At 45.7% G+C, this 134,807-nt stretch overlaps 3 protein-coding genes, 2 long non-coding RNA genes and 1 pseudogene across 14 annotated transcripts; 3 read left to right on the forward strand and 3 right to left on the reverse strand.

The window, feature by feature from the left end:
* Window positions 1–51,857: 51,857 nt before the first annotated feature.
* LOC149916938 (uncharacterized) lies at window positions 51,858–60,462 on the reverse strand. Of its 2 annotated transcripts, none has more exons than XM_090144650.1 (2): window positions 55,901–60,462; window positions 51,858–54,767 (listed from the first exon to the last, which is right to left on the reverse strand). In XM_090144650.1, the coding sequence occupies exon 1, from the start codon at window positions 60,391–60,393 to the stop codon at window positions 58,822–58,824; it is 1,572 nt and encodes a 523-aa protein (XP_090000776.1). In that variant the 5' UTR covers window positions 60,394–60,462; the 3' UTR covers window positions 51,858–54,767; window positions 55,901–58,821. The 2 variants fall into 2 exon arrangements, with proteins under 2 accessions (XP_090000776.1, XP_090000775.1); XM_090144649.1 differs by having other exon boundaries at window positions 54,891–60,462.
* A 6,182-nt stretch (window positions 60,463–66,644) lies between these two features.
* On the forward strand, window positions 66,645–98,375 carry LOC149916939 (uncharacterized). Of its 5 annotated transcripts, none has more exons than XM_090144652.1 (4): window positions 66,645–74,115; window positions 85,721–88,694; window positions 97,925–98,006; window positions 98,259–98,375. In XM_090144652.1, the coding sequence occupies exon 1, from the start codon at window positions 67,281–67,283 to the stop codon at window positions 67,983–67,985; it is 705 nt and encodes a 234-aa protein (XP_090000778.1). In that variant the 5' UTR covers window positions 66,645–67,280; the 3' UTR covers window positions 67,986–74,115; window positions 85,721–88,694; window positions 97,925–98,006; window positions 98,259–98,375. The 5 variants fall into 5 exon arrangements, with proteins under 5 accessions (XP_090000778.1, XP_090000777.1, XP_090000779.1 ...); XM_090144656.1 differs by having other exon boundaries at window positions 66,651–67,644; window positions 88,611–88,694; XM_090144651.1 differs by having other exon boundaries at window positions 97,925–98,375.
* On the reverse strand, window positions 82,182–82,841 carry LOC116238203 (T cell receptor gamma variable 9-like; annotated as a pseudogene).
* On the reverse strand, window positions 88,701–108,193 carry LOC116238204 (uncharacterized). Of its 5 annotated transcripts, none has more exons than XR_016468620.1 (9): window positions 107,796–108,148; window positions 106,371–106,434; window positions 105,019–105,132; window positions 103,766–103,907; window positions 98,369–98,499; window positions 97,106–97,363; window positions 93,602–93,838; window positions 92,141–92,273; window positions 88,701–91,074 (listed from the first exon to the last, which is right to left on the reverse strand). It is a non-coding gene; the product is annotated as an uncharacterized LOC116238204 (long non-coding RNA). The 5 variants fall into 5 exon arrangements; XR_016468619.1 differs by adding an exon at window positions 95,394–95,493 and having other exon boundaries at window positions 88,701–92,273; XR_016468618.1 differs by having other exon boundaries at window positions 88,701–92,273.
* Window positions 108,194–113,406: 5,213 nt separating this feature from the next.
* LOC116238205 (uncharacterized) lies at window positions 113,407–115,674 on the forward strand. Its single transcript, XM_031607764.2, has 2 exons — window positions 113,407–113,990; window positions 114,494–115,674. Exons 1-2 carry the CDS (start codon window positions 113,949–113,951, stop codon window positions 115,460–115,462), a joined length of 1,011 nt encoding a protein of 336 aa, XP_031463624.2. The 5' UTR covers window positions 113,407–113,948; the 3' UTR covers window positions 115,463–115,674.
* A 2,499-nt stretch (window positions 115,675–118,173) lies between these two features.
* LOC116238206 (uncharacterized) lies at window positions 118,174–121,543 on the forward strand. Its single transcript, XR_004168912.2, has 2 exons — window positions 118,174–118,821; window positions 121,333–121,543. It is a non-coding gene; the product is annotated as an uncharacterized LOC116238206 (long non-coding RNA).
* Window positions 121,544–134,807: the final 13,264 nt, after the last annotated feature.

The raw sequence follows: 134,807 nt of genomic DNA on the forward strand, positions 1-134,807 counted from the left end.
GGGAGCTCTTCCTAAGAGCAGTGCTATTTCTGGGAGAAAAGGAGCTCTACTGGGCATAAAAATGGTGTATCTGTGATAAAATGCCACATTTCTGAAAGAAACTGTCCTCTTGCGGAGTGTAATGCTGTATGTTCCGGAGGAAATGGGAAATATTCAGCAGAGTCCTGGTATTTCTGGGAGAAGAGGTCTGATGTGGGGGGGGGAAGGTGATGTATCTGTGAGAAAGCTGGTGTTTCTGGGAGAAAATGCCAGGTATTGGTGAGGAAACAGATGCTAGAGAGGGAAAAGGCTGGTATTTTGGGGAAAAAAGGCCGTTTGTTAAAGAATAAGCTGGCATTTCTGGGAGAATATGTCCCATCTTTGGGAGAAAACGGGTGTATGTGGGAGAAAATGTCGTGTATTTGGGAGAAAGCTGGTGTATGTGGGAGAAAAGGCCATTGTGATGGGAGTCAGTGTGATCTTGAGGAGTGGAAAGCAGTATTCTTGAGATGAAACGTGAGGTATTTCTAAGAGTCCTGGTATTTCTGGGAGAAAATGTCTTGTTTTGGAGAGCCAAAGTCCCATTTTGGGGGCAGAAGCTGGTATTTCTGTGACACTGCCATCTTGATGGGGGTAAGTGTGATCTTGAGGAGTGTAAAGCAGCATTTTGGTTAGAAAATGGGAGCTCTTCCTAAGAGCAGTGCTATTTCTGGGAGAAAAGGAGCTCTACTGGGCATAAAAATGGTGTATCTGTGATAAAATGCCACATTTCTGAAAGAAACTGTCCTCTTGCGGAGTGTAATGCTGTATGTTCCAGAGGAAATGGGAAATATTCAGCAGAGTCCTGGTATTTCTGGGAGAAGAGGTCTGATGTGGGGGGGGGAAGGTGATGTATCTGTGAGAAAGCTGGTGTTTCTGGGAGAAAATGCCAGGTATTGGTGAGGAAACAGATGCTAGAGAGGGAAAAGGCTGGTATTTTGGGGAAAAAAAGGCCGTTTTTTAAAGAATAAGCTGGCATTTCTGGGAGAATATGTCCCATCTTTGGGAGAAAACGGGTGTATGTGGGAGAAAATGTCGTGTATTTGGGAGAAAGCTGGTGTATGTGGGAGAAAAGGCCATTGTGATGGGAGTCAGTGTGATCTTGAGGAGTGGAAAGCAGTATTCTTGAGATGAAACGTGAGGTATTTCTAAGAGTCCTGGTATTTCTGGGAGAAAATGTCTTGTTTTGGAGAGCCAAAGTCCCATTTTGGGGGCAGAAGCTGGTATTTCTGTGACACTGCCATCTTGATGGGGGTAAGTGTGATCTTGAGGAGTGTAAAGCAGCATTTTGGTTAGAAAATGGGAGCTCTTCCTAAGAGCAGTGCTATTTCTGGGAGAAAAGGAGCTCTACTGGGCATAAAAATGGTGTATCTGTGATAAAATGCCACATTTCTGAAAGAAACTGTCCTCTTGCGGAGTGTAATGCTGTATGTTCCGGAGGAAATGGGAAATATTCAGCAGAGTCCTGGTATTTCTGGGAGAAGAGGTCTGATGTGGGGGGGGGAAGGTGATGTATCTGTGAGAAAGCTGGTGTTTCTGGGAGAAAATGCCAGGTATTGGTGAGGAAACAGATGCTAGAGAGGGAAAAGGCCATCCCTTTGGGAGAGAAGTGGTATTTCTGGGAGAAAATGCCCCAAATCGGGGAGTAAGTGTCATCCTGAGGCGTGTCATGGAGTAGATTTGGGAGGAAATGGAGGTGTTTCACAGAGTAGCGGCACTTCTGGGAGAAAATGTCCTCAGTGGGAAAGACAATGTCCTCTTGAGGGAAGAAAACAGGTCTTTCTTACAGCAAATGTCATCCAATTGGGAGAAAATCTCCTCTCTTGGGGAGAAAAGTGGTCTTTCTGAGAGAAGGTGTCCTCTTCTTGGCTGCAAGTGTCCCATTTGGCATTGTCATGGAGGCTTTTTGGGGAGAAAGCGTGTGGCAGTTGTAAGAGAAGGGGTATTTCTGGGAGCAAATCTCCTCTTTTTGGAAGAGAAGGTGAAATTTCCAAGGGAAAAGTGGCATTTCTGGGAGGAAATGACATAGCTGGGGGAGAAAAGTGGGAACCGGTGGGAAAGAAGATCTTGTACTGGAGAGCAACGGTGGTCTTTTTGGTGTGCCAAGTGGTCTCTTGGGGAGACAACGTGGTAAATAGGGGAGACAATGTCCTCTGGAGGAGTGTCAAGTAGTATTTGGGAGAGCAAACGTCAGGTACTTCTAGGAAACCGGCTGTTTCTGGGAGATAGTAGCAGACTTGGTTGGAAAATGACAGGTGTTTGTGAGAAAGCTGGTATTTTGGGAAAAAAAGGCCGTTTTTTAAAGAATAAGCTGGCATTTCTGGGAGAATATGTCCCATCTTTGGGAGAAAACGGGTGTATGTGGGAGAAAATGTCGTGTATTTGGGAGAAAGCTGGTGTATGTGGGAGAAAAGGCCATTGTGATGGGAGTCAGTGTGATCTTGAGGAGTGGAAAGCAGTATTCTTGAGATGAAACGTGAGGTATTTCTAAGAGTCCTGGTATTTCTGGGAGAAAATGTCTTGTTTTGGAGAGCCAAAGTCCCATTTTGGGGGCAGAAGCTGGTATTTCTGTGACACTGCCATCTTGATGGGGGTAAGTGTGATCTTGAGGAGTGTAAAGCAGCATTTTGGTTAGAAAATGGGAGCTCTTCCTAAGAGCAGTGCTATTTCTGGGAGAAAAGGAGCTCTACTGGGCATAAAAATGGTGTATCTGTGATAAAATGCCACATTTCTGAAAGAAACTGTCCTCTTGCGGAGTGTAATGCTGTATGTTCCGGAGGAAATGGGAAATATTCAGCAGAGTCCTGGTATTTCTGGGAGAAGAGGTCTGATGTGGGGGGGGGAAGGTGATGTATCTGTGAGAAAGCTGGTGTTTCTGGGAGAAAATGCCAGGTATTGGTGAGGAAACAGATGCTAGAGAGGGAAAAGGCTGGTATTTTGGGGAAAAAAGGCCGTTTTTTAAAGAATAAGCTGGCATTTCTGGGAGAATATGTCCCATCTTTGGGAGAAAACGGGTGTATGTGGGAGAAAATGTCGTGTATTTGGGAGAAAGCTGGTGTATGTGGGAGAAAAGGCCATTGTGATGGGAGTCAGTGTGATCTTGAGGAGTGGAAAGCAGTATTCTTGAGATGAAACGTGAGGTATTTCTAAGAGTCCTGGTATTTCTGGGAGAAAATGTCTTGTTTTGGAGAGCCAAAGTCCCATTTTGGGGGCAGAAGCTGGTATTTCTGTGACACTGCCATCTTGATGGGGGTAAGTGTGATCTTGAGGAGTGTAAAGCAGCATTTTGGTTAGAAAATGGGAGCTCTTCCTAAGAGCAGTGCTATTTCTGGGAGAAAAGGAGCTCTACTGGGCATAAAAATGGTGTATCTGTGATAAAATGCCACATTTCTGAAAGAAACTGTCCTCTTGCGGAGTGTAATGCTGTATGTTCCGGAGGAAATGGGAAATATTCAGCAGAGTCCTGGTATTTCTGGGAGAAGAGGTCTGATGTGGGGGGGGGAAGGTGATGTATCTGTGAGAAAGCTGGTGTTTCTGGGAGAAAATGCCAGGTATTGGTGAGGAAACAGATGCTAGAGAGGGAAAAGGCCATCCCTTTGGGAGAGAAGTGGTATTTCTGGGAGAAAATGCCCCAAATCTGGGATTAAGTGTCATCCTGAGGCGTGTCATGGAGTAGATTTGGGAGGAAATGGAGGTGTTTCACAGAGTAGCGGCACTTCTGGGAGAAAATGTCCTCAGTGGGAAAGACAATGTCCTCTTGAGGGAAGAAAACAGGTCTTTCTTACAGCAAATGTCATCCAATTGGGAGAAAATCTCCTCTCTTGGGGAGAAAAGTGGTCTTTCTGAGAGAAGGTGTCCTCTTCTTGGCTGCAAGTGTCCCATTTGGCATTGTCATGGAGGCTTTTTGGGGAGAAAGCGTGTGGCAGTTGTAAGAGAAGGGGTATTTCTGGGAGCAAATCTCCTCTTTTTGGAAGAGAAGGTGAAATTTCCAAGGGAAAAGTGGCATTTCTGGGAGGAAATGACATAGCTGGGGGAGAAAAGTGGGAACCGGTGGGAAAGAAGATCTTGTACTGGAGAGCAACGGTGGTCTTTTTGGTGTGCCAAGTGGTCTCTTGGGGAGACAACGTGGTAAATAGGGGAGACAATGTCCTCTGGAGGAGTGTCAAGTAGTATTTGGGAGAGCAAACGTCAGGTATTTCTCGGAAACCGGCTGTTTCTGGGAGATAGTAGCAGACTTGGTTGGAAAATGACAGGTGTTTGTGAGAAAGCTGGTATTTTGGGGAAAAAAGGCCGTTTTTTAAAGAATAAGCTGGCATTTCTGGGAGAATATGTCCCATCTTTGGGAGAAAACGGGTGTATGTGGGAGAAAATGTCGTGTATTTGGGAGAAAGCTGGTGTATGTGGGAGAAAAGGCCATTGTGATGGGAGTCAGTGTGATCTTGAGGAGTGGAAAGCAGTATTCTTGAGATGAAACGTGAGGTATTTCTAAGAGTCCTGGTATTTCTGGGAGAAAATGTCTTGTTTTGGAGAGCCAAAGTCCCATTTTGGGGGCAGAAGCTGGTATTTCTGTGACACTGCCATCTTGATGGGGGTAAGTGTGATCTTGAGGAGTGTAAAGCAGCATTTTGGTTAGAAAATGGGAGCTCTTCCTAAGAGCAGTGCTATTTCTGGGAGAAAAGGAGCTCTACTGGGCATAAAAATGGTGTATCTGTGATAAAATGCCACATTTCTGAAAGAAACTGTCCTCTTGCGGAGTGTAATGCTGTATGTTCCGGAGGAAATGGGAAATATTCAGCAGAGTCCTGGTATTTCTGGGAGAAGAGGTCTGATGTGGGGGGGGGAAGGTGATGTATCTCTGAGAAAGCTGGTGTTTCTGGGAGAAAATGCCAGGTATTGGTGAGGAAACAGATGCTAGAGAGGGAAAAGGCTGGTATTTTGGGGAAAAAAGGCCGTTTGTTAAAGAATAAGCTGGCATTTCTGGGAGAATATGTCCCATCTTTGGGAGAAAACGGGTGTATGTGGGAGAAAATGTCGTGTATTTGGGAGAAAGCTGGTGTATGTGGGAGAAAAGGCCATTGTGATGGGAGTCAGTGTGATCTTGAGGAGTGGAAAGCAGTATTCTTGAGATGAAACGTGAGGTATTTCTAAGAGTCCTGGTATTTCTGGGAGAAAATGTCTTGTTTTGGAGAGCCAAAGTCCCATTTTGGGGGCAGAAGCTGGTATTTCTGTGACACTGCCATCTTGATGGGGGTAAGTGTGATCTTGAGGAGTGTAAAGCAGCATTTTGGTTAGAAAATGGGAGCTCTTCCTAAGAGCAGTGCTATTTCTGGGAGAAAAGGAGCTCTACTGGGCATAAAAATGGTGTATCTGTGATAAAATGCCACATTTCTGAAAGAAACTGTCCTCTTGCGGAGTGTAATGCTGTATGTTCCGGAGGAAATGGGAAATATTCAGCAGAGTCCTGGTATTTCTGGGAGAAGAGGTCTGATGTGGGGGGGGGAAGGTGATGTATCTGTGAGAAAGCTGGTGTTTCTGGGAGAAAATGCCAGGTATTGGTGAGGAAACAGATGCTAGAGAGGGAAAAGGCCATCCCTTTGGGAGAGAAGTGGTATTTCTGGGAGAAAATGCCCCAAATCGGGGAGTAAGTGTCATCCTGAGGCGTGTCATGGAGTAGATTTGGGAGGAAATGGAGGTGTTTCACAGAGTAGCGGCACTTCTGGGAGAAAATGTCCTCAGTGGGAAAGACAATGTCCTCTTGAGGGAAGAAAACAGGTCTTTCTTACAGCAAATGTCATCCAATTGGGAGAAAATCTCCTCTCTTGGGGAGAAAAGTGGTCTTTCTGAGAGAAGGTGTCCTCTTCTTGGCTGCAAGTGTCCCATTTGGCATTGTCATGGAGGCTTTTTGGGGAGAAAGCGTGTGGCAGTTGTAAGAGAAGGGGTATTTCTGGGAGCAAATCTCCTCTTTTTGGAAGAGAAGGTGAAATTTCCAAGGGAAAAGTGGCATTTCTGGGAGGAAATGACATAGCTGGGGGAGAAAAGTGGGAACCGGTGGGAAAGAAGATCTTGTACTGGAGAGCAACGGTGGTCTTTTTGGTGTGCCAAGTGGTCTCTTGGGGAGACAACGTGGTAAATAGGGGAGACAATGTCCTCTGGAGGAGTGTCAAGTAGTATTTGGGAGAGCAAACGTCAGGTACTTCTAGGAAACCGGCTGTTTCTGGGAGATAGTAGCAGACTTGGTTGGAAAATGACAGGTGTTTGTGAGAAAGCCGGTATTTTGGGAAAAAAAGGCCGTTTTTTAAAGAATAAGCTGGCATTTCTGGGAGAATATGTCCCATCTTTGGGAGAAAACGGGTGTATGTGGGAGAAAATGTCGTGTATTTGGGAGAAAGCTGGTGTATGTGGGAGAAAAGGCCATTGTGATGGGAGTCAGTGTGATCTTGAGGAGTGGAAAGCAGTATTCTTGAGATGAAACGTGAGGTATTTCCAAGAGTCCTGGTATTTCTGGGAGAAAATGTCTTGTTTTGGAGAGCCAAAGTCCCATTTTGGGGGCAGAAGCTGGTATTTCTGTGACACTGCCATCTTGATGGGGGTAAGTGTGATCTTGAGGAGTGTAAAGCAGCATTTTGGTTAGAAAATGGGAGCTCTTCCTAAGAGCAGTGCTATTTCTGGGAGAAAAGGAGCTCTACTGGGCATAAAAATGGTGTATCTGTGATAAAATGCCACATTTCTGAAAGAAACTGTCCTCTTGCGGAGTGTAATGCTGTATGTTCCGGAGGAAATGGGAAATATTCAGCAGAGTCCTGGTATTTCTGGGAGAAGAGGTCTGATGTGGGGGGGGGAAGGTGATGTATCTGTGAGAAAGCTGGTGTTTCTGGGAGAAAATGCCAGGTATTGGTGAGGAAACAGATGCTAGAGAGGGAAAAGGCTGGTATTTTGGGGAAAAAAGGCCGTTTTTTAAAGAATAAGCTGGCATTTCTGGGAGAATATGTCCCATCTTTGGGAGAAAACGGGTGTATGTGGGAGAAAATGTCGTGTATTTGGGAGAAAGCTGGTGTATGTGGGAGAAAAGGCCATTGTGATGGGAGTCAGTGTGATCTTGAGGAGTGGAAAGCAGTATTCTTGAGATGAAACGTGAGGTATTTCTAAGAGTCCTGGTATTTCTGGGAGAAAATGTCTTGTTTTGGAGAGCCAAAGTCCCATTTTGGGGGCAGAAGCTGGTATTTCTGTGACACTGCCATCTTGATGGGGGTAAGTGTGATCTTGAGGAGTGTAAAGCAGCATTTTGGTTAGAAAATGGGAGCTCTTCCTAAGAGCAGTGCTATTTCTGGGAGAAAAGGAGCTCTACTGGGCATAAAAATGGTGTATCTGTGATAAAATGCCACATTTCTGAAAGAAACTGTCCTCTTGCGGAGTGTAATGCTGTATGTTCCGGAGGAAATGGGAAATATTCAGCAGAGTCCTGGTATTTCTGGGAGAAGAGGTCTGATGTGGGGGGGGGAAGGTGATGTATCTGTGAGAAAGCTGGTGTTTCTGGGAGAAAATGCCAGGTATTGGTGAGGAAACAGATGCTAGAGAGGGAAAAGGCCATCCCTTTGGGAGAGAAGTGGTATTTCTGGGAGAAAATGCCCCAAATCGGGGAGTAAGTGTCATCCTGAGGCGTGTCATGGAGTAGATTTGGGAGGAAATGGAGGTGTTTCACAGAGTAGCGGCACTTCTGGGAGAAAATGTCCTCAGTGGGAAAGACAATGTCCTCTTGAGGGAAGAAAACAGGTCTTTCTTACAGCAAATGTCATCCAATTGGGAGAAAATCTCCTCTCTTGGGGAGAAAAGTGGTCTTTCTGAGAGAAGGTGTCCTCTTCTTGGCTGCAAGTGTCCCATTTGGCATTGTCATGGAGGCTTTTTGGGGAGAAAGAGTGTGGCAGTTGTAAGAGAAGGGGTATTTCTGGGAGCAAATCTCCTCTTTTTGGAAGAGAAGGTGAAATTTCCAAGGGAAAAGTGGCATTTCTGGGAGGAAATGACATAGCTGGGGGAGAAAAGTGGGAACCGGTGGGAAAGAAGATCTTGTACTGGAGAGCAACGGTGGTCTTTTTGGTGTGCCAAGTGGTCTCTTGGGGAGACAACGTGGTAAATAGGGGAGACAATGTCCTCTGGAGGAGTGTCAAGTAGTATTTGGGAGAGCAAACGTCAGGTACTTCTAGGAAACCGGCTGTTTCTGGGAGATAGTAGCAGACTTGGTTGGAAAATGACAGGTGTTTGTGAGAAAGCTGGTATTTTGGGAAAAAAAGGCCGTTTTTTAAAGAATAAGCTGGCATTTCTGGGAGAATATGTCCCATCTTTGGGAGAAAACGGGTGTATGTGGGAGAAAATGTCGTGTATTTGGGAGAAAGCTGGTGTATGTGGGAGAAAAGGCCATTGTGATGGGAGTCAGTGTGATCTTGAGGAGTGGAAAGCAGTATTCTTGAGATGAAACGTGAGGTATTTCCAAGAGTCCTGGTATTTCTGGGAGAAAATGTCTTGTTTTGGAGAGCCAAAGTCCCATTTTGGGGGCAGAAGCTGGTATTTCTGTGACACTGCCATCTTGATGGGGGTAAGTGTGATCTTGAGGAGTGTAAAGCAGCATTTTGGTTAGAAAATGGGAGCTCTTCCTAAGAGCAGTGCTATTTCTGGGAGAAAAGGAGCTCTACTGGGCATAAAAATGGTGTATCTGTGATAAAATGCCACATTTCTGAAAGAAACTGTCCTCTTGCGGAGTGTAATGCTGTATGTTCCGGAGGAAATGGGAAATATTCAGCAGAGTCCTGGTATTTCTGGGAGAAGAGGTCTGATGTGGGGGGGGGAAGGTGATGTATCTGTGAGAAAGCTGGTGTTTCTGGGAGAAAATGCCAGGTATTGGTGAGGAAACAGATGCTAGAGAGGGAAAAGGCCATCCCTTTGGGAGAGAAGTGGTATTTCTGGGAGAAAATGCCCCAAATCGGGGAGTAAGTGTCATCCTGAGGCGTGTCATGGAGTAGATTTGGGAGGAAATGGAGGTGTTTCACAGAGTAGCGGCACTTCTGGGAGAAAATGTCCTCAGTGGGAAAGACAATGTCCTCTTGAGGGAAGAAAACAGGTCTTTCTTACAGCAAATGTCATCCAATTGGGAGAAAATCTCCTCTCTTGGGGAGAAAAGTGGTCTTTCTGAGAGAAGGTGTCCTCTTCTTGGCTGCAAGTGTCCCATTTGGCATTGTCATGGAGGCTTTTTGGGGAGAAAGCGTGTGGCAGTTGTAAGAGAAGGGGTATTTCTGGGAGCAAATCTCCTCTTTTTGGAAGAGAAGGTGAAATTTCCAAGGGAAAAGTGGCATTTCTGGGAGGAAATGACATAGCTGGGGGAGAAAAGTGGGAACCGGTGGGAAAGAAGATCTTGTACTGGAGAGCAACGGTGGTCTTTTTGGTGTGCCAAGTGGTCTCTTGGGGAGACAACGTGGTAAATAGGGGAGACAATGTCCTCTGGAGGAGTGTCAAGTAGTATTTGGGAGAGCAAACGTCAGGTACTTCTAGGAAACCGGCTGTTTCTGGGAGATAGTAGCAGACTTGGTTGGAAAATGACAGGTGTTTGTGAGAAAGCTGGTATTTTGGGAAAAAAAGGCCGTTTTTTAAAGAATAAGCTGGCATTTCTGGGAGAATATGTCCCATCTTTGGGAGAAAACGGGTGTATGTGGGAGAAAATGTCGTGTATTTGGGAGAAAGCTGGTGTATGTGGGAGAAAAGGCCATTGTGATGGGAGTCAGTGTGATCTTGAGGAGTGGAAAGCAGTATTCTTGAGATGAAACGTGAGGTATTTCCAAGAGTCCTGGTATTTCTGGGAGAAAATGTCTTGTTTTGGAGAGCCAAAGTCCCATTTTGGGGGCAGAAGCTGGTATTTCTGTGACACTGCCATCTTGATGGGGGTAAGTGTGATCTTGAGGAGTGTAAAGCAGCATTTTGGTTAGAAAATGGGAGCTCTTCCTAAGAGCAGTGCTATTTCTGGGAGAAAAGGAGCTCTACTGGGCATAAAAATGGTGTATCTGTGATAAAATGCCACATTTCTGAAAGAAACTGTCCTCTTGCGGAGTGTAATGCTGTATGTTCCGGAGGAAATGGGAAATATTCAGCAGAGTCCTGGTATTTCTGGGAGAAGAGGTCTGATGTGGGGGGGGGAAGGTGATGTATCTGTGAGAAAGCTGGTGTTTCTGGGAGAAAATGCCAGGTATTGGTGAGGAAACAGATGCTAGAGAGGGAAAAGGCTGGTATTTTGGGGAAAAAAGGCCGTTTTTTAAAGAATAAGCTGGCATTTCTGGGAGAATATGTCCCATCTTTGGGAGAAAACGGGTGTATGTGGGAGAAAATGTCGTGTATTTGGGAGAAAGCTGGTGTATGTGGGAGAAAAGGCCATTGTGATGGGAGTCAGTGTGATCTTGAGGAGTGGAAAGCAGTATTCTTGAGATGAAACGTGAGGTATTTCTAAGAGTCCTGGTATTTCTGGGAGAAAATGTCTTGTTTTGGAGAGCCAAAGTCCCATTTTGGGGGCAGAAGCTGGTATTTCTGTGACACTGCCATCTTGATGGGGGTAAGTGTGATCTTGAGGAGTGTAAAGCAGCATTTTGGTTAGAAAATGGGAGCTCTTCCTAAGAGCAGTGCTATTTCTGGGAGAAAAGGAGCTCTACTGGGCATAAAAATGGTGTATCTGTGATAAAATGCCACATTTCTGAAAGAAACTGTCCTCTTGCGGAGTGTAATGCTGTATGTTCCGGAGGAAATGGGAAATATTCAGCAGAGTCCTGGTATTTCTGGGAGAAGAGGTCTGATGTGGGGGGGGGAAGGTGATGTATCTGTGAGAAAGCTGGTGTTTCTGGGAGAAAATGCCAGGTATTGGTGAGGAAACAGATGCTAGAGAGGGAAAAGGCCATCCCTTTGGGAGAGAAGTGGTATTTCTGGGAGAAAATGCCCCAAATCGGGGAGTAAGTGTCATCCTGAGGCGTGTCATGGAGTAGATTTGGGAGGAAATGGAGGTGTTTCACAGAGTAGCGGCACTTCTGGGAGAAAATGTCCTCAGTGGGAAAGACAATGTCCTCTTGAGGGAAGAAAACAGGTCTTTCTTACAGCAAATGTCATCCAATTGGGAGAAAATCTCCTCTCTTGGGGAGAAAAGTGGTCTTTCTGAGAGAAGGTGTCCTCTTCTTGGCTGCAAGTGTCCCATTTGGCATTGTCATGGAGGCTTTTTGGGGAGAAAGAGTGTGGCAGTTGTAAGAGAAGGGGTATTTCTGGGAGCAAATCTCCTCTTTTTGGAAGAGAAGGTGAAATTTCCAAGGGAAAAGTGGCATTTCTGGGAGGAAATGACATAGCTGGGGGAGAAAAGTGGGAACCGGTGGGAAAGAAGATCTTGTACTGGAGAGCAACGGTGGTCTTTTTGGTGTGCCAAGTGGTCTCTTGGGGAGACAACGTGGTAAATAGGGGAGACAATGTCCTCTGGAGGAGTGTCAAGTAGTATTTGGGAGAGCAAACGTCAGGTACTTCTAGGAAACCGGCTGTTTCTGGGAGATAGTAGCAGACTTGGTTGGAAAATGACAGGTGTTTGTGAGAAAGCTGGTATTTTGGGGAAAAAAGGCCGTTTTTTAAAGAATAAGCTGGCATTTCTGGGAGAATATGTCCCATCTTTGGGAGAAAACGGGTGTATGTGGGAGAAAATGTCGTGTATTTGGGAGAAAGCTGGTGTATGTGGGAGAAAAGGCCATTGTGATGGGAGTCAGTGTGATCTTGAGGAGTGGAAAGCAGTATTCTTGAGATGAAACGTGAGGTATTTCCAAGAGTCCTGGTATTTCTGGGAGAAAATGTCTTGTTTTGGAGAGCCAAAGTCCCATTTTGGGGGCAGAAGCTGGTATTTCTGTGACACTGCCATCTTGATGGGGGTAAGTGTGATCTTGAGGAGTGTAAAGCAGCATTTTGGTTAGAAAATGGGAGCTCTTCCTAAGAGCAGTGCTATTTCTGGGAGAAAAGGAGCTCTACTGGGCATAAAAATGGTGTATCTGTGATAAAATGCCACATTTCTGAAAGAAACTGTCCTCTTGCGGAGTGTAATGCTGTATGTTCCGGAGGAAATGGGAAATATTCAGCAGAGTCCTGGTATTTCTGGGAGAAGAGGTCTGATGTGGGGGGGGGAAGGTGATGTATCTGTGAGAAAGCTGGTGTTTCTGGGAGAAAATGCCAGGTATTGGTGAGGAAACAGATGCTAGAGAGGGAAAAGGCCATCCCTTTGGGAGAGAAGTGGTATTTCTGGGAGAAAATGCCCCAAATCGGGGAGTAAGTGTCATCCTGAGGCGTGTCATGGAGTAGATTTGGGAGGAAATGGAGGTGTTTCACAGAGTAGCGGCACTTCTGGGAGAAAATGTCCTCAGTGGGAAAGACAATGTCCTCTTGAGGGAAGAAAACAGGTCTTTCTTACAGCAAATGTCATCCAATTGGGAGAAAATCTCCTCTCTTGGGGAGAAAAGTGGTCTTTCTGAGAGAAGGTGTCCTCTTCTTGGCTGCAAGTGTCCCATTTGGCATTGTCATGGAGGCTTTTTGGGGAGAAAGCGTGTGGCAGTTGTAAGAGAAGGGGTATTTCTGGGAGCAAATCTCCTCTTTTTGGAAGAGAAGGTGAAATTTCCAAGGGAAAAGTGGCATTTCTGGGAGGAAATGACATAGCTGGGGGAGAAAAGTGGGAACCGGTGGGAAAGAAGATCTTGTACTGGAGAGCAACGGTGGTCTTTTTGGTGTGCCAAGTGGTCTCTTGGGGAGACAACGTGGTAAATAGGGGAGACAATGTCCTCTGGAGGAGTGTCAAGTAGTATTTGGGAGAGCAAACGTCAGGTACTTCTAGGAAACCGGCTGTTTCTGGGAGATAGTAGCAGACTTGGTTGGAAAATGACAGGTGTTTGTGAGAAAGCTGGTATTTTGGGAAAAAAAGGCCGTTTTTTAAAGAATAAGCTGGCATTTCTGGGAGAATATGTCCCATCTTTGGGAGAAAACGGGTGTATGTGGGAGAAAATGTCGTGTATTTGGGAGAAAGCTGGTGTATGTGGGAGAAAAGGCCATTGTGATGGGAGTCAGTGTGATCTTGAGGAGTGGAAAGCAGTATTCTTGAGATGAAACGTGAGGTATTTCCAAGAGTCCTGGTATTTCTGGGAGAAAATGTCTTGTTTTGGAGAGCCAAAGTCCCATTTTGGGGGCAGAAGCTGGTATTTCTGTGACACTGCCATCTTGATGGGGGTAAGTGTGATCTTGAGGAGTGTAAAGCAGCATTTTGGTTAGAAAATGGGAGCTCTTCCTAAGAGCAGTGCTATTTCTGGGAGAAAAGGAGCTCTACTGGGCATAAAAATGGTGTATCTGTGATAAAATGCCACATTTCTGAAAGAAACTGTCCTCTTGCGGAGTGTAATGCTGTATGTTCCGGAGGAAATGGGAAATATTCAGCAGAGTCCTGGTATTTCTGGGAGAAGAGGTCTGATGTGGGGGGGGGAAGGTGATGTATCTGTGAGAAAGCTGGTGTTTCTGGGAGAAAATGCCAGGTATTGGTGAGGAAACAGATGCTAGAGAGGGAAAAGGCTGGTATTTTGGGGAAAAAAGGCCGTTTGTTAAAGAATAAGCTGGCATTTCTGGGAGAATATGTCCCATCTTTGGGAGAAAACGGGTGTATGTGGGAGAAAATGTCGTGTATTTGGGAGAAAGCTGGTGTATGTGGGAGAAAAGGCCATTGTGATGGGAGTCAGTGTGATCTTGAGGAGTGGAAAGCAGTATTCTTGAGATGAAACGTGAGGTATTTCTAAGAGTCCTGGTATTTCTGGGAGAAAATGTCTTGTTTTGGAGAGCCAAAGTCCCATTTTGGGGGCAGAAGCTGGTATTTCTGTGACACTGCCATCTTGATGGGGGTAAGTGTGATCTTGAGGAGTGTAAAGCAGCATTTTGGTTAGAAAATGGGAGCTCTTCCTAAGAGCAGTGCTATTTCTGGGAGAAAAGGAGCTCTACTGGGCATAAAAATGGTGTATCTGTGATAAAATGCCACATTTCTGAAAGAAACTGTCCTCTTGCGGAGTGTAATGCTGTATGTTCCGGAGGAAATGGGAAATATTCAGCAGAGTCCTGGTATTTCTGGGAGAAGAGGTCTGATGTGGGGGGGGGGAAGGTGATGTATCTGTGAGAAAGCTGGTGTTTCTGGGAGAAAATGCCAGGTATTGGTGAGGAAACAGATGCTAGAGAGGGAAAAGGCCATCCCTTTGGGAGAGAAGTGGTATTTCTGGGAGAAAATGCCCCAAATCGGGGAGTAAGTGTCATCCTGAGGCGTGTCATGGAGTAGATTTGGGAGGAAATGGAGGTGTTTCACAGAGTAGCGGCACTTCTGGGAGAAAATGTCCTCAGTGGGAAAGACAATGTCCTCTTGAGGGAAGAAAACAGGTCTTTCTTACAGCAAATGTCATCCAATTGGGAGAAAATCTCCTCTCTTGGGGAGAAAAGTGGTCTTTCTGAGAGAAGGTGTCCTCTTCTTGGCTGCAAGTGTCCCATTTGGCATTGTCATGGAGGCTTTTTGGGGAGAAAGCGTGTGGCAGTTGTAAGAGAAGGGGTATTTCTGGGAGCAAATCTCCTCTTTTTGGAAGAGAAGGTGAAATTTCCAAGGGAAAAGTGGCATTTCTGGGAGGAAATGACATAGCTGGGGGAGAAAAGTGGGAACCGGTGGGAAAGAAGATCTTGTACTGGAGAGCAACGGTGGTCTTTTTGGTGTGCCAAGTGGTCTCTTGGGGAGACAACGTGGTAAATAGGGGAGACAATGTCCTCTGGAGGAGTGTCAAGTAGTATTTGGGAGAGCAAACGTCAGGTACTTCTAGGAAACCGGCTGTTTCTGGGAGATAGTAGCAGACTTGGTTGGAAAATGACAGGTGTTTGTGAGAAAGCTGGTATTTTGGGGAAAAAAGGCCGTTTTTTAAAGAATAAGCTGGCATTTCTGGGAGAATATGTCCCATCTTTGGGAGAAAACGGGTGTATGTGGGAGAAAATGTCGTGTATTTGGGAGAAAGCTGGTGTATGTGGGAGAAAAGGCCATTGTGATGGGAGTCAGTGTGATCTTGAGGAGTGGAAAGCAGTATTCTTGAGATGAAACGTGAGGTATTTCTAAGAGTCCTGGTATTTCTGGGAGAAAATGTCTTGTTTTGGAGAGCCAAAGTCCCATTTTGGGGGCAGAAGCTGGTATTTCTGTGACACTGCCATCTTGATGGGGGTAAGTGTGATCTTGAGGAGTGTAAAGCAGCATTTTGGTTAGAAAATGGGAGCTCTTCCTAAGAGCAGTGCTATTTCTGGGAGAAAAGGAGCTCTACTGGGCATAAAAATGGTGTATCTGTGATAAAATGCCACATTTCTGAAAGAAACTGTCCTCTTGCGGAGTGTAATGCTGTATGTTCCGGAGGAAATGGGAAATATTCAGCAGAGTCCTGGTATTTCTGGGAGAAGAGGTCTGATGTGGGGGGGGGAAGGTGATGTATGTGTGAGAAAGCTGGTGTTTCTGGGAGAAAATGCCAGGTATTGGTGAGGAAACAGATGCTAGAGAGGGAAAAGGCTGGTATTTTGGGGAAAAAAGGCCGTTTGTTAAAGAATAAGCTGGCATTTCTGGGAGAATATGTCCCATCTTTGGGAGAAAACGGGTGTATGTGGGAGAAAATGTCGTGTATTTGGGAGAAAGCTGGTGTATGTGGGAGAAAAGGCCATTGTGATGGGAGTCAGTGTGATCTTGAGGAGTGGAAAGCAGTATTCTTGAGATGAAACGTGAGGTATTTCTAAGAGTCCTGGTATTTCTGGGAGAAAATGTCTTGTTTTGGAGAGCCAAAGTCCCATTTTGGGGGCAGAAGCTGGTATTTCTGTGACACTGCCATCTTGATGGGGGTAAGTGTGATCTTGAGGAGTGTAAAGCAGCATTTTGGTTAGAAAATGGGAGCTCTTCCTAAGAGCAGTGCTATTTCTGGGAGAAAAGGAGCTCTACTGGGCATAAAAATGGTGTATCTGTGATAAAATGCCACATTTCTGAAAGAAACTGTCCTCTTGCGGAGTGTAATGCTGTATGTTCCGGAGGAAATGGGAAATATTCAGCAGAGTCCTGGTATTTCTGGGAGAAGAGGTCTGATGTGGGGGGGGGAAGGTGATGTATCTGTGAGAAAGCTGGTGTTTCTGGGAGAAAATGCCAGGTATTGGTGAGGAAACAGATGCTAGAGAGGGAAAAGGCCATCCCTTTGGGAGAGAAGTGGTATTTCTGGGAGAAAATGCCCCAAATCGGGGAGTAAGTGTCATCCTGAGGCGTGTCATGGAGTAGATTTGGGAGGAAATGGAGGTGTTTCACAGAGTAGCGGCACTTCTGGGAGAAAATGTCCTCAGTGGGAAAGACAATGTCCTCTTGAGGGAAGAAAACAGGTCTTTCTTACAGCAAATGTCATCCAATTGGGAGAAAATCTCCTCTCTTGGGGAGAAAAGTGGTCTTTCTGAGAGAAGGTGTCCTCTTCTTGGCTGCAAGTGTCCCATTTGGCATTGTCATGGAGGCTTTTTGGGGAGAAAGCGTGTGGCAGTTGTAAGAGAAGGGGTATTTCTGGGAGCAAATCTCCTCTTTTTGGAAGAGAAGGTGAAATTTCCAAGGGAAAAGTGGCATTTCTGGGAGGAAATGACATAGCTGGGGGAGAAAAGTGGGAACCGGTGGGAAAGAAGATCTTGTACTGGAGAGCAACGGTGGTCTTTTTGGTGTGCCAAGTGGTCTCTTGGGGAGACAACGTGGTAAATAGGGGAGACAATGTCCTCTGGAGGAGTGTCAAGTAGTATTTGGGAGAGCAAACGTCAGGTACTTCTAGGAAACCGGCTGTTTCTGGGAGATAGTAGCAGACTTGGTTGGAAAATGACAGGTGTTTGTGAGAAAGCTGGTATTTTGGGAAAAAAAGGCCGTTTTTTAAAGAATAAGCTGGCATTTCTGGGAGAATATGTCCCATCTTTGGGAGAAAACGGGTGTATGTGGGAGAAAATGTCGTGTATTTGGGAGAAAGCTGGTGTATGTGGGAGAAAAGGCCATTGTGATGGGAGTCAGTGTGATCTTGAGGAGTGGAAAGCAGTATTCTTGAGATGAAACGTGAGGTATTTCCAAGAGTCCTGGTATTTCTGGGAGAAAATGTCTTGTTTTGGAGAGCCAAAGTCCCATTTTGGGGGCAGAAGCTGGTATTTCTGTGACACTGCCATCTTGATGGGGGTAAGTGTGATCTTGAGGAGTGTAAAGCAGCATTTTGGTTAGAAAATGGGAGCTCTTCCTAAGAGCAGTGCTATTTCTGGGAGAAAAGGAGCTCTACTGGGCATAAAAATGGTGTATCTGTGATAAAATGCCACATTTCTGAAAGAAACTGTCCTCTTGCGGAGTGTAATGCTGTATGTTCCGGAGGAAATGGGAAATATTCAGCAGAGTCCTGGTATTTCTGGGAGAAGAGGTCTGATGTGGGGGGGGGAAGGTGATGTATCTGTGAGAAAGCTGGTGTTTCTGGGAGAAAATGCCAGGTATTGGTGAGGAAACAGATGCTAGAGAGGGAAAAGGCTGGTATTTTGGGGAAAAAAGGCCGTTTGTTAAAGAATAAGCTGGCATTTCTGGGAGAATATGTCCCATCTTTGGGAGAAAACGGGTGTATGTGGGAGAAAATGTCGTGTATTTGGGAGAAAGCTGGTGTATGTGGGAGAAAAGGCCATTGTGATGGGAGTCAGTGTGATCTTGAGGAGTGGAAAGCAGTATTCTTGAGATGAAACGTGAGGTATTTCTAAGAGTCCTGGTATTTCTGGGAGAAAATGTCTTGTTTTGGAGAGCCAAAGTCCCATTTTGGGGGCAGAAGCTGGTATTTCTGTGACACTGCCATCTTGATGGGGGTAAGTGTGATCTTGAGGAGTGTAAAGCAGCATTTTGGTTAGAAAATGGGAGCTCTTCCTAAGAGCAGTGCTATTTCTGGGAGAAAAGGAGCTCTACTGGGCATAAAAATGGTGTATCTGTGATAAAATGCCACATTTCTGAAAGAAACTGTCCTCTTGCGGAGTGTAATGCTGTATGTTCCGGAGGAAATGGGAAATATTCAGCAGAGTCCTGGTATTTCTGGGAGAAGAGGTCTGATGTGGGGGGGGGAAGGTGATGTATCTGTGAGAAAGCTGGTGTTTCTGGGAGAAAATGCCAGGTATTGGTGAGGAAACAGATGCTAGAGAGGGAAAAGGCTGGTATTTTGGGGGAAAAAGGCCGTTTTTTAAAGAATAAGCTGGCATTTCTGGGAGAATATGTCCCATCTTTGGGAGAAAACGGGTGTATGTGGGAGAAAATGTCGTGTATTTGGGAGAAAGCTGGTGTATGTGGGAGAAAAGGCCATTGTGATGGGAGTCAGTGTGATCTTGAGGAGTGGAAAGCAGTATTCTTGAGATGAAACGTGAGGTATTTCTAAGAGTCCTGGTATTTCTGGGAGAAAATGTCTTGTTTTGGAGAGCCAAAGTCCCATTTTGGGGGCAGAAGCTGGTATTTCTGTGACACTGCCATCTTGATGGGGGTAAGTGTGATCTTGAGGAGTGTAAAGCAGCATTTTGGTTAGAAAATGGGAGCTCTTCCTAAGAGCAGTGCTATTTCTGGGAGAAAAGGAGCTCTACTGGGCATAAAAATGGTGTATCTGTGATAAAATGCCACATTTCTGAAAGAAACTGTCCTCTTGCGGAGTGTAATGCTGTATGTTCCGGAGGAAATGGGAAATATTCAGCAGAGTCCTGGTATTTCTGGGAGAAGAGGTCTGATGTGGGGGGGGGAAGGTGATGTATCTGTGAGAAAGCTGGTGTTTCTGGGAGAAAATGCCAGGTATTGGTGAGGAAACAGATGCTAGAGAGGGAAAAGGCTGGTATTTTGGGGAAAAAAGGCCGTTTTTTAAAGAATAAGCTGGCATTTCTGGGAGAATATGTCCCATCTTTGGGAGAAAACGGGTGTATGTGGGAGAAAATGTCGTGTATTTGGGAGAAAGCTGGTGTATGTGGGAGAAAAGGCCATTGTGATGGGAGTCAGTGTGATCTTGAGGAGTGGAAAGCAGTATTCTTGAGATGAAACGTGAGGTATTTCTAAGAGTCCTGGTATTTCTGGGAGAAAATGTCTTGTTTTGGAGAGCCAAAGTCCCATTTTGGGGGCAGAAGCTGGTATTTCTGTGACACTGCCATCTTGATGGGGGTAAGTGTGATCTTGAGGAGTGTAAAGCAGCATTTTGGTTAGAAAATGGGAGCTCTTCCTAAGAGCAGTGCTATTTCTGGGAGAAAAGGAGCTCTACTGGGCATAAAAATGGTGTATCTGTGATAAAATGCCACATTTCTGAAAGAAACTGTCCTCTTGCGGAGTGTAATGCTGTATGTTCCGGAGGAAATGGGAAATATTCAGCAGAGTCCTGGTATTTCTGGGAGGTCTGATGTGGGGGGGGGAAGGTGATGTATCTGTGAGAAAGCTGGTGTTTCTGGGAGAAAATGCCAGGTATTGGTGAGGAAACAGATGCTAGAGAGGGAAAAGGCTGGTATTTTGGGGAAAAAAGGCCGTTTTTTAAAGAATAAGCTGGCATTTCTGGGAGAATATGTCCCATCTTTGGGAGAAAACGGGTGTATGTGGGAGAAAATGTCGTGTATTTGGGAGAAAGCTGGTGTATGTGGGAGAAAAGGCCATTGTGATGGGAGTCAGTGTGATCTTGAGGAGTGGAAAGCAGTATTCTTGAGATGAAACGTGAGGTATTTCTAAGAGTCCTGGTATTTCTGGGAGAAAATGTCTTGTTTTGGAGAGCCAAAGTCCCATTTTGGGGGCAGAAGCTGGTATTTCTGTGACACTGCCATCTTGATGGGGGTAAGTGTGATCTTGAGGAGTGTAAAGCAGCATTTTGGTTAGAAAATGGGAGCTCTTCCTAAGAGCAGTGCTATTTCTGGGAGAAAAGGAGCTCTACTGGGCATAAAAATGGTGTATCTGTGATAAAATGCCACATTTCTGAAAGAAACTGTCCTCTTGCGGAGTGTAATGCTGTATGTTCCGGAGGAAATGGGAAATATTCAGCAGAGTCCTGGTATTTCTGGGAGAAGAGGTCTGATGTGGGGGGGGGAAGGTGATGTATCTGTGAGAAAGCTGGTGTTTCTGGGAGAAAATGCCAGGTATTGGTGAGGAAACAGATGCTAGAGAGGGAAAAGGCCATCCCTTTGGGAGAGAAGTGGTATTTCTGGGAGAAAATGCCCCAAATCGGGGAGTAAGTGTCATCCTGAGGCGTGTCATGGAGTAGATTTGGGAGGAAATGGAGGTGTTTCACAAAGTAGCGGCACTTCTGGGAGAAAATGTCCTCAGTGGGAAAGACAATGTCCTCTTGAAGGAAGAAAACAGGTCTTTCTTACAGCAAATGTCATCCAATTGGGAGAAAATCTCCTCTCTTGGGGAGAAAAGTGGTCTTTCTGAGAGAAGGTGTCCTCTTCTTGGCTGCAAGTGTCCCATTTGGCATTGTCATGGAGGCTTTTTGGGGAGAAAGCGTGTGGCAGTTGTAAGAGAAGGGGTATTTCTGGGAGCAAATCTCCTCTTTTTGGAAGAGAAGGTGAAATTTCCAAGGGAAAAGTGGCATTTCTGGGAGGAAATGACATAGCTGGGGGAGAAAAGTGGGAACCGGTGGGAAAGAAGATCTTGTACTGGAGAGCAACGGTGGTCTTTTTGGTGTGCCAAGTGGTCTCTTGGGGAGACAACGTGGTAAATAGGGGAGACAATGTCCTCTGGAGGAGTGTCAAGTAGTATTTGGGAGAGCAAACGTCAGGTATTTCTCGGAAACCGGCTGTTTCTGGGAGATAGTAGCAGACTTGGTTGGAAAATGACAGGTGTTTGTGAGAAAGCTGGTATTTTGGGAAAAAAAGGCCGTTTTTTAAAGAATAAGCTGGCATTTCTGGGAGAATATGTCCCATCTTTGGGAGAAAACGGGTGTATGTGGGAGAAAATGTCGTGTATTTGGGAGAAAGCTGGTGTATGTGGGAGAAAAGGCCATTGTGATGGGAGTCAGTGTGATCTTGAGGAGTGGAAAGCAGTATTCTTGAGATGAAACGTGAGGTATTTCTAAGAGTCCTGGTATTTCTGGGAGAAAATGTCTTGTTTTGTTTTATTGTTTTTAATATTTATATATTTTTTATGTTGCAATTTCAAGGAAACACTTCGATAGAAATTGCTTTTAATTCTTTTGGCATACATAGAAGATGTGAAAATGCACATCATATTTTCACATGAATGTAGTAACACAAAAAAAGTTCAAAGCAGTAACTGATACACTCAATTATAAAAGCTGCCCTTCCTGTGCAAGAAATGTAACTCAGCCTTTGGGCTAGATGCCATTCTGTGTCATTGATGTAAACCTGGCGGACGGTACAAATACTCTGAATTTAAAATGGCATGACTAAAATTGGAGTCTTTCCTCTAGCTTTTAAGTTTTAAGAAACATAAAATATGTACGTATGCTTGGCAACTTTTCCTTTCATTATATACAAAAGTGACTCTCTCTAAAATAACTGTCAAACTAAGAGGGACTGTCAGAAACCTATCACAGGAGGTAATCTATTTGCTCAGGTTGCTGAAGAGCAATGAAAAAGTAGATATTGAGTTTCAGTTTTCAGCACATACATTAAAGTCCCATGCCTGTAATTAGGTCTCCTACCTTCCAAATAGAATTTTAAAAAAGTTTGATACATGATTATTTTAAATTATTTTTCTATAATTGGTTAGTGGTATTGTGGAACACATATTTAAGGATTAATGATGAGAAAGATTAGAAATCCAAAAAGTGTAAAATTCCATGCAAACTCAATTAAGTTTCAAGGACATTTCCATCAGAAAGAATGGAAATGAAGAAAGAACGGAGCCCCCAGGCTGGTTGTTGAGTGAGAATTACTGCTTACCCAGCATCCGTTTGCTTCATCAAATGTCCCCCATCTGCTCACAGAAACCTCTCTAAGATGCTTTTCTGAAGAATATTTGGCAGCATGTTTCCCAGGGCTGATGCCTAGAGGAGAGGGTTACATGGAGACTTGCTGTCTATCTTGATGGCAAACCCCTCCTAAGTAGGAATCCAGAGCTGGTGACTCACTTTGTAGTCTTGTATAGGTCTGGGGCAAGACAACATTATGGCAGTGGGGAGATATTCATGGTCAGGCTGGACAGGCCTCTGAGGTCTCTGACCTCTGTGGGTGTCCCTGTTCATTACTGGGGAACTGGACTCAATGGTCTGTAAGAGTCCCTTCCAACTCAAAAAAAAATTCTATGATTCTATGATTCTATGAATATTCCTGGTTTTATTACAAGTACAAATACTGATAAAGCCTACATTCAAATTGTTTATTCCTTGCTTTTGGAGAAGCTAAAACACTAGCACTAAGAGTTTTAATCAACGTAGATAATAGCTTGTCAGTTGTTATGCACAGTGGTACGTGCACCCAGTTTGAAATTTCAGTGCCATTAATGTTTTTAATTTTTTAAGTGATATGACACAGTACATGCAATCAACAATAATGAACATACCATGGTTCAGGACCCCTGATCTCTCAGCTAGTAATTTAAAATATTTTCATGTGTAGAGACAAGACAAGTATTATGTCCTAAATGGAGTCTAGGTCCCCAGCACTATTTCTCTCTCTATTTGATCCCTAAAAACAACTGTTTTCTTGCCAAAGATTTTGCATCGTTAAATCTCCTTTCTGAAACAATGAATATTGTGTAGTTGCAGGCCACTTTTTCAAACCTGTGGACATTCCCTTTGCTTCTACTTCTTTAAGCAACCTGCAGTTGCAATACACTTTTGCAGTACAGTCTTGAACCTCTTTATTCCTTGTTTTTCAGTCACCATGGGCTGTGTCTGTGCTGTCTTTGTAACCAGGACCAGGGAATGACCTCTTTTCTCCCAGTCAGTTTTCTCAACACATCTACTGGTGTGGATGAAGCAAGCAAAGGCAACAAGAAAAGCAAATACAATTATACTAGCAAGCAGGAGTATCATTTATTATAGATGATAATCACATGTTGGTTTGTCACTAGGTGTGTTTAATCAACAACTTTCTTTTTGAAATAAGAGTGAAGATAAAAGAAAAGTTCAAATAGGATTCCTACATGTCTCGTTTTCATTAAAGATTAGATCTGCTACAACACGATGAACTGAGGATAATATAATGTAACATCCAAACACTTTTTTTCAAGTAATGTTAACACTGAATGAAAGGTATACAGGCTTCAATGAAATTAGGCAGTTGAGGCCTAGTTGAATGCTATTTGTTGTTGAATGGTATTTGTGACAGTGTTAAAAGAAATGGCTGATGTTATTGTAAAGTTACTGTCTGTCATCTATGAAAAACGGTGTTCTGCACAGGTCTGTGAGTGTTAGAAATGGGCTTTCTTGAAGAGCTGTCTTTATGGAAAAGGAGGCATTGCTTGCAAACTGGTAAATTGGGAAAAAAAAAAAAAAAAAAAAAAGTAACATTTCTGATTTCCAATTTAGTTATTAGAAAATCCCCATCATCTCTCTTTATATTATATGAATACTCCATGGTGTCCTTGGGATGACAAGATGCCTGTACTGCTATTTAGATATGCACAAATACAACAAATCCATGGGCAGATCTTTCCCCTACTGCATTTTTTTAATGTATTTCTTTATTGCTAAACTAAAAGGAAAATAATAGTAGAAAAAATTCAATCACCTTAATCAGCACATGCAAGTCTTAAAAATCTTTTTCTTGCTCTGTAATACTGAAAAGACCTGATGGGAAATGTTACCTTCCAAATTTTGCTCTGTGTATATGCATTTCCTATTTAAACCCTCACTCAGCAAGAGAAGGAAAAACACTTCTCAGTTTCAGTGTAAGTGCCCCATGGAATTTTCTACAGGAAAAATATCACTTTAGATCTGTCAGACAATAACATTTTATTACCTCAAGGATGTTATCTGAACCTGAGGTCTAATATCTAAATGAACTGCAGTTCAGATTATTTGAGATTTAGCAGAAAGACAGAGGGATGGAAAGTTTCATAGAAAGATTCTATGGGGAGAAGTCTCATTCATTTATTGTGGATAAATATGATGAAAAGGTATTCATATACCAAGTTTTAATAACTGTATGGTTAACAGGAGGAACAGTAGACAGCTTTGAGCAGTAGCTGACATACAGAACAGGAGAGTTGGAAGAGTAATATTTCCAAGAAGATTAATTTAATTTAAAGGCAGAATGTTTTTTGGCTATTGGAAAGTTCTCTGTTGTGTTGAGCAAAAGGATAGATATACTGGCTGAAAATAAACCTGTAAAAGTGAGGTAATGCATTTACTAAAACAACAATAATTGCTATATCAGGATGGATCATATATTAAAGGCAATAAAACTCTGATTAATAGCTGTCAGGTTATTTCTTTATTTTCTCAAATATTTATTTGAGCGCAACATACTATAAATACTTTAAAGAAAATGTTTATCTTATATTTGTACATGATTGCACTCAGTAATACATGGAAGAGCAGCCACTGAAGTGGGAGGATCATAAGCCCAATGTATGTGAAGAGAGAGAGCAATAAATTTGATTCTTCTCAGCATTTTTCTGTTACAGGTTTTGAGAAACTTGTTAGATTTTAGTACCTGCAAATGTAAATGAAACCAACATAAAATACCATACATAACCTTATTACTTTAAATAACATAGAAAATATGGATTGGAAGACTCGTGTGCATGTTCTTTTTTTCTGTCTTAGACCTGAATAAAGCTGTAAAGAAGAAATTAATGCTCTAGTAAGTCACTGTCAACTCTTGCAAGTCCATTTGGGAGAAAATTTGACACTCCATTTTTTTTTTCTTGTTGTCCTTCTATCTCCTACTCTCCTTTCTGTGTATGTTTATTATTTGCCTCATTTCTGTGAAAACAAATCAGGCTCCATTAATAAAAGCAAAAACTGTTTAAGGCCATCCATCTTACTCTTTCTCCTCAAAGGTTTGCTGCCACTTGTTCTATCACAGAGGACTGCAAAACTTTTTTGCTCCACATTGTTACCCTCTAAAGATAAAATGAATAAATTGCTTAAGAAGATGTTGAAAGACTCTTAATGGTGCATTTATGATCATAACATACGTATTTGTGAGACCTAAGGATTTTTATTCATTCTATTTTTGTTCAATGTAAAATCAAGATTAACTTCTTAGATTTTCTGGACATCCTCGTTGTATAAATTTAATTTTTTACTCCTTTTCCTTGTACAACTTCTGAAATCTGACAGTAAGAACATTTTTATTTTTGTCTCAAACCTCTTTTTTATTCTTTGTCCATCTATTTTTTTTTTCCCCCTATGATGCTTCTTATAACTTTACCAGTTACTTTGTGTTCCATTTCATTACGTTATTTATTTTTGCTTTTTCTTTAGGGCAGGATATGTCTACTGCTATGCATCTGCACAGTTCCTACAATGGAGCTTTGATCCTGGTTGGATTGCTTAAGTGCCATTAACATAAACGTGGTTAACAAAAATAGTAGTTTCAGCTTAGTATTTTTCATGCTAAATCAGGTTCAAAACTAGAAGAATAAAAGTTTTTTTGTAAGAAACATAAACATCCATGTTGATTTCATAAGTGAAACTGATTCTGTTTTTGAAGAGCGGAAGAAATTTAAATAATTCATCTGAAAGCAAAGTTCACTTCTGTTTTTATATTCTCAGAAGTGAATCATCAGATTAAACTAGCATGCCACAGTTTAGTGGTAAACCTCTAACACTACCAAATCTACATATGTAGATTTTGCTTTAATGTCACAGGCAACAGAATGTAATCAACTAACAAACAAAACAAGCAAACAGAAAATTCACATCCAAATAAACCAGAAAGAGGAGTTTATAGACACTCTACAGAACTGTTAGCTGTGCTATGCTTTTCAAAAGCTGGAATTTGTCCTACAGACATCTCAGAAGTTGCACATCTGTCCAAGAAGAATCATTGCACTTTATTTCTACTGTACATGTTTATCTTATATCTTATTCTTCATTACTGTTATGTACTATGCAAAATACATAAAGAAAAAAAGCAGTAATCAAACTATACATACTGTGAGCAGGGCTTTGTGAAGGCTGCAGTACTGTACAGAAGAAAGCCTTGAACAGATCTATCTCAAATTCAGGGTAATAATACATTTATTTCCTACCCACATTGCTCATGTAATCCACCAACTATTTTAGGAACGCCTAGATTCTTAAAAATACAGAAATTAAAGTGATTTCCTGATCAACCCTTACAGAAAGACACAAGTTTAAACATGAAAGCAACTATGAATGCTTTGGAGAGAAAAAAATAGAATGTAATGTTAATAATCCCTGTAATGTTAATAAGCTAACACCATGGGAGTGCTACAGATATCTAGGGGATATATGTATATAAGCTGCTCATTCAGTTTACGTGTTTGTCTTTTTCTTGGATGAGAAATAGTTGCTGTTTATTATTTCCTTAAATGCAACACAAGCATTTACTCATAATATCCAATCTGAGAACACCGTTCTTGTAACTGCTTATGAAAATCATAGATACAGAAATCAAAAGAAACTGTTTCAATCTGCTTGCATTTAAGGAAATAGGAAGTCTCTTTCCACCCTTGCGCATATTTAAGACTGTTTTCTGACAAACTGCTAGCTAAAGGCTTCAGTCTTTCTTTTTGTGCTTACTCCCTCAATGGAATAGCTGAGCTTTTGTAACTGTCCCTACTTTGAAGTTTTCTAGTGGATCCAGGTTGGTTTAAGTATCCTCTATTCCTCACTTCTGTCTTTTCTACCATTTTCTTCAAAAAGGAGCACGTTAAGAACATAAATTTCTATTCTGTTAAGAGTCTTCTCCTGCAGTTAGCTGGTTAGTAAATAATACTTTGCTCACTCACCTCACTCAACCTGCTGGCCACATTCTTTTTAATGCATCCCAGGATACCATTGGCCTTCTTGACCACAAGGCCACATTGCTGGTTTGTGGTCACCCTGCTGTCTACAGGGACACCCAGGCCCTGTTTGTAAGAGAATGTGATTGACTTCACTTCTTCCAGCAAAAAAAGAGAAGCAGGTCTAAGACATCTGTTTATCTCCAATTTAAACAACTTAATTTAGGTAGAATTATGTGTTTTACAGCTATTCACGTTGCTGTGAAAAGAAGCGCGGCTATACAAATAAGAAGTCGCGCGGCTCTGCCCTCGCAACTCCCCCCGCCCCGCGCAAGGAGGCGGCCCCCAGCCGCAGCCCCCAGCCGCAGCCCCCAGCCGCAGCCCCCAGCCGCTCCCCCCCTCGCGCAGCGCCACTCCGAGGTGCCGCCTGCCGCAGCGACGGCGGCGGGGAGCCCTCGCGCCCAGAGGCGGCCTTCCCGGGGTCTGCCCTCTCCGCCCCCCTCCCACCTACCTGAGGGCAGCCGGCATCCGTCCGCAGAGCGGCGCACAGCCGGTGGCACCGCGCGCACAGCCTGCCTGCCTGCCTGCCGCCCTCCCTCGGACGAGGGTCCCCTTAGACGAAAGCACAGCCCCAGCCCGGCCGCTACCGCGAGGGACCGCGCCCGCGGCCGGAGCCCGGGGGCCGCGAGGAGGGAGGGCTGAGCGCCCGGTGACAGGTGAGGACGGCCCCCGCGCCGCTCCCTACCTCGCGCCGCTCTCCTCGCAGCCGGCGGCTCGCTTACCCTCGACCGCCGCCGCCCCCTCGCTCCGTTCCCCCGCCCTAACGCGGAGTTCAACGCGACCCCGCTAGCCGCGAGGCCCCGCCCCCCGCCCCGCACTGACGGCTCTCTCCGCCAATAGCGAAGAAGACGGCCGTCCTCGAGCTCCGCCCTCACCTCCTTCGACCAATAGGAGCTATCCGTGGTGCTGCCCCTCCGCCTTCCCGGCAGGCTCGGTTGGCTCGCAGCTGCCGAGCAACGGGCGCGGGGCTGCGGGTGGGGCCGCTGAGGGCGGTGGCCGGGCCCCCGCTGCGGGCCGGGGTTGGTGCCGCGGGATTGTGCCCGGGGCTTCTCGTTCGGGAGCTTTCGCCTCATAGATGGACGTTTTTTGTTCCCCTCCCCTTTTTCCCTCTTGGCTCAGCCATCAGGAGGATGGAAATATCTCCCGCACTCTCAAAGCTGTAATCTCGGCTTGCAGAAATGATAACTGGTATGTGAAGATGTTTCTAATTTTTTTGTTTCTTCACTTGTTTGTGAACCTAGGGTAGGGAGAAAGAACTGAAGTAACCTGCAGTGAGATTCTGTCACTTTTGTAACTCCTTAAGCATAGTCAAGAATGTATGTTTGTGAACTACTTTATTAAGATAGTCCTGGTGGAGTATACTTTATATCACTGGGAGTCCAGGATTTTCTGAACAGTTCTTAAATCAGAGTCTAGCAATAGCAAAGTTGAATTACATGTACACTGTACAGTTAGGTTGTTGGTAATAAGCAGAGCTTGTGCATCTCAACAGCTTCAGCTATACAAGCTATACATTTGTCAAGTAAGCTCAGTATGAGTGGAGTATCAGCTTTATTAATTCAAGTCATTCTCATAATCTTATCCATACATAATGTTTGTGTTCTTAATACCTTAACCAAGTGAGTGAAAAGTTTCCAGCTAATCTGTTTAGCTTCCAGGCAAGTGATTCCACATGTTAAATTTGCTGCTTCCTCCTTTCTCCCATTCCCTGGTCTCTTAGGTCAGTGTTCGTTCTCTTACGTCCTCTATTAAGGAATAGGTTTAGTTCTGCTACATATTAATGCCATGCCTACAGATAAATTATCCTTACATCTCAAACTGAATAGCTGCTGCTTGACGTTTTTTTTTTCCTTCTAGGCTAGGAAGTCTCTGTATGGCATGCCAGCAGCGTTTTGTTGCAACGTTCTTAAAAGAAGAAATCTTTTACAGCGTGCAAGTTCTTTAAGATACGGTGATGCATTGGGGTTTAACCCAGCAGATCACTGAGCGTCACGTGGCTGTTCATTCACTGCCCCCATCTCAGTGAGATGGAGAGGAGAAATGAGGGAAAAAATGAGATAGAGAAAAAGAAAAGCATAATAATTATGGCATGTATATCTACATATACACACAGATACTTGTAATCTAGATTTATAACAACGGATGCGCAAGCAATTGCTCATCTCCTCTTGAGGTCTTGAAACAGTAAACGTTCGGTGCAGAAAGTCTATACCAAATTAACTTGAAAAACGGATGCTTTCCAGCTTCAGGTGAGACAATTATTCATTGATCTTTTGTACATTTCAAGTGTGCAAAAACTCACCTCTGGAAGACTGATATTTGTAGATAAAATTGATATGGCTTACTGGGCTCTGTTAGTGGCTCTTAGATGTAGTAAATTTGATGTTGTTAATGATCTTCTGCATATGGAAGTTCTACTTCTGCTGAATTTACCTGTCATTAACAGCTTGCTGCATTGTGAAATCATTAAATAGCAGCCTTTAACATATTTAACTCTGGTTTTTGAAAAGCTGAACTTCCTAATTGGGACTCATACATGTATGAAGCCTTGGTGTCTGGTGCTGACTTGAGAATAAAACTTCAGTTATTACTTACAGGGCCTGCCTTACAGCATAAGATCACATGGCAGTGCCTTCTGCTTTCAGTATTTTACCAGTGCTGTGGTACAACTGGGTCTGGTTAATACCTGTTCAGATACAAGACAGAGTAAGGAAAATGTGTTTATTATTTCAGATCAGCCCTTTTTTACAAGGCATCGATTGGTTACTTGGTGGTGAATGTTGGGTTCTATTGCAGATGTGATGCCATCCATGCAGTAATGGATGGAAATACATTAAAGGAGCAGCATAACAATTTATTTCACAGGGCAAAGGTCAAGAGAGTGCTGATTCCATATTACAAATCTAACAAAACTGAAGTGGCAGAAGCATTCTTTGAAGGCTTAAAAGCAGATGAGGGATGTTCAGTTTTCTGTTACAAAACCTAAATCAGAGAGCATTGAAATCTGTTGAATTTTGGAATAGTTGAGAGTAAGAATGTGAATTCTGTTTGTAACAGAAAAAAACTTGTTCTCATTCCATCCCTCTACTACTCGCATCTGCTCCACATGTCGAAGTAGGAAAAGAGTCATTTGTTGCTCCGTTAATTGCAAAACTGTATTTGTCAGACACCAATTCTGAATCAGCTCTCATACCTGTTACCGTGCTTTCAATAACAAGACTGCAGTTGGGGTTGGTTTGTAGGGAGGCTAGATGAATTGAAAGGGAGTGGATTGGGATAGTATAGCTGCTGGACAGAAACACCTATTTTAAAAGATGATCATCCTATGAAGTATGCCAGTTTTCCCACCTTGTGTATGTGACCTGAGGAGCTATGTTAAGATAAGCTTAAGATAATGGCAGGACAAGGGGAAATGGCTTTAAGTTGAGGGAGGGAGGATTTAGGTTGAGTATCAGGGGAAGTTCTTTACAGAGTGAATGGTGAGGTGCTGGAACAGGCTGCCCAGAGAGGCTGTGGACACCCCTCTTCCTGGAGGTGTTCAAGGCCAGTTGGATGAGGTCCTGGGCAGCCTGGTCTAATATTTAATAGGGAGGTTGGTGGCCCTGCATGTGGTGGAGGGGTTGGAGCTTCATGATCTTTGAGGGTCCCTTCCAACCCAAGCCATTCTATGATTTTCTGATTCTAAGCTCAAATGCTAGTGTCTTGGGAATCAAAGCAGAGTTTCTCTTTGCCATCCCTATTTACAGTTGCTTAACTAGGATCTGTAGTATCAGAAAGAAACCTGGGATATAATTGGAGTAAATGCAATTAAATTCTTCTGTAAAATAGTCAATTTAAAACCCTTTATGTCTTGAGCGATCATGGAAAGAGTGACATAAAATGATTATTTAACGGATGTATTTGGGATCTCTGCTTGATTACTATAAAAAGATTCCTTCATAAGACATTGTATGGAGTTGGCTGATATTTGCTGAAATACTCCTGTTGAAACTTTCTGGTGTGGAATATTGCTTCCAGTATTTCATCATACCTTTAAAAACTTACGAAGTTTCAATCTACAAGTTTTGGACTCCTTCATCGTGCTTTTCTGTAGCCATTTGAAGTATTACTTCTGCCTTTCAGTCTTGCACTGAGACTTCATTTGGTGGTCTCATTCTCTACTGATCTAATTTTCTCATTTGTTTCCTTTAATATTATAGTGCTTATCATTGATTGTGTCTGTTAGTACCTCTGAAATTCTATAGAAAGATGGCTATTGCTTTCCTTTTAGCAAGTTGCCGCAGCTACTTCAAGCCGACAAATAAAAGTTTGCTTTCTCCGAAAACCTCAGTAGCCACTGCTTTGCTTTTTTGATACAGATCAAACTAGAAAGTTTATCATTATTGTCTTGAGGATTGTGTACTTGAAAGAGAAGGGCTTGTGGACTTAAAAGCTTCTTTTTGCCACAAGTGTTGTGTTTAATAGAAGATGTTATGGTGGATTGCATGTCTTGCTTTACTGAATTCACTAAGTAGGGAACCGGTTCTCTGGGTGTCTTTGTTCCACTTTGGGATAATGTTGCCTGAAGATCATAACTGTGAAATACACCTCAAGTTCTTCACTAAACTCCAGTTTTATACAGACTTCAGGAGAGAGAACGTAATTGCTAATAGAACAAGTTAAACGTGCTTAAAAAGCTCTCTGTGTGTTTTTTGTTGCTGTTGTTTGTTTGTTTGTGGAAAATACTCTTCCTTTATTTAATTCTGGAATTTTCCCAAGAAATTATTGGAAGTTGTCATATAAGAAGAGTAATAAAGACCATATTCTAGGAACTTGTTTCACAGATTGTACCAGTTACCCCCAAGAATATGCTGCTCCACTAGCATATGTTTTATAACTTTCATAGAGTAATTTTCAAGATGGTAATGTGGAGTTTACACTTCTGTGAACCTGTTAGCTATATTTTCCAGCTCTTAAGTCTCTTGCCAAAGCAGCATTTGTTTCATGCAGATTTTTGCATCAGGCTTCCAACTTCTTCCTCAGGCTAGATGTTGGCCTAGTGCAAGTGGAGCTGAGAACATACAATGATGAGAGAATGGAGTGGTGTTCCCACTGATGTTTAACGACTCGTAGTTGCAGCATTGTGATCAGACTGTATTGTGTTAGTGTGCATGTGAGTCTAGGATTTACAGCCTTCTGCAGCTCTGCATGTAGTCTCTTCAGTTTTTTGTGATGGCTATTGTCTCCGAACATATGGAGATCTACAGATGATAATTGTCCTCTTGCATATGAAGTTAGAGACTCCCTCTACTGTGTAGAACAAATTAAACATTTGCTAGTTAACATGAGAGGTTTTTTTATGTTAAAAAATTCTTTTTATATTTATAAAAAATAGAAACATAATGCACTCCTAAACAAATTCTCAGAAGATAACCATTAAGAAAGATAATGAAAATGCTTGACTGAGATTGCATATGTGTTAATGCTAATATCAGACAATGAAAAAAAAAATCAAACCTTATGTCCACATCCTGCTCATAATATTTAACATATACAGCTGAGATGATTTATGGAAGACTGTCTCAAACTTGTCTATTAGACATTTTACTGGAAATTTTTTAATGTAGTAAAGGACCAGTGATTACTTGAGAATGACTATTCTTCAGTAAGTCTTGTCTCACAGGAGACTTGTTAACAGGCTTGGAGCTTGTTATTATCTTCAAGAGAACATAGCAAGGAATTAAATAACAAAGCTACAAAGCCCATCGTTTTGAACATCGTTTTGAACAGATTGATGCTTTTGTTTTCTATAGCAGAAACGTTACGTATAGAAGAAAACAGCACTTCCAAAGAGCATCGCTTTTCTGAGGACTCTATGGATTCTGCACTTAATTCAGTAAATCTGTCAAGCCTAGCCCGTCAAAATTCCACTGAATATCGTACTTCGGGGAGTGCAGCATATTACAGGAATTCCTTTCAGCCAGTGACTGCTACCTCAAATTCAGCCCCGATCCTGCGCCGGCTGTCATTGAGCTCTGCTGGGAACAGCAGTTACTATGAAGTCAGTAGGAATCGAATACAGAGGAGGATTGAAGGTATGCCTGAACTTTCCAAATTATGTAACAGCTTTTATGAACATGCAAAGTCCGTGAGTTATGAACAAAGAAGTTCTTTGCCACAGAAAGCGTAGTTCAGAATGCATGGACACAAGGAGAAGACAGAACCGCTCCTTTGCGATGTGCGCAGAAGAAGCCGCTCGTCCGAGAAAAGCATCCGGCTGAAGTCGCTCTTTCTCGGCATGCGAGAGAGACGAGACCGCTGCTGAAGGCACAAAGCGGCATTCGGGGAGAACCGCGACTTCTCGGCCAGCAACTGCAAACTCTCCGAAGCGGTTAACAGAGAGTGGCGCTGTCCACCCACGAGAGCGAAATAGCGAAATTGCTATGCCGAGAACGTGCGATTTCAGAATACTGCATTTCCTGAAAACAGGGGTTTTTTTCTCCGCAGGAAAGAATCCACATCTTTCGACTTTCTGTAACGTCCTCTCTGAAAGCACAACGTGTGTCGCTCCTGGAACTTCTAGCTGCCTTATTAGAGGGGCTTTTCCCTTCTATTCTTTTCGTCACAGAATGCTGAAGTGTAGCTTCGGAAAAACAGAGAAAAACGAAATGTCCCTAAGAATAAAAGGAAAGGCACAAGAATGAGAGAGAAGCGTAGTGCAGAATGCATGGACACAAGGAGAAGACAGAACCGCTCCTTTGGGATGTGCGCAGAAGAAGCCGCTCGTCCGAGAAAAGCATCCGGCTGAAGTCGCCCTTTCTCGGCATCCGAGAGAGAAAGACAAGACCGCTGTTGAAGTCTGAAAGTGGTATTCGGGGAGAAAAGCGATTTAACGGGCAGCAACTACAAACTCTCCGTAGAGATAATGTCATTGGATTGGAGAAATGTGGTATTTCGGGGAGATAATGTCCTAATTTGGGGAGAAGATGCCGTTCTGAGAGGGGGAAGCATGCATTTCTGAGAGAAAATCTCCTATTTAGGGTGAAAGTGTCATCTTGCTAACGAACTTCATGGAGAAATTATGAGGTATTTTTATGAAACCTGGTATTCCCTTGAAAGAGTATATCTGTGATCAAATGCCATATTTCTGGGAGGGAACATCTGATGTGGGGGGGAGAAGGTGATGTATCTGTGAGAAAGCTGGTGTTTCTGGGAGAAAATGCCAGGTATTGGTGAGGAAACAGATGCTAGAGAGGGAAAAGGCCATCCCTTTGGGAGAGAAGTGGTATTTCTGGCAGAAAATGCCCCTAATCGGGGAGTAAGTGTCATCCTGAGGCGTGTCATGGAGTAGATTTGGGAGGAAATGGAGGTGTTTCACAGAGTAGCGGCACTTCTGGGAGAAAATGTCCTCAGTGGGAAAGACAGTGTCCTCTTGAGGGAAGAAAACAGGTCTTTCTTACAGCAAATGTCATCCAATTGGGAGAAAATCTCCTCTCTTGGGGAGAAAAGTGGTCTTTCTGAGAGAAGGTGTCCTCTTCTTGGCTGCAAGTGTCCCATTTGGCATTGTCATGGAGGCTTTTTGGGGAGAAAGCGTGTGGCAGTTGTAAGAGAAGGGGTATTTCTGGGAGCAAATCTCCTCTTTTTGGAAGAGAAGGTGAAATTTCCAAGGGAAAAGTGGCATTTCTGGGAGGAAATGACATAGCTGGGGGAGAAAAGTGGGAACCGGTGGGAAAGAAGATCTTGTACTGGAGAGCAACGGTGGTCTTTTTGGTGTGCCAAGTGGTCTCTTGGGGAGACAACGTGGTAAATAGGGGAGACAATGTCCTCTGGAGGAGTGTCAAGTAGTATTTGGGAGAGCAAATGTCAGGTATTTCTCGGAAACCGGCTGTTTCTGGGAGATAGTAGCAGACTTGGTTGGAAAATGACAGGTGTTTGTGAGAAAGCTGGTATTTTGGGAAAAAAGGCCGTTTTTTAAAGAATAAGCTGGCATTTCTGGGAGAATATGTCCCATCCTTGGGAGAAAACGGGTGTATGTGGGAGAAAATGTCGTGTATTTGGGAGAAAGCTGGTGTATGTGGGAGAAAAGGCCATTGTGATGGGAGTCAGTGTGATCTTGAGGAGTGGAAAGCAGTATTCTTGAGATGAAACGTGAGGTATTTCTAAGAGTCCTGGTATTTCTGGGAGAAAATGACTTGTTTTTTTTGAGAGACAAAGTCCCATTTGGGGGGCAGAAGCTGGTATTTCTGTGACACTGCCATCTTGATGGGGGTAAGTGTGATCTTGAGGAGTGTAAAGCAGCATTTTGGTTAGAAAATGGGAGCTCTTCCTAAGAGCAGTGCTATTTCTGGGAGAAAAGGAGCTCTACTGGGCATAAAAATGGTGTATCTGTGATAAAATGCCACATTTCTGAAAGAAACTGTCCTCTTGCGGAGTGTAATGCTGTATGTTCCGGAGGAAATGGGAAATATTCAGCAGAGTCCTGGTATTTCTGGGAGAAAAGGTCTGATGTGGAGGGGGGAAGGTGATGTATGTGTGAGAAAGCTGGTGTTTCTGGGAGAAAATGCCAGGTATTGGTGAGGAAACAGATGCTAGAGAGGGAAAAGGCCATCCCTTTGGGAGAGAAGTGGTATTTCTGGGAGAAAATGCCCCAAATCGGGGAGTAAGTGTCATCCTGAGGCGTGTCATGGAGTAGATTTGGGAGGAAATGGAGGTGTTTCTAAGTGTAGCAGTACTTCTGGGAGAAAATGTCCTCAGTGGGAAAGACAATGTCCTCCTGAGGGAAGAAAAGAGGTCTTTCTTACAACAAATGACATCCAACTGGGAGAAAATCTCCTCTCGTGGGGAGAAAAGTGGTCTTTCTGAGAGAAGGTGTCCTCTTCTTGGCTGCAAGTGTCCCATTTGGCATTGTCATGGAGGCTTTTTGGGAGAAAGCGTGTGGCAGTTGTAAGAGAAGGGGTATTTCTGGGAGCAAATCTCCTCTTTTTGGAAGAGAAGGTGAAATTTCCAAGGGAAAAGTGGCATTTCTGGGAGGAAATGACATAGCTGGGGGAGAAAAGTGGGAACCGGTGGGAAAGAATATGTTGTACTCCAGAGAGCAACGGTGGTCTTTTTGGTGTGCCTAGTGGTCTCCTGGGGAGAAAACGTGGTAAATAGGGGAGACAATGTCGTCTGGAGGAGTGTCAAGTAGTATTTGGGAGAGCAAATGTCAGGTATTTCTCGGAAACCGGCTGTTTCTGGGAGATAGTAGCAGACTTGGTTGGAAAATGACAGGTGTTTGTGAGAAAGCTGGTATTTTGGGAAAAAAGGCCGTTTTTTAAAGAATAAGCTGGCATTTCTGGGAGAATATGTCCCATCTTTGGGAGAAAACGGGTGTATGTGGCAGAAAATGTCATGTATTTGGGAGAAAGCTGGTGTATGTGGGAGAAAAGGCCATTGTGATGGGAGTCAGTGTGATCTTGAGGAGTGGAAAGCAGTATTCTTGAGATGAAACGTGAGGTATTTCTAAGAGTCCTGGTATTTCTGGGAGAAAATGACTTGTTTTTTTTGAGAGACAAAGTCCCATTTGGGGGGCAGAAGCTGGTATTTCTGTGACACTGCCATCTTGATGGGGGTAAGTGTGATCTTGAGGAGTGTAAAGCAGCATTTTGGTTAGAAAATGGGAGCTCTTCCTAAGAGCAGTGCTATTTCTGGGAGAAAAGGAGCTCTACTGGGCATAAAAATGGTGTATCTGTGATAAAATGCCACATTTCTGAAAGAAACTGTCCTCTTGCGGAGTGTAATGCTGTATGTTCGGAGGAAATGGGAAATATTCAGCAGAGTCCTGGTATTTCTGGGAGAAAAGGTCTGATGTGGGGGGGGGAAGGTGATGTATGTGTGAGAAAGCTGGTGTTTCTGGGAGAAAATGCCAGGTATTGGTGAGGAAACAGATGCTAGAGAGGGAAAAGGCCATTCCTTTGGGAGAGAAGTGGTATTTCTGGGAGAAAATGCCCCAAATCGGGGAGTAAGTGTCATCCTGAGGCGTGTCATGGAGTAGATTTGGGAGGAAATGTTGGTATTTCAAAGAGTAGCGGTACTTCTTGGAGAAAATGTCGTCTTTTGGGAACAAATATGTCCTCTTGAGGGAAGAAAACAAGCCTTTCTTTCCAACTGGGAGAAAATCTCCTCTCTTGGGGAGAAAAGTGGTCTTTCTGGGAGTAAATGTTTTGGTGAGAAAATGTCCTATTTTGGGGGCAGAACCTGGTGTTTCTGGGATCAAATGCCATCTTGATGGGAGTACATCTGATATTGAGGCGTGTGAGTTAGTATTTTTGGTATTAATTGTGAGGTATTTGTAATGAAACTAATATTTCTGGGTCATAATAGCATTCTGTTTTGAAAAATGTTGTCTATTTGTGTGGTGTCTGGTATTTGGGGAAAAATTGCTGTATTTGTATATATAAGACCGCACTGGGTAAGGGACCTAAAGGAAAAAGGCCGACCAAAATGCTCTTGGTAGGGCTTTTTGAAGCCAGGAAAAGCTCTATGCCTGTGCTGGGGCTGGCAGCAGCTGGCAGCTGGTGGGAGGACTGCTGAGGCAGCAGGTTGGAGTCAGCACTGCTCCCTCTTATCTGTGAGATTTACCTTGACCCTTTTCGGCGAGGCTAAAAGCAGCCAGCCCAGCTAAAGTGCCTGGTGAGAAGAGGTGAGGAGAGGCGAGAAAAGGGTGTTACTGCCCACCAATAACAGGGAGGGCAGTCAGAGTGTGAGCGCAGCCCACACTGCCCATGGCTGCAGCAGTAGGTGTGGGAGGTGGGTCTTGTGGCAGGACACGTCAGTGCTCTTGAAGCGACTTGGAGTTATTCGGAAGGCTAGTAGGGGAATCCCCTGGGTTTCCCTCTTAGAGAGTAAAGGGTCCAAGACGGCTGGTGGCTCTTCAGGAAGGAAGTCTTAAAGGCGCAGGAGCTGGCTGTCCCCCTGAGCAGCAAAATGAGCCGGCGGGGAAGAAGACCGGCGGGGATGGATGAACAGGGAGTGATTCTTGAGGCTCCGGGAGAAGAAGAGAATCTACCTCCAGTGGAAGAAGGGACGGCTGACTCAGAAAGAGAAATTGCTGGAATGTGGAGAGGGAAAATCCGAAAGGCCCAGCTTGAACTCAGTCTGGCCGCTGAGGTTAAAAGGAACAAGGAGCCCTTTTACAAAGACATCAGCGGTATGAACCCTGGAGCGGGTTCAAAGAAGGGTGCCAAAACTGGTGAGGGGTCTGGAGCACAGACCTGACGAGGAACAGCTGAAGGAGCTGGGATTGCTCAGTCTGGAGAAGAGGAGGCTCAGAAACAACTTCTTGTTCTCTCTAACTACCTGAAGGGAGGTTGTAGTGAGCTGGGCTTCGGCCTCTTCCCTCGTGTCACTTGTGCCGAAAAAATGACATATCCCCGAAATAGCAGTGCTCTCCCAAATGCATGATATTTTCTTTCAGAAAGATCACTTCTCAATGCGAAATATGACAATTTATTCCAAAAATACGATGTTTTCTCCCCGAAATACAAGCATTCTCCAAAATAGATGACATTTTCTCCCAGAAATGCCAGCTTTGTCAAAAAAACAAATGATATGTTCATCTCACAAGTACTACTTCACACTCCACACGATGATACTTTCCATCAAGAATATGGCTTTGGACCACAGAAAGACCAGCTTTCTACTTAAGAGATGACATTTTCTCCCAGAAATACCACTTTGCTCACAAATACAGGACTTTGTCTTCCAGAAACACCATGCTCATCCTCTCCAGATGTTGTTTTCACCCCAAACACTAGGACCTTTCCTCTCACTACTCCCTGCTTTTTCAAAACTAGATGGTCTTCTCTCCCAGAAATTCTAGCATTCTCTGCAAGATGGGACCTTTTCCAACCAAAGATGATAGAGTCTCCCAGAAATAGCACTTTTCTTCATCAGAACTGTCATTTTCTCCAAAAAATACTACTTTCAACTGTTCCAGGTGACATTTGCAGCCAAACATAGGAGAGATTCTCCACAAAGTACCACTTTTGTCTCACGTCGATTGCATTTCCTCCCAGAAATACCACATTGCAACTCGAAAGACCACATTTCCCTCCAGAAATACACTATTTTTGCCCGGATATACCAGCCTTCTCCCAAAAGAGAGGACATTTTCTCCCAGAAATACCACTTTTCTATTCTTCCTATTGCAGTTTCCTCCAAAAAAAGATTTCCTTCCAGACATACCAGCATTCCCTCAAATAGAGGACATTTTCCCCCGGAAATACCATCTCTTCTCCCAGAAAAAACAGCTTTCTTAGAATACTTCACATTTCCTCCCAATTTGGCAATACGGCACGTACTTACGCCCAATCATACGGCTTTTTATCACACAAGGTGCATTTTTGTCCCAAATATGCGATATATAATGACAGAAATACCCTTTTTCTCCCAAGTTTGTGACATTTTCTGCCAGAAAGACCAGTTGTCTCATAAATAGAGGATGTTTTCTTCCAGAAATTCCAGCTTTTTCACAAACAGACCACCTCATCTCCACTCCCCCAGAACGATGATCCTGTCTCCTGGGAATACCACTTTTCTTAGAAATGCCTCATGCTTTCTCCAAACAATACGACATTACAATCCTCAAGATGACATTTTCTCCACAAAGAGGACATTTTCTCCCACAATACCAGCTGTTTCCCAAGCATATGATATTTTCTCCAGAAATACCAACTTTCTCCCAAATAGATGACAATTTCTACCAAAAAGAGGAAATTTTCTCCCAGAAATATCAGCTATTTCCCAAATAGATGACATTTTCTCCCTTTCGCAAGCAGACGATACTTTTGCCCACAAATACCAGCTTTCTCCCCATTCGATGACATTTTCTCTCAGAAATGCCTGTTTTTCACCCAATGGACGGCATTTGCTTCCAAAAAGAAGACATTAGCTCCCAGAAAGAGCAGCTTTCTCCAATCCAATGACTTTATCTCCCAGAAAGACTACTTTTCACCCAAACACATGACATTTGCCACTACAACTATCATATTTCAATCCTAAAGAGGACACTTGCTTCCAGACCTATGCCATTTCCTCCCAGAAATACCACCCTTCTCCCAAATACTTGCTCCCAGTACTACTTTTCCATCTGAAATAGTACATTTCCTCTCCAAACAATGATATTTTCTCCCTGAAAAATCCATTTGGTGTAAAATATCTTATTTTGATGTGCATGCTCGTATTTCTGTCTGCAAATGTCATATATTTGAGATTAAAGGTCCTAGTTTGGGGTGTAACTTGTATTTATGGGAGAAGATGTCACATATTTGCGAAAAAACAGTATTTCTAGGAGAAAATGTCACAGATTTGGGAGAAAATGTCACATTTTTGGATGTATACCAGTATCTCTGGAGAATATGTCACATATTTGGGAGAAAATGTTATATCTTTGGTTGAAAACTGATATTTTTGGGAGAAAATGCAACATATTTGGGAGAAAACCGGTATTTCTGGGAGAAAATGACGTATATGTGGGAGAGAATGTCACATGTTTGGGAGATTACTGGTATTTCAGACTGAAATTGTAATATATTACGGAGAAAGTGTGATACTGTGGGTTGCAAAGTGGTATTTCTTGGGGAAAACGTCATATATTAGGGAGAAAACTGGTATTTCTGGGAGGAAATGTGATATATTTGGGAGAAAATGCCGTATTTTGGAGTGTAAAGTGATATTTCTGGTAGAAAATGTAATGTTTTTGGGAGAAAATTGGTATTTCTCAGATAATACGTAATATACTTTTGATTAAATGTAATATCTTTTGGAGAAAAGTGTTATTTCTGGAAGAAAATGTGACATCTTTGAGAGAAAACTGATATTCCTGGAAGAATACATCATAGATTTGGGATTAATTTAATATCCTGGGGAGAAAACTGGTGTTTTTGGGAGAAGGTGTCATATATTTGGGATAAAACTTTTTTTTCTGGGAGAATACATCATATCTTTGCAAGAAAACTTTTTTTTTCCTGGGAAAAAATGTCATATCTTTGGGAGAAATCATCCTATCTTTAGGAGATAAGTGGTATTTCTGGGATAAAATGCCTTATATTTTTGGAGAAAATTTTCTGGGAGAAAAGGTTATATATTAAGCAAAAAACTGGTATTTCTGGAAGAAATTGTATTATATTTCAGAGAAAATGTCATACTCTGGGGTATAAAGTGGTATTTCTGGGACAAAATGTCATATTTGGGATAAAATGATATGTTTTGGAGTGGATTCTGGTATTTCTGGGATAAAATGTCATATTTGGGATAAAATGTCATATTTTGGGGTGTAAATTTGTATTTCTGGGAGACGATGTCATATATTTGGGAGAAAATATCCTATGTTTGGGTGAAAAGTGGTATTTCTCGTAGAAGATGTCCTATATTTGGGATAAATGTCATATTTTTGAGTGTGAAATAACATTTCTTGGAAAAAAAAGTCATCTATTTGGGAGAAAAGTGATATTTCTGGGACAAAATGTTATCTTTTGGGAGAAAAAGTCATACTTAGGGATGTAAAGCAGAATTTCTGAGAGAAAACATCATATATTAGGGTGAAATCTGTTATTTCTGACAATAAATGTAATCTATTTCGGAGAAGACCATAATTTTGGGTGTAAAGTGGAATTTCTGGGAGAAACTGTCATATATTTGAAAGAAAATATAGTATTTTCATGAGAAAATGTGACATATTGGTAGAAATCTGGTATTTCTTGGAGAAATTTTTGTATTTTTATGTGAAAATGTCACTTTGAGGACTGTGAAGTGGTATTTCTAGGAGAAAATGTAAATATATTTGGGAGAAAACTGGCATTTCTGGGAGAAAATGGCACAGATTTGGGAGAAAATGCCACATTTTTGGGTGTAAACTGTTATCTCTGGAGAAGATATCATATATTTGGGTGATAATGTAATATTTTTGGGAGAAAACTGGTATTTCTGGGAGAAATTGTAATATATTTCGGAGAAAATATCATACTCTGGGTTGTAGAGTGGTATTTCTGGATGAAAATGTCATATATTAGGGAGAAAACTGGTATTTTTGGGAGGAAATGTCATATATTATGGAGGAAGTGCCATATTTTGGGGGTGTAAAGTGATATTTCTGGTAGAAAATGTCATGTGTTTGGGAGAGAACTGGTATTTCTGGGAGAAAATGCCTCATATTTTGGAGAAAACTGGTGTTTCAGTGAGAAAATGTCATACGTTTGGGAGAACATGTCAACTTCTAGGGAGAAAATGCCTTATATATTTGATAGAAAACTGGTATTTCTTAGAGAAAAAGTTACATATTTTGGGAGAAAATTGGTATTTCCAGTAGAAGACGTCCTATATTTGGGATGAAATGTCATATTTGGGAGTGTAATGTGGTATTTCGGGGAGAAAACATCTTCTATTTGCGAGAAAGAAAGAAAACATCCTACTCTGGGGTGTAAAATGGTATTTCTGGGAGAAAATGTAACATTTTGGAGGTAGAAAATGTCATATTTTGGGGAGAAAACTGGTATTTTTGGGAAAAAATGCCTTATATTTTGGAGAAAACATATTTTTGGGAGAAAAGTTTACATATTTGGGAGAAAACTGGTATTTGTGGGAGAAAATAGAATTGTTTGGCAGGAGAAAACTGGTATTTCTTTGATAAAATGTGATATATTTGGGAGATAGCATGTAGGTCTTGGTGAAAATGTCTCATTTTTATTTTGGACGAACAGGTATGCCTGGTAGAAAATGTCATATTTTTTGGAGAAAACTGTTTTTTTTCTGGGAGAAAATGCCACATATTTGGGAGAAGACTGGTATTTCCAGGAGAAAATGTCATATTTTGTGGAGAAAAAGTCATATGTAGTGGGAACACAAGAAAAAACTGTTCAGAGAAGCAGCTGTGGAGCAAGATAAGCGGCGTGAGAACCGAGGGCACCTCTGGAAAAGAACGAACGTCTCACGGCTCCGGCTGGACGAGCGCCCGTGTCACCGGTGGAAGAGCGCTTTGCGGAACCCTCCGTCAGCGTGCCGAGAGCAGCGCTTCACGACAAAGCGGGCTTGCAGCTTCTAACCGCGCTGGTGCACTGTTGTGTCTCCAGCGCGTCCCAAGAGTCAGGGACTTCCCGCATCTGGCACCCGGGCGGGGCCCTCAGTGGGACGCCCGGCAGCGGGGCAGCCGTTGGCGGCCGTGGGGCGGCGCCGCGTTGCGGTGGCTGCGCTCGGCGCCCACGTTGGCGCTGCAGCAGCTGGAAGCGGGGCCGCGGCCCGCCCTCTGCATCCGCGGCGGAGCGGGGAGCCGCGCAGAAACGGCTGGCGGGTGTTCTCTCTAAGACAGGGAGCAGCCGTCTCCTAGCGGAGGACCAGCTGGTGCGCCGGGCTCGGAGGAAGGGACGTTTGTTGGAAGTGGCGCTGATGTTCAGCGCCGACGATGGCGTGATACTGGGGAGCGCGGGTGGGAATCGGTCATTAGTGATGGAAAGGAAGAAAAACTACGGCGGCCCCTCGGCTCCTTGTGGAGGTCCGTTATTCACTCTTTGAAAGCTAGGCAGGCCGAGCGACAGGCAGCCACTGCAGCTCTGCAGGCACCGGGCGGTACAACAACTGATTGGGCTTCGGAGCTGGACGCACCTGTCCAGGGCATCGCAGGGCCGTGTGCTCTGTGCTCCTTGGCCGATCAGGTGAAAGGCCGGCAGGGGCTGCAGCGCCCGGTCTTTCAGATGGCACTGCTACTGAGTTGTCTGCAGTAGTACAGCAGGAAAAGGGCTGTATCTGACATCTCCCCGATGGGCGCTGCAGGATCTGAGAGCGACGATGGGGCTGAGGGGTTGGAAAAACTGGATTGCGAGGTTAAAATATCAATGGAGCGCTCCGGAAAGTGCTCTTCCACCGGTGACACGGGTGCTCATCCAGCCAGAGCCGTGAGACGTTCTTTCTTTTCCAGAGGTGCCCTCAGTTCTCACGCCACTTATCTTGCTCCACAGCTGCTGCTCTGAATAGTTTTTTCCAGCTGCTGCTCTGAACAGTTTTTTCTTGTGCTCCCATAACATGTTAGGGTGAAAACAGGTATTTCTATAAGGAAATGCCGTATTTGTGGGAGAACACTCGAATTTAATTAAGAACATCCAATACTTTTTGGAGAAAGCTGGTATTTCTGGGAGTAAACGTTATTATTTGGGAGACAACTGGTATTTCTTGGAGAAAATGTCATATTTGGGGAGAAAATGTCATACTACGGGTGTAAAGTGTTATTTCAGTGGGAAAATGTCATGTTTTTGAGAGAAAATGTCATATATTTGGGAGAAAAATGTTATTTCTAAGAGACAATATCATATTTTGGGGGAGAAATTGTCATATTTTGGGGTAGAAAGTGTTATGTCTGTGAGAAAAGGTCATATATTTGGGAGAAAACACATAGATCATGGAGAGAATGTCATGTATTCATTACAAATGAGAATTCTGGGAGAAATAATATGAGACGAGAATCTGTGGGGTAGCAACGAGAGAAGATAAAATGAGAATCTATGGGGCAGCAACGAGATAAGACGAAAATCTCTGGAGTAATGTGCTGACAAAACGAGATGAGAATCTGTGGGGCACTGAAGACACATGAAGAGAATCTAAGGGGCAGCAATGAGATGAGATGAGAATCTATGGGAAGCGTCGAGATGAGATGAAACGAGACTCAATGGAGTAGTGATGAGACGAGACAAAAATCTATGGGGCAGCGACGAGACAGAAATCTATGGGGAAGCATTGAGATGAGATGAAAATCTATGAGGCAGTGCTGAGATGAGACTAGCATCTGTGGGGAAGCAACGAGATGAGATGAGAATCTATGGGGCAGTGAACACAGGAGACGAGCATCTGTGGGTCAGCAACAAGATGCGATGTGAATCTGTGGAGCAGTGATGAGACGCGATGAGAGTCTGTTGGGCAATGATGCAGCAAGATGAGACAAGAACCATTGGGGCTCCAATGAGACGAGATGAGATGAGAATCTACAAGGCAGCCACCAGATGAGACGAGAATCTGTGGGGCAGCAATGAGAGAAAATGAAACAAGAATCATTGGGGTGGCGATGAGATGAGAATATATGGGGCAGCGTTGAGACGAGATGAGAACGAGAATCAATAGGGCAGTAAGGAGACCTGACGAGAAGAGAATCGTTGGGGAAGCAACGTGACGTGACAGGACAAGAATCTATGGGGCAGAGATGTGACGAGACGTGACAAGAATCTATGGGGCAGTGACTGGAAGAGACGAGAGTCTAAGGGGCAGCAACGAGACATGATGAGAAACTATAGGGCAGCAACAGGAAGAGATGAAAATCCATTGGGCACTGACAAGATGAGATGAGACTAGAATCTATGGGGCAGCAACGAGACAACATGAGAATCTATGGGGCAAGGGCAGTGAAGAGATGAGATGAGAATCTGTGGGGCAGCAATGTGACAAGGGGAGATGAGGATGTATGGGACAACAATGAGATGGGACAAGAATCTATGGGGCAGTGATGATATGAGAATCTATGGGGCAGCGATGAGACAAGACAAAATGAGAACCTATTGTGAAGCGCCTAGGCGAGACAAAAATCTTTGGGGCAATGAAGACACGAGACAAGAATGTATGGGGCAGCGAAGATACGAGACGAGAATCTATGGGGCAGAGAATCTATGAGGCAGCGAAGAAACGGGACAAGAATCTACGGGGCAGTGATGAGACGAGATGAGATGTGAATCTATAGAGCAACGAGAGGATGAGAATCTACAGGGCCCTGAGGAGACGAGAATCTACAGGGCAGCAGCGAGATGAGATGAGAATCTATGGGGCAGCAGTGAGACATTACAAGACGAGAACTATGGGGCAGTGTATAATCCATGAAGATACGGATGTTACAATTAAGAAAGATACAGGAAAGTTTGGCTAAGCAGCTGATCACACCAAAGAAGAATGGATGGAAAGCTTACCCGTGCCCTGGGCTCGCTGAGGAGCGATCTCCAGCAGAGACCCTTCCCCACTGGCAGTCAGCTCCTCTATGGCTCTGGGAGAGGTGCAGCCAGGCTCCAGCCCTTCCGGCAGCACCACTGAATTGCCTCCTGTGCTCCCAGGGCTGAGCCATGGCTCGCCTCAGGTGATCAATCAGAAGTTCAGGCCGTGACTCAGCACTCACCCACCACCCATCCATCCTCCCTCCCACCCATGGGCGGCCTGAGGGAGGAAATCTGAGGGTTCAGTGGGAGCCCAGTAGGGGACGAGGGACTGTGGGTGTCCTTGAGGGTCTGGGGCTGTGTGGGGTGCTTTGAGGGATACAGGGACATTGGGGTTCTGGAGGAGCAGAATGCTGTTCAGGAGAAGCAAGATGTGGGGTGCAGGTGAGGCGCTGAGAAATGGGGTGCCATGGGGACCTGTATGGGGGGAACGGGGGGATATGGGGAACATTTTTGGGTAAAAAGGTGGGGTGTGGGGTGGTGTTGGGGGTCCCTGTGGCCCAAAGGTGGGGCCCTTATCTGTAACCCCATATGAGCCATAACCATAACCCCACAAACATAACAAAAATAACTCTGTATGTGCTGACCCCATGGCTGCACGTGACCTACAGTCCTGTGTGAACCATACCCCCATAGGACCCTGCTTGCCCCCATCGCGCTGCAACCCCATGTGGCCCCATAAAACTGGGATCCCTGCCCCCACTTCACCCCCACCCAATAACCCCACGTGACCTGGAACTCCATGTCACCCCATCTGACCCAACCATCCCATCTGACCCATCACTGTGACACAGAACCCCATCTCACACCATGACCCTGTGCCACCCCATATCCCCACGCAACCCATAAAATCAGTGGCCATGCAGGATGCCCAAGTGACCAACAACCCCATATGCAGACCCCATATGGCCACAGAACCAGCTCTGTGGGGGAAAGGCATCTCCTTCTCCTTGGAGTGGTGCTGACCCAGAGCTGTTCCAAAGATGTGGTGCAGAGTTATGGGGCGGGGATGCGGGGCAGGGATGGGGTGCACAGATGTAGGGCAGGATGTGGGACTGGTATTTGGGCAGGAATGTGGGGCAGGGATTTGTGGCTGGGATGTAGGGCAGGGATGTGGGGCACAAAGATGTGTGGGGCTGGGATGGGTGGCCAGGATGATGGGCTGGGATGGAGGGCTGGGAAGTGGGGCAAGGATGTGGGGCTGAGGTGTGTGGCAGGGATGTGCGAGTGAGATGTGGGGCTGGTATGTGGGGCACAAAGATGTGGGAGTGGGATGAGGGGCAGGGATGTGGGGCAGAAATGTGGTGCAGGGCTTGGGGGCACAAAGATGTGGGACAGGGATGTAGGGCTGGGATGTGGGACGTTTTGGGGGCAGGGTGTGTGGCTGAGATGTGGGGCTGGGATGTGGGACAGAGATGTGGGGCCAGAGCTATGGGGTGGGACATGGAGCAGGGATTTGGGACACTTAGATATGGGTCAGGGATGAAGGGCTTTGATGTGGGGCAGGGATGAGGGGCAGAGATTTTGGGCAGGGATGTGGGGCACAAAATTGTGGGGTAGGGGTGTGGAGCTGAGATTTGGGGCTGGGATGTTGCTGGAATGTGAGGCACAAAGATTTGGGGCTTGGATATGGTTGTGGGGCAGGGATTTGGGGCAGGGATGTGGGGCAAGGATATGGGGCTGGGATGTGAAGCTGGGATGTGGGACTGAGATATGGGGCACAAAGGTGTAGAAGAGATGTGGAGCTGGGATGTGGGGCACAAAGATGTGGGAGTGAAATGTGGGGCTGAGAGGTGGGGAAAGGATGTGGGGCAGACAGATGTGAGGCAGAAATGCAAAACAGGGATGTGGGGCTGGGATGTGAATTATAGATTTGGGCTGGAATTTAAGGACGGATGCAGGGTTGAGATGTGGGGCAGTGATGTGGGGTTGGGATGCAAGGTAAGGATGAGGGCCACAGTTATGTGGCAGAAATGTGGGTCAGGGATGTGGGTCAGAAAAATGTAGGTCTAGAATGTGGGGCAGACATGTGAGTCTGGGATTTGGGGCTGCGATGTTAGACACAAAGATGGGGGGCAGGGATGTGGCGCAAAAATATGTGGGGTAGGGATTTGTCATAAAGTTGTGGGGCTGCGATTTGGGGCAGGGATGAGGGGCTTTTATGGGGCAGGGATGTGGGACAGGGGTGTGAGATTTGGATGCTTTGAAGAGGTGTGGGGCTGGGATGTGGAGCAGAGATGTGGGGATGGGATACGGGGCAAGGATGGGGGCTTTTGTGGGGCACGGATCTGGGGCTGGGATGAGTGGCTGGGTTGTAAGGTTTGGATGTGGAGTTGGGATGCGGGGCGGAAAAATGTGGGTCAGGGATGTGGGGCAGAGATGAGGGGCCGGGACGTGGGGCGCAAAGATGTGGGGTGCTGCAGCCGGGCTGTACGGAGTTAACTGGGTCGATCCATGCCAGCAGGGCCACCGGCTCCTGGCCCCACAGAACAGGATGGGAAATGAAAAGGGCTGGGAGAGGGGAGCTGTGCTCAAGGAAGGGAAAAAAAACAGTGGCAGCTATCTACGATAGCAGAATGCAAGATAACACAATTTAATGCAATCTAATTGAAATTGAGACTAACTAACCAAATAAAATAGGGGAGAGAGAGTACCTGAGAGCGACCAAAACTGAAAAGCTCGGAGGGCCAGGAAAGCAGCTCCAGCAGCTGCAGGGCACGCAGAGCCGGCAGCATTCAGGCAGCGCCCAGCACGGCGCCAACGGACCGGAACCAAAACGGAGCATTGCGCTGCCGCTCCCCATCGGGGTGCTCTGCGTCGGGTTGCGGCGCGGGATCCCAAAACAAAACCGCAAACCGTGACCTTCCAGGCCTCACCCTACACCACTACGTCCTGCTTAGAACGCACATACTGAAGATGGCGATGGGAGCGCACGACACTGCGCGCACATGGAATTCCTGACTGCGCTCCCAGCACCCCGGTGCTGCACCTGCCGTCCCATCCTGCTCCGCCAGCATCGCGTGCTCCCAGCTCCCGGTGCAAAAGCCGTTCCACCGGAGCTCTGCCCTCTGCAGAGGCTGCAAGGCCCGAAACCGCAGTGCCTGGCGTTAATTACAGCTTCTCACATCACCTACGTACCTTCACAACTTTTCTTTTTCCAGCTTTCCCAGCCACCCTTGCGACTTCCCACCACCTCCACATGCCAGCAGAGCATCCTGCAAACGCTGCCGGCTGTCCACGTGGGCTCCAGTCAGAGCCGTCAGACGCTCTGTTCTCCCAGAGCTGCCCTCCTCCTCACGCTGTTCCTCTCGCCGCTCTGAGCAGTTTCTCCTGTATTCCACAAAGCTGCTTTTCCCAACACGATCTCACATGAACAGCAGGGCCCTCATCCCCGTCTATGGTAGCTGTGGAGCCGGATTGTGCAGGGCCATCTCGACTGACCCACGCTCAGGTGCTGACCAGCCAGGCAGCTTCTGCCAAATGCTTCTCCCAGAGCTTAAATGTCCTGCCACCCACTGCTTTCAGCACGGTTTTAACAGCCTGTTGTTTGTTCAGTTTCACCAGAGGCTGGTGCATGGTAGGGATGTGATAAACGCACTCGATGCTGCGATCTGTGGGCCCAGTATCCACAATGAATTTTTGAAATGAGTGCCATTATCGGAATCAGTTCTTTCCGAGGTGCCACGTCACCGCAGGACTTGTTTCTCCAGCCCCGGTCTGTGTTTCTGGCGATACTGTGGGTGCTGTGTGTGCTTGAAGCCAGGCAGTGCTTCTCTCATCCTCTTGGCTTGTTTGATTAGAGCGTGTGTCCAGTCCACCCCTCGGTCTCCAGCCCATTTGTATCTTGCATCTCTTCCTTGATGGCCTGAGGTCTCATGGGCCCACCGAGCCAGAAATAATTCACCCTTGTTCTGCCAGTCCAGTCACGTCAATTCTGGCAGCTCGGTCTACCTGATGGTATCTTGCAGTTCTGGTGCACATGAGCATCTCCATGGCACACCTTTACACCCACATCCTTTTTTGGGCAGCAATATCTTCCCACAGCTCAGCAGCCCAAATAGATTTTCCCTTCTGTTGCCAGTTGTTCTGCACCCACTGCTGTACCCAACCCCAATAGAGCATTTGCCACCATCCATGAGTCAGTGTAAAGATAAAGCATTGGCCACCTCGCCCGTTCAGCAACATCTAAGGCAGTTGGACAGCCTTTACCTCTGCGCATTGCCTGGATTCTCCTTTCCCTTCAGTGGCCTCTGCAACTCATCGTGTGGGGCTCCACACAGCAGCTTTCCATCTGCGATGCTTCCCCACCACACGACACGATCCATCAGTGAACAGGGCATATGTCTTTTCATTTTCTGGTAGTTCACTGTATGGTGGGGCCTCTTTAGCATGTGACACCTCTTCTGCTGGTGACATTCCAAACTTTTTACCCTCAGGCCAGTCCATGATCGCCTCTAGGATCCCTGGACGGCTGGGGTTCCACACTCTGCTAATCTTTGCCTTCCTCAGCCTGTGTCCTTCAAAAACTTCTCACTTTCCAAACTCTCATCATTACATAAACTACTCACATCATATTTCAGTTTCACCTCCTCCTCTCCCGAGGCTCCCAGTGCCGAAATCCACTGGGATTTTGGGTTTCCTAGATCTCTACAGATGAAGGCTGTTCTCACTTCCAGTGCCCCATCCTCTCCACCTCCCCTTCACAAGTGATGCTGCTTACAGCAGCAGCCTCCATCCCCAGCTCCCTCTCACACCAAGTTCTGCCCATGGGAACGGTGCGGGGGGTTGCTCTCAGCACAGATAAACTCACTTTCTCTTTAACCCTTTTTCCTTTGTACTCTATTCCACTATTTGTACCCTCACTTCCACATACACTCAATTCTATTTCGATCTACCATTAACAATTATACTTTCTTATACCATCAAAACAGCTTGTCCCATTCCCTTCAAAACCCAGAAATCAAACCATAAAGTTCTTCAGTTTCCATACGCACCCTTCATACCATGTAACTTCCCCCTAACAATCCATGTTGTTTGGTCATAAACACCTCTCCACAGAACAGCACTGACTGACCCACCTCTCTCACACAGCTCCTCACATCAGAGCACGATATTACATAAATGAGTTGACATTCATTCCCAAATGGAGCGGGCATCTCTCTATGGGTTTGTTATCCCCATTCATAATTTCATACAAAAAACAGACAGACAGACAACGATCGTGGTTACACTCCACACTCACCCTGCAGCTGTGCCACAGTGTCTCATGTATCCAACACATCACTCGCAATCACACACAGTGCTGGCTTTGCGCTTCTCCAAATCAGAGCTCTGGACTCCTTTCAAGTGCTCTGATAGCAGTGCTCAAACACACACGGCACCAAATGCTTACAGCAGACGGTGATAACAACAGTACAAGCCGTAACTTTCAATTTGACAAGATACCCACTGTTACCAATCACCTAAGGGAGAGCTGTTGCTCTTTCCTCGCTTTCAACTTACAGGCCCCTTTGTAGGAACTTCCCAAGGAACCTTCCCACCCCAACCGGCCACCCAGCCCTGAGCTCACATACCTCGGGGGGGAAATGCACGATGCACGCTCCTTCATACCCCACATGGGCTGCTTCTTCACAACTTATGGGTTCCCCCTTTCCACACACACACCTGGTCTGCTGATGGACGGTCCTTGTCTGTTCCCACAGTGCTGGGATGAGGAAGAGGAGACCTGCAGACAAATGTCAGGGTGCACCAAGGCGTCCCCCCTCTCAGCCAGTCCTTCAGCTGAACAGAGGCTGTCCCACCTGGGTCGCCAAATTGACTGCAGAATCAAACTCCGTAACCCAAGTGGGATTACAAAGCAGGTCTGGTTTATTCAGCGGTGCGCAGACACTGGGTGCAAGGGGGACAGATCTGCCTGACCTGCACACCATCAGGAAAAGCATGCTACAGATAGAGGCTGAAATAATACATCATCATCAATTGTTTCCAGGAATTCAGATACATATTCATTACATTTCTGAGAACCCATCAGCATGCAATCCCTCCCCCTCACGCGTGTGCAGTGATTCTGGCTCTCCTCCTGGTGGTTGTGGGATGAAGAATCATCATCGTCGTCATGAAGGCTTGTAGTCTTCCTCGCTACAAACTTCTGACCCTGTGGGGGTGGGGGGGGGCAGCCCCCCGATCCAGTTCCAGCCTGCCTTGAGGACATCTTATCAGCTCCCTGCGGACGTCCTCGAGCTGTTCTCGAACTCTTATCCCCTCATTGCCTCAGTCCCAGTGTCTGCAATCCCCGTTCTTCTAACAGCCTCCACATATTTGCTCCTCTAAACTACCTCTAGCTATCTCAATCCCCAGATCCTCTGAAGCTCTTTCCTCATCTTTTTCTGTGAGGCCCTTCTCTCATTCTTCATCCCCTTTCCTCACCTTAACTGACCCAACTTTATCTTTTGGTTTTTTTGGATGTGTTTCATATTGATCACTTGAAGAGGTGTTTTTCTCTGTGATTTGCCTATGAATATTGCATGGCAATGTGGCTTGCTGTGGCAGTGAGGATGTTCCTTCTTGCAAATGGTGTCACAATAGAGCCGCTGAACTACTGGCAGTTCTCACAAGCCATCACCTTCCTGCTGCATGTGGTGCAGCGCTGTGTGCCAAGAGACCTCTCGTACTGTGTCCTGCTGAGGAACAAGGGGCATGCCTCCTTCGCCTTCAAGGACATCGGCATTCTAACATGGAAGATGCCTCTGCATGAGGCTGTGTTACGGCTGCGTTACAACGCTGGAGCACCCTGCACACTGGCTGTCCTGCTCCACAGGGAAAGTTGCTGAGGGGATTTTGAGGGTGTGCCATCTGATCACCACTGGCCAGCCTGGAAGTGGCAGGCCTCTCAATTGCCTTTCCCCATGTTTGCCCGCACGGCTTTCTGTATTGGCAAAGAGATTTCCGGATCCCTGCCTCTGCAGAAAGCCTGGTGATGTTCTTGTGTGGCCTCAGTATTTTGCCATGCAGCTCCTTCAGAGCAGAACAAAGAGTTGATGGTCATGGAAGAGGCTTTGATGGAGGGTTTTGGAGAGAAGCTTTTGGCATGGGGGGCAGGTTTTTCTTCTTGTCAGCGAGAGCCGTGAGAAAGCTGCTTTGGCAAGTCTCTGGCATGTCTTTGTGCCTTTGCAGAGAAGTAGGCCAGAATATCCAGCTGGTGTCAGCCCAGAGACCACTGCTCATGGGATCCAGGTGTTTCCAAGGTGAGCGCATTTCCTCTGCAGCCCTTAGCTGACCAGTTGACAGGCTTCCTTCCCACCTCCTCCTTTGGAATGTGTCCTGTTGGTCTCCTTGCTCAGCATCCAGTTGAGAAGAAATCCTGAGAAGACTGGCTCCTGGTTCACTACAGCTGCCTTTTGGCTGTGCATGCCTTCACCTAGAGTGACGGGGAACCACAGCTGTGTTACTGGGGCCCAACCCATCCGAACTCCCATCAGAGACTCCCATCACAGACTGCACGTGGAGGGGAATCTGGGCTCTGTGTGCTGCTTTGGCATGGACAGGAAAGACAAGGGTGTCATGCTTTGCATAGCACATAGATAAATTCTGCCGACAGTCTGTGTGGGGTAGGTGGTCATCCTTCTTCGAGGGTGTCCTTTTTTCCCCATGTTTCAGCTCATTGTGATAAAGAGCAGAGCAGAGGCTGTCTATGACAGAGAAAGTGCAGGAGAGTGCAAGATCAACAGAGGTGAGGGGACGGGTCTCTGCTGTACAGAGGTGGGCCCTGTCCCATGCCGAGTGACTGGAGCCGGGTTCACTTACTGTGCCCATGGGGCTGCTCTGAAGAGCTTCTTCCTTCCCTAGTTGCAAGGGCCCTGCCAGCAGGCTGCTGCAGAGGTGGGAGACACTTTCCCCCTCCTGGCTGCCAAGGAGGGAGAAAAGCACAAGGCAGGGAGACATGGCAAAAAGCCTTCTGCCAGGTGAGAATCCTGGGGTAAAAGAGGAAGGAGAGGCACATGGCTGAGTAGGGGTTGTGCTCCCTTTTGGACCTGCCAGCTCACAGGACTCAGAAAGGCTCCTGACACACATGTCCCAGTGAGGGCCATTCTTTGGAGGGATGGCAAGTGCGCAGCACGTTTACCTGAAGCAGACACAGCAGCTTCCTTTTTCACCTGGGTCCCAAATCCCTGGAGAGCTGAATGTAGGTCCCTGTTGATTGCAGAAGCTCTTCTCCCTTCAGCGAGGCACTCCACGCTGCAACTGAGTCTATCTTGATGGCTCTGGGAGTGCAGGATGAAACCCAGGTGCCATGGGCTCTTGCAGATTCCTCTTGTGTCTGTTTGCCACGTGCTCCCTCCTGCAGGTTGAAGATGACAGGCGGCCAGGAGCCATCTCCTGCAGCCCAGCACTGCACTCCCTGCAATGAGGGCTCTAAGAGAGCGCTGCAGGTACCAGCTCTGCCCTGCTGCAGGGGCTATGCTGCTTGAGACCTTACAGAGTGCAGTGTGTGCAGTGACCTCGAGCAGAACCCTTCGGGAGTTCTGCCTTCACTTTTGCATTTCTGTCAGTTCCATCAGTTCCACTTATGGAGATGAAGGGTGCTGCACACATTCCCCATCTCTTCTTGCTCCTGGCCTGACAGAGGAGCACACTGATTTTGACCAGGGCTATGAGAGAAGAACACGACCATTCAGGATCCCTGACAGCTGAGGTCTTGGATCCCCACAGGCTGCTTTGCTGAGTGTGCCACAAGTTGAGGATCCTGGCCTGGCTTCAGAGCTCCTTGTCCTTCAGGGCTGTATAATCAATGAAAATTATATAAAGGAATATTATATAATCAAATAATATTAAGATGTTATAATAATGAAATAAGAAAGAGAGTTAGGCACAGCGAGACAAAGAATAAATAGGATGCTTACCCGTGTCATGGGCTTGCTCAGGAAACTCCAGTGGAGTGGATCTTCTGGAGAGAGAGAGATCTTTCCCCACTGGTAGTCAGCTCTTAAATGGGTCTAGGAGAGGTGGAGCCAGGCTCCACCCCTTCCTGCAGCACAGGTGAATTGCTTTCACCTGTGCTCCCAGGGCTAACTCATTGCTCGCCTCAGGTGACTAATCAGAGGTTCAGGCCATGACTCAGCAGTTCCCATACACAGCGTGAACCAGTGATCAGGTTGACTAATGGGTAAGCTTTTCCTAATACAGAGACCCACTATATCACGATGCTCATACAATTTCTATCGCGACGCATGTTGGTACAATTCAAGATGAGTGATGATTGGTGAACGTTGATTTTCTTGTATGGGCCAGTGCTTGATGAAGTTACTAGAGGCATGCGGTCGTCAGGTGCAGGTCTGTCTTATGTTCCATCAGTCCCATATAGGCCATCACTGGGTGTCGCACGTGATCTGACTGTAAAACTGGAACGCTTCGATGGCATTTTGTTCCTTCTGGTGATCCTGAAGGCTTGAAGACTCACGGGGAGTAATACAGATGTTTCAAGGGTACCAGGAGGGGAAGGTCTGCTCTCCAGGGCAAGATACAGGCCGTATTTCTATCCTGGGTCAACACTTGGGCTTGTACTGGGGCATGTCCTGGCTGCTTGTACCACACCTTGTGGGCAGATATCTGTGGCTGCATAACTATGTCAGGCACCAAAGGAGGTGTCCTGATCTGCCATAGGGACACGATGGGGGGTCCCTTTAGCAATGAAGATCGGAGTGTTGACCACAATATCAGTAGGCCATGTACCTATTACTGGAGGAACTACTGAGCCTCCCACCTCCAACAGTCTCCCCCAAGGTGCAAGTAGGCCACACCACTTGGGTCCTAGCTGCACCTTCCAAGGCCATTTTATTCTATGGGTGCCTGGTTCTAAATTCTCAGGGGCAGGGAGCAGAAGATTATTTTCATTACCAATCCGGGGTCTTACCTGATAATCAGTGCCCGTAATTTGGATCCTAAGTGGGGTGGCCCATGTTGTCTGTAGCATTCTCAGGGCACTGGGTCTGCCGTCTCGGGGTCTTTCATTCAGGTCCTGCAAGGTTTCGTACAGTCTTTTCGTCCACCCCTGCAGGGACTGGGAGTCTGTCTTCAGGGCAGCCTTAAGGATACCATTATAACGTTCAATGAGGCCTGCCCCCGTTGGATTATATGGCAGGTGGAATCGCCATTCGATGTTTTCTTCTGCCCAGCACTGTATCGTTGCACCAGTAAAATGAGTCCCTTGGTCGCTCTCGATGACTTGAGGTGTCCCATAGGCAGACATCAGTTTAGTCAGTGCCTTGATGGTATATGCCTGGTTTGCTTTCGGTACTGGATATGCCTGCAGTAGCCCACTTGCAGTGTCGATGCAGGTCAGAGCATATCTCGCCCCCTCAGACCGAGGAAGGGGCCCAATGTAATCGATCTGCCATCACTGGAGAGGATTGTGTCCTCTAGCAAGATGGGCTGTCATTTCCGGCAATGATCTCGGTCTCATCTTAGAGCAAGCGTCGCAATCCTGGCATGCCTGGACGATGTCAGGTAGTTGTATGGGCAGCCCCCATGCTTTAGCAGCTGCCCACATTGTCTGTTGTCCTGCATGCCGTAGCTTCCGATATAACCAACGGGCAATGTTCTCAGATAGTGAATTCTCAATCCATCGAACTTGGGCCAGCGTGTCAGCTTCATCATTTCCCAGTGACTGTAGGGGCTGATGACCAGAAACATGGTAGTCACGTATAGTCCTGTGTTTGACTGTATTCCATATGTCTAACCACATGTCTTTGCCCCAGATTGGTCGGGCGTGGATAGTCCATTCCTGGGTGGCCCACTGTGCAATCCAAAGAGTGAGCCCCTGGTACACAGCCCAACTGTCTGTACAGATATTCAGGATACCATCACCGGGTTCCTTGGTTATAACCATCCACACGGCTCACTGTTCTGACCATTGGCTGCTCTGACCATCCCCCTCATCAAACCAGATTGTCTCAGTCGAACGATGGTATGCTATCGCTCTCCACTTGCTCAGGTTGCCCTTGCTGGACCCATCTGTATACCAGGCATCTTCAGGGATAGGATATTTCCCCCTCCTGAACGGGGCTCTTCTCTGGTGGAGCGACCAGTGTTTCTTTTGTTGCATCACAATGATAGGTTACTGGGCCTAGGATCTTCTGAAGCTCTTCTTTTAAGGGTGATGAAGACAGACTGCTCCTTTGGCTGAGGTAAGCGACCCATCGTGCCACTATTTGTGCTTGGGTCATCCCTGTCTTAGGAAGGTGGGTCAGATCTTTCACCCACCCCTGAATCGGCAGAGTGGTCTTCACTATAACTTCAGCCGTCTGGGTTATTGGCTCTACTGCCTGTAATGCTGAATAGGCAGCCAATAACTGTTTTTCAATCATACTGTATCTTTCTTCTGCTCCATGCCAGACCTGAGACCAAAAACCAATGGGGGTCCAAACAGAACTCTGGCGTTGCCACAGGCCCCAACCAAAGCCATCTTGAGTAACGTGAACGTCCAACTCGGCTGGGAGGGTAGGATCGAATATACCCAATGCCTGGGCTTGTTTAACTGCCAGTTTTGCCTGTTGGAAAGCATCCTGTTCTGTTTTCCCCCAGTCCCATAGCTGCCCCTTTTTTGTGAGTCTGTACAGTGGCCTTAGCAGCTGCGCTAGGTGAGGTATAAAGGAACACCAGTAACCCAGTATACCTAGAAACTCTTGCAGCTGCTTTGATGTTGTAGGGAACTGGGAACGCCTGAACCTTATCTATGACAGCACTGGGTAGTACTTTGGTCTTTCCTGACCAAACCACCCCCAGGAATTTTACAGACAGGCCCGGACCTTGCACTTTTTGGGGATTTATAGCCCACCCTCTCTGTTGTAAATAGGCGGTTAATGAATCTGCCGCCTGCCCAACTGCCTCCAGTGAGTCAGATGTCAGCAGGAGATCATCAATATAATGATACACATTAACATCATCAGGTTTTTTCCAATCAGCCAGGTCACACGCCACTAGATTGTGACAATATGTTGGTGAATGCACATACCCTTGTGGCAGGACCTGAAAGGTCCACTGCCTGCCTCCCCACGTAAATGCAAATTGATCTTGCGATTCCTCAGCAATTGGGATACTGAAGAACGCATTTGCTAAATCTAGGACACAATGATAGGTTTTTATCTCCCTACTTAATGTATCCATTAGGGAGGCAATGTTGGGTACGGCTGCATGAATAGGCGGCGTGACCTTATTTAATTCTCTGTAATCTACTGTCATTCTCCATGTGCCATCCGACTTATGCACTGGCCATATGGGGGAATTATACGGGCTGTGGGCAGGTCTGATAATGCCCACCTTTTCTAATTCCTGCACCGTTCTCGATATTTCATCTTGCCCACCCAGGAGTCTGTACTGTCTTACATTAGTAATCCGGCGCGGTTTCGGCAGGCAAATAGGTCCATGTTTCGCATGGCCTCTTAATATTGCCTGCACCGCCCGGATACTGATACATCTCTGTTGAAGTCTGAACTCTCCCACAGTTGTCTGGAGAGCCAGACCACATAGAATATCTATGCCCAAGATGTACTCCTGGACTGGGGCAATAGATACCTTATACTCCCGGGGTGGGAGACACCCAACCCCCAGTTTCAACCATGTTTGGGTGACAGGAATAGTCTGTCCCCCAAAGCCACCAATCATCACTCTGTCCCCATCAAATTTGGTTGGATCTCCGTAAATAATTGATGTTTCTGCTCCGGTATCCACTAGTGCCATAACCCTTTGAATGTTTTTTTCGGGACCAGTAAATCATTAATTCTACATAGGGCCTCCGGTCCCGTCTGGAGGCCCTAGGGGGACTAACATCCCTCATCACACCATGAATTGAGCTATGTCCAATTCTTTTGCTTCCGGTGGCTCAGGCATTGTAGCCCGAGACACCTGAGGTGGCTTTTTTTTCCTATTAGGAACAATGAAATCCTCTAAGTTCCATGTCATTGTTGGCGTTCTTTCTATAACCCTTACCCTTGGTTTCTTAGGGTAGGTCTGAAATTTTTGGTTATCCTTTAGTTGTTTCCACAGTTGGAGAAGGATATGGTTGGGCTGGCCGTCAATCTTAGCAAATTGGACCCCAGCCCAAATTAAATCATTGAACATTTGTTTTCGGGAGACCCTTATGGGTCCCGATTGAGGAGCTCGGGTAGCCGGTATTTTGGTTTTAGTCACCGGCAAGACCTCGGCTTCTTCTAGTGACCGAATGTTGCGCCTATTCCGCAGGCGTTCTGTTTCTCCTAGATCAGCCACTAACTGCGCAGCCTGCTGGACAACTGCTTCTGAGGCCACTAGGGGATTTAATATAGAGACCAGAGTGCCATACAGATGGGAGGGGGCTTGTTGTAAAATTAGGTCTCTCATCCCCACTGAGAATTTGACCAGATCCGGGCCATCAAAGGTATCATCATAAATCGCTTCCCTTACACCTAGCTCACAAATGTAATTTTGAAGGTCCTCCATGGAGGACCACATCCCTGTATGTAAAGGAATATCAGATTTATTGGGCCATACCATACGGCAGGCTGCCATTAACCATTCTATTATAGAATGGTTTTCATCATTATATTGATTACCTGCATATAGTCTCTGTCTAAGAGCAGGATGGATGGTCATTGTGGCCAATTTGGCTATTTCTGGGCCATTCACCAGAACACTTTCTGCCCCAGAATCCCATAGTCTAAGTAACCAAGCTGGCACACTTTCTCTAGGTTTCTGCCTGAACCTTTGGACTAAGTCCATCAGTTCTGTTGCCGTGTATGGTCGGGCTGTTACATGCAAATGGGTTTGAACGGGGGGCCACTGATCAGGCGGCACCCCTGCTGGTCTGTCCTGTACCTTTTTCGTTTTTTGAGTTATAACAGGACGGACTTCTAGTGCATCCGTCAAAATTGGGGATTCAAGATCGGATTTAGATTGTTTATTTTCCTGATCAACACAGTCCGTTGATTCAGGAGCCTGGTCGTTGTCTATTGAAATACTACGAATTTGACCTATTGGAAGACGTAGAATTGTTTTTTTCCCTGTCAATAGGCCAAGTTCCTGTTCTAACTTTTCAATACGATCTTTTAAAAGTTCATTTTTGTTCACTAAGGTATTATTCCTTATTTTGGCATTGCTTAAAGCATTTAATAGCAGCCATGCCATTGTAGAAGCAGCTAATTGTCTTTCTCTAGTGACTAATATATCTTTGCCTAGTCCCTGAAAGTAATCCGCTAGGCGATATGGGGAAACGTTTCCCACAACACGTAGGGGACCCCATTTTTCAATGATAGTTGCCAACTCACAATAAGGGGATCCCACAAATCCTGGGATCTGCCCTGGAATTATTTTATCTAGGGGGGTAGTGTTCTCCCCCTTGAACCATTTACAGAAATTCCAAAGAAAGGACATAGTGTAAGTTTCAGTATATTCGGCTTGCCTGCCTGGCTCGCCAAGTGTATAATCAATGAAAATTATATAAAGGAATATTATATAATCAAATAATATTAAGATGTTATAATAATGAAATAAGAAAGAGAGTTAGGCACAGCGAGACAAAGAATAAATAGGATGCTTACCCGTGTCATGGGCTTGCTCAGGAAACTCCAGTGGAGTGGATCTTCTGGAGAGAGAGATCCTTCCCCACTGGTAGTCAGCTCTTAAATGGGTCTAGGAGAGGTGGAGCCAGGCTCCACCCCTTCCTGCAGCACAGGTGAATTGCTTTCACCTGTGCTCCCAGGGCTGACTCATTGCTCGCCTCAGGTGACTAATCAGAGGTTCAGGCCGTGACTCAGCAGTTCCTATACACATGCCTACCATAGTCACTCAGGCAGAACTTAACCTGCTTGTGTTACACTGACACACGTGTTTGCCATTTCTGAGTAGAACCCAGTGGCTGACAATGATAATATTTCAATTTACCTACACACGTGTCTGCATGTAAAGGCCTTTTTTGTTATTAAGCAGATACATGTTTTCTTATTTAATTATTAATCTTGGGCTTGTGCTATTTCATAAAATAATCTGATAAGTTAGCACATTCACTGCAGAAGAAATATATATTAATAATGTTGTATTATATATATCTTGATTATATGCATAAACTCTATTATATATTTTACACACAGCTCAAGACAACTCCTTTTCACACAGTGTGGCCAGGCAGAAAAGGTTTGGCACTTGTGATTTAGAGGGATAGCCCACACACTTGCAGGAGTGTCCCTGAGCCCTGCATCCCTGCATCCCTACACCTCTGGGTGGGGACTGGGGTGGTAAATCCCCCCCCACTGTGAGGACAGAGCAGGTCCGAGACCGCCTCATGAGATTGAATGTGTACAAGTCTATGGGGCCGGATGGCGTGCATCCCAGGGTTCTGAAGGAGCTGGCTGAGGTGGTTGCCGAGCTGCTCTCCATCATATTTGAGAAGTCGTGGCTGTCTGGTGTGGTCCCGGATGACTGGAGGAAGGGTCACATCACTCCCATTTACAAGAAAGGGAGCAAGGAGGACCCCGGGAACTACAGGCCGGTGAGTCTCACCTCTGTGCCTGGGAAGATCATGGAACAGATCATCCTGGATGACATGCTTGATCACATGAGGAAAGGGCATGTGATCCGTGACAGCCAGCATGGCTTCACCAGAGGAAAGTCATGCTTGACCAATCTGGTGGCCTTTTATGATGGAGTGATGGCATCGGTGGACAAGGGAAAGGCGACCAATGTCATTTACCTGGACTTGAGCAAGGCCTTTGACATGGTCCCCCACCACATCCTTCTCTCCAAACTGGAGGGATGTGGATTTGATGGGTGGACCACTCGATGGATAAGAAACTGGTTGAAAGGCCGCAGACAGAGGGTGGTCATCAATGGCTCTATGTCCAGGTGGAGGCTGGTAATGAGCGGCGTCCCCCAGGGATCTGTCTTGGGACTGGTGCTCTTTAACATCTTTATCAATGACATCGATGACGGAATCGAGTACACCCTCAGCAAGTTTGCTGATGACACCAAGCTGAGTGGTGCGGTTGACACGGTTGAAGGACGGGATGCCATTCAGAGGGACCTCGAGAGGCCGGAAAGGTGGGCCCGGGTGAACCTGATGAGGTTCAACACACAAAGTGCAGAGTTTTGCACATGGGCCGGAGGAATCCCAAGCATCCCTACAGATTGGAAGGAGAGGTCCTTGAGAGCAGCCCTGTGGAGAAGGACCTGGGGGTCTTGGTAGACGAAAAACTTAACATGAGCCAGCAGTGTGCCCTTGTGGCTCGGAAGGCAAATGGGATCCTGGGCTCCATCAGAAGAGGGGTGGCCAGCAGGGACAGGGAGGTGATTGTTCCCCTCTACTCTGCTCTTGTGAGGCCCCATCTGGAGTACTGCGTCCAGGTCTGGAGCCCCCAGTACAAGACAGGGAGCTGTTGGAGAGGGTCCAGAGGAGGGCCACGAAGATGATCAGGGGACTGGAGCACCTCCCCTATGAGGACAGGCTGAGGGAGCTGGGCTTGTTCAGCCTGGAGAAAAGAAGGCTGTGGGGTGACCTCATTGCAGCCTTTCAGTACCTAAAGGGAGCCTACAAACAGGAGGGGAATCAACTCTTTGAAAGGGTGAGTGACAGCAGGACAAGGGGAAATGGTTTTAAGCTGAGGGAAGGGAGATTTAGGCTGGACGTCAGGGGGAAATTCTTTATGGAGAGAGTGGTGAGGTGCTGGAACAGGCTGCCCAGGGAGGTTGTGGATGCCCCGTCCCTGGAGGTGTTCAAAGCCAGATTGGATGGTGCCCTGGGCAGTCTGGTCTAGCATTAGGTGGAATGGTTTGTGGCCCTGCGTGTGGCAGGGGGGTTGGAGATTCATGATCCTTGAGGTCCCTTCCACCCCTGGCAATTCTGTGATTCTGTGATATGTGTGTATATATATCAAAAGGCAGGAAAGGTGATGGCAACCAACCAGGATGTAATTGTGGGACTTGAACATGATGTAAATGATATGGAATAAGGAGCAGATATTGCACTGTTTTCAGATGGGACAAAGTTGATTTTCTTCATAGTGTCTGGCTTTGGTAGAAAAGCAATGTTGACAACACACCCATGATTTGTTTGTTGCTGAGCAGTGCTGAACAGACAGTCATACAATCCTTAGAGTTGAAAGGGACATTTAAAGGTCACGTAATCCAATTTCCCTGCAGTGAACAGGGATACCTGTAGCTCAGTCAGGAGTGCAGAGCGCCATCCAGCCTGACTTCCAATGTCTCCAGGACAGGGCAACCACCACCTCTACGGGCAGCCTGTGCCAGTGCCTCACCACGCTTATTGTAATAAACTTTTTCCTTATCTGACATCCAAATCTCCCCTCTTTTAGTTTGTAACCACTTCTCCTCATCCAACCACAACAGACCCTGCAAAGGAGTCTGTCCCCTTTTTTACAGCCCCTTTTGATACTGAAGGCTGCTCTTCTGTCATCTCAGAGCCTGCCTTCTCCATGCTGCACACCCTCAGCCTGTCCTTGCAGGGAGCTGTTCCATCCCATGCAGCATTTTTGTGCTCCCCCTGTGGATGTTCCAACATCTCCATGCCTCTCCTGCACTGAGCACTGCACATCTGGATGCAGCACTGCAGGCGAACCAAGGACATTTCAGCTTCTCATACTGTCCTGCCAGCAAGGAGCTGAGAGGGGACTGTGCCAGGACAGCTGACCCCGGGACATTTCTTACCATATGATGTCACCTGAGAAAGCTTTAAAATGGATGGGAGTTGGCCAGGGGCAGCCAATGCTCAGGAAAAGGGTGGATGTCAAGCAATCGCATTGTGCACCACTTGTTTTGTAAATATCTGCATACGTACATGACATCATCGCTGCTATTATTTCTCCCTTCTCTTTCTCAGTAAATAATTTTATCTCAACCTAAAAGAAGTCCTACTTTTTTTTTTTACTTTTTTTTTTTTTTTTTTTTCCCCAATTCTCTCCCCTTTCTCACTGGGAAAGGGGAGTGAATGGCTATATGGTGCTGAGCTGTCTTCCAGATTAAGCAACATGCATGCAGAGCAGGGAGTGTGCTAACGGCAGGAAAAGGTGTGACAAAGCATGGGGTTGCATTTGAGCACTTGTTGCACTTGAGAACTTTGAGACAGCAGAGGAAGGAGGATGTGGAATTCAGTTCTGGGATAGAGTTAAGAAAGAAGCAGGGCTGGATCTAGGATATCTGGGTTTGGAGTCTGAAATCAGCTGCCCTGTTTAGCGAAATACTTCAAGGGCTCAGGTGGCATCACCAGTCACCTGCACCGTGCTGTGCTACCACTTTCCACTTTCTTTCAGCCCCAGGGAGAGGTACCTCCACCAACGCGTCCCTTCATGGCTTCATCATCAGTGACAGCCGTCACGGAGGCACTAAGAGCCCCAGAACCTGGAGGTTTGTGGCTGACTTCAAGACTTCAGGACTTGTTCCGTTCAGGTCTTTAGGAGCTGCAGTTCGGAACCTTGGCACCAGAGGGCTCATGGAAACGCACGTTGCCTTTACAAGCCTCTGCATCTTCTACATTATTAACTCTTCCGTTCTTGTCAAAGAAATCACAGAAACACCAAGGTTGGAAAAGACCTACAAGATCATCCAGTCCAACCACCCACCCATCACCAATAGCCCTCACTAAACCATGTCCCTCAACACAACGTCCAAACGTTCCTTGAACACCTCCAGGCTCGGTGACTCCACCACCTCCCTTGGTAGCCCATTCCAGTGCCTGACCTCTCTTTCAGAAGAGCAATATTTCCTGACCTCCAACCTGAATCTCCCCTGGCGCAGCTTGAAGCCATTCCCTCTAGTCCTATCACTGTTACATGAGAGAAGAGGCCGACCCCCAGCTCATTACAACCTCCCTTCAAGTAGTTATAGAGAGCAATGAGGTCTCCCCCTGTGTGGTCTATTAAAGAGATTCCAGGAGTCTGGTGTAAAGGAATGATTTCAACATGAAATAGCAAGACATTTTCTTCTTTTTCCCAGCATTCCTCGTTTTTCTGCTTCAGGAATAAGCAGTATCAACAATCTCCCATTCATATGGATTCAGACTGTTGCATTTTAAGTCTGAATTGGTGGGGAAAGGATTTTTGTCAGATACTGTATGGGCAACCTTCATCCCAGCCCTTCTAACTGCTATTTCTCTTATCAGTCACATGGGACTTCCACTACTCAAGTTAAAATCTCAGCTTTTCCCACAACAAAGCCATTGCTGAATGGCTTTGCCTCCACATCAGTTCCCACCAACTCTGCTTGCAGAACTGCCTGCACACAGACATGGGTTTCTTTGCATGAACAAAACGCATCTCCTCGGTTCACCAAGGATCTTTTTGTGGTAACCAAGTGCGTTCCTGGCATCCACACATCTCCTTGTGGAACCCAAGCATGTTTCTTAGCCACACAACCATCACTCGAGGGCACACAAGTACATTCCTGGAGCCGGTAACTTGGTTTTCAGCAGCGCTTAAAGGAGTGCCTCTAAAAAAAGCATCAAGGAATGCAGGTAGCGAGGGAGAGTCTGCTAGTTCCCCTCCCACACCAGAGAAACATTCTGTCAAATCCAGTCGAGAACAACGCAGTCTGGGACAAGCACAGTACAATTCTCCTTCAAAGCCAGCTGAGCCTTCTTGGTGCAGAGTGTTCAGCACTCAGCCTGCTAAGGCAGCAGCTGCAAACTGGGGAGCCTCCAGCAGGTGCCCTGCACGCCTGTGTGGAGAGATCCTGACAGCTATCACAAACCCTGGTTGAACTGCATGTGGCTGCCAGATTGAGCCTTTCCAGAGCAATCAAAGCCAGGAAACGAAGCCTCGATTGGATATTTCAAGAGGCGCTTGTCCAAATACCTTCCTGCTTCTCTGAGCTCCCCCAGTCCCTTATCGTTTGGAGGCACTATGGGCACTGACTCGAATTTGAGCCCGATAAGCTTCATCGGATATTGGGGCAGTGAGACAGGCTGTTAGGTTTGCAGTTCTTCCAATGGACTGAGAGGAGCAGAGGTGCGATCTGGACACTAGATGGAGACAGCAGGATTAAGAATTGACACGAGAGCCCCGTTCCCTAACAGCGGGCAGATGCTGGGAAGCAAATCAACGAACTGAATGAAGTAACTGTCCTGAAACCGCCCGGGAGAACTGCTGAACCGAGAGCAGGACGCAAAGCGCAGTGCCGAAGAACCTGAAGGACGGAGCCTCTGAAGCGAAGAGACTTTATCTAAGGGAACGGGTTTTTGGTGGCTCGGCTCAGCACCGGCCGCTGTGCTCAGACACCCGCCGTGCGCTCACGCTCCGCCCTTCCTTTGCCCCAGCCCCACCCACTCTCTCAGGAGCGCGCCAGCTCCCGTTTAGGGCGCCGCTCAGCCTCCCGGCCCAGCCGTCCCGGCCCCACGCCCCGACGCCCACCCGTCACGCGGCGGTACGCGCGGTCAGCCCGGCCGCACACGCGCCGAGCCGCCGCCAGCGCTGCCCGGCGATCGCAGCGGAAGGCGGCAGAGCCGAGGCGGCGGCCGGTGCTCGCGATGGATTCGTGCGGCGCCGAAAGCGGCGGCGCGTTACGGCGGAGCGCCGCCCGCATCCGGCCTGCGGTAACCGGAGCACCACGGCGAGCGGCAGCACCGCGGCAGGCTTCGCGTCCTCCTGCGGAGCTTTCCGGCAGCCGGCGCCGTCTCTCAGCGCTCCGGTGCCGGCCGTTGCCGGGTGACCGGCGTGCTCACATCCGGCCTTGAGCGGAAGGGGTGGGGCGTCCTCACACCGCGCAGCCCGCGTCGCTCTCCCGAGAGCCCGCCCTTTTCGTTCCCGTCCGTAAGCGTAGGCCCGCCCCGTGATGCCACACGCGTAACTTCGAGCCAATCGGCATCCTCTCTTCTCCAGATAAACACCTCCGCTGCCCAATGACGGGAGGAAACGCTAGAAGGAGGCGGGAACAATCCGGCTCCTCTCGCGGGGGGCGCGGCAAGCCGGCGGTGGGCGGGGCGTAAGGAGCTCCGAGCGCCGATTGGCGAGCTGGAAGGAGGCGCACCGCCGGGCGGCCAATGAGGGGCGGTGGGACGGGACGGGACGGGACGGAGCGGCGCGGATGCGCGGCGGCGGGGTCTGTAGCGGTACCGGTACCGATACCGGCGGCGCAGGCCGGGCCGGGCCAGCCCGGTCTCGAGTGCCGCTCGCGGAGCGGCTCGAGCCCGGCGGCTGCGGGAGGTGCGGGCCGGCCGTGACCTCGCGGGGACGCAGCGCTGCCGGGCCCGTCCTAACAGCGCTTTGCTCCTTTCGGAAAGGACTTCGCGGCTCCGCGCCGCCCGGCCCTCCGCCGCCATGCCCCGCGCCCGGCTCCGCGCCCGGGCGTCCCGTCCTCGTGGCACCGCGCCGTCCCGTGAGCGGCTCCGATCTGCGGCGTCCGGAGCCTCGGAAGGGCGGGGATGGGGGAGCGCGGCTCCGCGTTCCGGCGGCTGCGGGAGAGCCCCGATGGGAGCCGTGACGGGAGAGGGATCTGAGGAACCGAGCCGTGCGCGGAGCTGGAACCAGTTCGAACTGCTCGGGGAAGGAAGGAGCTTCGGGAAGGCCGGGATGGCCGTCAGCATGGATGACGACGTCCCGCTCATCCTCACCCTGGATGACGGCGGAAGCGGCGCCTCGGCCCCGCGGGACAGCGCGGTTCGGGAGGAGCTGCGCGGCCAAAGTAAGGCGTGCTGCCTCGTTTCACTGCTGCCCGGCCAAAGTAAGGCGTGCTGCCTTATCTCACCTCTGCCCGGCTCCATGCCCGTGTCGGCAGTGCCGTCCTGCCCTGGACCGCAGCTCGGCACCCCGCGGCCGCCTGAGAAGCCGTGCCGGGAGCCGGCTGTGATGCAGGTCGGTGCGGGCAGAGCCGTGCTGCGGCAGGTGGGCAGAGGACGGGGCGGACCGGCCGTGCCTCTTCCAGCACGTTCTGTCTGTCCTTTGCACACCGCGCTGTGGCTCCCTGCCGTGCCGCCCAGCTCTCCCGTGCTGGTGCAGAGCTGCTCCTCGCACCGGCTGTCCTGAGCTGTTGTGCCGTCGCGATGTCAGGTGCAGCAGCTGCACTGATGTAACTTGCTGTTTTCCATGAGGAGCTGGCTTTTGCAGCCGTTGTTTTGCCTATTTCTAGTTTGCATTCTGACTTCTGCAATAAGGACACGGATGTGCGCTGATAGACCTTAAAATCCTTACTGTGTTGCTGTCAAAGAATCAGGAGTGTTTGGAGACAATTTGTACGCAGCCCTGTTAAGCCAGCTGTTCAGTGGGATGCAGCCAGCCTTGGGCAGAGGGAGCACAAAAGCTCCCATCGCTCAGCAGCTCTGCTTTCAGCTCAGTGAGCATTTGCTGGAGCCGTTCCCCTCTGCAGGTGGGATGCAGACATTGGGTGTGTTGAAGCGTGTTTGTGGGCTCCTGCTTGATGTGACACCTCATGAATGTGCTTTAGCAGCTCTGTTGGATGCATCTCTCGACTCTCAGCCGATGTTGCAGGTGTGCAAACCTGCACAACTCTTGTGATCCTGTGCAAGCTCTGCTTCTGCAAGCACAGCATTTCTATCAGTCACGTTGTTTCCTGGCCCGTAGCTCTTCACTGCGCTGTGCCTCTTTTCCCTATCTCTGTGATTTCTGTGGTTTGATTTCCTCTTGCAGTCATACGGGTTCCCTTACTTATCTCCTCCTCTGACTTCCTGAGCTAGTTCCTGGTTTCTGACTGTCAGTTTTTCCTCTTCTGTCCCAACCCTACAGCACATATCTGTGGCTAAATCACCGCTCCGTCCTGCACTCCTGTTCCATCACATCTTCTTGTTTTAACTTAAGCAGGAGACTGCATCCCTATTTTCTCATGTGTTTACAGGCTTTTTACTGAATAACATTATTCACTGTTCTGTCCTTTTTTCTTCCACCCTTTAAAGAAGTTACGTGTGTTTTGTTGTTTGATTAAAGCCAACAAGGTTGTGTTGAAGCATAAGCGTGGGAATGAGCATATTAGTAAGTAAAAATAGTCCACAATTTGCTCCCTTTGAAATACAGGGAAATTGCTGAGGAACTAATTTTATGCTTCTTAGAAGACAGCTGTGTGGTTTTTGAGAACTCATTTCCTGGAATTCCTTGACCTGGGTGTCTCTAGATACTGAAGAGCTGTTACTTCACTCTGTGTTTTTAATCAAGTTGAGCTTGCTGAAAAAAATATTAAGCCTGTTCTATGGAAGTGATTCTGGATTATATGAAGCCCTCTGAAGACAGTGGTGCTGCAGGCATGGAATGACAGATTGAGACCGGAAGGCTGGCATCAACACCTTGAGAGGCATCTTTATCTCTGCGAAAGGCGAGGCTTAAGCTAATGAGTGGACCAGTGCCATCACTTGCAAAATAGGCTCGTTAAAAATGGGGCATGGGGTCCAGCTTTCCTCCTTGCTTGTGAAGAAAACGTTCTGTGCAACACAGAGAAGTTGTGTCTCCTGGAGGCTGTGAGGGATTCCAGCATGTCTCTGCTCTGCTGAGGACTGGAATGGCATTAACAAAAGCATGCACTTCTGTGTTCTTATCAGAGGCTTGTCTTCTGGAGGGATGAAGTTTGTGAGAAGTCCTGTTTTCAGGAGAGGTAAAGCTTGCCGGAGGGATGAGGATAGGGAAAATCAGAGAATAGGGAAAATCAGGAGCTATTTCCTTCTGTTTTATTTTTCTTATGCCTGAACTCTGATTAGAGAACACGGAGCCAGAGCTTGGAGCATCAGCTCAGCTATTACTGTGCCTGGCTGTGGGCTACTGGGGGCAGGGTGGCATAACACAATGCATTTCTTCAGGTTTATCCCCAGGTAGCAGCTATTAGCAGCAAATCACCCACTGTCTGCTTCCAGGTGACTCTGAGGGAAAGGCAAAGTGGCTGTGAGCACCTTATCAGCCTCCAGCACGTGATTTAGTGTAACTGAAAGCTGCACGCCTGTTCTGTGTTGCTGTGTCGTTCACCACTACAAACTTTAACCTGTATTCCAGGCTGTCTCAGCCCTCTCTCACTAAGATGTGTGTTCAGATCTCACTACTGTTTTTTGTTTGTTTGTTTTTTGAAGGAACTTATTGTGCCATTCTTAAGTTGATCCATGACACAGCTTTTCACACAGAATCACAGAATGGCCAGGGTTGGAAGGGACCTCAAAGATCATGAATCTCCAACCCCCTGCCACACGCAGGGCCACCAACCTCCACATTTCACAGCAGCCCAGGCTGCCCAGGGCCCCATCCAGCCTGGCCTCGAACACCTCCAGGGATGGACGGGGCATCCACCACCTCTCTGGGCAGCTGTTCCAGCACCTCACCACTCTCACAGCAAACAACTTCCCTGTGATATCCAACCTAAATCTCCCCTCCCTCAACTTAACACCATTTCCCCTTGTCCTGCTGTTATCAACCCTTTCAGAGTTGATTCCCCTCCTGTTTGTAGGCTCCCTTTAGGTATAGGTACTGAAAGGCTGCAATGATTCACCCTGCAGCCGCCTTTTCTCCAGGCTGAACAAGCCCAGCTCCCTCAGCCTGTCCTCATAGGGGAGGTGCTCCAGTCCCCTGATCATCTTTGTGGCCCTCCTCTGGACCCTCTCCAACAGCTTCCTGTCTTTTTTGTACTGGGGGCTCCAGACCTGGACACAGTGCTGCAGATGGGGCCTCACAAGAGCAGAGTAGAGGGGAACAGTCACCTCCTTGTCCCTGCTGGCCACCCCTCTTCTGATGGAGCCCAGGATCCCATTTGCTTTCCGAGCCACAAGGGCACACTGCTGGCTCATGTTAAGTTTTTCATCCCTCAGGACCCCCAGGTCCTTCTCCACAGGGCTGCTCTCAAGGACTGCTCCTTCCAGTCTGTAGGGATGCCTGGGATTCCTCCAGCCCAAGTGCCGAACTCTGCACTTTGTGTGTTGAACCTCATCAGGTTCACCCGGGCCCACCTTTCCGGCCTCTCGAGGTCCCTCTGAATGGCATCCCGTCCTTCAGCCGTGTCAACCGCACCACTCAGCTTGGTGTCGTCAGCAAACTTGCTGAGGGTGCACTTGATTCCATCATCGATGTCATTGATAAAGATGTTACAGAGCACCGGTCCCAAGACAGACCCCTGGGGAGCCGCTCATTACCGGCCTCTACCTGGACATGGAGCTTTTGCCACCAGATCCTTTAGGAAATGAATCTCTATTCTAGGCTCTGAGATTTGGTTGTCTGGAAATGCAGACAAATTACAAGGTTGAAATAAGTAGCAATAGGGTTCTTTGAAAACAAACTTGTTGCTGATGTAAAAAAGAAAAGACTGAGGAGCAAGAGTATGTTTCTTTCAGAATCTTGCAGGAGAGGTCTGTACTGGGTAAGTGATTGCTTTGGGATTGGAATAAAGGAGCTAAATGAGAAAATTATGTGAAAAATGGCATTCTTAAAGAAAATGTCCAGCTGCAAAAATTAATCTCCCTAATCACACAGCTTTTAAGCTCGTAATGGAAGAAAAGACTTGCGTGGGGAGGAATATTAAAGCTCTGCCTTCCTCGAGTTGTGCTAAAATATAAACCTGCAGGGGAGCTCCTGCTTTCAGCTGCCCTGGAAGGTCAGAGTCCTGCAGAGCCAACTGGAATTCAGGCTGCAGCCAGAGAAGTGTGGTTTCTGTACTGCAAAAGGTTCTCTGAATGCAGTGCGGAGGACTGTGATGCTGGGTAGTTTTTCTTACAAGCTCCAGCAACTGGAAGAGACAGAGAGAAGAGCTTTCATCCCTTGAATCCATAGCATACACTAATTAAAACAAATCTGCCCTTCCTTAGTACAACTTATCTGAGAATCTGAATGCTGTGTGCACTGTAGTTAAGCTTCCCAACTTGTTTGTCATGAATGGAAAGTAAAACAGAGATGCTGTTGTATGACCTTGCCCAAAGTCATGCACTGTAACTGCTGAGCAGCAGCCTGGGCCAGGTGATTTCTGGTCCTTCACAGGACTCCAAGGAAGTTCAAACAGAGTCTCAAAGTGTGAGGTATGCTTTTCCTATAGAAAGCGCGGATAGCCTTGAAACTCTATGACAGTGTATCTCCTTGAGCTGATGGGAAGTGTAAGAAATAAATGAGTACTCATTGATTTATCCTGTATTAGATCAGATATAAAATTCTCCTTTGCCACCTGCATGGAAATCACTGTCGCCTCAAGTGGAGCTCGGTGTGTTCAGTGCAGAAAGTACAGCTCGTGTGTTGTGCAGGGAACAATGATATTTTCTGTCTGTTTCTTCCACACAATGGATTATGGCAATAGACGTCATCTTCTTTAAATTCTGGATTCTTATGTGAAAGCAACTGCATCTGCTATTGAGGTAAAAGGAATTACTGTGTATGAGTGAGGAAGTGGGGGGAGCACACAGCAGCAAAGTGTGATGTTTTCTACAAGCATTGCTGGAAAAAAGGCGTTTCTGAGGAACCACTTAGCTGTTGTGAAAGCATTCTTACTTTGCTTCTTTTGAAGAAAAAGAGGTGCTTTAAATGTTGGCTATCTAGTGGACTTAAGTAATCATCTGGCTTTTGATCTCTGAATCCAAGTGAGTACTTAGAAGCTGTTTGCGTGGACTTGGGCACTAGTTCTGCTGTGGAAATGCTGTAGCTAACTTGGGAAGGAACAGGGGACAAGTGAAAAAGCGAATGCTTGCCTCAGCCTTGCAGACCCCGAGATCTCTGACAGACTTTAGATTCTCTGTTTGCTTTCTTGAATGCTACACAGAATATTCTCTCCCATCGTGGCTCCTAGTTTTACTAATTTGCCTTCAATTAGTTCCAGCTGCAGCATTGTCTCTGTGGCATTTGAGGTGAAGCACAGGCAGATCACAGTCTGGGATCTTGTCTCCTGGAGCGACCTGGCTCTGCATTGAATCTGGTCCTTTACTTAAGAGACACTACTTAACATTGCTGTGGTTAACCTGCCTCGTCTGCAAGGTGTAGATGCACCATTGTGTGGGAATGGGCAGGTGGGCAAAATTATTTTATTATTAAGAGTGTCTGGTTTGCAATTCTGTGAATGATTTTGCTTTTCTTATTATGTACCTGCTTAAAATTTATATACGGGGGATTGTTTTCTCTGAAGTGCTCCATGCTGAATTGTTGTTTATGCCTCTTCTCCAACCTAACAACCTTGTATTTTTGCAGCTCCTGCCAGTGCTTCTCTAATCCTTGCCTGGCCTAGATTGGCTGTAATGAATGCTTTAAGCCAGCAAAGCAAAACTGTGTCTGAGATGAGAAAGGGGTGAAAATCTTGGAAAGGATAACGAAGACCCAAAACATAAGGAGATTATTGTTTTCCCCTTCAGTCAATTTCTCTTCTACAATTCATTTCCCTGGGTGATGAGCTCCGTAAGGAGGAAGGAGGCAAATGCTGCTTTTTAGGATATGTTGGGCATCCTTCAATATCATGTTAGAAGAAGTGGAAAATATGTTTCTGCTGTGAAGCTCCAAATACATCAACCTCTGGAATCTCATTTATACTGAGAATTCAGGCTTTAAGCAGGACTGCCTTGGCTGCACTTAAATACTTGCAGTAATGAGAGGGTAGAGCTGATGTCTGTGATTCTAGAGGAACAGCACTCTGTGTTGTCCAGACCTCACAAAAGCATTTTTGTCAGGAGATTCTTAACGTAACTCTGGAAACATGGCACCTGCAGAAGAGAAACTGTGAGCGAAGTACCAGGAGGCATTGTGGGCCACAAGCAGTGTGTGTATTTTTTCCGAGCCTGCCTTGTTTTCTTAGCCCTGCAGGAGATCGGTTTGCACAATGCAGACATTGTGTGTTTCACAGTAGGATGCTTTGTCAAACAGAATCCCTGCACTGTTGACTCTTTCTTGCTGTAAAAAATCATAGTGATTTAGTCTTGAATGCCCCATGCTGTTCAAATCTGAGCGAGTAAAAGCATATATGAGGTAAGGACGACTTGGTTAGCGTTGCATTGTCCCAGAGCCAAATGGTTCCTTCTCCTTTGTCATCACTAGTGCTCAGGCGGTGGGTATCATCTTTCATGCCCGTAAGTTTGCGAGGAGACTAGAGGATGGTAAGGGCTCTGGAAGCTTCTTCGTGCTCTGTGCAAATGACCTTGCTGCTTAGAGGGAAGCGCCCGATCCCTTCGCACATCCCTTCCCAGCACGCTGCACTCCCCTCCCAGGTCAGGTGAGGCTGTGCGTTTCCTCCGGGAATGGCCGTTGTTAGCTGGAGATGTGTGCGTGTGGCCCCGTGCCACAGCAGTGGGGGGCTCCACTTTTTAGACAGGTGGTCCTGGATCTATAGAAGACGTTAAGGAGTCTGAGAGTGCCTGAGCTACAGTTTTCAATCGACAGCTTTCCAGCTCTATCTGGTCACTCCTCCGCCGCTGCAGCTGACTTGGGAACATTTGGCTCAGGAAGCAGAACAACAGTTGGAGACAAACAGCGATTAGTTTTCTCATGGCTTCCCAGGGAACGCATCAGTTTGTTCGCTTTTCCTCTCATTTTTGTGGCTCCTGTGGATTTTTAAGGCCCTGTAGTTGCAGGATATTCAGTTTAGCCAAGCTTTCTTACTGCCAGATTAAAATGAGCCAAGGCTGAGCATGCTGAGTTCACTCATCATAACTGATATGATGCGTCTCAGAACTTCCTTTGCCCTTGGAATCTTCATTGAGGAATCCTGCCTTCTGCTGTCAGCCCCCCTGCGTTGAAATCCCATTTCACCCATTTGAATGCTGTAAGAAGTGCTGTAAAAACTAAACAGGAGCATCTGTGAAGTGGTTAGAGTTGTTGTTGATTGCCTTTTCCTTATTGCCTTCAGGGGATTTAAGCTCGAATTTGCTGGAAGTAGAATTTATGAGCCAGAACGCTCCATTTCTGAAAAGTGTGGTGAATTTGATAGGTCTTTCTCTCCCCTCCAGTGTCTCTGGCTTTTGGTCTGGACCTCGCAGGGCTCTCCCTCTGTCTCTAGCATAATTGCTTTTGCATATTGAGACACAGCCTGATTTTTACACGGCTGCTTTCTTTACAGAGAGCAGTCGGAGCAGCTTTAGGATTTCAGCCATCTGCCGCTCAGAGCAGTTCCTGGGCTGTTGGCTGGGCTGGGGGCGAGAAGGGCAGGAGGCTGTGCTCAGCTCTGCACTGCACTGCTCTGCTCAGCACTGCTCTGTTCTGCTCTGCTCAGCACTGCTCTGTTCTGCTCTGCGCAGCTCTGCGCTGCTCAGCTCTGCACTTCAGCACTGCATCGCCTGCAAAAGGTCTGTAGGGCGCTGGGGCGTCTGCTGGTATTGAGTCATAGCCTGGATAGCAGCATCCAGTGCTGCTCTTCTGACCTCAGACTGGCTTGCAAGGAATGGCTTTGCTTTTTGTGCTCACGCGAAGTGAAATTGAGGATGAGCATCCATGCAATGCTGTGTTAAGTTTTCTGATGCTGTGGAGCTGAATGGTTTAGCAGCTCTCTGTGACTGCCTCTCACTCGTGTGTGTAGATGTTGTCAGCTGGGAACGCCTGATCACCTGTATTTTATTCCAACCATAACCATATTTTTGAGAACACTTGCACTGTGGGCTGTGGGTTTGGGAAGGTTTATATGCAGAAGCAATGCAGCCCTCTGAAGGATTTCACTGGCTACACAGATGTGTTCCTGCTCTTGGTAGCTAAACAAACAAAAAAAAAGTTATCAAAATTTCCAGAGAACTCTTTAAAATGGCATTGCAGACGTATACTTCCTCGTGACTTGGTGATGGATACAGGGCTCTGTATGGGAATTTCCCGCATAAACCCATCTAGGAAAAAAATGGAAAAAAAAGAGAGGAGAAAATATGTTATTTAGTGTTGGTTGTGGATTTGGGATAATATCTTTTAGCTCATCCACGGGTTCCTGTGAGGAAAAGTAAGCTTAAGAAAAAGACAAGACCAAGTGGTTGTGGCCATAAGGGCTGCCAGCAGTAGCATGGTTGCTTGTCCTTCTCGGCTGCTGTTGAGACTGAGAACAGGAAATTGTCTCCCGTGCATGAGCTGTGTTGCACGGGAGGAGGAGTTGACTCCTTTGGGGGGCTGATGGTGACCCTGTGCCAGACCAAAGGAGTTTGTCCACAGATGTCCAGCTGGGAGCACGTAGAGTTGGGGAGCAAGCATTCAAGTAAGTTTATAAAAAGCACATCTTCATATGTGGTAGATAAAAAGGAGTAAATCTCCAATGCAAATAGGCCTCCTTGGGATTTTGCAGTACCCAAAACAGGTAAATTGTATTTCCAGGGGGTTAAGAGTCTCTTATTTGTGGAGCAGACAACAGGGGAGGCATGATGACATGTTTCTTAGAAGTACTTGGGATTTGCAAGAATATTGTTTTGCATTCACGCATGTTGTTCTTTTCATGGGCCTCCTTTCCTAGGAGATCACAATGGCTGGACCAGAAAATCAATGCCGTGTCAGCTTTCCTCAAGAATCAGTCAATTTCTGCCATGGCTAGGCAGAGCATGCCAATGGAGCAGTTGAGTTTCCAGTACTGATGTGTTAATCCTTAAGGCAGTGAAGAGTTTTGCCCTTAGAAAAGGCGGATGTGTGTTTGAAGACTGGAGTGCTAATAATGGCACCAGCTTCAAAAGGAGCGGGCATTAACCACATGCATCAGAATCTGTTTGTGACTGACATGCTGGAAAGGATCTCCATGGAGAAGGATCCCAGGCTCCTGGAGGACAGCAGGTTGACCATGAGCCTGCAGTGTGCCCTGTGGCCAAGAGGGCCAATGGGATCCTGGGGTGGATTAAAAAGAGCGTGGCCAGCAGGTTGAGGGATGTGATCCTTGCTTTCTGCCCTGATGACCCCACATCTTGAGTGCTGTGTTCTCTTCTGGGCTTCTCAGTTCAAGAAAAGCAGGGAACTTCTAGAGAATACAGTGGTGGGCCACAAAGGTGATTAGGGGAATGAAGCATCTGCCTTATGAGGAAAGGCTGAAAGACCTGGGACTATTCTGCCTGGAGGAGACTGAGAGGGGATCTTATCAACGTTTGTAAATATCTTAAGGGCAGGAGTCAAATAGGTGGGCCAGGCTCCTTTCAGTGTTGCCCAGCAACAGGACAAGGGGCAAGATGTGCTACAAACTGGAACACAGGTGGTTCCATCTGAACTTGAGAAAAAACTTCTTTTCTTTGAGGGTGACAGAGCAAAGGAACTGGCTGCACAGAGAGGGTGGGGAGTGTCCTCTGGAGACATTCAGGATCTTCTTGGACTCTTTCCTGTGTTACATGCTCAAGGGAATCTGCTTTAGCAGGGAGGATGGACTGGATGATCTCCAGAGGCCCCTTCCAGCCCTTTATTGTTTGTGATTCTCTGCATCCGTGCAGTATTTGCTCTGGGTAGCAGCTGATAGCAGATGGAGTGAGAAGGCTTGGAGGAATGAGGCAGTAACAATCCTCTGGTTCAGACTGAAGTTGAAGTTGAGTGGTTGAAGGAGTTTTGTGGCTTGATGGTCTCTGAGCATCTATCACAGTGTGCGTCCCATAGGCACAGTAGTATGTAGCAGCATCACCTGGACTTACATCATTTATTATAAGAATGGACAGTTTCTGACTAGAAACTTCATCAACCATGTACTTGTTTCCTTGAAAGCCATTTTCAACTGCAGTTTTCCCTCCTGCAAATAGTAGCCTCTCTGGAGGTTTATTCTCCTTTTGATACCAGTGTATGACGGTGTTATCAAAATGTCCAAACAGGTCTCCAAAATGACATTGCATTCCTTGTGACTTGCTGATGGATAGGGGGCTCTGAATGGGAACTTTCCATGCAAATTCATCTAGGAAAAAGGGAAAAAAAAAAAGGAGAAATTGTTATTCAGTGAAAATCAGGGATTTGGAAAGATATCTTTGAACTCATCCATGGGTTTCTGTGAGGAAAAGGAAGCTTTAAAAAGCAGAATGTACAAGATCAAGTGGTTGTGGTCGTAAGAGCTGCCAGCAGCAGCATGTTTGCTGCTTCCACTTTGCTGCTGTTGAGGAGCAGAATGAATGGGGCCTTGGATGGAGACAGCACCAAGTGGTGAAGTTCTGTGGGGGAAAAAAAACAAACAAACAAGAAAAAGAAAGATAAAAGTGAGAAGTAATAATGTTACTCAGTGGCAGCATTCCACTTGGGTAGATATCTGTTATGTCACCCATGGGAGCCTGTGAGGAAGAAGCTGAAGGACTTACAAGACCAGGCAGTTGCAACCATCAGAGCTGCCAGCAGCAGCAGCATGTCTGCTGCTCCTGCTCAGCTGCTGTTGAGACTGAGAGATGTGTGAGTGGGGCCCCATGTGGGAGGAGAAGTCTCCAGCGATGTTTTTCCTGTGCATAATTTTTCTCTGCTGAAGAGCCAATAGGTATCAGCTTCCAGCAACGGGCAGCAGCACCATGAGCATGTGCCCTGCCTCTGATTTGGAGTGTGGGAGGAAATTCACAGCCACAGGATTTCAGTTCTGAGCCTCAGAAGAAATGCAAACACTTCTTGGAGAGAAAGCCTGGAAAACAAAAGCAGAAAGACATGTGGCAATGTGGTATTAAGCACATATTGCTAAGAGAATTGGGCAACTGGCCCTCTTTCTAGTAAATACCAACAGCAAAAGCTGATTCATTTTATGTCAGGACAGGCAGGTGGGTGGCTTCAGTGCATAAGCAGGGAGGAGAGAAGGATGGAACAGACTTGAAGGAGAAGGGAGAGAGATGCATGCACACAATCACTCCATGCAGCCAGGGCAATCTGCTGTGTGGGCAACCTCAGTTAGTTACAATCACATTTGCACTAGGGATTGTATGGAGAGATCATGAGACTAAAACCCTGTGGCCAAAATCTACGACGGCAGATGAAATGTGTATCAGTCCATTACTATTCTTCTGCCCACAGAGCAGAAATCTGCCCGGTACCTGATTCTGGATTAATACAATTGGCGCATGGTAGTAATGGATCTCACACAACTCATGTCTAAATGACAGCTACTGTCTCAGTTTTGTCCTGAAGCTTTCTAACACAGCAAGTCTCCCGGAAGGCATAATTACAAATGAAACTTTGTGCTATCTGTTGCAAGAAGAGCCGTGTACTGGGCAGATTCCTTTCAGACCACATGGCTTGCCAGGTTAAGACTATCACCAAATAGTTTTGTCAATGAAGAAACAGTCAGCCATGGACTTTGCAGATAGCTTCAGAATCCTTCATTTGAGAGAAGTAGATATCCAAATCCTCAGAGAGATTTAGATGGAATTGCTTCTGGCTGAGCAGCTCATCCACACCATGGGAGCTGATCTGGTTTATTCCAAATGATTTGTGGTTGAGCTGCTGGGGAAGTATTTGTTGAGGTGATTGTTTGGCATCTGCCACAGTGAGGGTAGGCACAATAGTAAGTAGCAGCATCATTCAAAATTACATTTCTTATGGTAAGTGTGCAAAGTTTCTGTTTAGGAATAGTTTGAATCATGTATCTGTGCCTTTGGAAACTCTCATCTGCTACTACTGTCTGTGATGAAAAGTAGATCATCCTGACTGGAGCTTTATTCTCCTGTTGATACCAGTAGATGATGGTGTTATCAAAATTTCCAGAGAAGTCCTTAAAATGACACTTCAGATCTGTATTTCCTTGTGACTTGGTGATGGATACAGGGCTCCGTATGTGCGTTTCCTGTGCATGTCCACCTAGAATTAGAAAAAGAAAAAAAGAAAAAGAAAAGCAGAAGAGGAGAAATTGTTATTCATTGGCAGCAATCTACTTGGGAAGACATCTGTTAGGGCACAATCCATGGTTGCCTATGAGAAAAATAAGCTGAAGCACTTACAAGACCATGCAGTTGCAACCATCAGAGCTGCCAGCAGCAGTATGTTTGCTGCTCCTGCTCAGCTGCTGTTGAGACTCAGGGATGTGTGAGTGGGGCCCCAGATGGGGACACACCGAGTGGGAGGAGAAGTCTCCAGTGATGTTTCTTTCTGTGCCTAATAACATGGGGCTGCAGTAACATATCACCTTGGGATCAGAGTAAGTCCAGCAAGCATTCATTCTGTTTGATGAGAAGTTTATCACCACATCTGCTTTTCAGAGAAATGCAAGAGCTATTGCTCAAGCCAAGGACTTGAATTTGCATAAGAGCTACTGAGAAAGGACTGCACATCGAGCAGGAGCAGTGTTCCAAGCCACACAAAAACGCCCCTGTCCAAATTTGTGTGGGTGAAGTTCCAGACGCTGTAGTGGAATATCTCACAGGATATTGGGCATGTGTATTATGTTCAAATTCAGTACACAGGTTTTGGAGCTAAGTGGCAAATGCCAGCGTTCCTAGCATGTTAAAAAAAGGTGAAATATAAAGGATGGCAGCAGAAAAAAATATGAAGGAGGATCTAGAAGATCATGTATTTTCTTTCATTGTTTCACGTGTACCTTCTTTCAAGTGAGAGCCTCCAGGTGATAGAGATATATTTCTCTGCATGCTCCATGGATTTTAATAAAGAAGGGAAATCTACAACTACTCGTTGTCCGCAGGCACAGTCTGTGCTCACTGTCAGGTGAGTGCTCTGAGTACAGTCAGTTCTTTGCCATAACTGCAAAGTCACCTATTTTTATCCTTAAGTGACTAAGACTGTTCAGTTTCTGCATGTTACAGGTATGCATAAGTACAGAAAAAATATTCTGGAATCAGTTAAGATAATTCATTTAGCATTTGCTACGTTAATCTATTGCTTTTGCTCTCATGCTGCAGAAAATCACCAAAGAAAGGTGGCATAAAGAAGTATCTGCATCTGCCAGGAGTTGAGAGCTTGAGTTTCAGAGTGCCAAATGCCTTTTTGTACAGCTTACCTTTGCGCATCTAATGCTGTGAAGCCTTGGCAATCCAATATGCACAGTAATAAGTACCGATATCCCTCCAGGTTGCTTTCTTTATTGTCAGAACATTGTTGGAAGGATTTTTCTGAGGTTGAAACTTCACTCTATTGTTGTAATCGAAGATAGGTGAGGATCCAGACATGTACAGTACCCTCTTGCGTGGCTTCCCGGAAAGCTGCCTGTACCAGTGCACAAGGTTTTCATTACTCAGCTGACATGTCATGGTGACTGAGCTGCCTTCCAACAGCCCACGCTGTAGGCCAGGAACCACCAAGCTAGGAGCAGGGACTGTGTTCTCCATGCACAGGGTGGAGAGGAGAAAGGAAACAGCAGTTATGGGACAAAAATGAAGTCACAACGAGTAAGGGAAGCAACAGCATGCTGTCTGCAAGAGTGAAATGTAGAGCTGAGGTAGCGGCAAAGGTGTTATAAAGCCATGCAGGTGGAGAAAGCATCAGTAGCTGGGAGGAGGAAATGACTCATGGCTCATCCAATGGAAGGTCTTCAGCTCATTGTCAGGGAGTGCGTATTTGTGTGCGGGAAATTCACTGGCAAATGAAACCCCATCAGTAACACTGTAGAGAGGACCTAAAATATTCAATCCAGTAACTGTTCTGTGTGCACCTATCCATCATTTCCATTTAATCTTACCCATAAATCTTGTTAAGTAAACATGTAGAAAGCAGGGTTGTTCAGTTGTGCCCTTCCCCAGGTCACTCTACTCTCCTCAGTCTCCCAGGGCTGTCCAAGAAGCATCTTTCATCAGCCCTTCATAGAAAGTGCTGCCTGCTTTTATGGCACAAATTGACTAGTTTATGGTGAACTCCTGACTTCTTCATGCTTGGGACAACTCCATGGGCCCTGGTGCAGCTGTCTGCACCAACCCTGTACTCTGTTTGTCACCACAAACAGCTCCCATCCCACCGCATGCTCTTTCCTGAGAATTGTTTCCCCTTCTCTGACTAAGAGAGTGAATCTGCTCTGGATCTTCTCCAGGTCTTTGTCGACTGCAGCATGCACTACAAACCTCATTGCAGGGCTTGTATTGTAAACTCCTACTGTCATTTTCTTTGTGAGAGATCCATCGTTTTGTATTGTTTTTTTTACTGTTGCCATGCCTGTGGTGAATATGAGAAAAGAAAGGTAAGCACACAGTTTTCTTTCTTGAAGACACCTTTACTGATACTAGTTTTATTATTAGTCCACTAAGAGTGTTGAAGTTTTAAATAAAAAAGTGTCTTCCAAGTCCAGACAGCAGGAAGAACCAGCAGAAATATTGGTTTCAGCTCATCCACCAGACTGAGCCTGGAGGAATTTAGGCAGTGAACATTAGATAGAGGATAGCTGTCACTGGGGAGCAGTAACAAAGGACTCAGGTTGCACAGAAGAGTCACATGGACAGTGAGTTGTGATCATGATTGCCACATAAGTGTCTTGGCTTTCGTCTTGGAATTCCTTCCTCTGCTTAAGCTTGTGGGGATGTCATGAAGGCTGAGAGATGGGGGCAGGAAGGCAGCTGTGGCTCTTGGCACTTGTATGAAAGTGTGCCGCTCAGGTTGCAGCCAGCTTTCCATAAGGGCTGCCTGCAGGCTGCTCCCGCTGTAAGACTCCCAGTAGGCACAGTAGTAGGTACCTTCATCTCCATCCTATATGCTGTTAACTGAGAGAGTGCAGATTTTATCCTCATTTTTATAGGACAAATATTTGTTCCTATAGGATTCCGAATCATAGAAAACTTGTGATTTTGCTGTCACAGAAAGGAGCCATTAAGGAGCTCTGGTAGGCAGTTGTTGGTACCAGTGGATGTAGGCAGCCTGGAAGTTAGCTATGCCCTCGACTTTGCACTCAATATTCACAGTTCTGGATTTCGTTCTGGTAACAGATGGTGGACTCTGTTGCAGCAGCACTTGTGCATGTCCATGTATCAGAAGGAGAGAAAAGGCAGCAGGCACTGCCAGCTTGCTGCCCACAGGTGTATGCAAGTGGAGCCTCCACGGAGAGGGGAATGGATGCAACCAGGCTTCAGCCAGGGCCAGAAGTGGCAGCAGCAGCAGCATTCTTCTCATGGTGCCTGCTTGCCTGTGCCCCAGAGAAAGCCCCCAGCTCTGTGGTAGGGACAGGGGCTGTGCCTGAGGGCAGGATGTGACTCACTAGCGGCCACCCAAAGAGGGACATTGCGCAGCCAGCAGGTGATGCTGTGAGAAAGCAGCACAACAGAGGGACCTTATAGTCTGGGCCAAATGGTACAAGAAACACAAATGTTTTAGAGCCCACATAGGATTTGCAGATGCAGAGGGAAGGTGAGGCCATTCCCACAAGTCTTTTGGCATTCTAGGGTGTGGTTCAGGAAGCAGAGCATATCTTTGTGCAGGTTCCCTATGGCTATCTGCTGCTCCACATCACAGATGGCACAGATGGCACAGTAGTAGGTAGCAGCATCTTGTGCAGTGACTCTGCCCACTGTCAGGGTGCACTGGGATTTGGTGAGGTCCTTCTTGATGCTGAATTTCCCCTCACTGGACTCATTCGCAAGGAACAGCCTGGTTGCCATGTAGGCAATGCGCTTGGGAGCTGCCCCAGGCCTCTTGCGTTATCAGTCAATGAACAGAACAATATCCAAGGGAGTCTCTAGAGCAAGGTCTAGATCCCACCAGTTGCAAGAGTTCTGTTTCTAATACAAAGCATGAGAAATGTGCTTGCTAGAATATTTACCTCCACATTAGGACAACAGCTGATCGTTTTCTGATGAAGCGCTTGCCATCCAGAACCTTTAGATTTTTGTAAACCTTGCTGTTGGTTTCCTGCCTTAATGGCAAAACAAACAGTCAGAAGTGAAAGCCCAGTTCTGTTGGGAAAAATGCATGTGGTTTGGTGAGGGGGGTAAAATATGTAAGTTTAATTTATAGCTGTCCAAAGAGCTGGAAGATGAACAAGAGTGCTGTGCTTGCCTTGGTCCTGCCCATTGCTGCTTCAGGGCATACAGGCACCAGGAGCTTGGAGGAAGTGGGATTGCTGTAATGTAGGTTCAGATTTTCCTTCCTGCTCCGTCTGGAATGTGCAGACAAACTCAGGGTAAACCTGGAGTTCTTGCTATTCCAAGTCTTAACAATATCCATCTTCTGACACAAAGAGTGTTACCTGGAAGAGTAAGTAACTTCACTGTTAGTAGCCCTTTCTGGTAAATCATGCTGGGGCTGTTAATCAAGATCGTGTCCTGATCTTGAAATAAGCCAAACCTGTCATTTCTACTTCAAGATTGTTACTGTTCCATTTTGGGAATTGCTAAATATAAATTATCACAGAAACATATAAGAAATTGTCCTACATGGAGAAGTTGGATTGCAGTTCTGACGGATGTCTGAAAGTTTCCTTTCTCTTGACAAAACCTTTGACATAACTTCAGAAACTCTGCTGAGAGTGTACATTTAAGTATACCGCATTTCTGTAATTCTCCTGTTTGAGCTTGAGTTTTACCTGATAAATATATAACAGCTTAGCAGCACCTCCTAGCTGCTCATGAGCAGCATGACACAGCTTACATCACCCAGGAGCCCAAGGAGGAAGAGTCTGTGGCTGAGAAAGGAAGGGCAAAAAGCTCTGTGTCATGCATGGGGAGCTACTTCTCATTAATTCTCCTGAGGACTGTGCTTATATCCATTTTCTCTGGAGTAACAAGAGAGAGCTGCAGCAAACAGGGCTGCGTGGCTCCTATGATGGCCCCTCAGAAAGCACAGACTGTATTTCCTGTTGCCTCCCCGGATCTTCAGCTGAAGATAGTCTGAGGAGGGCTTTAAGATGGAATTTTTTCATCCTGTAACAATTCCCCAGGCTTGAATGTGCCTTCTCATCATTCAAGATTTTGTGTCCTGAGGTGAAACTTGAAAATCATTCGAGATGCAAACTCAGTGACTTAATTCTTTATGCCCTTCTATCTCCTAGCCTCTTTCCATACCACTTCTTCCTTCCTTGTTCTCTTTCTCTTGGACAACACTAGCTCCCTATCAAGTATTTCCTAGACATTTTTTGTTTCGTAACACCATCCTTAATTCTATATAAAAGGCAAAGACCCTAAGTCTGGCAGTCAGTGTGGGCAGCCCCCCAACCACCTCTCAGAAGATTGGCTGAACGGGAGGAGCTGGGAGGGAATGAAATCAGGATAGTCATCTTAAAGTGGCCAAAGGGCTATTCTATACCATATGACATCATACAGAAGGACAGTTTTGAAGGGCAAGTGAGTTGTTCTTCTTGCTCTTTTCCACTGCTCAGGGAGCTAGCTGGGCATTCTTTGGTGGGTAGTGAGCAATGGCTTGTGCTCACTTGTTATATACATTTGTATATATATAGTTGTAACTATAACTCTTTGTATACACATAGTCATAACTCTTTTCCTTTTCTCTATCTTAGTAAATAGTTTTATCTCAAGCCACGAGTTCTACTTTGTGGTGTTTGTTTTTTTTTTTTTTTTCCAATTCTCTCCCCCATCCCACTGGGAAGGGCTGGGGCTTAGTCACAGGCTTTGTTAAACCCCTATGCTGTGTTTGGAAAGTGATGAGGGAGAGAAGTGATGAGGAGACAGCAGCTAGAGACATGCCCCTGTGCTCGGACATCAGTGCCTTGCTGGGTCTGGAAGCCTGATGTGCCTCTGCTGTGGCTGCTCCTCAGGAACAGAAGCAGTGCTCCCAGCAATAAGTACTCTGGGACTGAAACAGCAAGAGGAGGCAGGCTCCTAAAGCCTCTGTTACAAATACGTAATTTACCAGCTGTTGATGCTTCAGGCCTCTTTGAAAGTTTCAGGTTTTGACAGTGAGAGAAAGGGGACACACAGCCCATACAAGTGCTGAGAGGGGAACGTGACATACCATGTCATCATGGCATGAAACCTGTGGAGTACATGAAACCTATATAAGCACATCCCTACACCCACTCTTTACCTCTTTTACTGTTTTCACAGAATCACAGAATGGCCAGGGTTGGAAGTGACCTCAAGGATTGTGAATCTCCAACCCCCCTGCCACATGCACCACCTCCACATTTAATGCCAGACCAGGCTCCATCCAATCTGGCCTTGAACACCTCCCAGGGATGGACAAGGCATCCACAACCTCTCTGGGCAGCTGTTCCAGCATCTCGCCACTCTCTCTATGAAGAACTTCCCCCTGACATCCAACCTAAATCTTCCCTCCCTCAACTTCAAACCATTTCTCCTCATCCTGCTGTTATCTACCCTTTCAAAGAGTTGATTCCCCTCCTGTTTGTAGGCTCCCTTTAGGTACTGGAAGGCTGCAATGAGGTCACCCCGTAACCTTCTTTTCTCCAGGCTGAACAAGCCCAGCTCCCTCAGCCCATGTTTGTAGGGGAGGTGCTCCAGCCCCCTGATCATCTTTGTGGCTCTCCTCTGGACCGCCTCCAACAGCTCCCTGTCTTTATTGTACTGGGGGCTCTTGTGCTCTCAGGAAGGCATCCTTGAAGAGAGCTTAAAGTTTGCTCTTCCAAAGTTCAGGGTCCTGACGCCACTCTTCGCCAAGCCCACATCCCTCAAGATCATGAACTCAACCAGGGCTGAGTTTTGAGGACTTTGCTTAGGAGGAAAGATGCAGGATTTTTGGAGTCTCAAGAGCCAGGGTCAGGGAATTGAGCACAGTCCCCTGCAAGGAACTGGCTTGTTGGCTGCAGGCACTCAGCATGAAAAGACTGCTAATGTTCATTTAGTTCTAGTGTTTTAGCTGAAAGTCAAATACCACAGCACTGCAAATGCAGACAAACAACATCCCAGTGAAACCAGAGCTAAGCACAGGTAAGTGAACTGAGAGAGATGGAGGCAGAGGATCATAGAATCATAGAATGGCTTGAGTTGGAAAGGACCTCGAGGATCACCAAGTTCCAACCCCCCTGCCACAGGCAGGGCCACCAACCTCCATATTTAATACTAGACCAGGCTGCCCACAGGAGTAGATATGTAAGAAAATTGTGAGGGATGTTGGCTTAATAGGATCAAAGTAGTGCCAAGGAGTTAGAACATGAGACCACTTAAAGGTTTTTAAATCTTCTCATTTTTAGTAATTTAGCTGTTTATTTAAACACAGATGAACTATAAACTTGCTTTAAGCAGAGGTAGCATAAAAAAATTACTTTCTTCTCTTAGCTCAACATTGTCTTTTTGAATTGAATCAGCTGAATATCTCATTACATGGTGCAGATTTCCCATGAGCAGCTGCTTCAGTTTGATCTATATTGTAAGTTTTAACATGCGTGAAACACAAAGATGTGTTGCAGCAATGAGTTAGAGAACAGCTCTGTAATGTGCTGCTCTATCTTCATCTGCCAGCATGCTGAAGTAGCCAGTTACTGTGTACATAAGACTCATTTCATTTGCCCTGTGTCTGCAGCTGTGAGCCAACTTTAGATAATGAGAGGTCATTGCAAAAAAAAATTGTATCTGAAGACTGAATCAAATGGTACCCATTAAATACAAATTCTAGTGCCTACCACCCTCTGCTGTGAGTAAAGGAGTAAACTTTTTGAGCAGCTGTGTAATGAGCGCGGGTGTATGCTGAGAATTCCTATAGCATGCTGACATTTTCAAGCAGAACAATAGTGCACCAATCCCTTTTATTTTGAAGAGTACTTTTCTAAATGGACAGGAATATGATCATTCCTGCACCAGAAGATACTCAAAGACTCAGAATTTTTATAGCTTCTCCAGTAAAACATTTATCATACATAGACTTTATTTTAAGTATTCTGAATCCCTGTGAATGACTACAGGCAGTTTCTACTTTCAGTTATTTCTCCAAAGATCTGTGGGGTCACAGCATTTTGTCAGGTCTAGGGTCAGTCCGATTTTGGCCACTGAGAGAATTTTGTATCACCTTCACATTCAGCAATGTTATTTTGACACACAGATTATTCTTCAAGATTACATGGTTGTGATGGTTTCTTGTTTTGTTTTTCTTTCTTTTTTTTTTTTTTTTCATTCACTGATACACAGCTTCCTTCCATTGCAGCTCAACATGTTTAAATTAAAGAAACAAACAAAACTTGTATATAAAATCTGTCCTGAAATGTACATAGTACAGGAAGTTTGAAAAACACTCACCTCCTCCTTTGAAGAATGTATCTTGGAAATTTAATAATCTAAACTTACAAAGACACTGTTCCAGGGTTTTTATGTCCTGTTATGTGCTGTGCTAGGAACGGTCCACCTACCAACCGCACAGGCACAATTAGACACGGTTAGTCTGTGCCACAGCAAGCTGAGTGGCACAGCAGCACCAAAAGGGAGAGACTCCAGTTTGTTTTCTGCTCTAAAGCCATGCTCGGGATATATCCGGGACTTTTTTGCTTGTTATTAGCTACAAAGAGGCAGTGCTTTATTCCAGAAGAGCCACCCAGCTTCAAGTTGGGCCTGCTTTTCTGACAGCATCTGGAGAACCTTTGAACCCTGGGCTATTAGGACCAACAGTACCCAGCAGTGTAGATGCATGCCTTGCTTGAATGCATGGCAGATGGTGGCCTTGCACAATGGTACTTCAGCACACACCCACCAGGATGGAGGAGGTTGATGCTCTTTGGCACATGTAAGTCTCTGACTCCTGCAGACCTTATTTCCAATGGCTACATGCTGCTTTGCTCTTCTCTGCATTGCATTTATTGTCTGTGGCTAGGCAGAAGTCCTGTCTGTGCACGGAGTAGTACTTTCATTATTTTCTAAGCATTTTCTTTCAGCAAAGTTTCTGTTAACTGCTTCTAAGCACACTGTGCTATGTAGCACAGTTCCCTTTGGATTGATTTCAGCTTTGCTAGAATAATGTTAATTATGAAGTCTCCCTTCTGATTTACAGGAGGAAGTATTTGGAAAGTGCTGTGGTGTTCCCCATGTGATTCTAATGGGTCAGAGTGAAGACATCCATACAAGAGTAACACAGGTGTGTTTGAAATGTTGCTGGAGGCAGCTACATGCAAAAACAGCATCAGAGCTGAAATCAGTGGGTGGAGATCTGAGAGAGGAATGCTTGAAAAATGGCTATTTTATCGTGTATCTATACATTTGAGGAAATGCTCAGTTTAAAACCATGCCCCACTTTGTATTCTCTGATTCTAGACATGGACAAAGATCACATTACCTCAAATTCCTCCCCCTGAATTACAACAAAGCTTTTACTCTCGCAAAGCACCTGGCTCTCAGCCCCATGGCCTGCCTGCAGTCTCCGATCTGCAGCAAACATTTTGCTGCCAGAGAACACATCAGAGCCAGCTCTGCTCATTACAGCAGATAGAAAAACATCTCTGTGCTCTTTTGCACTGCTTTCAGAAATGTGACCTTAATTAACTGGGCTAACTACTTTTTGTAGACAGGAATTGGCTTATCAAATGGTAAGTCATCACCTGTGACATATTGTTTCAAATAAAAAAGATCTTTTAAATCTGTTTTGCAAACTAACAATAAAATCCTATTTGAGCTTTTGTACAGTGGAATGGCTGCTTGTGCTCTGCCTTCCCAGTCTTGCAAACTGCACCTACACCCACCACCTCATCCACTTACCTTACCTATCATAGCAACATTGTCTTTTTTCCTCGAGTAAGAAAGATACTTAAACACATTCATTAAGCATGAGCTTAATGAGACTGTGATTTACTTTTTGTTTCCTGCTGCTAGGGCATCAGTAACCAGAGCACTGTGCAAACAAGTCCCATGCAGTTCGAGCAAGATTGTACCCACAGCACACTTTCTCTCCTGGTGCATCTATTCCTTTTGCATCTATCATCTTGTTATATGAATTTTTGCAAGGACTTTCAAGGATAACATTAATAATTCTCCTCATCCTTCCCACAAGAAGCCTATTTGCTTTGTGGATCTGAAGTGTAGATGTGAGATGTAAGATGTACTTCATGCCAGCACGGTGTCATGTCCACGGTAACCTTCAGCGCATCAATCACATATGCATCATGTGCAATAGCATGGCTGCTGGGACATTATCTGTACATCTTCATACTTTCAGCAAATAATGACAGTGCTTGCAGTGAGAGGCAGACATTAGATGGTTCTTGAAACTGTATTTTTCTTTATACTGAAGAGATTTTTAGAAACACAGAATAGGAGTAAGAAGTATTGCTAAAGAGCAAATCAGAGGGCAGCATGAAAATTCTTTGCTGTAGATTAGGCACCTTTCCTATCCAAGTACAATCTCATGCATACCTCAAATCTCCTATCAGTGAATTTGACACATACACCTATGCCTAGGTTTTAGGAGTATCAAGGTCAAGAGTGTTAAATTTGACTTGGATACTTCTAGCAAGAAGAGATAACAAAGATAACTGCACACAGACATCACTGGGTAAAGAGATTCCTTGGGGATTTCACACCATGCTTTGCTTCTTTAGCAATATGGCTGTAATGATGTTCCCACTTGATTGTCTGAGAAGTGACCATGCAGATTGCACAGGGAAATGGAAGCGCCATTGTGGGTCATCTGCAGTGGTCTGTAGAACAGCTATTGCTGAAAAGCAAATTTTGAGATCTAGGTAGGCAGGAAACTGTGGCCTGGAGGTTATCAGAGTTGCACCATACATGAGGTTTAACATCATTATGACAACCTGATGCACCAGAGTCCGGAATTTACTGTAACATCAAAAATGAAAAGTTGTTCCCCTGGAGAAATTCTTGGTGCTGGATCACTATTGATTTCCAAGATTGTTAAAGGTTTGATAAGAAAACCAAAGAGCTTTCCACAACATCCCAAGACTCCAGTTGCTCACTGTAACATTTTAAAGCCAAAATCCCAGCTACCACAGTCGAGCCACTCCACTTTTCCACAAAATACAGTTACCATCAAAGCTCCTTTTGAAAGCTACTGAATTCAGTAGATACCAAGAAAGCAACTTCCCTTCTCTTTCAGAGGAACAATACAATTCTATTTCTTCAACTGAAGTCTGACAAATTAGAGTAGAAAGAATTTATACACATACAAAAAAAGCTCACAACCAAAATATCACAAAAAATAACTGAACTGCTAGGAAAATGTGGGTGTTCCTAAATGTTTGTATCTTCCGTGCATCAGCAAATAGAACAGAGTAGACTGACGGAGAGTTTTCTTTTCACACAAGATAAATGGATGAGCAAGAAACAAATAAGAGGTAGAAGTCTGAGTGACAGTTGGGCACGGACAAGTTCCCTTGTTGCTGCTGGTGCCCAGAGCCCATTTCCAGGAGGAGCAGCCAGGAGATGTGCTGAGCTGGGAATCAGACCTGTTGGAATCTTGAGGTTGAAAGCAAGAGTTTAGATGGTGCACCAGTTGCGCTGTGTTTCTTTGGAAAAAGAGGTATTAAATTAAAATTAGATTCCCCAATAGAACACATTTTTAATGACACAGCACGGGAAAATGTAAGTTACAGATGACTTTTTGATACAGGATACATTATATATCTTAATTTAAAAGGATTTGTGAAGGTTTGCTGCATAAATACTTATTGTGAAAATATGTTTATTTCTCAGAGATTCTTTTTTTTTTTTTTTTTTTATTATTATTCATCCAATTAAATAAAAAAGTATAGATTAGCATCAATACAGTTCCCCTTCCAGATTATCTCACTGTAACTACTGCAGCTGGAAGAGGAAAGTGAGCCATGCCTTCTCAAAGGTTTAGCTGCTTTGAAAATGGTGTTATTCATCATCTCAGAATGAAAATTTCACGTTACTAACATGGATACTGTTCAGTATTTTGGCAATGGAGCAGCTAGTTTTGCTTTGGAAAAAAACTGTTTCCTGTAATGCCAGACAGTGAGAGAGCAATGCATGTACTGATGACGCTACACAGTCAAAGAACTACAATGATATTGTTTCAATGCATATATACCCATATGCACTTATGTATATACACATTCAAGTTACTGTGTAAATATATTATACATGTCCAAAAGTAACACTGAAATATGTTGCAGCAGTTAATTATATTTTTTAAACACATGAAACTTATAATGGTTTGACCTCATTACTACAGGATTACTAATTAAATTTTCTGCAGTGCAACTCAATACAATATACATAGTGCAGAGAAGTTAAGATTTTGCTATCAAGGAGGCTAATTTTGAATTTCATGGGAAAGGACCAAATACAAGATCACCATAGCTCTGACAAAGCACAAACAAACCTGTTGCCACGTACATGTGAACAAATAAGGACATCTCTGTTTTTACTTGATTTTTTTTTTCACTCACTGCTTCAGAAATTGCTAGCTTAACTGTTTGCACTCATGCTCATTTTGATATGCTTCAGCAAGCTTTGTCTGGCACCGATCTGTTAACAGCCTGAACTACAAAAAAGTGGGCTCCTGTGTTTCAAAGAGGTTAAAAACCTACTGATTTAGCTTCATACCACATTCGTGTGCCTGAGAGAAGAACTATTCCAGATGGCGTGTGAAGTTCTCTGGAAAAAGTCCTTTATAACTATTTGCATCTCTGTACTGAAACCACTCAGATTCCTTAATGCTTGTCAACCAGCCAGCCTCCTGAAAGAAAAAAGACAGAGCATCTTCAGTTTCAGGTCTCTCCCAATCCTTTCTACATACTCCAGGCCCAGAGAAGTTTTAGAGTCATATGGCTAAAAGAAGTGGTGATTTGGTTAAATAGAGTACTCTGATTTTGCACAGATTGTTCTCTCTATTCTGCCAGACCATGATTTTGTGAGACTGACTGTGAGCATATTATATGGCCTTTATCCCACCTAACCTCCAACTGAACTGAAAATTGGATAATCAGCCTCTGGAGTCATCCAGTATTACAGCAAATCTGCTTTTGTGCAAATGCATGTGGAGATGTTTTCAAAGTTCTCACAGTAATATTGGGATACTTACACAGTAAGAGCATAGCAGTGTGCTAGAATCATTATAGAATGCCACAGATGAGTGGAAAAAAAATCAATGTTTTTATCTGTTTATTTTTTTCCGAGTGTTCTTTTCTCTCATTCCTATATTGACAGTCAGAAGAAATAACAGTTTTTGTTTTCTCTGCCATCATAATTTCTAGAAACTAAAAGTCAGTTGATATTCAACTACCTTTTTCAAAAATTCCTGGAAACTTTAGCCTAAGCCAGATCTTGACATGCAATACTGCAATCCAAATCCTCAGCAGCACAAACAAAAGGAAGATTTCTTACTGGAAAGTGCTGAGTTCTCTTAAGTGCTATCCATTTTACCTAGAATAAAATCCATTCAGTATTTTTTGCAGTGATCAGCCTATTTTCATCTCACCAAAAAACTAACTCTGTGCTTTGTTCCTTTTAAGAACAGGAGACAGAGTTAAGTAATGATTAACAGGGAATTTCTAATGCTGATTCATTATTATTCTACAGAAAGTACAAAAAGAGATGGAGTAACTGGCAGCATGTTTTTGAAGCTCATGTTTTGGAAAACCTGAGATGGGGGAACTGAAGTTTTCTACCATGGACAGAGTAGATTCTACTAAGGACTGAAGTTTTAGTGGATAATAACTTCAACTCAGTAATTATGGAAAAAAATTGAAGTCACTGGGTGGGATTAGTTGACTTTGAACAGGGAACACAGGCTGAAAGCATGTCAACGGTTTACGGGCTGGTTCGGCCCGGTTCCGTGACCAGCGGGGCGGAGGGATTTCGGAAAATCCGCGCCTCCGGAAAAGGGGAACAGGGGACCCCAAAATAATTAAAAACAGAGGCAACGATCTGAGGAGAAACAAACTAATTTACTAAATATATTATTGGAATGCAAGATAACACACTATAATACAATATAATTAAATTTGAAGCTAATAAATCAAATATAATGAGAGAGAGAATGTCCAAAAGGTGGATAGGCCTCACCACAACACTGAGGTGAGATGCGCAGTCCGGCTGAGCAGTGGGGAGACGGGCGGAGAGCCGACGAAGAGCAGACAAAGAAGAGCGCATCACGTGACCTTGCCAGGAGTTCTATCTCGAGACTCTCTGTGACCACAAAGTCCCTGGGGAACGTAGTTCTTCTCTCCTGGGCAGGTACCCAAAACTTGAGCATTAACAGTTAAACTCCCAGTGCCCTACATGATGTTATGATGTGGAATACTGAAAAGCAAAAATCACAAAACATGACACAGCATTAGCTATATCAGAATGATGATTTTAGATCAATTTTGCAGGAGAAAAAAGAACCAAGATAAAATAATCTCTATAAATCAACAAAGTATCCAGTAAAAGAGAAAAATTAAGTTTTAGGGTGATGTTAAACATGAAGGGCAAATATGCACTGAGTAATAAAGATATGAGCAGAATGATCTCAGAAACATGAATACATGAAGATTTATTTTCTCCATCACTGCACACAATTTACTCCAATTAATGTTAATGGGATTTGGATGCACCCCACAAGAAAAAATAATTAATGGATTCCCAAGTGAAGGTTGTACATACTTAATACAAAACACTGTAAGAAAAAATAACTGAAGACAACCTATTTTTATATCCTTAGAGTAATATTCTGCAAATACTGACAATAAAATCAGTTGAACAGCCCAAGAGGTATGACGCAGCACAGTTTGAGTAAGTATAAGAGAATCTGTCCCTAAAAAAATAATGAAGTGTCTTAGTGAAAAGGAAAATAAAAATAACCTTTTATTCAGAAATAATAATAAAAAAGAATCAAAAACCAAAACAGTTACTCGTCTCTTGTATTAAGAAAGAGTTCAGCTTAGATAATGAACAGCATCTGGCTCTCCAAATATGCACTAGACAGTATTTGGGCATATTTTAAGAAATGTTCTTCATTCAGAGCAGAGCATCTGGCTATCTCACTGTGCAGGATCCAGACGCCAATCTCCCAGCCCCTAGTTCAGTGGTATACTTTTCATCAACACTTTCTGCCACTACAGCCACAAAGTGGCTCGTACTAATTGTGCAAGATGGTCTTCTCCTAAAGAAGTAGTCAAAAATTTAATTCTCTTGACTGCAATTCAATATAACATGTGGAATTAAATTGTTTAAAAATTAACCTGAAACACACTGTTAAAACAAAATTAAATATCTTAAATGACATTGAACTGTTGGGTTCTTGCATCAAAGACAAAGTGATTGCTGGTGCAGTTCAACAGCACAGCTGTGTGAGGCTCAAGTTCCCAGAGGCACACAGAACATGTAGGAATACCTCTGTGCGATTTAGCTGTAGGACAGAACTGTTTGTGTGTAGTCTCAGTGCTCTCTCTGGGTGAAAGTATATTTCTCCAGATCTCCATGTAAAACTCTGAACATGTGGAAAACATACAATCAGTTCTGATTCAATGATACAACAAAATGATAGCAACAGGATGCACAATTTGTAAGCCATCTTCTGTATTAAGCCTATGTACCTATGTAAGCCTGTATAAAATCCAATACAGAGTAACATAAAAGTGCCCTAGAAAAATGTACTGAAGTTGGATCCTGTTGGTAGTATATACATGGGACTTTAGCTTAGTTAACTGTGCTGTTTGGTCACAAATTAAACCAAGTTAAAGGACAAATTAAGAATGTTGGTGTTTTCTAACAGTAAAGACGTTTTGAATCAACATTTCAAATTAACTATAAACACTGAGAAGAAAACTGAGACAAAGGGAAACATTAACAAAAGAAATAATCATGTTATTACCTATCAGCTGTGGTCTCAGAAGGAATTACTAGTACAATATCCCCTCATTTTAAATTAAGCTCATCATTTTTTGCTGCCAAAAATCATGCAGAACTTCAATCTAAAGGAAATACCAAATATACAGAAATGATCAAAATAGAGACATTGTGAAAAAAGAAAAATGTACTCTTTCACTTCTTTCTTTATGGAAATATATGGCCATAGATACGTACATTGAAGTTGTTAATGTTCACAACAAAGTTTCTATTTATAGTTTATGAAACAGGTATAATTTCAGTAAATCTTCCTGAAAGAAACCAAACATCCTTTCCCAAGGTTGCAGAATCCCACAAGTGCTGCCTCTCGGACAAGTCCTGTCCTGTTACATTATTCCTACCGTGCAAGGAACTTGCTTTCATTTCCCACTATCATTACTAGACCTGAGGAGAAGGATGACAGGATTTTGCTAATAAGCTTGGAAAAGAATCACAAGAAATGCTATTTCAGGCTCTTTCTTATGCTCTGCTAGATACTATTATTGGTGTAAACATCTCTGGAAATTAGAGTGAGAGGTACAGCACCAGTTTCAATATAAGATAAAAGAAGTTAATAATGGGAACCATAGCTCCTGTTTGTCCTGGAAAGAACTCCCATTTACTGGCAGATAGGAATGCCAAAAATATCTCTCTTTCAAAGAGGTGATTATTAAAACATTTGCGGGGTTAGTACACTGTCGTGAACAGATCATTTTAACTAAGTAGCTCTTCCTCCTTAAGAGAGATACTATCCTAGTTTTCTCAAAGGCATAGACAGTTCCGTGGTAACTCTGCAATAATGAAATAATACAGCATTGGGAACCAGACGGCAGTCACATAGTCTGCTGCTTCTTATTTATGTTTGATTCAAGGAAGCGTGACAAAAAACAAAAGATGAACTGTGGCAGCATGTCTGCATCAAAACTGCACAATACTGGTCACTCAAACCTTAATGTTAATCTCACTGTTTGGTGAAAATATTGACCAATGAAAATGGATCAGAAAGAATGGCATATTTATGGAGTGCTATAGGACTAATTAGATGAATTTGCATACTTCAGACTATCCTCAAGGAGCATTTCTCCTGCTCAGTGATTCTGAAGTGAAAAGAACCTTGTGAACCAGGAATCTCTGTGAGTCTTACTAGCCAAGGAGAGAATTTCCCTCAAGCTTCATTAAACTTTTCTGTCTGAATACCCTAACAGTTTGTAAGTATGGTAATACTAAGGACATAAAATTACACTTCAACCTCACTACAGTGAATTGTTGAAGTCCGATAGATTTCAATAGGGCTGGAACTTCCTCTACAGATTCTCAGGCCAGAAAAATGTCTTTTTGGTATTGCTAGCAAACGATCATATAATACTGCTGACTAAATCACTGGCGATGGAATTTTACTTAAAAGATTCACTGTCAGTATTGATTTGGTGAGATGAAAGGAAAACTTTAATGATTCTTACAGCTACAAAGGGATATAACCAACAAAATCCAAGTGCAGAAAACATATTTCGCAAAATTCATGTATGGAGAAAAAACACAACCAAAGGTTGGGTGAGTGTATGCACATGCAAGCATGTGACTGTGAAACTTGGCATCCTTTGGCCTCAAGAAACCAACATAATAACCAACTCAATTTTCAGACACATCCACAGAAGCTAGATCTGAAAAGATGTCTAAAAGAAAAACAAACAAGCAGACCTTAAAGAGAAAGCCCGGTGGCATGTCAGAAGCTGTGTCTCCTGCTGATGCAAGCTGATCTTGAGAAGGTGCAGTCTGGATTTCTTCAGTTGGTTTCTGCTCACTTCCAACTTGGGAAGTTTCACTGTCAGTGCCCTGAGTGCCCATCTCTGCTGCAGCATCTTTGGACTCATTCACAATGACATCATGTTCTTCTCCTTCCCCTTCATTGTTCGATACTGGCTCTATTATTACTGAAGGGATGCTGCTGACCTTTTCCTAGGAAAAGAAATAAAATACAACAAAAGCACCACAAGAGTATTTATTACTTTATTTCAAGTGGAAAAACATGTTTCTTCTGCTGAAGGTGGGATTCTTACATCAGGGCAGAGAACAATAATTGTGCAGAAAAGTAGAAGTTCTAAGAGCTTAGAGGAACACAAGGTGTGAAAGCAGAAGTGACCTGGACCTCTTTCAGGGCTGTCCCAGTGTCCAGGTGTTAAATCCATCATACCTTAAAGCATCTTCAGGACTGAGAAAGGTTGTAGCCAAGAGCCATGGGACACATTACTGTACAAGACTTACTATGGGATGTTTAAGGGAGAAGCCAAAAGCAGTGGGTGGATTGAGGTGATTTGGGGAGGAACAAGTGTGGGACAACAAAGGCATAGATAACAGGATAAATGGGCTGGTTGCATATAGGTAGTGGATAGTTCAAATGATTATCTGGCTATGTCCTGCACCTGATGAGTGTGGTCTGTCCTATTTTCTCATTAAGTTGCTTGCTAACCCTTCGCCAGGGTGAGAGCTGTCTATTGTTCTTGCCCGTGTATGCACTAGGGTCAGATCATGGATTGGAGGGCCTGTGTGCCCATCTGCCAGCTACATGAGAGATCCAGGTCCAGCCACTGGAGACACTCAGGTGAGTGGACTTGAGTGACATCAGCATGTATATAAAAACATATATATTGTCTCTAGTAGATATCTACTCTGCTCAGCCAGAGAGGTGAATGTGATGAGGCTGCTGGTAATGCTTGTGTTTGTGTGAGTACCCCATGTGTCTGTCTATGATTTCCATGGCTGTCTGTGTATGCACAAATATCATGTCTATGTGTGCTGTGTGTGTGCATCGACTGAGAATACATGCTCATCCTCACTGCTTGTTGGACTCTAGGGCATGGAGCTGCATCAGCTTTGCCTACGCTGGGAGCTGCTGGATCTGGCTGGATTCCTCTAATGCTCCCCCACACAACAACATGAGGTACCTGAGAAACATCAACCTACTTTCCTTCTCCCTGAGGTTTGTCACCTTCAGCAGCAGCCTCCTGTTCAGTGGGAGCAGCACCCTCACCAGCTCCTGCTGCCACCACCACGCTGTCTTCGACTGCCACTGCCCCATCTGCAGCACTCACCACCTGCAGAACAAAAGGAGAAACCTTTCAGGACATGAACTGTGAATATCAGCTGGAGATATCCTGTGCTCTGTGGTCTCCTTAGGTGCTGCCAGCCCCTGGCTTTGGTTTCACTGGGGTTTCTCCTGATCCAAGGGGGAACGCAGCACTGGAGGCTGCCATCCTATGCCTGAAGCGCATGTAGGGAACACAGGGGTAGGCTTGCACAACAAAGCTGATTAACAGGCAGGAGAGGAACATTTACAAAACCTTCCTGTGAACATCTAGTAGAGTTTCAGATGGGTATTGCTAGTGTAGGAAAAAATTCTCAAGGCTTATGTGTTTTTCATTGTCTCTTCTTTCTCACGCATATACAACGGCATCCTTCCACTGCTCTCTGAAACAGTTATGTGACTGATTCTCAGGGCTGATTTACCTCCAAACTGTTCAGTGTGAGAAATTCCCTGCACGTTCGTGGTGAGTTGAAGCTTGGCAAACTGTCTGGAGGTCCACTGTACTGGTGAAAGTCTGTTCTTGGGAACAGGCTACAAGTCTTCTTCAGCTGCTGTCTCCAATCTCTAGACCTGGACTGCCTTCAAGAGCATTGCCTTAATTAAACAGCTTTTGAACAGAGATGTGCAACTTGGCTATATTAGCTGAAGCAAATATACTCTACAGCTAGTTAAAGGTTAGAAATTCAGATGTCATCAGGTATCAGAAAATGTTAGCCTATAGCTAGGCCAATTTTGAAAAAGAAAGAAACATAAATAAAGGCTCAAGTAGATTTGATATGACTGAATCATTTGTCATTAGTCTGTGTTGAAAAGTTAGTATGCATTTTATTTCAGTTATTGAAAGGTGGATAGAAAAGTACCTTCCTACAGGTCATTGTTAAATCCTTCCTCCAGTAGAGATAATTTATGTATCACCCTAATATTTGTGTTGGTATATACTGTTATTTGTTAACAGTAATATACTTGAATTAAGTTTACTGTAATCTTAAGGCTTGATGGTGAAGGTAAACAAAAAAAACCACATACTGAAGTAAATTGAATTGACAGAAAGTTTTCAACACTAAAGAAAAGCTATTGTCTAGGTACCAACATCAAGATAAGTTTAGCAGAAATTTAGTTAACAGCCTGATGCTCTGTTTTCTCAGTTTGATTTTCTGTCCATGAATGAGACTAATTCAGCTATCTGAGTTCAACTTGAACTACCTTCATGATCATTCTTCAGTCATTGTTTTTTAGCTGTATCTACCCCTAGTGACTGATATTAACTGGTGTGAAAAATAAATTCTGCAGTCCTTGAAAGCAGAAAATATTCTAGTGTTTTGCAGAAATCACTGGAGAAGTTTTAGCTTGAACTGAAAATTCTGCTAGGGAAGAATGCTCTGTCACAAGCAGAAGTAATATCAAAAGACATGGATGAATGTTGACAAACCTTCGTTTGTCTGAGGTGTCTGCACTGTGACCAACACCAACAGGATTTTATCAGTCAGTGCATGAGCACTGTAACCACTAACAAGGAGATCATTCCTTCCTCTTAGCCCAAAATTTGGGGTTCTCTGCTAGGTGTGTGTGGTAATGCCAGCAGCCGAAGTACCACAACCACACCACGCAGCACTTCCCAGCACTCCTGCTAGCACAGTACACGGCAGTCACTCCTGTGTACAAAGAACCACCAACTATACACGCAGTTCTTATTTTAGCCTATCTGCCATTGCCTGGCATTTCTTTCACCACTGAAGGAAGGAGCACCATCAGCTCCCTCTTTGCACAGCTGTGCTTTTGAACTCTCTGATTAAAACAGAAATTTTAACATCTGATAGTTTCTCAGCACAACTTCATGCTGCTATTTCAATGACTGCCCAGAAGCCTGGCCAAATCCGAGCTGACCAGGGAAACCTAGCCCAGCCAGGAAAGTGGCCAGCTCACTGTGAATGGCCTCAGCTTCCAGGAGCAAGCAAGAGGTCACCTGAGCACATCAGCTGCTGTGCTCAGAATGCAGACAGCTGCAGGAGTGAGCTGGCACAGAAATGACAGCAAATTGTCACATGGGCATCCAGCAGTGTTAATGCAGTGGCTTGTTCCATTAATACTGCACTTTAGGAATTTCCCACAAGTTTGTATTTTGAGTGTAATACTGCAGAGTACAGATTTTAAGCCAACTCTCTTTCCTCACACTTTCTTCATTTATATCTGCAACAAGTAAAGTCCATGACGCAGGAAGATGACAGAACTTTCTCACTCCAGCTTCTATAACTGTTCAACCACCTGTGTGCAACTTTCCCCATTTTCCTTGCGAGCTGTCCACAGTTGCAATACACTTTAATTCATTTTACATGCCCCCTTATTTATTTCTTACATGGAAATACAGCCACTTCTCTGGGGAAACTTATCAGAAGGTATTATTGGTTGCTACATTTTTAACCATGACAAGCTGCAGAATTGACAAGATTGCTTCTTGTGTACCTATATACACAGCACTGCAGTGCACCAAGAAAACACACAGTAGGAAATAAAGAAGTTGGCGCTTTTAAATGCTACAGCTTAAGCCACTTTGCCAACAGCCTCACTTTGTGCAAAACTGGGCAACTGGTAATCAACAGCCTTCCAGCCACCGCTCCCTCCTGCTGCCCCTTCGCCCATCTGAACAGCAAGTCCCAGCTCCCTCCAGAACCCACTCCTCTCTGATAGACAGAAAGCAATTCCTGACACAGAACTGGTGCCCCCAGCAGACTGGTCTGCCACTGGCACAGAGATTACAAAAAGTGACAATGAAAAGAATCTGAGGCAAGAAGCATATTGGCTAAGGCAAACAGTGTGCTGAAATGCCTTGCAAAGCGCAGGAGAGGAGTGTAGGAATAGCTTTCTATACTACTGAATGATCGTGCTTTACTAATTGATCATATCTATTATTTGTAGGTCATATTATTCATAATGAACTGAAAAAAACCTCACCAGTGTAAGAAAAACCTGATTACAAATTTCATTCACCTTTTTAAAGCGGTCATACTACTTGTTTGCACTGCTCCTATCAGATAGCTACAGTCCTCCTAGCAGGAAAAGAAACACCAATAAGTAACCAAAATGTTCTTCTTCTCTCAACTGACAAAGCAGATTTTATCCAGCTGCAAGTTTGACTGTTCCCTAAACTCTCACTATTAAATGAAATCATTGCTCACCTCCTTTTAGACAACATTCCATTCTGAAAGAACGGTTAACATGTTTTCTTGCTAGCAGAAATGGTGCATTTAGGAAAGGCCACATTTCTCCTCTTCCTGCACACCTACAACCAGCAAGACATTCCTCCTGTGTCACAGGTGGAATCTCTATGCTGGGCACCAGAAAGGCAAAACTCTTAAGTGTAGCAGTCAACACCTGCTACATCCTGGTGACTATAATAACAACAGATATTTGGAAATAAGCACTCTGATAGACCAAGTACACCTGCCCACTCCAGTGTGATATTCACTGCACCACAGGCTGCGCTCAGAAAGGGAAAAGTAACTGTTTTCCAAATTATTGTTCAAAGGAAAACTAATTCAGTGTAATGATGGGTTTCTGTAGCCACATACGGTGTTTCAGAAATACATACTTCAGGGTTCTGACAGGATGTTGGTATTTTGGTACATGTTTAGAAAATGCTATTGACCTTCCACCTACTTACAAAGTAGCAGAATTTTTATTTATTTATTTATTTATTTTGAAGTTTACAGCCAAACGTGAAGCATTTCAAGCATTGTGAAGGACTCCAGTTTTTGCTGCTGTTGTTTGGGTGTGTTGATTAACATATGCAAATGAAGGCATCTGGTATCATCTCTCTATTTCCATTTCACACCCTATTAAAGTCTGACTTCACAATTAATTGACACCAAAAGAGGATTGTTCAGAAATTTATCCTCTCTGGCAGCCTGTACTGTGCTGAGGTTTACTCATCACCTGGGGAGACATAGATCCCCTACTGGCAGTATCTAGAATTAAGCATTTTGGACAGCACACAGCGATACTAAAATTGGTGTTGGAAAAGGAAGTGCCGGCAAGCAAACTCCTCTTGTTAAACATTTGTCAGAGAACACGAGTGACAAAGGCATGTTTCTCCTGCACAAAAATCTATTCAACAGCAGGTCCAAAGAATAGACAAGTCAGATCCAAGTGGCTTTCAGTCTGGTAGGGTGTGGAATTTGAACTCAAGCAGGGATTCACCAACATTTCACAACTCATGGCAGTGCACTGCTAAAAGCAAACTGGATATAAGCCTTAGACATGTTCTAAACCCCCATTAAGAAGCATATAAAAGACAAAGTCAGCTCATCCAAAGAAAAGATGCATTCTCAAAATGAGCAAATTATCAGTTTCTGAACCTCTGAACCTCCAACTCTCACCTTGCTCCATAAATACCAAACTGTGAGGATTTTTGACAACTGGCTGCCCATGACACTCAAGTTTTCTTGCAGCCAATGTTTTTCCCTCCCTTAGGATGTCATGTCACAGTTAACTGTTGTACACAATTTTCTGTATTATTCTGCTAAAACTAATCACTGAATGAAATAACTACAGAAGTTTTCAAGGACAAATGACAAATCTGACCTTTATACAGAGTACAAAAACTAAAAGAACTTTTCTAATAGCCACTGACTGACTAATTTGAAGCAGAAGGGATCCAACTTCTGCTAAGCTGTGCATGGGGGGGGAAGAATCAGCAGTTTTCTTCACACTTAACTCTTACTTTACTTTAACTCTTATTTACTTTCTTAACTCTCTTACTGCAATTGCTTCTCGGCCTCAAAACAGCAACAAGGAAATGAATATAGAACTTATATCTAAGGTTCCACTTCAGCGTGACATAACTCAAACAGAAGAAAGCTTCCAAAGAGAGGCATGCAGGGAAGAAAACAGTGATAGCTTAGCATTACCTAATGTGAAATACCATCTCTCTCCAACTCATGTTCTAAATGAGGTATCGACTTTTGCACAGTTAAAATACAGAGCTCCTACTTTATGGAAAAGATAAATCAGAAGATGTAATAAAAACCTGGAGCTGTATATCAATAATTTAAGGCCATTTTATCCACTGAAACTTCACTTGAGAATTTTAAGGAATTCTAGATCTTTGACTTAAAAAATAAGCTATTTTCCAGCCAAAAACAAGATGAATTTGTATGATTCAACTGCGGCTTCCATTAAAATTCTGAGTATATTTAGCATACACTGACTTACAAGGTTCAAATAAAAGTTTCAGATTAAAAAAAACAATCTAAGGGTCTGATCCTGTTAGTGTTTCATACCTGCGACTACCACAAGAGGTCAGTAAGTGAATCATAACAGCCTGGATTGAAAAGGACCTCGAAGATCATCTCACTTCAAACCTCTGCCATGGGTAGAGTCATCAAGCACTAGACCAGTACTCACAGGATTAAGGTCTCTGTTCTAGAGAAAAATCAGACAAGCAAATCACAGGTGATAACAAAGAAACTTTCACTTCTGAGAAAAAAAAATAGAGACATATCTTGATCCATTTCCTGTGAAATGTCCTTTCACTCCATATCTACTAAGCAAAAATTAAAAAAATATTTCAAGAAATCAGTATGTGTTGAAACAAAACGTAATCACATATACACGTAAATAAATATTTCACAGTCATTACTGAACTCCACAGTTTTAGTTTGCCAATGAAAATTGTTCTGACTTCATCAGCCGTCCAGGGAAAAATTCTGTATGAAAATTCAAGGCAGACACTTGTTTATCTCATTCTTAAGCCTGCTGCCTGTAGCCTTGCTGAAAAGAACATTCATGCTGTGAGAGCTCTCTACAACGGTTAGCCTTGTTACACAGTACATATTATTAACACTGGCTCTACAGCTTGTTAGACAATGTTTTTCTCCACTATTTCACTTCAAGACATGGTCATAGGGAATGTCAATAACACAGAAACAAGACATTATTTAAATATTTCATACATAGAACTTACATTCTACTCTAAAAGCATAGCAAAGCAAAAACTCCTGTCAAGTACACACCTCCCACCCCACCCCCTCTCCAAGTTCAATTTCTCAAGCATCCACGTCTCCCCAGAGTGCAAGACTGACACTGACAAAAAATAGTCAGCAACACAAAGGGAAACACTCCAGAATAGGTGTACATTGTATATACCTTCCCATATTACAGCAGAAAGGTCAGACTTTCTTAACAGGATGGGAACCATAACTTCAGAAGCTTTACTGTGGACAGTGAACTCTTTATTATTCAGAAATGCAGCCCTCACAATAAATCATTTATATTCACCACTGTGATTAAGTCTAAGCATTAATGTCACTTGACACAAGCAAATCAGTAGAAAATCACTGTCCAGAACATAATGTACCAACAGAAAAGCAAAACCAGTCTGTTTGAGAGAAGCATCAATGTAAGCGCACCAAATCCTAGAGATTCTGTACCTCGTGCAGTGCAGCATAAAAACACTGGTCCATCAAAATAACTAAGAGTCAGACATATCAGAAAAAGAAAAAGCATATAAATCCAAAGGCTTGGATTAGTTTACCAATCAGTTTAATTTCGAGGTTCTTCTATTTAGCTTCTCTCATCAGCCACCACTCACAGCCTTGGAATTCATTCCCATTATTTTCATAGAGCATATGGGAGGGCCTGGTGCCATCTAGGAAGGAAACAGACAAGCAGTTTACAGTTATCTTCTGCGTCACGAGCTGTTGCACATTATAAAGTTCTCTGCACTGCTCACTGCCACAGTATGCAAGCAGGCACACAGCTCCAACACAGTTCACACATCCTTTGCTCTGTACTTCAAAGCAAAATGAGTAAGTAGTGAAAGGAACAAGCAAAACTGCAACTTTTCAATATCAGCATATTAACTAAGTGTCAATGTTTGGTTTTTTTGTTTTTGTTTTTGTTTTGTTTTTGGAAGGGAGAGAGGAGTTGGTTTTGCTTTTTTGAAAAGGGACTATGTCCTCTTTTATGCATCAGAATGTGATTAGCTGTTGGGCATTTTCTATTCCTAGAAATGATAAATGTTTGGAGTTGGAAGGGACACTAAGGATCACCAAGTTCCAACCCCCCTGCCATGGGCAGGGCCACCAACCTCCAGGTCTGGTTACTAGATAGGTTGCCCAGGGCTCCATCCAACCTGGCCTTGAACACCTGCAGGGACAGAGCATCCACAACCTACCTGGACAACCCGTTCCAGCACCTCACTGCTCTCTCCGTAAAGATCTTCTAATCTGTCTAATCTAAACCTTCCCTCTTTCAGCTTAAAACCATTTCCCCTTGTCCTATCACTACCTATCAGACTAAAAAGTTGATTCCCCTCCTGTTTATAATCCCCTTTAAAATCACATGGAAATGATTTATAGACATCATCATGTCTAAATGCTGACAAAGAGGGGGAGAAGGAATAAGGGAGGAAAAAAAAGAAAGCAGTATGAATTGCAATCTAGTTCTTCTTCTCAGATCTTTATCACAGTAAAAATGAAATCCTCATTAAACTAAAGAAGTGTAATTGCTTCTCATCAGCTTTCTGAAAAACACGTCCATGTTTTCAGGCATACACCACCTGGCCCAACACAACTTACATATGGTCTGCTTTGCAAAAGCAGTACTTCAAAAATACTCTGCAGAAAACTCATTTGCTCTTGAATGAAACATTTTTACCATATGATACATTTCCATATCAAAGGGGCAAAAGAAAGAAAGCACCATCTTCAGAATGAGAGTGTAAATTTCTCTTATAAGTCTGCAGACATCAGCTTTGATATTTCTGTGCAACTTCAGCAGAACTACAGAACACACATCTTCACATCTCAACTGAAGAGAACTGTGTAGGACACGTTACTTCCAGCATCACTGCAATGAGAAGCTAAATCCTGCAGATTGCAATACCTGTTGGTTATCCATCACCTACAACCTCTACTTGGAGAATGTAGAAAGAGGCATCAAAATTTGGCTAGGGAAAAGAGAAAGAGAGAAAGAAATCAGACTAATGACAATAACTGTGAAACAGAATATAATTTTGAGGATGCTAGAAATTCAATACTTTTTTTTTTTTTTTTTTTAATTACTTTTTTTAAAACACCCATAACAGGTAGGATGAGACACTAAAAGAAATTCTACTTCCAAAGGACTGGGCAAGATAAGTAGAACATCGGTCTGTTGTCAGTTTTACTGACTCTTGCACAGTTAGTGACATTTTGCCTCACTCTCTACATGTTAAATTGATTATGCTAAATTAAACATTGAAAAGCTCATCAAGCATAAGATAATTTTTATGAGGAACAACAAAGGGTTTTTAATGTTTTTGAAGTCAGATTTATCGCTTTCTTTCAAAGAAAATAATAATAATCAAATGATTAAACCTATAACCTTCATAGATAATTAGTTCTTTGATGTAAAGGGTCAAACTGCTTATATTAAAGAGCATACGCATGGATCAGAAGTCACTTTTTCTGTAGTCTGCAGGTTACAAGAAAAGAAAAATTGCCATACTGGAAAATAAACAGGTCCTTGGTCCACTACCCTGCTTCCCTTGCATTTGACTGGCAGACAGAACGCAGAATTTAAGCACACGCAATTCATCCTACTCCTAGGGTGTTCTTTCAGCAACCGGTCATTTTAGAGATGCTCAAGTCAGAATTTACAACAAACCACTATTTTACTAAGGACAAAGGGAATGGCCTCCTCCATGGAGTGACCCAAGTATAATTTTGGCAAGCAATAAAAAGCAAAAAGAAAAGAATAGTAAAATTTAGTAACAAACTTATGAATGACTTATGAACTTCTCTTTTTAGAGAAGCCTACATCTACATAGACAATAGTTTCTTGGCCTGAAAGGTTTTTTTCCCCTCTTTTTAAAATAACACAAATATTCCCCGATTTTCCGTTTTTCCTTGTGCCATCTTTTGTTTTAATCTTCTACACATATCCTTTTCCATCTCTACCATACAAGCAGATTGACATTAGATGCAAGGAGAAAAATCAAGCAAAGCCTCCTCCCACATAGCTCATAATGCTTTTAGAGGTTTGGGTGAAACAGAACATTGGGAATTCTTCAGAAACCATGCTCTCAACAACTGGATTTTCTTTTAGCAAGTTCATATTGATTCCTTCAAAAAACTAATACTTGTAACATAGAACTTTTCACAGCGGGATCCGAACTCTCGTGCAGAGCTAGGAACTTGTATGTATTAATCCCAACTATTACTTTTACTATTTTTCTACAATGCTCAAGTGCTAAGTCCAAAAAGCAACCTTAAACAGATGTTTTACAATTGATGCAGCTTGCCTCACCCCGAGTCAGACTGAACGTACCACGGGCATCCCAACACACGACGGTCACAAGCTGCGCACGGAAGCAGAGCGCGGAGCAGCAGGGCACAGCCATCACGTCCAAAGGGGATCTCAGGCGGGGAGAGACGCCCCCAGAGCAGGGCTGCAGCCCGCAATACCTCCAGCCCCCACAACGGGCTTCCCCGCCCCAGCAGCAGCCCCGGGAGCTCGATGCCACCGCAGCTCCGAGGAGCCCTGCGCCCACCGGCCCCGCCGATTCCAGCCCACCGGCCGCGGACACCATGTGGAGCCGAGCGGGAACCGAGCGCACGGCAGAGCCACGAAGGGCAGACATAAGATGGGCACCGCTCCGACCCCTCACATCCCGCCACGTGACCGCGCGACCTGGCCGTCACCTGGGAGGGGCGGGGCGCGAGCCCTCCTCGCCGCCATTTTACTCGAGGGAAAGGCGTCTCAGCCCTCGCCGGACAGCCGTGGGGGAAGCCGGCAGCCGCCATTTTGAGAAAGGGCACGGCAAGTCCGGACTAGTGGGGAGGTGTGCTGCCGGGCTGGAGGGCGGCGCTGAAGAGTGGGTGAAGCCATTGAGGAGCCATATTGGATGCGGGAACGCTGCTGGTACAGGCGGTGCGTTTGCATCGCAGACGGACGGAGCTTGTCTGTGGAAAAAACGCTTGGTGCAGCGCAAGCGCTGTTGGCGAGACTTATGCCAAAGCGACCTTTTACAGGATCCACATCCGGGGAATGGCGGTTCTCAGTACATCTCTCCAGGCCCAAATCCCTCGTCCTCTAGGCATTGATACAAGATGCAGTGATACTGCTAAGCAGTGGATGGGCAGCCCTGTAGTTTGCTTAGAAAGCAGGAGTCCTGCGACAGATAGTGAAACAGGTTGGATTACCAATTGGGATGGATATATAAGCCTAAGGACCAATACGTTAATTTAGTGAATGGATGATGTACTGGCCCCTGGATACCAGGCGGATAAGGAGTCAGCCAACTCTGTGGAAGTGAGTCTGGCTATCAAGGCACAGAGCTGACTGAGCATGAGTGAAGACTGGGTCCAAGCAATGGTCGCAGTGAGGAAGACCACTGACTTCGTCCAGAGGGTCTCAGGACCACTGCCACAAAGAGACGGAGCTGTGCAAGGAGGCGGAAGCCAATGTTAATGGTGTTAGGGGAAGTACTGAATACATATGTACTGCCCAGGAAAGTCTTTGCATATGTAACACAAGTTGTGTTAGGTTAGCTGAAGGTCTTTTGTACACATGATGAGGTGGAAGGATCTCCTCATGCATCTGGAGCTGAGAATAAAGAATGCCTGCTAACACCTCCATTACTTCAGCAGCCATGTATGCACACAATGTGGTGTGGGCAGGAGGCAACCCGAACTGGTCTATCCTGAACTGTCTTGGTTTTTGAGGTAATTACTGGTCTTATTTCTAGAGGATCTGAGGTTTCCAGATCTTCTTGTGGGGCTTTTGTTGTATTGATTTTCCCTGTATTTTTTGATTCAAGCAGGATCTGAGGATCCTATTGATCTGAGTCCTTTACCTCCTCTAATAACATAGCTCTTCATTTTAGAGGGTAAATACCATTTGAAGATGGGGCAGTTTGCCCTGTCAGAAATGTAATTTTGTTTTCCAGTTGTCTGATATGAGCTTTAAAAAGCTCATTTTCCTCTTTCAGTTCTTCCTCACAGAAATTACATGCATTAGTAGTTAGTACTGTGTGTAGGGTGCATGTGTAGCATAGACGTGAGGGGCAGTGACTGCCATGGTCAGATGGGTGTACCGCTGCCACATTGGGTGTCTCTGCACAGCGGGTTGCTGCACATTGCAGTGGGAGGGCCCCCACCTGCTCCTTTCCGTGGTGGAGGAGGGGTCTCATGTGAAACTAGAGAAGAACTTCGTAAATCCCACCTTGGGTCCTGTTTGTTCCATGGCCACACAATGTCCCGTGTCACTTCTGTGACACCAGGCATCTCCTCTCATGCCTTGCTCTTCTCCTGGACACTCTCCTCTAACTTCGTCCTTTTCAGCAAGCTAATAGCACAAATGAAAGGGAACTCATAGACATGATGGAGATCACATTTTAACATGGTCTGATGGTGACAGTGTTACCTGAAATGTAACAGTCAAGGTGGGAAACACTCAGGATGTATGTTTAGAGTGGAGACATGGTTTCTTTTCCATACAGGCACCTCCTGCTATTTGTGCAAGGTTTTCATGCATCCAGCACTGCTTTACTCTGCCTTGTTAATACTGAACAAACAGACACTGCATACATATCCATAAGGTTAAGCAACTGTATCCTCCACATCAGTAAGCACGTACCTCTGAAAGTAATGTCTCCTATTTATTTCCATGGAAACTACAACAGATACAATGAGCACTGATAGAGCAAATTCTCAGCTCAGTGGGATTGAGGTCAACAACAACTAGGTGCCTTTCAGCAGGTGAATCGAGCAGTTAAACTGGTACAGGCATGAGGCCTTTTTGACACCAACGCTTCCTGAGATAGAAGTGCATGTGATTCAAGATGAATTTGGGTGGGGACTGTGGCGACAAGGCTCTGTTAGCTCTCAATAGGTTTTTGGTCCCAGGTCTGGTATGGAGCAGAAGAACAATAGAGTATGACAAGGAGATAGCTGCCAGCCATATGCTCTGCATTACAAGCAGTGAGCCAGTAATACACCTGAAGTTAAAGTAAAAACAACGCTACTGACCCAGGGGTGGGTGCAAGCCCTGACATGCATTCCTAAGTCGGGGTAGCCCAATCTCAAGCAGCAGCATGCTGGGTCACCCATTTGAACCAGTGCAGTCACTTGTCTTCTCCATTAAAAGAAAAATCGCAGAAAATATTAGGTCCAGTTGTTGATCACAGCAGCTGTGTGTCCCTAAGATGTCAGCAAATGCCCCCAGTGTGTTCCAGGGTCCCCTTTGTCCCCAGCGCATCCCACATGGATCACCACATGCCCCGCATTTCCCCAGTGAGGTCCCCCACCAAGCACAGAAACTTAACAGCAAAGTTTTGTTACCGTTAAGTCAGGTATTTTTTATTAGTGGTATTGGGGTGTGGCGTGAAGTGTGGGATGACCCAGCTTTTGTCCTCCCGTGTCACCTGGGTCCTGGGTGGAAGGGGACAGGGGCAGTGCCACCAAATTGGGGATGTCCTCACAGGCTCAGGTGGGGGCTGGGGGACATGGGGATCCTGCAGTGGGGGCCCAGGATTGTCCTTGAGGCAGTGACTTCCAATGGTGGCAGCCCCATGAGGTGGCAGAGGAGGAAGTTTGTGGTTTCCCAAGCTCAGGGAGCTTGGGGACCTCATGGTGGCACCACAGGGATGGTAGCAGTATGGTAGCACCCATGGGGACAGCAGTGGCGACACTGCAACCATTTGGGTCCCAAAGGGGAGGTGACCCCACCTGGACACCTGATTCCCCAGGAGGAGGTGACCCTAAATGGAAACCTGGGTCCCCAAGGGGAGATGACCCTTTGTGGACACCTGGGTCCCCAAGGGGAAGTGTGCACTGGGCCTCATTCCTAGGTTGTCCCAGTGGTGACACGTGCACAGGTGGCAGATGGGGACAGCTCCATGGGGACCATAGTGGTGTCCCCACCTGCAACCTTGGGGAGGTGTCACCTTCTGGACCCTCTCAGATACTTAGGTCTTTTTTTTCTGGGGTTGTTTCCCTCTGATCCCCTGGGTCCCCAGGAATTGTTCCCAGCCAGATAGCTGGGTCTCCAAAGAGACATCCCCACATGGATACATGGGGCCCCCTGAGATATCCCCAACCAAACACCTAGATACTTGAGAAGTATCCCCAACCCAGATACTTGGGTCCCCAAAAGGTATCCTCAGCCAGATAACTGCCTCCTTAGGAAGTGTCCCAAACCAGCCATTCATGTCTCCATCTGGTCACCCAGGTCCTCAGTGCATGTTCCCCTGCCCTGACTCTTTGAATCCCTGCAGGATGGCCTTGCCCCAGATAACCTCAGCGAGAGCCTCAGCCTTGTCAGCATCCACACGGGTGCTGGTGGGACTAGCAGAGGCCTTGGAGACACCAGGAATGATGGCAGCAGTAATGCAGGAGGCCAAGACAGCAGTGGTGATGGCTGAGGTACCATTGAAAGGGCTCAAGGCCAGGTTGGTGCTGGTGTTGATGGAGGTGATGGAGCTGATACCAGTGCAGGAGTTGCAGGCCAGAAGGCTCTACCAAACCTTGGAGATCTCCACCATTGGTGCCAAAGAGCTGGAGTAGGAGCCAGGACAGAACCAACAGCACCAATGGCTCCTGGGAGTTCTGTGAAACACCACCACGGGGCTGCTGCTCCTCTGTGCTCTGCTGCATGAGTACAGATCAGTAAGAACCAGTAGGAACAAGTAGAAATGAGTAAGGCTGCAAATCAGTAGAAATCAATACAATCAAGTAGGGAGCCTTAAAGGTCTACTTGAATCACCAATGGCAGAGAATTCTACAGTCCTGTAGGCACCAGTTCAGTCCAGCAGGGACCAGTTCCAGCCAGTGGGGACCAGTCCAGGATGGTAGGGACCAGTACCAGCTGGTAGACACCAGTTCAGACCAGTAGGCACCAGTTCAGGCTAGTAATCACCAGTTCGGGCCACTAGGGACAAGTACAGAGCAGCAGGAAGCCCTTCTCTGACCAATATAGACTTGTATGGACCACAAGGGTATTCTACAGACCAGTTTAGACCACTGAAAACCAGTAGGGATTAGTAGAAACTACCATAAGCCAGTAGTGTCCAGTACATACTGGTAGGGGACACTGTAGTCTTTCCCCTTCCTTAACCAGACTAGACCAGCAAGGACCAGTATGGACTGGTAAGAACCACTGTAGGCCTGTAGGAAGCAGTACAGAGCACGAAGGAGCCCACATTGACCAGAACAGACCACTATAGAGCCAACCAGTATGGACCAGGGGACAATGGGAGAAGATGGGGACATTGAGAGAGAACGGGGACAATTGGAGGGGATGAGGGGACACTGGGAGGGGATGGGGACATTGGAAGGAGACACGGAACAATGAAAGAGGATGGGGACACTGGGAATGAATAAAGGACACCAGAAGGGATTGAGGACACCAGGTAATGGAATCTCCATCCCCTTTGATACCCAAGTGTCCCTCCAGTGTCTCCTGGACATGGTGTAGGATGTGCTGAGGGTGACACGGGAAAGCCACCTTGCCTGGCCATTGTCATCATCCTCAGCCAGGTGGCCCAGTGGGCTGTGGAAAAATCCAAGGGCCACCTGGCTACCATCGTCAACCATCAGTATCATAAAAAGTCCCACTAGCACACCCATCCTGGACTACTGCCACCAACACCACCAGTGCCACCAAGGCCAGAAAAGCCACTGATGCTGCTTCCACCGTTAGGGAAGTGTTGGAGGAGGCTACATGGGGATGGCAGAAGGGGCAATGCCCCTAAATGTTCCCGCTAAAGATCTCGAGATTGTCCCCAAGAATACCCCCAAGTAATGGGGGACACTGTGGGGGCATGCTGGGACAGCATTGGGGCACTAGGGAGGTGTTAGGACAAAATTAGAGTCACCATTGAAGTTGTGATGAGGAAAAGCTGAGGACATCCTGGGTGTCTGGGGAACATCAGGAGCTATTGGGGACATCAGGGGACACTGGGGGTGGTGGGTGGTCAGGAGATGAGGAAAAGTGGAAAAATAACCCTCAAAATGAGGAAAAACCTCTGGAAAAAGGAGAATCTATCTCCCAGAAAATCAGAAACGGAAATGAACCCAGCATGCTCCCACATCACATGTTTCCAGCCAATCGTCCTCTGGCTCTGCAGGAAGCTTTCCTTTCCCTTTGCAATTCCCTGCGGCAGCGCCCAGCCCCGTTTTGGATTCGCTTTCCTTCTTTTCACTGTTACCGAGGTCGGCTGAATCCCCACTCCGAGTATCCACAGGGATGGACCCATAGGTCCCCAGCCTCAGATTTAACGATATTTTCCCCCTTTTATAGAAAATTGCCTCAAAATAAGCTGTTTTAGTAATCTGTTTTAGTACTTATTACTATATATTTTCTGCTATAGCACTAATTGCTGCTAACTGCATTAATTTGTTGGAGTTTGGGTTTTCTGTGCAATCCAGCCTGAAAGCAACGACCTTGGGACCGGCATTTGTCGCCTCACTGCCACCACCCATGTGGACACAGGATATCACCAAGGCCATCGGCCCCTCTGAGGTGGGGCAGAGTGTGGAGCTGTCCTGGGGGTGGGGACAGGGGACGGTGGGGGGACAAGGGGTCAGGGGGTGACAGAAGGGGAGACAGGGGGACATGGGGCAGGCAGTGGCAGAGGGAACAAGGGGTGGCAGAAAGGGACAAGGGACAGGAGGTGGCTGACCGGACAAGGGGACAGGTTGGGAAGTGACAGCAGGGAGGGGAGGACAGGGGACAGGGAGTGGCAGAGGGGACCAGGGGACAGGGAGCGGCAAAGGGGGCAAGGAGACAGGAAGTGGTGAGGGGACAGGGATGGTGACTGAGGGGACAGCAGCTGATGGTGGCAGCATAGTGGGGAGGGACCAGAGAGGATGGGGTGGCTGGCCATGACCTGGAGACATGGGGACCAGGAGACAAGGCTTGGGGCTATCATCAGGAAGATGGACCTGGTAGGGACCTGGTGGGGATACAGCAGAGACAATACAGAGGTCTTGGGAGGACCACCACTCACATGTTCTCATCCACAGGTGTCCCCAGAGCTGCTGCAGCCCCTGGTGACTGTAGTGGCCACCTTGGGCAAGTTGGGGGCCATCCCTGGTGACATCTCCCTGCAAGGGAACATGGGCTCACTGCGGGCCAGGCTGCTGACCTTCAGCTCTGGTGTGCGCAGAGCCATGGTGCACCCAGATGGTGATGCCACCCGCCTCCGACGCGCCCTGGGGGCATCCAAGGAACAGCCCGGTGCCCCTACAGCCATCACTGACTCTTGGCAGAAGGCAGTGATCACAGTGAAGGACATCTGGGCTGAGCTGCAGGAGGATGCTGCATGCCTGAGGGATGCCTGTGGGAATGTGGCCACTGCCAAGACCGCCACTGAGGCCACCAAGGGCCACTTGGTGGAAGCGATGACACGGGAGGACAAAGCACACAAAGGGTTGATAGCTGCCACCAGAGTGGTGCCTTTGTCCTCAGAGGTGGCTGAGGTCACAGAGGTGGTGGCAGCCCATGATATGCGGGTGGCAGAGGCCAGGGAAGGGCTGCAGGCAGCCACCAAGGCTACCGAGGAGGTGGCAGCGGCGGTGGTGGCAGCAGTGGCAGCCAAGGAGAGGGGACAACATGCAGCAGTGGCCCATGGGCTCCTGGTGCAGTTGGTAGCCGCCTGTATGGGGGCCTATAACTACTATAGTCATGTGGAGCACTATCTCAAGGACATTAAGGCCATGGTGGGTGTCACTACTGGAGATGATGGCCCTGATGTCCCCAAGGCCACTAAGGGGGACATAGGTATCCCCAAGGAGCTAGCAGAGATAGTGGTGGTGGCCGAGGCGCTGTGGGATGCCAGCGCCCGCCTGACCCAGGAACACCTCTTGGGGACACTGCGGGGTGTTCGGAGCCTGCTGGCCACCTTCAGTGTCACTGAAGCCACCAAGGTCACCCAGCGCTGCCAAGAGGCCACCAACGCCCTCCCTGGGCTGCTGCCACCGGGGCTGTGCTAGGGGACAAACACATGCATCAGGGACCAGTGGTACCAACACCACCTTGAGGTCATGGAGACGGCAGATGGGGCCTTCAGGACCGCCATTCCAACCACCATCAGAGTGAGGGCTGTCACAAAATGTCATCTCAGTGTCACCTCCATGCATTCCCTCAACACCTCCAGGGACAGGGATGCCACCGATTCCTGATAAAAATGGGAAAACAGTTTTGTTTTATAAAAATTATTTTGTTTTATAAAAATGGTTTTGTTTTATAAAAATGTTATCACATGACGATGTTCTGGCTCCGTGTCACTTTATCCCTAATGTCAGCAGGATATCCTATGTCAGCAGGATCCTCACACATCTCATCCTGTGTCCCCTTCTTATGTCTATCCTCCTGTTCCTCTCCAGGTTCCTACGTATCACCTTCTACTGTGTCCCTTTGACATCCCTTTTACGTCCCTATATGTCACTTCTGCTGTGTCCCTTCCATGTCGCTTCCCAGTGGGCCCATGAGGGTTCCTGGTGTTCCCAAAGACATCTCAACCAGACAAAGGGTCCTGGTGTCCCCATGGGTAGCTCCTGGTGTCCCCATTTTTGGTTCTGAGATCCCCAAAGCTACCATAGCAACAAAAGGGAATTTCCATGGGTGTCCTGGCATCTCCAAGGCCATCATGGTCATGTCCTTGTCACCTCCTATGTGCATCACCACATGTCCCCCCTGTTGAAATGGGATGAAACTGGAGACCTCCAGACCTTGCAGGAAGGTGACGGCCCCCAGCCACGAAAATCAACAAGCGTGGTCCAAGAGTGGTCCTGTTACATCCTGCCACAGGCCAGGGGCTCCTGGAGTCACTGAAGTGCCACTGAGGGGTCTTGAGGGGCTGCCAAGGAGACAAGACAGAAAGGCTGGATAAGGAGCTCCAGTCTGCAGGTCTGCAGGGGTCGCTGCAAACCCTGGGACCCCAACTCCTGTGGGGCTCCCCGAAAAAGACAGCACCCCTAAGGAGTCCCCAACACTGAGGGGATCCCCTCACATCCCACAGGACCCCTCAATCTGCATGGGATGCCTGTGACCCTTCCAAAATTCCGCAGTGCCAGTAGGATTCTGCACATCCTCCCAAATACAATAAGCCCACCTGAAAAAAGGCAAAACTATGGGAACCCACAGACCCTCCCAATCCCTTTAGCACTTCCCCCAATAAAAAAAAGAAAAAAAAAAAAATTAAAAAAAGAAAAGAAAAAAAAAAGAAGAAAAAAAGCCCAGAGAGAACACAATGGGATTCCCCAAACTTTCCAACCTCAATAAGACCCCCTCCAAACAAATAAATAAATAAATAAAATCAGAATAGGAGCCCTTGGAGTCCCCAGTCCCAATGGGAGACCTCCAACCCTCCCAACTCCAATAAGACCACTCCCTCAAAAAATCAGTACCCCTAAGAGCCCCTAACCTCTATGGGATGCCTCCTTTATATCACTCTAATGGGACCCAAAATTCCTCCCATGCTCTCCTGATATCTCTTGGCATCTTTGGTACACACAGCATCTCCTCATTGTTCCCTCCCGGTGGTTCAGTGCCCCCATGTCCCCTTGGACCCTGTGCAAGAAGCTCTGGGACCCCAATATCACCCTCAGTTTCCCATTTGTTCCCTCTCCAGTGGCTCTGGGATCCCAATGCAGAAGTCATCACCGAAAAATCATAACTGTGTTTCTTCATCAGCAACTTCAGTTGAACCCAGAACTTTCTCACACCTCCATTAGAAATAAAACAAACCACAAGTTATTTGGCTGCTGAGACTTTAAACGCAGAGACCTGTACACCTTCCAGGGAGGGATGTCTGGCAAGAGATTAAACAACCGTGTCTTGCTTGCAGGTCGCCAACTCATTCACTCATCATACCAGAAAGCGGTGGAGAAAGGGGGAAAAACTGCTTCCCCCAAACTCACTGTAAATGACAGTAACTTTGGTTAAAATAAAATAGTACAAGCACTTTTTTCTTTTTTTTAAGGAGAGAAAACTTAGCATGAACATGCCAGGGAGGGTGGAAGCAAAAAGCTTTAGAGCACCGCAGCTAACACAGCACTGCAGCTGGCATGGCTTAGCCCCACACAGCACTACTTCAAAGAGCATCTCATGGCCAGAAAAGGCCGAAGTGCTTTAAACGTATACCAGTAGAAAATAACGCCAAGTCTTAATTAAAGACGCATTTCTGTCCTCTTTCGTGTTTCTACACAGCGTTCTGAACTCAGATACGAGGGAAGGACACGGACGGCCGCGCCTGCAGCAGGCGCAGGGCACACACAGCAGCACTCCTGCACAGCCACCTCGCCCCTCCGCAGCGCGGCCATCCATTCCTCACAGCGCTCCGCCGGGAACCCTCTCGCAGCCTGAGCCCGGGGGCACGGAGCAGCGGGCGGGGCACCTCCTGGCACTGCTCTCACGAGACTCGGGAGCCGCTCCGGGCGCTCAGGAGGCCCTCAGCCCTCCTCGTGGGAGCGGACGAAGGCTTCTGCGGGCGCCGCAGCGCGGCCGTTCGTTCCGTTTGTCCTCTCAGGAAAGGAGCGGCGGGACATCGGCCTGAGCCGGACCGGGGCCGCGATACAGCGGATATCTCGGTCCTCCCGCGGGCTGAGAGCGGAAGCGACCCTGTGCCGGGGGGCGGGGCAGTCCCTGGCGCAGCCCCCGCCCCCGCCCCCGCCCCCTCTCCCTCTCCCTCTCAGCCCCTCCTCCCTCCTCCGCCACCTGAGCGCTCGGCGCGCCGTTCCCGCTCCGGTACCAACCCACCGCCCCCCCAGCCAGACGCGAACCAAAGCGCGCCCCCGCGCGCGGCTACTTCCGGGGACGTCACCTCCGGCCCCCGCGCGCCTGCTTCCGGGAGATGCGTCACGGGGCGGGGGAGGGCCGCGGCGGTCTCGCTGTGGCCATTAGCGGTGACCCTGCTGCTGCCGAGCGTTGTTGGTGCGGAGTAACGGTACCGGATCCGCTTGGCGCGCTGCTGCCGTGCCAGGGGGCGGTTTCTCCACTTGAGGTGGAGGACGCGGCCGTGGGGAGAGGCCTGTGAGGTGCCGTGCCGTGCCACCTCCTCGTGCCACGACCGCGCAGCAGTGCCAGGCCCGTTAGGCAGCGGCACGCTGCTGCAGCCTGCTCGTAGCGCACCTCACGGCGCTAACGACCCGCAAGAGACGGCAGGATTCCTTGAACGCCCCACCCATGTGATGGCGAAGGTTTTGCTTTTCCCTAACAACCGGGTGCTGGTGTAACCGTGCAGTGGGCAGCAGTGTGGGCCCAGAGCTGCTGCACGGGCAAATCTGGGTGCGAATTGGGGCAGAGCTTGGAGGACTGGCTCTCCGTGCAGCCAAGTCGAGGTTTAGATCAGGTATGGCTCAGAATAATCCCTAAGTACAAACAGTGCTGCTTGTTCTCATGTTACTGACTTCTCGTCAATGCTGTTTTTCTTTTAACTATGTCAGAACCACAAGAGGTGCCTGTGTCTGCATGTGTTCAAGCTTTGGGGGAGCAGAATTATTCCCTCAGATCATCTGGTTGTGGAAGACTGCCACAGTGGGTAGTTAGTACCACGTGCAACTTCCTTTCCTCCGGAATGGAGCATTCACTTACTAAGTTCTCTGAAATGCAAACACAGAGACTGCAGAAGCAGTTATCGTTGCCTTCTTCTGCCCCACTGCTGAGGTCCTCTCTGTTCTGATGTCAATTTTTTTTAGTTCAACCAGATTAATCGAAGCTCCTGGGCTGCAGAACTCAATTATCAGAGAAGTGCATTTCAAACTAACAGCTACATCACAGATCAGCAAAGGCCAACAGAATTGTTACTGCATGTCTTGTTTCTCCATTCAGTGCTTATTAAAGCCAAGGAAGCCCAGCATTATTCCTTCCCTCTTAAGAGTTCCATTTTGAGGACTCTCCCAGAGAAGCCTGAGGAGAAGAGTTCCTGCAATTCCCGCTCATTAGCATTTCAGAAGAAAGTCTGTTTGATTAAGGCACAATTCCTCCCAGAAATCTGAATTTCAGGAATACGGCTAAGGGCTGAGGGAGATGAGAGCTTCATAGAGAGAGAGAGCTAGGGAGAAAAAAAAAAAACAACCATCTTTGAACAAACATCTTTGCCTACAGAAAACCCTCTCCTTTCTCTCTTACTGACACTTACTGCCTATGTGAGCTCAGTGCAGTTCTAGCTAGCCTGCTGCTATTGTCATCTGAGGATAAAGCTTCAGGCTTATGAAGATTAAATGTATTTTTTTCTTAACACATGGAACATATACTATAAAGTATATGTGTATGATATATGTGTTCATGCTGAATACATGATATTCATTAGGCCAAAAAAGGAAAAAATGGAGGAATTTACATCAAGTTTTTAGCTACGTTGTCTGAAATACAAGTATGCAGAAGTCATCACAGAAAAATCTTAATTGTGTCTCTTCATCAGAAACTTCAAGTAAACCCAAAATGTTTTTTATACCTCCATTAGAAATAGAAGAAAAATAGGAAAAATAAATCTTAAGCTGATTGGTTGCTGAGACAGCAATGACTTTATACACAGAGGTCTGTACAGCATCCCCCAGGGAGGGGTGTCTGGCAAGAGATTTTATACCAGCTTTTGCAGGTCATCAACTTGTTGTCTAGAAAGTTGTTTCTAGTTGTATTAGAAAGAGGTGGGGAAAGGAGACAAGTCATTGTCCCCAAACTCATTGTAAACAACAGTAACTTTTGTTAAAATAAACTAAAAAGGTAGACAGAACTTTGTCTCCTTTATTAACAGATTCAGGACAAATTTAAAGGGCATGGGAAGGGGAAAGGGAATGGGGACATCACTCCCCAAAAGAGAAGCAGGGCTGCATAGGGCAGACAGTGGATTCTGAGGTGGTGGTCTATAAATAAAGGGCAACAGTCAGTTGTTAAGTTTTCCTCTCACAGTCATGCACACAGGGTCTTGCATCCCACAGCTATCAGGACTGGACACTTAATAGGTCTTAATAACTTGTGAGCATGCTGGGCTAGCCTCAGGGAAAGGCAAGCCTGTTAGTGGGATTGCTTTTGCTCAGGGACCTGGGGGCATGGGATGGGTAGTGTGGAAGGATGGGGATGTCTGTTGTGTACCTCATGGTGATTTGATGCTGGGTGAGAACAGCCAGTAATCTAAATTATATGATGTTAAATTACTGCATAATACTGCATGTCATACTATTATTATTATTTGCCTTGTTAACAGCAATACGGTAGGAATTACCCAGGTTAATAAAGAATGAACTCCACTGGAACCAGAACTGGCTTCTGCATGCAGCAACCCGACACTGAATCATACCTCCCCGTACTGAAGGACTGTTATGACAGATGAAATCCAAAGTTATGAACTAAGTGAATACTGTGGACAATGTACATTATTGGCTGATAGATTATGAGAATAATATATGTGTATATACATAAAAAAGCAAGATATGTGATGGTAATTAGTTAGGATGTGTAGAAAATGTGGAACCTGAGCATGATGTAAGTGGTATGGAAATAAGGGGTGGATATTGTCACAGTTTCAGCTGAGACAAAATTCTTTTCTTCAGAGTGTCTGGTACGATGCTATGTTTTTGGTTCTAGGAAAAAAACTATGTTGATAACACATCAATGTTTATAGTTGCTGCTAAGAAGTTTTGTGTAGAGCCAAGTCCATTTACAGTGAAGGGCCCAAGTTGCTGTGAGGGAACAGAATGAGAACAGAACTGGCCAAAGGGATATTCTATACCCTATAGCATCAAGTAGAATATACATATATTTCTTACAATTATTCTTTCCTTTTTCTCTAACTCAGTGTATAGATTTATCTCAATCCATGAGTTCTACTTTGATTTTTAAAATTCTCTCCCTCATCTCACAGGAAGAAGGAGAGTGAGTGAATGACCACATGGTGCTGAGCCACTGCCAAGTTAAATCACAACACCCTGTTGCGCTGCCAGACAAGCTGCTGCCCTGGGGCCTCATTGCTGTGTGGTAACAAAGTTGACCTGCAACACTGCACCTGTGGGACCCGATAGCACTAAGGTCAGCACCCCGCTGTGCTAATAAAAAAAATCCTTACAAACATCTTACCAAGATTTACTGTACATTTATTCTTAACACATGGAGCATATAGTATAAATATTTCATACTGAATGACATTTACTAAGCTAATGACAGTACTGACAACTAGTGATCATAGTGGAAGACAGGTCATAATACACATGATAATGACTCTCAGCAACATACAGTGAGGTGTTAAGACACAGAATGATACATGATGGATGACAATACACGATGATATGCAACACTGACTTGTGACAACAGATGATGACACATCATGACACACAACAACATGTGATGTTGAGGCACAGTGATAGATAATTACACATTTTGATGCGTCTTGACATTCAGTGATGACTCAAAAAGACAAGTGATGATATGTCATGACATATAATGACAGTTGACAATAATTTGGGATTAGTGGACTTCAAAATTTCATGACATGTGATGACAGGTAATGACAACTCATGATGATGGACAATGATATGTCATGAGACAAGATGACATAATTTTGTCTCATGACAACAGATAACACAAATGATACACTGGATTGATGCATGATAATGGATGGCACACAATGATGGATGACAACAATTCGTGATGTGACGACACACAACAATGAGTTTTGAATATGAATGGCAACACATGATGGTTTGGAGCAGAGTGGTTGGCAAGCTGTACAGGAGAGAAGTATCATAGAATCATAGAATGGACTGGATTGAAAAGGACCATAACAATCATCTGATTTCAAGCCCCCTGTGGTGTGCAGGGTCGCCAACCAGCAGACCAGGCTGCCCAGAGCCACATCCAGCCTGGCCTTGAATGCCTCCAGGGATGGGGCATCCACAACCTCCTTGGGCATGCTGTGATCACCAGCCTCTGTGTGAAAAACTTCCTCCTAATATCCAACCTAAACCTCCCCTGTCTCAGTTTAAAACCATTCCCGCTTGTCCTATCACTATCCACCCTCACAAACAGCCATTCCCCCTCCTGTTTATACACTCCCTTCGAGTACTGGAAGGCCACAATGAGGTCACCCTGGAGCCTTCTCCAAGCTAAACAATTCCAGTTCCCTCAACCTTTCCTTATAGGAGAGGTGCTCCAGCCCTCTGACCATCTCAGTGCCCTCCTCTGGACCCGCTCCAAGGGCTCCATGTCCTTCCTGTGCTGGGGGCCCCAGGCCTGGATGCAGTGCTGCAGATGGAGCCTCACAAGAACCGAGTAGAGGGGGACAATCACCTCCCTCTCCCTGCTGGCCACCCCTTTTTTTAATGCAACCCAGAACACAGTTGGCCTTGACCCAAGTGCAACACCCTGCACTTGGCCTTGTTGAACCTCATTGGGTTCACATGGACTCACTTCTTCAACCTGTCCAGGTCCCTCTGGATGACTTCCCTTCCTTCCAGTGCATCAAGTGCACCGCTCAGCTTGGTGCCATCAGCAAACTTGCTGAGGGTGCACTCGATGCCATCGTCTGTCATTGATGAAGATGCTGAAGAGCACCGGTCCCAAGACTGACCCCTGAGGGACACCGCTTGTGACCGGCTTCCACCCTGACACAGAACCACTGATCACAACCCATTGGCTGCGTCCAGCCAGTCAATTCCTAATCCATCAAACAGTCCATCCTTCAAATCCATACCTCTCCAATTTAGAGAAAGGATGTGGTGAGGAACCATGTCAAAGGCTTTGCAGAAGTTCAGGAAGATAACATCCATCGCCCTTCCCCCGTCCATCATTGCTGTCACTCCACCATAGAAGGCCACCAGATTGATCAGGCAAGATCTGCCCTTCATGAAGCTATATATATGTATTTAAAAGAGTAGAAAAGTATATGCTTGTATGTACTTAACTGGAGAAAAAAAATAACAGTAATAAAGATTTTCCTGCTTCAGAGATAAAAGGACTAAATGAGAGGCAGGAAATATGTATGCACATTTTTTCTTGGAGCCTGAGATCTCCCAGTCCCAATGTGTAAGAAGTCAAGCAGGGCAGGTAGCAGACCAGTTTGACTAAGTCAAGCCCTCTACTTTTAGTGAAACTAAAAACAAAATACACAGACAGCAGAGGCAGTGATATACATCCTATGAAGAGAACAGTGATATGGCTTGGGAGTGCAGGGATCCAGCTAGTGCTCTCACCACACCACCCGGTTCAGAAAATCCAAAGCCAGGGACTGGGAGGATGAAGAACTGCTTGCTTCAAGAGATGGCTAAGTTTGACACCATCAGGAGGTACACGAGCCCAAAGGACCTGATGAGATGTGTCTGAGGGAACTGGCAGGTGAAGTTGGTAAGCCACTATCAATCGAATCAGAGAAAAGGAGAAACATAAGCCCCATTTTTAAAAAGGCAAAAAGGATGACCTGGGAAACTACAGACCTGTCAGTTGATCATAAGGGAAATCTCCAGGAAACTATACTAAAGCAAGCTGAAAACAGAGGTGATTGGTGACAGCCCTTACTTCATTAAGAGCAAATCATGCATGACTGATTTGTTCTTCTATGGTGGCATTGTAGCATTAGTGGATAAGGCTCAAGCCCAAGCTTCTGATGTCATCTATCTGGACTGATGCGGATTTGACAGATGGACCATTCAGTGGATAATGCATTAGCTGGACAGTTACACTCAGTGATTGTCATCAACCATTGTTGCTCACTGTGAAGGCAGAGACCAGTGGTGAACCTCAGGAATCCATCCATGGAGCTATTCAAATAACATATTGATGTTGTACTAAGATATGTGGTTTAGAGGACAATATTGGCAATAGGTGGATAGTAGGACTAGAAGATCTAGAGAAGAGGAGGCTCAGGGGAGATCTTATTGCTCTCTACAATTCCCTGAGAGGAGGTGGTGGCCAACTGGGGACTGGCCTCTGCCCCCAGGTAACAGTGACAGCACAAGAGGGAATCAGAATCACCAAGGCAAGAATCACCAGGTGTGATGCTTTCTGCTCTGCGGTGCTCCCCACAAACAAAGCCCAGACCCCAAGGCAGAGCCCCAGCCCTCAGCCCAGAGAAATACATGGGCAGTGCTGGTGCAGCCTCTCCTTACCCAACGAGAAGTGGAAGCAATCCTTCTTGTCCTCTCTTGCTTTGACATCAGAGACAGAGGTACCCACTGAAAAATAAAATCCCTTGGGTCCATGAAGCACACTGTGATATTATCTGTAGCATAGGTGATGGTAACATGCAGCATTATCTAATTTCTTTCAGGGCTGGATGCTGGGAAAAACACAAGGGCTGTGGTTCACAGGTTTCTACAAATGCACTACATCCCAGTGATTGAACAGCTTTTAGCTGTGCTGCTGTCTGGGCTCGTGATGACCTGTATTGCTGTGTCATGGATGTGGCAAATATGTCTGTGAGTTGGCTTTTCCCCAGAATAGTTTATCGCTGCATTTGGCAATGAACCAGTTGTGGTGACAGGATTCTGGATGACCAAATCAGCTGCTGGCAGTATGCTGCTAGGATTAATGTTGCAAGGTCTTTTAAGTGTCCTCTTAATTCCCATCAGTGAGTAGTGCTTTCTGAAACTCATTCTCACACAGTATGTGAGAGAGAAGAGACAGCTCCGAGACAAACTCATCCTGACAGTCACTGGGAGAGAGACCAAACTGGAGACAAATGCAGAACAGAGTTGGGAGAGGCAACAAAAGAGGGTGTACTTGCCCAAGAAAACAATAATCTCTACAGTGGATCCAGCCCATTCCCCTGCTCCTTTTAAGCAGAGTTTGACTACCTGTGCAGCAAAATCAGCACAGACCCTTCACTTTGTCTCCCAGCAGCTCTCCCATGGACAGCGTCTCTTCCCCAGATACCCACAGTTGTCAGGGTTCCCCATAGTCATCTAGTGCCCCGGTTACCTGTGTCAGCAGGGCTGCTGCTGCTTCCAGGCGACCCCACTTTCTGAGTAATAAAGACACCCTGTCCAAAAGCAGCTGTTTTGACCATTTCCATTGGGTTATAGTGCATAGGGCTGAGGCCAGCACTTTGTGCAAGGGAAGCTGTTGGATAGCTGCACAGCAGTGAGGGACTCCTTGGTTCCAGTCTCAGCTTGCTTTTCTAATTGGACTGTCACCCAGGCTCCCACCAGAACAGGGAAGTGCTGGGGAGGCTTGATATGTGAAGAGTTGTCCTCGAGCTCTTCTGGGCTACTGACCTGAATCAGGTCAGGCGGTGAGGGAAGGAAGCACCTGGAAGGAGGAGTTTCCAGCACTGAGAACATCTAGGAGAAACAACATGGTAACAAAGGCTACCAGTACAATGCTTATGCCTGCAGGTGAATAGATGACAGCCTGCCCTATGGCAGTCATAGATTAGAAATCATGGATTGGAAGGGACCTCAAGGACCTTCAAGTTCCAAACCCCCTGCCACAGACAGGGTTGCTAACTGCTAGATAAACACTAGATAAGTGTGGAGGGGTGGCGTGGGGAGTGGGGCCACCTCGGGAATGCTGGGGACATGGTGAGTTTGTGAGGATTTACGATAAACAAGTGGTTGCTGAGTTGTGTCCAATGAGGAGTTTGGTGGGAAAAATAGGCGTCTCTGGGGAATTCCGCGTTGTCACGGTAACAGGTTCCGTGTTGTCACAGTGACAGCTTTCGCCCAGTGATCGGATACATGCGGTGATAGGTTATGCGTGGACTTGTATAACCAATCGTACGCGGCCAAGGGTACTTGTTGGTGTATATATTGTTGTGTTAACTGATTAAAGTTGGACTTAGCTGCTAACTCGTATCGAGTCGTCACTGAGTTCCACAATCCCGCTCCCACAGATAAGGTGCTCAGGGCCTCATCCAACCTGTCTTTGGAACACCGTCAGGGATGGAGCAACCAAAACCTCTCTGGACAGCCTGTACCGGCACCTCACCACTCCCCCTTGTCCTAGCACTATCTAGAAAAGTTGATTTCCCTCATGTTTGTAAACTCCTTTTAAATACTGGAAGGCCACAATGAGATCTCCACACAGCCTTCTCTTTTCTAGGCTGAACAAACTGAGCTCCTTCAGCCTATCTTCATATAGGCTCCAGCCTTCTGATCATCTTCATGGCCTTTCTCTAAATCCTCTCCAAAACCTAGACATCTTTCCTTTGCTGGAGGCCCCAGGCCTGGACACAATACTCCTGAGGGAGCCTCATAAGGGCAGAGTAGAGAGAGACAATCACCTCCCACACCCTGCTGGCCACCCCTGTTCTGATGGAACCTAGGATAGCATTGGCCTTCCGGTTGTGAGCACACACTGCTGGTTCATGTTTAGTCTTTCATTTACCAGGACCCCTAAGTCCTTCTCAGCAGTGCTATTCTCAAGGACTTCTCCCAGTCTGTATGCATATCTTGGATTACTTCAATCCAAGTGCAAAACCTTGTACATTGCTTTGCTGAACCCCATTTAGGTTCACATGGACCCACCTTTCGAGTTTATCAAGGCCCCTTCGGATGGCATTCCTCTTTTCTGCTATATCAAATGTACTGGTCAGCTTGGTGCCACCAGCAAACTTGCTGAGGGTGTACTTGATCCCATCATCCATATCATTGGCATGTTAAAGAGTACCTGACCCTGTACAGAATCCTGGGGGTCACTGCTCATTACCAGTTTCCACCTGGGCACAAAGCCGTTGTCCACCACCCTCTGGCTGTGACCTTTAACCAGTTCCTTATCCACAGAATAGTCCACTCTTCAAAGCCATATCTCTCCAACTTGGAGACAAGGATGTGGTGGGGGACCATGTCAAAGGCCTTGCACAAGTCCAGGTAGATGACACCAGTTGCTTTCCCACTGAGCACCGAAACCATCACTCCATCATAGAAGGCCACCATATTGGTCAAACACGACCTTCCCTCAGTGAAGCCATGCTGGCTGTCTCAGATTGCTTGCTGGTCCCACAAGTGCCTTAGCATGTCTTCCAGGACCAGTTCCAAGATCTTCTCAGGCACAGAAATGAGGCTCATTGGCCTGTAGTTGCTCAGGTCCTCCTTCCTTCCTTTCTTGTAAATGGCAGTAATGTTTCTTTTAGTCTCTGTGGATTTTGTCTGACAGCCACGACTTTTCAGATATTATGGAGAACAACTAAGCAATCACTTCAACCTGCTCCATAGGACCCTGGAATGAATGTCATCCAGCTCCATGGACTGGTGTGTGTTCAGTCTCATGCGTCAGTCTTGGACTTGCTCCACCCTTACAGTGGGAGGGGAGGAGTTTGCTTCCCCCAGTTTCCATCTAGAGGGGCATGTTCTGATCTGGGGAGGAGTGCTTGGATTAGTGCTCAGTGACTGATGCAAGGATGGGTCTTGTCCATGTCAGTAAAAGCAGCAATTGGTTAAACAGATCCACAGGTTCTCCTGCTCTAATGAGTTTTTTTCAGTGGGACAGGGTATCCCAAAGTGTTACAGTGTGTCTGTGTACAGCAGCACTAGTGAGCCTCACAAGGTGAGGGTGGGTGAATGCAAAAGAAATCTTAGAGTGTGACAGAGAAAAGAGGGCAAACCCATCACAAGATTCAAGGAACATGGTTGCCTGCAACAAAGTTGGGTGCAGACTACTCTGCACCCATGGTAGGTGCCCTTCACCTTCATTGCCTGTGCAGAGCACAGATTTGGAAGGTCATGAAAAGAGGGAAAGAAAAGCAGACCTGACCCATCTTCTTATTCCAGAGAAGGAGACAGTCATTAAGACCCACAGCAAGCAACATGTGTGTGATAGGTGAACTGAGAAGAATGTGAACCCTGAGTACCTTAGCAATAGGGAAAGGGGAAAGGGCCCACTAACATTAGGGAGTAGAGATAAAAGAAGGTCTGTGTCCCCTGATACTTTGAGAGACCCCACACAGGTATATTCCAGTGGACTCTCCCTTTATTCAAATAAAGAAAACTAAAAAGCTATGTGTCTCCTTTTGGAATAAAGATAATTAAGCAAGCTTATTTGAGCCTAAGTTTTCCCAACCATACACCTTTTCTTCCTGGTTTTATGAGGAAACAGGTCAGATGGCCTCTATGCTGGATACAAGCCTCAGTCCCTGCAGCAGCACCTGATGTCCCCATGCTCTGTGGCATTCCCTCTTTGTATATTCGTTTTACTCAAGAGGATGGATTTATTTTCATCATGCTGCACTGACTGTAGCTAGTTTTTCTTCAGGCTGGTTTCCTACCTCCCCCGCCCCCCCCAACGTTTCTTTCTTTCCTCTTTGTGCTCTGTGTACTTTTACAGATTCTCTGACACTTTGTGGGATTGTCTCCAAGAAGCTCTCCTGCCCCTTGCCAGCAGGACTGAGAGAGGAGAGGAAAGCAGCAAAGGGCACTTCTGAACCACAACTGCTTTTACACTGGTGGGATCCTGGTCCTGGCTCCACCTCCTGCCCAGTACCACGGGATTGCTGAGTCAGACTGAGGGGGAGAGCTGTTCTCTGGTGTTGCAGGCTGGGCTGCACACCGAGAGACCAGGGGAGGGCTTGGAGCTCGGAAAACAAGGAAGTAAGCAGAGGAGGTTGGCGAGCTGTGCTGCCCTGTTGGCTCTCCCTAACACAGCATCACTGGAGCTGTATTTTTCCCCATTTCCTCCAAAACATGAGCTGACTTTGCTCCATACTCCTGCATGTATGGATTCCTGCATGCTTTCAAATCCCTCTTTCTGCTTTTGAGTCTCTTAATCCAAAGCCTCAGAGTAGATCATTTCCATTTCCCTCCCCGCTTCCCACCAGGCCGCAACTTCCCTTAGGGGATCCAGCAGGTAAGACCTGCCTCTAGTGGCTCTTTTAAGATTACATTTTGCTTGTATAGCAGTTGATTCAATTGTTCACTTGTTCTGGGCTTTGTGCTGCCCCCTGAACTATCCAGGCTTGCTTTGTTGTGCAGCACCCTCCCAAGGCTCTTGCTCAGGATCTCCCTGCAACTGAAGGTGCCTTTTGCACACAGCCTTGGGCCCTGAGCATTTTCTGCATCTGCACCAGCTCAGGTGCTGGACTCCAATTTTATTCTCTGCACATGCATGCTACAGGCCTCCTTGCGTTTGCACGCCGGGGGACAGCAGATACCTGAGCATGGTGGTTTAACAGCATCAGAGAGCTCTGCACACCACTCTGCTCATTCATTTCCCCTCCTAAACAGAGATGGGAGGAGAAAATACAATGAAAAGCTGAGAGCTTACAGGCAGAGTTCATACTCTATCCAAAAAGCTGATTTGTTCCCAGTTTGCAGTCAGCCCATCTCACTCACAGATGAGACACTGATTTATTGCTAAGTTGCAGAAAGCTAGCACTCCCAGGATTTTTGTGGTGCTTCTTTTATACATATTTTTATCACTTGACTGCTACCTGGTCCAAAACTGGTCAGTTTAAGATGGGGCTAATCTCTGTGCCTGCAGACTAAGTAGTCATGCTAATTAACTGCATGTGTTTTTCAAGGTGCTCCTATCTTCAAGGACAAGTTTAGTCATTTGATTTTGATTAAGAGCTCCTCTACTTCATCACATTAGCAGTTTTGAGGATGGTCATCCTGACCTAGATAAAATGTTATAATATGACCTATGTTAAAAGTATGTTATACTTGAATCCTCACACACATGGAGTTATGCAAATATTGGTTCTTACTTGACTGACAATCTCTCCTCCCCCCCCTTGCCCTTTGAAACTTATCTAACAATACAGGTTAGTTCAGTCTCAATTTCTGAGATTTCGAGAATTAACATCAAACAACACATTGATATATTCTGCAATATTACATACAAACAGGCAAAAGCTAACATTACTTGAAATGCAGTTGCTATGGTTTTCATCATTTATAAACTTAAACCTGGAAGTCAACCATTTGAATGTGTCTACAAACCTGTGGCAAATATTTTCTTTTGAACCTCATTTTTGTCTGCTTCTAAATTTCTTCAAAATCTGCAGAAATCGTACAACTTTTATCTACATACAAGCAACAACTAGTGTTAGTTACTGTACAAACTCCTTCCCTGCTCAGCATGTCCTGGAAGATGAGTGCAAGTCCAAAAATGGGTCTTATTAGCATTCTGAACTGTCTTTTGGACTATTTTATGAAACAGGATCTGATTCCATGGGTTTCCTGGTTTCCATATGCGTTCCTTGGTTTCCTTAATCATCCAAAGGCAATAGAAAAGTATCAACCCCTCCCCCATCAGGCACCTTTAGTTCCTTCATTTATTTTTATTTTTTTAAAAAGAAATATGCATAGTTACACAAATAAGTGAAGTATAGAATGAGTAAAATCAGAGTTACAAAACAGAGTCATATTCCCTGAGTACAGTCCAATCCAAATAGAATCATAGAATGGCCTGGGTTGAAAGGGATCACACTGATCAAGTAGTTTCACTTCCCCTACTATATGCAAGGTTGCCAACCACCGGACCAGGCTGCCCAGAGCCACATCCAGTGATAGTCTGCCAAATTCCGTACACTGTACAGTGGTTTTTTTTTTCTGTTTTTCTGTTTTATTTTTTCTCTTTATTTTTTTTTTCTCATCAGCCTCCATTCATTAACCCCTTTTTAGCAGCTACCAGCAACGAACCCACTCTTTATCATGGGGCACTGTCTAAGGCATTAAAAGCTATTATGTTCTTCACAACATATTGGCCTATTATTAACGTCATAATTTCTTGTTATGGAACTGTGTTCATATATAATCAAATAAGGGCACTGATGGAGACTTCTGCCTGGGTCTTATATGCAATGTGTTGTTATTTGAATTTTGACACTTAATCCCAGATGGAATAGCTAATTTTACAAATAATGTGATGTTCAAACCAGTTTCCAGGCTTTCATCTCAGTTTGTCTCACATTTTTAGAATACTGAATTAATGTTCATGTTTCTGGGCATACCTGTGTGCATGTTATAAATCTCCCTGAATATATTCCTATCCATTCATGTTATGTGGAAGGAGTCTCCTCCAAAACCAGAGAATGCTGACTGGCAGGGAATAGGGAGAGGTTTAAAAAAAATCTTAGAAGCATGCGGACCTGCAATGTCATGGGATTTCACTCTTGAACACCTGTGGGATCCTGAGAAACTAAGCCAGTTTTTGATTCAGGGACGGTGCAGTTTACATAGATCTAAGGAGGTACAACTTATGTGGGGCTTGGGTTGTGCTTACCACACCCTATATAATATTATTCTGGAGAGAGAGAGTTTCCGAGTGTCATGGAGTTAACTAGATCAATCTATGCCCGTGACAGGGATCTATGCCTGTGACAGGGGGCACTAGGCCCCTGGCCCCCTACCCCCCTGGCCCCACAAAATGGGAAGGAAGGAAGGGAGGAAAAAAACAGCGGCAACAATCTATGGAGGAAAACTTATTTTACTAACTATGATATCGGGATGCAAGATAACACAATATAATACAATCTAATTGAAATTGAGACTAATAAATCAAATAAGATAGGAGAGAGAGAGTTCCTGAGACTGAGTCAAACCTGGAAAACTTGGAACGGCTAGGGAAGCACCTCCAGCACCCACTGCCAGGCAGTAAGAGACCGCCCCACCCGGAAGGGTCAGATCCCATGACTTCCGTAATGTATAGGGATAGGTACCTGGAATTGGAGCATTAACACTTTAATTCCAGTACATGATGTTTTGATGTGGAATACTGAAAACCAAAAAACATAAAACCATGACACCGAGCTGAGGTTCAGGCCAAAGGGGAAAATCTCCAAGTCAAATCTGATCAATCACAGGAGACACCAGTAACAATGTGTCATGGTTTTATGATTTTTGGTTATTGGTATTCCACATCATAACATCATGTAGTGCACTGGGAGTTTAACTGTTAGTACTCAAGTTCCGGGTACCTGTCCGGAAGAGAAGAAGAACTACATTCCTCAGGGGGCTTTGCGGTCAGAGAGGAGATATAACTCCTGGCAAGGTCACCTGATGCACTTCTCTTCGTCTGCTCTTCTTCATCCGGTCTTCTTCATCCGGTCTTCTTCATCTCTCTGCTGCTCAGCCGGACTGCGCATCTCACCTCAGCATTATGGTGAGGCCTATATGCACCTTTCGGACACACTCTCATTATATTTGATTTATTAGCTTCAATTCTAATTATATTGTATTATGGTGTGCTATTTTGAATTCCAATACTATATTTAGTAAATTAGTTTGTTTCTTCTCAGATCATTGCTGCTGTTTTGTTTTTAATTATTTTGGGGTCCCCTGTTCCCCTTTTCCGGAGGCGCGGATTTTGTGAAATCCCTCCGTACCGCTAGTCATGGAACTGGGCCGAGCCAGCCCATAAACTGTTGACACAATGTCAGTTCTCCTGTGGAAGGCAAGAAATGGAAACAAGTGTCCTCACATCTAGAACAGAAAAAAGAAGCAGAGGAGGAGGTAGAGGAAGATCTAGGTGAAGGGCTCTCCTCGGAACCAAGATCATTGAGAAAGGCAAAAGAAAAAACTAAGAGACATGGAGAAGAGAGTGATGAAGAGAAAGTCTCTATTAGTCTCTATTAATACTCGTTGACCTCTGAAGATGACGGAAATCCAAGGCTCAAGAAAGGAGTTTATACGGTGCCCAAACAGAACTTGTTTCCTGGTAGCTTCACTGTTGGGACAGCGGGATGAATAGCTTGTCTCTAGATGGTAATGAAGCTCACCAACTAGGATGCATCGCCAGATATCCAACTATTGACAGAGGGATTAGTAGATGTTTGGGTGGGGCTGCCACCATCTGAGAATGAGTGAGGGAAAGGTATCCCTTCAAAGACAGCTTGAAGCCTGCAATGAAAAAGTGGGATACAATTGAAAAAGGTATCCAATATTTGAGGGAAATAGTCGTAAATTGTGAGTGGAAATGTTGTTTGACCCTAATTTTGTTCCTAACCACCCACTCCAAGACCATGATCCTGAGAGAGTGAGGACAACACCTGATATATGGAGGAAACTCACAACAACAGCACCAGAAAGATACACTAGCAGTGACGTTTGACAGATACGAGGACCAACAGAGAAGACCCTTAGTTTTTGAATTGATTCTTACGCTCCAAAACTGCGAACAGCAGCTACCCCCAATTCACACTTCCAGTTCAGCCATCTCAAAAGTAAGAGACCAACTGAATGAACTGCAAGAGCAAGTGTCTCTATCAATAAACCGTGACAAACCTGTAGTAGTATCTGAAACGCTTGATGAAGATCAGGATAATCAAAGGAGTCTAATGAAGAAGCTGATCAAACTAATGAAAATCCAACTAATTAAAGGTGATGAACCATCATCAAAATTCTCAGCTATTAAAGGCAAATGCTTTCTGGCACAAATATGGAATCCTACATCACGTATTGCCTTGTGGCATTACCTACGTGACCATGAAGAAGACATGAGGAAGTGGCATGACCAAGCTGCTCCTGTACTACGAGCATGGGTGAGAGAATTACAAAACAGATCAATCACCAGTGCAGATGCTCCAGTAAACACAGGTAATGAATAGAGGGGCCCTGCCCTCAGTCAGGAGGAGGAAAGAGATAATAGAGTTTATGGACTGTGTGGATTAGTGGCCTGGCACATCAGAACCACAGAAATATAAGGCACTGGTGGATACCGGTGCACAGTGCATTCTATTGCCGTCCAGTCGGGAAGGGACAGAATCAATCTGTATTTCTGGAGTGTCTGGGGACTCTCAAGAATTGACTGTGTTGGAGGCCAAGATAAGCCTCACTGGTAAAGACTGACAAAAGCATCCTATTGTGACTGGCCCAGGGACTCCGTGTATACTTGGTATCGATTATCTCAGAAGGGGGCATTTTAAGGATCCTAAGGGGTACCGATGGGCCTTTGAAATAGCTGCTGTAGATATATAAAACATTAAGAACCTGACTGTTTTTCCTGGCCTGTCAGGGGATCTGTCTGTTGTGGGGTTGCTATGAGTAAAAGAGCAGCAGGTACCGATTTCCACAAAAATGGTGCACAGACGACAGTACCGCACAAAAAGGGATTCCTTGCTTCCCATTCATAAGTCATTTAGTCAACTAGAAAGACAGGGAGTGATAAGCAAAACTCACTCACCTTTTAACAGCCCCATATGGCAGTGAGTAAAGCCAGTGGAGAATGGAGGCTGACTACCATGACCAGCCCCACTGAGTGCTGCTGAGCCTAACATGTTAGAAACTCCAGCATGAACTGGAGTCAAAAGAAACCAAATGGTATGCCACAAATAACACTGCTAACACCTTCTTTACCATTCCTTTGGCTGAAGAATGTAGGCCACAGTTTGCCTTCACCCGGAGGGGTGTTAAATACACGTGAAATCGTTTGCTTCGGGAATGGAAACATAATCTAAACATTTCAAAAGGGTTG

The sequence above is a fragment of the Phasianus colchicus genome, chromosome 8 (genome assembly GCF_987193195.1).
Source record: "Phasianus colchicus chromosome 8, bPhaCol1.hap1.1, whole genome shotgun sequence".
Taxonomy (NCBI): domain Eukaryota; kingdom Metazoa; phylum Chordata; class Aves; order Galliformes; family Phasianidae; genus Phasianus; species Phasianus colchicus.

Coding starts and splice junctions, on each gene's coding strand:
- LOC116238205 (XM_031607764.2), top strand. CDS start 113,949: ATGTGGACACAGGATATCACCAAGGCCATCGGCCCCTCTGAG. Junction 113,991..114,493: donor AGGCCATCGGCCCCTCTGAG/GTGGGGCAGAGT, acceptor TCTCATCCACAG/GTGTCCCCAGAGCTGCTGCA.
- LOC149916939 (XM_090144651.1), top strand. CDS start 67,281: ATGCCCCGCGCCCGGCTCCGCGCCCGGGCGTCCCGTCCTCGTGGCACC.
- LOC149916938 (XM_090144650.1), bottom strand. CDS start 60,393: ATGTCCTTTCTTTGGAATTTCTGTAAATGGTTCAAGGGGGAGAACACT.